Below are 144,179 nucleotides of genomic sequence, written 5' to 3' on the forward strand. Positions count from 1 at the left end.
TTTGTATATGTTAGGGCCCCGACAAACAATTTTGCTTCTATAATGTTTTACAGAAGCGACAATTGCATCATCTGTAAAGCTTTATAAAACCAAAATTGTTTGTCGGGGCTGGTTGTACAGCTTTTGTTCAGGAATTTAACTTGACAGTTTCGGTTGATAAATTATTGTTCAACTTTGTTGCAAGAATGGATTTTGCTATTTTAACTATAAACCTCAACTTTACCACCGATTTCAGAAGATCCAAGTTACTGAGTTAAGCCATAACTACATTGGCTCAAAAAGTGAAAAAGTACAAAAGTGAAAATTTTCAAACGCATTTTTGTATGGTTTTTCGGGCTAGAAAATTAAAATAAATGATGCAGAATGCTTATTTTTCCGCCCAAAAATCAATTTGTAAACTCTTTTTTACAAAAAAATCCCGCTAGCGAGAAAAAAAATGTTTTCACTTTTGTACTTTTTCAAAAAGTGGTGAATGTAGTTAAGCCTTTATGGATCAAATATTTGTACAACTGGCAACAAATAATTCTTGAACAAGAGTAGTTTTGACGGCTTAAAAGTTTTGGAAACTCATGCAAACTAATGGAAACTGAAGCAACGAACATTGATATTTTAGGTTTTTTATAAATATATAAAATTTTCTGCCCAAAAAAAAAAAACAAAAACAAATAAACAATATAAACAGGCACTCAAGAATCCTCATCCTCCTGATTAGTCCACTAATGAATGAATAATCCTGCCGCCATTAGATTAGAAGGGGCAAAACAACTAGTTTCACTTATATAATGCTTTATTTTTGTGTATTTTATTGCAAATTACAAATAATAGATGAGGTTTTAGTTAAATTAAAAAGACGAAACATTTTAACGTACTTGTGCTTTATAAAATAAGGACAACTGACAGTGACATTAGGTATATATATACTAAAATTTGTTTGTATATAAACCTGAACTGCGGTTCAGCTGACTCTCACTTGATCCACAACTGTACAACCCACTCGAAATTGAACTTGGTTCAAGAGTTAACTCGAGTTCAGCTGATCCGTGGGTTAACCCTCAATTTGTACAACTGGCCCTAAGCACTTTCAAAGATTTTTGTGGAGTTTCTACATAGGAATCCATCAACAGCAAAAATGACTTGCACATGACCGTAAACTTGCGGTAATAGTTTATGTTTTTTTGGCGTCTTCGTTGGCAATGATATTGTGAGCGACACTCTCGAGGACCAAAATTCTGTTGAAGGTCTACAACTCTACCCTTTTATTCAACGTTGTAATGATTGGTATTGCCTTCCATGTATCTCTGCAGACATTCGGTTGCCAAGTCAAGCTGCTTGCGTGTTGTGTCCAGCGAATAGAGCATATTGAATACATGTCGTGCCTTTCGGGAATTGATTATATTTCCTTGGAAGAATGTATATATCGAAAATATATGAAAAAATAGTAGATTTTTATTTATATTCAAAATGTGTTGTTTTTTTTTTTATCTGAATTGTTCTGACAAATCAGCTGGCTGTCAAAATGAAAACTCACCTCTTCTTTGGTGAATTTGCTGTGAGGTATTCGCAGAATACCAAATTGTGACAACCTCATAAGAAACCTCACAAAAATAACCTCACAAAAAATTGTGACTTGTGAGCATCAAAACTCCAGAATAGCCCTGTCAGCTCCCATACAAATTATCGAAAAATGTTATCTCAGCTAAAATGGATCCCATACAAATTATCGATAACTTGTATGGGAATTTTATCTCGGATAAAATTTAGCGCGAACAGCGTACCAGGCTTTACGAATAAATACCATCGAGTATTATTCAAAAGTCAGATCCGCATGCATAATGAAACACGGCTTTTGCAAAGATTTTTTTCCATTTTTTTTTTGAAATGTGGAGGGGGCCTTATTATATCCTCGTTTTGTGCAAACACCTTAATAAATCGGGTTGAACCGTTTCGATTTTTTTGTTTGACATTTCCGTTTGTTGTGTTTTATCTTGTTTTGATAACTGTAAATAAAAATATAACTAAAAATAATTAGATTATAAATAATGGTGGAAAAACTAGCCCAAGATTATTCAAAATACTTTCATAATTGTAATGTTGAAAAAGAGGTACATAAAAAGTTTTCAAAATGTGGTAATTCAATTGTATCTATTGTAAATTTCTGTCGTTTTAGATCAATCCACTTTGCTTGAGCATTGAGGAAACCCTGACTAGACTTGATGAATTCGAAACTCTCCTCACAAATGTAAATAGTTATTTTTAAATTAAATCAGTACATAAAACAATAATTTATTTGCAATTTTAATTACAAAGGTTAAAATAGAAACAAATTCAACCATGGAGAACCATGTGGTCCCACTTCTTGCCTTCCAACAAAACTTTCAAACCCTTTGCGAACGAATTGATAATCTCGAAAAATTTGTCGATGTTGTAAATGAGAATGTTAATTCAGTTGAAAGATCAATTGATATAGCTGAAGAGGAGCTCGGTGTCACAGATTATAGTTTAAAAGGTCTTCTGTTTAAGCCATTATTTTCAAGATCCAAAAACATTGATGGCGAGAGTAGAACTAATTTGAAAGACGATGAATTTCAAAAAGTTGAAATTTTCAAAACGTCTCAATACTTTCCAACGAGCGAAGAGCCAACGTCTGACTAACATCAACAAGTAAGTAAGATTGTAGTTAGGCTGCCAAAAATTGTTGTAATTTTGATTATTTCAAATAAAATAAATTTATTTAAAACAAAAACTGTTAAAACTTGAAATATATACAAATCATTTTAGTTTTAGGGGTTTTTTCCTTGATTTAAGTTTTGCGTTTACTTCCACTCATTGTTTTGCGTGCAATCACACTGAAACTAGTCCACTCTCTCTATGTTTCTTTCATCGACGTAGTTCATTCTTTCTTTTTTGCCTCAACTGATTTGATCTGGAAATTCAATAGATCTTCTCCTTCCTCTATTTGGTTTTGTTGTGATCTCTTTGTAGAGGGGATCATAACTTTCCTACGTTACTGCTTCACACTAGTGATTCGCCTGTGTGGCTAGCCGGGTTGACCTCAGAAATCGTCGGTAAGCATCCAGCTGAATCGATTGTGTTCTATTTTTGAAGAAGGTATTTTTAACATATCCGAGTACACTGCCTAGGATCTTCGTACTTTTTATTCTAACTGGAAATTCAAATAGATATATTTACGTTTAAAATGCTTTAATGTTCTAAACTGGATGGGAATAGGACTTCTGAGGCATTAAACGAAGAATGATATTGATAAACACAATTAATGCGTTCAATTTAATACGACTGCATCGAACTTCCAAAGTAAGTATTAGAAGGTGTTGGGGATGGAGTGGAGTGAACACCAAAACCTATCTGTACCAGAGCATGGACAAGTTCAATTCTGTATTTCAAGCAGATATATTCGCAATTGAACTCTGCCTCAGAGAAAACTTAAACAGAGTTGTGATAAACAAAAAAATTTATATTCTCTCTGATAGCAAGGCCGCACTCCTAGCTCTTAGGAGCAATGAAGTCACCTTAAATCTAGTATGGGACTGAATTCAACTATTACACCAGTTTGCCAGTACAAACAGAGTTCAACTCATTTGGGTACCAGGTCACAGCGATCACGTAGGAAATAAAATAGCAGACACATTAGCCAGAAAAAGTTCTCCATCTCCATTCATGATGTCACGACCATTCTGTGGCTGCAAAGTACTACATAAAAAAATGGCTAAGAGATAAGGCTAATCATTACTGGACGCCAAAAAATTTATACCAAACATCTCCCACGCTAGAACGAAACAACTCACACTCACCAGGAGTCAGATTCGCATAACCACAGGTTTCCTTACTGCTCAGTAAAAAAACACCTCAAGACCATGGGCACTACACAAGACGATATCTGCAGAATGTGTAACGAAGACGAAGAAACAGCAGAACACATACTGTGTCACTGTAATTGCTTGATCAATACACGTCGACGTCACCTCGGAGGGTATTATCTAAAAACATCGCCGATAGTTCACCCAAAAACATACTAAGTTTTATAAACTCAGGATTTCTACTTGAACTTTAAAAAAGGGGAAATCACAATAGGCCCATCAGAGGCCGCAGTGATAAGGCGAATTATTCCCACCCCTCACTCTAATCTTAATCTTAAGTATTAGCTGCGTTCCTTTGGGAACATTTATCTGCCGCTTAGTACTTAAAACTACTTTGAACTACTTTTGCTATATTGAAAAAAAAGTTCAAAGCAGCTTTAAGTACTAAGCAGTAGATAAATTTCCAAAGGAACGCAGCTATTATACGAATGTCAAAGACCAATAATACATCAAGAGCCATATAGGAAAAGAAAAGACTTCCTTTGAAATACTTTTTAAATCAAAGTTGTAAAGTTAAGTCATGATTAGATTGCTTTGCAAGATAAGAGTTGCAATAAGACTCGATCACAAAGACGGGTAGAAAAAGGTTGGCTGAGAAATAAAACTGTCGTGATTGAATTGCAGCACCTTGGGAAGACTAAAAAAAAATAAAGAAATTCTAGGACAACACAACCTGCAATCCACACAATACTTTTGATTTTCAAATTATATCAACGTATTGGAAAGAACCAAGCGAGCTGTTACTGGTCCTTTTCCAATAATGGAGTTAAAGGCGAAAGAAGTGAGTGTAGCATGGAAGCGATCTTATGTACAGTGCCGGTTTAAGCACTACCGGCGCCCCTGGGCAAGATTGCAAGTGGCGCCTCTAAAAAATTTTCAATTTTTTAAAATCACGAAAAAAAGCAATAGCTGATTATGTCTTACCTCTCATATACTTGTTAATGCATTTATTAAAAATGTGCAGTGTATTAACTTAAAAAGGTTAACTTAAAAAAAAATTAATTATTCATGTCATTTAGGCTCAATTGACAAGACTACCTTTATCTCTGACTTTTTTGTTTAAACACATTTAAAGATTAGGTACAGTTGCTTTTATTTGAACAATATTTTTTCAAAAACTTTTTCAACTAGGTACATTAATGTCGTTTTCGATTGGAATCACTCAATGATTCACTCATTCTGAAATCCAATAAAAAACTTTGAATCGCTTCCACCCAATTCTAAAATTTAATATCTGTATTGGTGAAAAATCAAATATTTTGTTTTTGTTTTTTTCACTAGGAGAATAAAAAACTTGCAGCACGCTTCTTAATGATTCCAGGCGCTTCCGGACGGCCAATCGAAAACAACATACCTTTATAAGTATAAGGTTTGTTCGTTGTGAGCTCTAGGGCACTCTGGGTCGCTCCGAATTCGTTGTCAAGCGTTTTTTGTAGCTCCTTTTTCAACCAGAGTTATTTCCTCTGTGTTCGATGTTCGCTGATGAAACTAAAGCTCTGAGGTGTTCGATGTAAAATGAAAACCCGAGAAACTCTGATTTTTTTCACAGTTAATTGAAATGACTTAGAGTACCCTGGAGGGGGGAACAACGAATAGACCTATTTTTTTATTCTCACACACAAACGTAGTTTTTATGAGAAATGGAGAAGCTGTCAATTTTTGGCATTTCTGGATTTTGGGTTTTCGGGATTTTGGGATTGTGGGTTTTCGGGATTTTGTGTTTTTGGGTTTTCGGAATTTAGGGTTTTCTGGATTTTGGGCTTTCTGGATTTTTAATTTCGGGATTCTGTCCGTCTCCCTTCTCTTTCCTTATTCATTATTATAGGGGCACCTTTGCAAAAATTAAATTGGAAGGAGGAATATTAGGATTGCTTTAGTCTTTCAAAAGAAATTGGGGCGCCTTGTTCTTCAAAGATGAACGAAGATTTTGGACACCATTGTCCTTCCGGAAGCCAAATAAATTAACCCAAAATTGGGGGGCGCCTTTATTCTTCAAAAAGTTTAGGACAAACAATACGAGCGCCGTTGAAAATGTAAAATAGAAACAAATTGGGGCGCCTTTGTGAATGTAAAAAAAATAAAACATCGATTGGAAAGACTTCGTTATTTATATAACTTCAGTCAGTCACCAACAACAACAGTGAGCAATTGATTTTGTATTTCATTTCTGGCTACTCCTTTTTTGAATTTCACTCAGTTTTTTAGATGTTTCAAATTTTACGATTACCTCCTAACGTTCTGAAGTAGTTTCTTATGCCTTATTCCGTGACCTTTCTTTATTAAATAAATTTTATCTTCTTCGCTGGCTATAGTGATTTATACATATATCGCAATTTGAGAAAAATAGTGTCACAACTAAAAAACAAGATTTTTCAGGAGAAGTAAAATAAGAGAATCATAAATTTACATATAAAACAGATGAAATAGAGTCACGCCATTTGGTATGAATGCAGAACCCTTGCGAGCTCGAATATCGACTTCATTCAAAATCGACACTTTTTGAGTTATGAAACTATGTATCTTTTCAATGTGCGATATGCTTTTAGGTTTTATTTGAAGCTAATGAATCAAACTTTTTAACGATACTATTTAAGCATCTCAACTGCATGCAGAGCAATTACTGCCTTAACATAAGGCTTAGGGTGATTCCATACTTTTACTCAATAAAAAAGTCAAACCTTGCGAATGAATCGTACATTTCAAAAATGCATAACGAATACCAGTGCTTAGTGGCATACTTTTAATTTCAAAATGCGTCGAAATGATATCAATTTATAAATTAACTATATACATTGTTATATATAATATACTGCTGGTCACTTGAACATATCCAGGTAAGGAAAAAGCTAATGTAATTTTTGATAGTTGACAGTCGCATTGCACTATTTTTATGTGCTTTATTCGCTGCAGAGCAAAGAAAATATTGCAGTTTATTTTTTCACACATCACCTTTGACCATTCAGTCCCACTTATTAAAAAAAAAAAAAACGTTAAGTTATCTTAAGCTGCATTAGTGACACCATTAAAAAACTTGTACATACGTCAATATGTTTTTAATAAACTCTGAATAAAAAACACACGTTCCCTCCACCTATATCTAACATAAAAAAAAAGGAAACAATTTTATGCCTTTTTGCTATCACTGGTGTTACCCCTTAAACGACAGGGAATAACGAGTATCTCTTAACTAAAATTCGATGAAACCACTTGGAATATTATTTTTAGGTATTCGAAGTTCTAGAAATTTCTCTAGAATTCACAGTGTATTAATTCTCTGATTTTTATAAGAGTCAGTAAACATCGAACAAAAGTTGATGATTCAATTGACCGGTAGCGTATGCACTTTAAAACGAAAAACCTCAAAATTTTGCTCTCGGAAAAATTTGAGTTAAAAATAACCTATTTTCATAAGATTGTGATCAAATTAGCTTTGTCGATGTGCATGGGGTGGTTTTGATATTTGTTCACCTACATATATGTAGGTACTTGTTTATGTGTTTGAGTATTTAGCATAGATCGAAAATAAACCTCAGGAGCCTATTTCTCGTCGAGCTATATCAACTACATCAGTTAAATCAACGACCCTAAACTTTAATATCTCCGTCCAATCGTCACTCACGGATAAAATTTTTGTTTTTTGAATTATTACGCTCAAAAATAATATTTGACAAATTTAAATGGAGCTTTACTATTGGTTTTTAGGGTCGTCGATGTAGTAAATGTAGCTGATGTAGCTTGTCGAGAAACAGCACGCAAGTCTTTGAAACATGTAACACACCCTTCCTGAGATTTAATTTTGTGATCCCTTAATAACCGGTTTACAAAGTGTTTTTTTGGTTTCCATCAGTGGGAAACTTTTATTTTTTGTTAGGTTTGGATCTTTTGTATTTAATTTTGCAATGCAGTTCTTTCAAAAAAAGTAACAGTTTTTTCTTCTTTGAATATTATTGGAAGTGTTACATATAACCTTGCCCCATGAAAGTAATCCCATAACAGACGCCGCACTTGCAACATCCCCTATCCCACATGCCAATTGCTATTGACGTGACACTTGCCAAATGCAACATGCCACAAGACAAATGCAACCTTCCACGTTTCACCTGCCACATTAAAATGCCACATACAACATGCCACTTTCAACTTGCAACATGCAACGTGCAACATGTCACTTGCCACACCAAATACATTTTCCTTCTTCCATTATGCAACACATCGTACGCATCATATATTACCTATGCAATGCCATATCCATTGTCCACATGCAAAATACATAGACATTTAACCCTTTCTTTCCTATAGGTTACTCCATGAAACCACCTGTTCATTTTTTTTTTATTTTCTATTCCAAGTTGTTCATATACACGGCCTATACACACGGTGACCATGTTTCTAGGAGCGGGACCCGGGACAGATAAAAATTTTTTGGATAATTTTGAAAAAAAAATCATGTGTGCAATTCACACGCGGTAGGAGTGAAACCTTAAAAAATCATTTTTCTTGAAAAAAATAGAAAAAATCTACCTATTTCTATTCTATCACCTTCAATTCCATGTTTTTTATATGACAACCTATATAAATTTTATATCATCTCAAAGCTTTTTGTCTTAGCTCAAAATATATATATCGATCAGGTCTATGAGACATCTACAAAAAGAGCTAAAATTTTTTGAACTCGATCAATTTCCATAAAAAAAGCGAAAAAACACGTATTTTTATCTTCTAACGCTATTAAATGCATTTTTTCCCTAACAACCTATACAAAATTTAATACCATCTGAAAGCTTATTGTCTAAGCTCAAAATATATATATCGATCAGACCTATGAGACATCTACAAAAAGTGCTAGAATTTTTTAAACTCGATGAAATTTCATAAAAAAAAGCAAAACAACATTTATTTTTATGTTCTCTTGCTATTAAATCTATTTTTTTGTTTGACAACCAATAAAAAATGTTATACCATGTGAAAGCTTATTGTTTCACCTTGTATAATAATGCATAAATCTTATTTCAAAGATGTCTACAAGAGAAGTTAGAATTTTTTAAAGTCAACCATGTCGAATTTCCAGACTGAGATTACGGTACTTCCTACACTGCTGATCATCGCCAAAAGATGTCCACAGGTGTTTTGAGGTATTTTTAAATTTTTTTTCAATTTAAGATTGTGTAACTTGTAGAGCACGTAACGTTATGTGTGATATATCAAATAAAAGGTTATGTTATCAGCATGCGTATTAAAGTTAAATCAAATTTGTTTGTGCACTAGATCAAAAGATATAACGTGTGTTGGAAAAGAACATCTTTTTACCGTTATCTCCGAATTTTGAATATGAAATTAATTGAAATTTTGTACAATTATAATTTATTTAATTACCTATCTACAGTACAAATCTCATTCATCTATCTATTAAAACAAAAAAGTTATAACAAGTTGAAGTCGTGTCGCGTTTTCGTTTCATCTTGTTTCAAATCACTACGATACTAAAGAAGTTTTCACTTCAAAAAAAAAAAAAAAAATAAATACATAAATAAATAATAAAATCAGTTTTCATAATTTTTTCTAATTTTGATATCAAGATTTCTTAAAGTATTTTATAAGAAAATTTTCGTTTGTTCACAGTCTTTTTTTTTTTAATCAAGGATTATTCCATGGAAAAATCTTTGATTAAAAAATAATCGAATGTTAACAAACCGGTCCTAGTCATTTACGAGGAAATCAGAAATTAAGAAAAGGGTACTGTTAAATAAATTATAAAAAAATATTATTTAACATTTTTATTTTATTTTAAATGATTTTGAAATTTTGTCATATTTAATTCAACTTTGAAAATGTCCTTTTTTTGAAATTTAGCTGGGTTCTTTCCTCTTTCATATGTTTTTCATTATTCGAAAAAAAATTTTTCTGGTGTAGCTTTTCAACCTGACAAACCACAAGCTGGAACTAAATAATTGACGAAAAATGTTTAAAAACTAATACTTTTATTCAAAAAATAGAAAAACTTTTGTTTTCCAACCACTGTTTTCTTGTTTTCCGTATTTAAAATTTTGAATACACAAATAAGAGAATTTTGAAATACGGGACAATCAAGGGACAAATTACAAAATACGGGACACTTATACGTCCCGGGTTTATTAAATAAAAACCCGGGACAAACTATAGAAATACGGGACAGTCCCGGGTAAACCGGGACGGAGGGTCACCGTACCTATACATTAAATGGATACCATTTCATTTTACCTTCGTACATCATTTTGTTTTTTGTTTGTTCTTCATAACCCCTTTAATACTATGCTAGTTTGTTTCCTACTTTATATATTCTTAAATTTCTGTTTCATAGATTTGGGCTTCTGCTTGTTCCTAAGTTATGTCCCGTCTTTTATGTTCTTCATATTCAACAAATTGAAATAAAGAGCTATAGGGTTTTATAAATGAAAAACAATCATTCTTTTAGGATAAATATTATATATTTCTTCTGCATTAATCATTTTTGATTTTAAATATTTACATAATAAATTATAATTCGTCATTTTGAATGTCGAACGGTCTACATTAATCTGTAATTTGTTTTTTTTTTGTTCAAAAACTCAAAAATTTACAATACATTTTTGAACTTAATTTTTTTTATTTAAATCTAATAAGATTCAATTTTATGTTTTTTTTTCTTTTTTTTTTTATTTAATTTTTTTCTTTTAATTATTTTAGAATGAAACCACTACTAAATAATTATTTTTTTATTTCACATCCATTTAATTTGTAATAGAATGTACATATATTTTTGTTTTTTTTTTTTTTACATTTCTGTTTATTTAGATTATTTTTTAAAATTCCGATTGTTTTTTAATTATTTTTCAATGCCTTTATCTACTAAGCTAGTATAGAAAAAAATGGATCTATAAGAGTAAAAGTTATTTTGTTTTAATTTATTTACTAATCTTTGTTGTTTTTGTTTTTCTTTTGTTTTATAAAGATTGAATTTGATTTAAGGAATTGCTATGCACTTTTTGTTTGTTTTATTTTTTTTTTTATTTTCATTAAAAGCAACATCTATTTAATGCGTTTTAAGATTATTTTTTTGTTTTAATGTTAGCTTTGCGTTTGGTTTAAATTGGGAATTGTTTATATTGAAATGTGTAATTATAAAATATTGTGAAAAACTTATTTGTTTTTTTAATAATTGGTGGTGTATATAAAATGGTAAAATTGGTCCTTTTTCAATAAAAAAAAACTTAAATAAACTAGAAATTAAAAAAAATTATCAAAAATAATTAAATAGAAATTGCAGTATTAGTTTTTAAGATTTTAACAAACTGTAGAAGGTAATGAGTAATTCTGTATCAAGTTAGTTTTCTCACCAATAAAACCTATGACGCAGATTTTATGCAGTCAACATACAAATTGCTTTATTTAAAAATAATTCCTTCTGCTTCAATCTGAACTGTAATGAATGTATTTTAATAGGAATTCGAGGAGAATCCTTTTAACACCTTTAAATTGGATCTTGTAAAAGTGTATGTAAACTTGTAATCAATTTAAAAAGTAATCCAATAATAGCTATTAAATTGTATTGATAAAAATTAAGATAGCTAAGAAGTAATTTTTTCGTTGTAGACATGTTCATATTCAAATTTAACAAGGAAATTATACTTTTGCTCGTAGGAAAACATATTGCTCTCCTAAAACATATTTTTGTCACAGCTAGTGCGCAAAATTATAATGCATTATAATATTGCTTTCAAACTAAAGTAGTTACATATCTACTACTGACTGGATTTCTTAAAAGGTCCATTTTACACTCTGCTCAACTCGAATAGTATATCGACTCATAGGAAGTAGTATGTGAAGGCTTAAACCTTAACTTGTGGAACATGCTTTTAGTTTCCAAAAATCTTAAAGTCGCCTATACTAAGTCATAGTAATTATTAAAAAAAGTGGATCTAACGGATTCAAGGATTCGCTTGGAAGAATTCACATTTTCAAATCATTATTTAAAATTTGAAGACGATGTAACTTTCTTTAATTAAACTCGAAAATATAAGTCAAAGATATTCATTTGAATTGGAACCAATATTTTGCGGTATAAAACCTTTTTGGGTTCGTAATCCGGAAAAAAATCTCAGAAGCTTTTTGATCCCGAACGAAAAGTAGGCATATCATAAAAGGTCAGCGTGCTTAGACTTTCAAACAATGCCTTTCTCTCCAGTTAGATGTTAACTTCATTAAGATCATCAACTGGGTAAAACATTAGTGCGAGTTGTTGACAAAAAAAAAACGAATTTGCTACATTACGTATGTCATATCTGTTTTTTTACGACAGTGCTTATCTTGGCTGAACGGTAAATGGAAGCTAAGTGTGCAAAAGTTTAAAAACCATAAAACTCCAAGTTTGGTCACTTTCAGAAAACATTAAAAACTAAATATTTAGTCAACGCCATTTTCTGTAAGGAAATAAGCAATATTTTTAAAACGAGTTAGAAAGGTTCTTCCTGACTAGCTTTTCTGTCAAGTATCCAGTAAAATTGTTTGAATTGGAAAGATTTTTTTTGAAAGCTAACCAATTAGAGACCAGAAGTTTAACTTTTTTAGTTGCTCGTATATTTTATTTGTTTGAAGTACGGAAAAAGAGCTAAATGATTGTTGGTGGAATAGTCCTATTATTTTTGAAGAAAGTTCCTGCAAATTCACGATGTCCCTATTCTAAACTCACTTTAATAGTTCATCCATTTGAAAAACTTCCTTCTAAATTAACTGAAAATTCATAATCTTCTGCAAGCATTTTAAAGCCGTTTTGAACTTACTGTATATTTCTGATTTCTTGGACATTATTATTTGGAAGAAAGTGCATTCTAACAAATTACAATAAAGGTTATCCTGTTCACTTATATTTCAAAATTTCTATACTCCTCTTTTCTAGCGGTTAGGGATTGTAGATTTCTAAAGAAAATATTTAATGTTTAAAAGTGAACTTAAAGAAAAGCTCAAAGAGTAAAAAAATAAACGATGAAAGGGAGAAAACAAAAATTTAACCAAAATAAGTGCGAAAAAAATGAAGAAATAAATAAAACTTTGATCCATTTTCGTATTATAAATATTTTAATTTATTTGCTTGAATTAGTTATATTAATCATATATTGATTCTTTTCCTGTTTTGTGTTATATTTTTATGTAAACAATATACAAAACAAAACAAAATAAAAAAATATGCAAAGAATTAAAAAAAAAGAAAAAAAAATATAATAATAATAAAATCATAATAGAAATTGATAACATTTAGTTGATGATGTTATTTATTTTCTTTTTTTTTTTTTTTGTTTAGGAATTAAAAATATTTTCTTCATGTTGTTGTTTTTTTTTTTTTAAATTTATATTTTGTTTCTTCACATCTTTTTGTATTAGAAATTATTCTATATGTATATTTAAGTTTAGTTGTTGTGTTGTTTTTTTTATATTTATATCTGGTTTACATTCTATGGGATATATTTTTATTTATTTAATTTTATTCTTATTACAATTTATTTTTTATTTTGTTTTTAATCATAAATGTACACTACAATATTTTAATATCTCTTCTTAATATTAAAAAATAAAAACAAAAAAATATATATGTATTTTATGCATTTTGTTTCTTTTTTTTTAAATTTTTTTTTTAATAAATTTTACATCTTACGCGTTAATAGGTTTACTTTTTTTTGTTTAATTTTTTCGTTCTGTCAAATATATTTAAAAATATGCAACAATATATAAACTAGTTTCTAATAAAAAAAATGTTGTTTTAATACTTTGTACAATATTTTGTTTGTTTTTTTTCTTTTTCTTTCTAAACTTTTTAGATTAATTTTTTTTTGTTCAAAAATGTATAAATATTTTCTATTTAATGTAAAAATAAGAAAAAAATGTAAAACACTTTTCAATTACTATTTTTATAATTTTTCTTTTTAACAAAAAATATTTTACACATTTTAAATTTTTTTCATCCCTCCATCTTCTGTAAGTAAAATTGTAACAAAAATATAAAATTTTGTTCAGATTGCGGTAGAATTTTGTTTATTTTTATGTTGTTGTTTTAAATAAGTTTTGCATGATTAAAATTGCAATTTAGGAACAGTCTTATGTAAATTTAATTGTAAATTAATTAAACAGGACAAATATTTTTTATTCTTGTTTGTTTTGTTTGTGTGTGTGTGAATACTTTTGCGTTGTGCTTTTTTTTAAGAACGATTTTTTTTCTTGTTGTTGTTGAGGAATTCGTAGTTTTTTTTTTTTAATAATCAGCTAACTATAGTAATACAAAAAAATGTACAGAATAAAAAGAAAACAAAATTCATAATAATGCCACAGTTTTCATACAAAATATAGTTTCATATTTTTTTTTTATTTTTAATTTTTTTTTACTATAAGTAAATTGATTTTTACATCACAATTTTTGGGTAGCTTTTCAGTTTGAGTGCAAAAGTTCAAACGGAAAAGCTTATATATATACTTTTTTGTTTTCTGTTTAAAAGGAAATCATGGAACAATATTTTTTGTTGTTGTTATTGAAAACTTTCGCTTAATAATACTATTTACACAAAAAAAGTTTCCTTTTTATGTACAAGGGATTTATTTTTTAATAACCAGTTTGTATTTATTTTCTTTTTTTGTGTTTTTGTGTGTTGAATTAAAGTTATTTATTTTAAGTGACCTTAATCAAATAGGGATGCTAGTATATCATCTTGATTGGGATTATTGCTAGATCCACTAGATGGCGGGGTATTAAGTTCCGGTTGGGGATCTAGATATGATAGAATCTCCATTGGATCAACTACACTGTCCGAAAGGAGCTGGAAATTAAAACAAAAATTAATTAATATAAATGTTGGGCGACATTTAAGGGAAAATCTCAAATCTAAAACAAATTGCTTTATGGTAATTTAAAATTTTTAAAACTACTTACATTCAATTCATTTGCAGTTTCGTTATCGATAACCGATGACGGATCGAAACTGCTCAGCTCTGCATTTAAATCGCTGTCATTTAAGTTAACCATATCGTTTTGCGAATTTATCAATGAATTGATAATTTGCTGATGGCTTTGCTGTTGTTGTTGTTGCTGCTGTTGCTGATGATGTGAATTATCATTGCTTCCAGGCATCTTTGTTGGTGTACCTGGCTGTGGGGAGCTGTGACAGCTTCCAATTCCATTTTGGCTGTTGTTATTGCTGCCATTGTTAGAATTGTTGTTTGAATTACTGTTATTCGTGCTGCTATTCGAGGGTTCATTGTGCGCAGAACTGACGCTTGGTGGTCCACCGGGTGTATGCGGGTGACCAGATCCGCCAGGAGTGTGCGGTGTATGCGGCGTGTGGGGCATCTAATAATAATAAATAAAAAAGTTTAAAAACCCATTCGAGTCTCGAATAATCATCTTTTTAACCAACCTGATCACTTAAAGATTTCTCCATGGCATTTAATTGATCGAGAGAATTCACCGATTCACTCAAATGTGCCAATGAATCATTTCCATTGCCGGATGTATCACTTTGACCATTGCCACCATTATTTCCACTACCGCCATTTCCATTCCCGCTGTACGCATCATAGGAATTCCTGCTGGCATTACAACTGATCATAAGAATTTTCGTTTTTAAGTTTATAAAATCATCATCAGCGTCATCAGTACGCTCACAGAAAAAGTCTTTCAACTTACCTTTGTCCCATCATATTTCCATTTGCTATTGAATTCATATCATGACTCATGTACGGACTCATCGCTTGTGAATTATCCCAAGTTGGGAGCGTCGTTGAACCGGGTGACATCACCTTCGATATATCATCGATGTGCTCCTGTTTTATATTCGGCGTAGAACTATTCGATTGATTCGATGTTAGATTTGACGTTGATGTGGGATTCCCCCCACCACCATTACCACCAGTTAGCATGCCAGGAACTGCACCTTGTGGGACAATTTTCCAATTCGCTGATGAATCAATAATAACTTCATCGACATCGGCATTATTGAGGGTATTCAAAATCGCCCACATATATTGATCGATTTCAAGTGTTTCTGTCAAAGCTGATTTGCTGGAAAATTAAAAAAAAAAAAAAAATTGATGGATGTTAGTTATGTAAACTTTAATGTGACGTTGTGAAATAGTTTAACTTACTTGCACTCAGGACAACGCCAACTACCGCGTTCACAATTCAGCAACAGATATCCCTCTAAGTCGAAGCATTGAATGTGTTTGCATTCAAGACCTCGCGCTGGAAGTCGTATCCGACTCTTCATTATGGGACACTTAAGGGATATTTTCACAAATGGCTGTTGTGGATGATCATTGCCACCATTGGGATTGGTGGCATCACCAGCAGATGCTGGAGGCGTGGAACCTGACATTCCCATGGCAAAGTTGCCCTTAATTTTGGATACACTTCGTTCACGGGGCAATAGATTACGACGCAATAGACCTTGAAGGACTTGCCGCACTGAAGGTCGATGTACTAGTTGCAACACAAACAAATGCGACTATAATAGAAAGGAAAAATAATGTTGTATATTCACGTTGGGCGCCATTTAAAAAAAAGTGAAAAACTTACACAACAACAGGAACTGGCCGTTAACTGGAGGGTATTTCTACCCGGCTGGCATACTTGCTTAAGATACAATGGCCTGAGTGCTTGGCCAGTTTTTTCTGAACGCTCAATCACTAAAGGAGTTGCATTTGCCGACACCGTTACTGTGTGCGGCCAATTTGTGTTCATTTGTCGATCGTCTTGATGGAAGCACTTAAGCTGCAGTTCCAAATCGGACCTAATTTAAAACAAAAACAAGAAAATTAATAAACTTCTATTAGACTTGTAAGAGTTGTTTATACAAACCTGTTTATCAGCGTGTTATAGACATTTTGCTTCAAATGAAAGACATGATTACTGACAGATAGATTGTGCAATAGCCGGAATGGCGGAAGAATTATTCCATCTCGTACCGGGAAAGTTAAGCGCATTTCTTCATCTAATGGAAGGAAATTGATAGTTAATATTGTTTTTGGAAAATCAAAAGTATTTTTGAACTTACTGTGATCAATTTGTGGCTTGACGTCAGGATTTGGACTAACATAAGGAACTGAACAGGCGGGAGTAAGAGGAGGTGTTGGATTTCCAGGAACCGGACTATGTTGATAATTCATATTCCGTACATCTTGTTGGAAACTAAACAAAAGAAAAATATGGAAGTCAGAAAAAGTCGGGTTTATGATTTTCTTTTAGAAAAAACTTACCCTTGCGCATTTTGATGATAAGCATTCGGTGTACCAGCACCAGCACCCGGACCAGCGGGGCCACCGTTACCACCACCCATGCCACCCATCGGTCCCATACCACCGACTGCATTGCCACCACCTCCACCATAAAACTGTTGCGCATGTGCACCCATTGGTGCTCCACTACCATAGCTACCAGGACCTGCCCTCTGCTGAGGCATCATACCCGCTGCCGAACCAACTGGTCCCATCATTCCACCAGGACCTCGGCCATAAGGATTCATCTGACCACCTGTCCGACCATAACCGGCTTGCATAGGAACTGGAACACCATTCGGCTGATGCGTATTATGATGCGGGTGCTGGTGATGTGGATTGTATTGCATTTGACCAGCAGCTGCTGCTGCCGCCGCCGCTGCCGCATGATGCTGAGGAACATTTTGAGGATTTGCTTGATGATTCATAGGATACATGGCTGCGCGTTTTTGTGCCGCATGCATTTGTGGATTAGGATAGGGTGCCATTCTGCGTGGTGGATATCCATTGTTAGCCATGCCTTGCATCTTGGCCATGGGATTCATTGTATTCATTTGATGACTCATTTGGCTGGCATCATTCATTACACTGCCACCAGCACCCATCCCAGCAGCACCACCATTACCTCGCATTGGACCCATGCCCATGCTCATACTTTGCATTTGATTCATTGGTGACATCTGAAAAAATAAACAAACAAAAAACACATAAGAGGTTGTTGGAATAATACAACGAGCGATTATTATTGTTATTCATAATATGTCAGGTGTAGCGTGTAGTTTCTCACTACGAAGGTTATTTATAACCGACGATATAATTAATAACAATTAAATGAGCATTTAAATCAAGAAATGAAAAATTGATTTGCATGCTTTTTTTTTCTAAGTTTTGTTTTTCTATTTGAAAAAAAAAAAAATAATTTTTTTTATTAAAAATTGCTGCATAATATTTATCTAGTATATTGATTTGCCGCGTGTAAATGGTTATGTACAATGTATATGTTGCTAAGAGAAGGTGCTGTTCATGGATGCTGAATGTGCATTTGCTGCACCAATGTCAGATACAATAATATAATTGATCTCATTAAAGTAATCATAAGTTTATTATTTTTTTGTTTTCATTTATTTCATTTGATGTATTTTGGCATGCGTGTGCGCATTCTGGGACGGTTGTTTACATGGGCATTTGCGCAATATCAACTTAAATTGAAAGCTGGTATATTTTAAGTTAAATATCAAAATCCTCTGAGGTAGAGCAACAAATCGATGCTACTTAAGTGGTCGTAGGAAATCCAATAGATTTATCTAATGTCAAAATGAAAATTGGAAAGAATTTCATCATTCTACTTGCAAATATCTATCAATTTTCCAGTCGACTTTAAGCATGAAAAGTGCATAGCAAGTGCCACTGGAGTTTCCAAAATAAGCCCTTTGAGTCATCTACACCACTGTTAACCAGGGCTTCATATCACTTTTACAAAAAAATATTTGACAGTTATGCTGTTATTCTGTATTTGTTATTTACTTGAAAATACCTTTTAGGTCAATTATTATAACAATAAAATGAATTGTAATTCTTTGTAGATCTGTCAATTTTATATTTTACTGATTTTCTTGATGCATTTCTTATTTTCTTCATAAAAAGATCTATGGCAATATGGCGAAACTGATGCATTCCTAATAAAGTAGTGTTTTTTTTTTAATAAGCATTTCATTCCTGTGTTTTTAGTTCTGTTTGGTTTGATGTTTTTTTTGTTTGGACATCGAAAAATATTTGATAGATTTCAAACAACTAAAACAGTGTTATTTGAAAATATTTTTCGAAAAATTAATTTCCGCTGTTCACTTTTTTGTATACTTTTGTAATATAGTTAGCAATATCAATACTACCAAATTATAAAATGATGACTGGAAACGTTTACTAGTTAAAAGTTAAAAACAAAAATGTTGAAAAAAAGAATTAAGTCGTTTTGTCGATATTGCTGATAAATGTTTGTACATGTTCAAATACACACACATACATACAACACCCTCTCAAAAATGTTTGTGAACGGTATATTTCCTGCCCTTCCATTGAATTGAATTATTTGTAAAAAAAAAAATACGAAAAGAATTATGACAGAAGGGAACAAATGAACAAAGAAGAAGTAAAAAAAAAATATGATTTTCGTTGTATTTTTTTTTCAATGTCGGATATTGCAATCCATGTTTCCCTTTCGCGGCATCAATGCAATTACAATCCCTCGATGGAAAGCATCATCGTCGTCGTTGCCGGGCAAACAGTAAAATGAATATAAACGACAAAAACAGCAATCGGAGCGAAGAAAAAGGATTTACAACAAACAAAATGGAGTTTAACAAAAAAAAAAAAGAAGAAACAGAAACGAAACATAAAAAAAATCATCAAATACTCACATGATGATGCCTGGATGCGTTATACGACATCCCATTCATATGTCCCATTGAATTCATTTGCATCGCACCACCGCCATTGCCGCCGCCAATTTGCATACCATTTGCTCCTCCACCAGTACTCATCATCCCTGCACTGGCTCCGTTCGCTGCCAATCCTGTCATTGGACCCATTCCCACAGAGTTTCCGTGCATTTGTCCACCATTCATACCGACACTACTGCCACCATTACCACTACCACCACCTCCACCGTTCATATATTGATGCGGGTGGTGTGATTGTCCACCAACACCCATCATTCCGGCGCCATTGCCACCCGAATGCATACTATTGTGCATACCCATCTGTAAATGAAGAAAAAAAGGATTAAATTATTTGTTTTTGTCTTCGCTTTTATATTCTTTTTTTGTTAAACTGATTCATAAAAAAAGAAGCATAAAGATTACGAACACCTACCTGTCCATAACCACCCATCGTGTCCATAGCTTGCTGAGAGGAGCCGCTGGTGGCGGCTACCATATTACCGTAACTACCGACAGATGGCGCGGATGTTGAGCCCGCTGGTGATGAAGCTGTCGCTGCAGATTGTTGTTCTGCTTGCAACTGCTGTTGTTGTTGCTGCTGTTGTTGTTGTTGCTGCTGCTGTTGTTGTTGCTGCTGTTGTTGTTGCTGTTGTTGTTGTTGCTGTTGTTGTTGTTGCTGCTGTTGGACACTATTGCTGTTTGAATTGCTGGATGAATTACTACTGTTATTGTTGCTACTACTATTGGCGTTCGCTGAATTAGTTGCTGAATATGGAAATTCGGAATTTGGTCCAAATGTATTCTTTAGACTATTTAAACTATCATTAGCGCTGCCACTTAGATAACCACCAGAACCACTACCATGTTGGTTAAAACCTGTATCATAGGCACCGGTATGGAAGTTTGCACCACTTTGTTGCTGCGAATGCAGCAGTTGTTGTTGGTGATGTTGTTGCTGATGCTGGTGTTGTTGTTGCTGTTGAAAGTGATGTTGTTGTTGATAAAATTGTTGCTGCTGCAAAAATTGTTGCTGCTGCTGATGAAGTGATGATTGTTGTTGTTGTTGCTGATGATGCTGTTGTTGTTGCTGAATTAGATGATGTTGTTCACTTGTGGTATATGCTGCCCCGGGTGGTGATATTTGGCCCCCTAAGGCTGGAGCCCTTGAGGAGCCCCCCTGGGCATTCATTTCTTCATCTTTTCTATACACACAAAAAAAAGAGAAACAAATCGAGTTAGATATTTAGTTGCTTATTAAAAGGGAGTTTTTTATTCAAAAAAATAAATCATGCAAGATGAAGATGATGATGATTTTAAATAAATACTAATAGGAAAGCACATTTATATGAAATCCTTATTAAAAACTATTGATCAAATGCATTTCATTAAATTAGACTTGGGAGCACACAAATGTAAAATTTGCCTCATCAAATTATTTAGTTAAAAGTTGGCAACCATGTCAACAGGTACTCTTTGTTCTTTGTTGCCAACTTCGTACTGTGCAGCAAACAATGTAGAGAATAATTATGACAATTTGTCAGTTGTTTAAACCCAGCATTAGTGAATAACACCTACTAGTGTCAATTTATTTCAATTGGATTATTGAAATGTCGCAAATGTGGTTTAAATTTTGACAGCTGAACTGTTTGCTCACTTAGTTCAATTAATATCCGAATTTTAAGGTTCTGATTAAACTAGTGTTATACAAAATAAAGCATTACAAAAAAACTGAACTTAATTGTTTTCATTGTTGTCCTTAAAAAAAGAACAAATTCATTTGTAACTTTTTATAAATTTGCTCTATCAAAAAAAAAATTGTACTTAATTAATACAAGTGAGTAATCGATATCATTTATTTTATTCCAACCTATAAATGACTACATATCCACTTAATTCTTCCGCCTTAACTATTTAGTTCGAAAAAAGGATGTAATTTCTTCACCTGCCCTCAATTCATGACATGTGTGCCCTCAAATTCACATTTATAACAATTTTCGTCTGTTTTCTGTTTTATATACGTTCGCAGCTGAAAATGTCCTACGCTACATATACAAAGAAAGACCACTCACAAACAAAGGAACGAAAAAAAAAATCACTTTTACCAAACTATAGTATACGTCAGCCTCAGTTCTATATTTGAGACACAAAAACTACCAAATATTACAAAAAAAAAAACACGCACGAGCTTCTTCTAGAAAAAAAGGACTCTCTTATCCATCTGTCATATAATGTATTCTTCGTTTATTCTACTTATTATCATTTTATTTTACCCTAGCTCTCAATTCGCTTGTTTTGTTGTTTTTTTTTTGTTTAGCTATATACATTATCTAGGACGACACAAAATCGGTGAACAATCATTCACTCAAAACACCACAGAGTGGCGGGCGTCGTCGTCGTCGGTCGCCGTCGTTGTCGCGGCACTCCTACATTAATTATTTGTCCTAGATATACCTAACACACTTACACCCTCTAGGCACGGTGGGCAGGAAGCATCGATAGGTATCACAAAAATGTCGACAAAAATTGCAAGTTGGGTTGTATTCGTTGATGATTATACGTCCAAAATCCGTTGGAATTGAAATCCTAGCTGCTCCTTTTCAAAAGTTATTCATATTGTTGTATTTCTAATCGGGACAATTTGGAATAAAAATCTTGGGGAAAGTACGATAACTTAGGCGACAAGAATTGATAACGATATTTTGTAGAGGAGTTTAATACAATAATTTTTTACTATGGGAGGGGGGGTCCATCTCACCCCGTTTAGGCGGGAGGGGCAATTTTCTAAAATAACACGTTAAATACAAAAAAAAATTATTTAAAAACAACGGCAACACTTACAGTTATGAATGATACCTTTTTCAAAAGCCAGAATTGTACACTTGATTCTAATTTTTAAATCAAATTATTGCAATTAATTGTTCTCGAAATAATCAACTTCAAAGTCAAACTTTGGGAAAAAAGTTAAAAAAAACACGTTAAATACAATTTTTACCAAAATTGTAAATTTAAATATGAAATAAATCAATAAAATAAGCAGCCTCAATCAATTTTTTATCAAATACTAAAATCCATTATGCTTCTATGCCCTATAATTTCCGAGAAAATTAAAAATAAGAAAATTACCTTTTTATCAGATTTTCATTTTCTTAACTATTTTCGCCAATATGAACAGCTTTTTAACTTAAAAGTATCATGGCTGGCGCACTTCGCGGGTTCTCAGGATTCAAATTTTTTTTTGGGTCCTCTGTCCCGATAAGACAACTTCGTTGCTTCGCTTAGGCCATTTAAAATTGGTACTAAGAATCTCGCGATTTTTTTATAAAATAAAAATGGTTAAGATATGAAGTTCAAGGCGTATCAAAGTGAGATGGCTAAAAGGGGGGGCATGCTGCTCCCCTGCAACCCCCCAGCTTGGGCAAACTATAGGATTGATTTGGGGTGGGGTCAAGGTTGGGTATGTACAAAGTTTCTTTTGAATTCGAAAAAAACTTTTTAATTCTGAAGAAAATTTGCCTTCACCCAAACTCGCACCCACCCCAAATCCTATAAAAGTGAGCTCAACCAGGGGGGTTGTAAGGGGGCATACTGCTTGCAAGCATTATGTTTATGTAAACAAGAAAACAGCTAAAAAATAGAAATCCGATAAAAAATAAGTTTTTTAATTTTCAATTTTCTCAAAAACTAGAAAGCATAGAAGCATATAATTTTCAGAATTTGATGAAGTTTATTTCATTGATTTATTTCGTATTTAAATTCACATTCTTGGTAAAAATAGTATTTAAAGTGTTTTTTTTTTCAACTTTTTCCCAAATTTTGACTTTGAAGTGGATTATTTCGAGAACAATTAATTGCAATAATTTGATTTAAAAATTAAAATCAAGTGTACAATTCTGGCTTTTGAAAAAGGTATCATTCATAACTGTAAGTGTTGCCGTTGTTTTTAAATAATTTTTTTTGTATTTAACGTGATATTTTAGAAAATTGCCCCTCCCGCCTAAACGGGGTGAGATGGACCCCCCTCCCATAGTACAAAATTATTGCATTAAACTCCTCTACAAAATACAGTTATCAATTCTTGTCGCCTAAGTTATCGTACTTTCCCCAAGATTTTTATTCCAAATTGTCCCGATTAGAAATACAAAAATATGAATAACTTTTGAAAAGGAGCAGCTAGGATTTCAATTCCAACGGATTTTGGACGTATAATCATCAACGAATACAACCCAACTTGCAGTTTTTGTCGACATTTTTGTGATACCTATCGATGCTTCCTGCCCACCGTGTAGGGGGAAATTAATTTACATGAAAGCTCCTCTTTTTTTTTTTACTTTTTTTTCGAATTTGTATTTACGAATATCCCATTGTCTCTTTCTGTCCATTAAATCTTCACATTACTATGCAGGGTTTAACTATTTAATTTAATTGGTTATTGCGACACGAATTAACGTTATTTTCTAAGGCTTTCTTTTTTGTTTTCGTAGTCATATTTCGTATTGGTTGTTGTTCCAATTCTAAGTGACATTTGCGTGTTCTCATTTCGATTGACACGCATACCCTCTCTGCTATTTCTTTCAATTTTGATTATTTCTAAAATTAGTTATGGCGTTGCGTTATTTTGACAGGTATGAGACAGTGTTGTCTTAGGCGAGTATAACACCGTTAAATATGTTGTTCAGAGTCAAGATGTGTCAAAATTATTTGACATTATTAACTCATTAACATACCTGACTTTAAATCTCATTGCACAGGGTTGCCATCAATCAATATTAAATATTAAAAAAAAAAAATTTTTAACACACTTCAAAAAGAATCAATATTGATCGCAAAGTACCTACTCATGTTTGTAAGTGTCACAGATGTGTTAACACACAAATTTTATTTTCCGATCAGTCTTGATCAACACGCGTTCAAATCACAAACTTAAATTAAAACTTAATATTTATATATAATTTCAAACCTCAGACAGGTTATAGAAATAAATCGCATTGATTTGAATCTCAAGTGCGTTATTCTTTTGTCGGATAGTCTTTATCTGTTTATATTATCTCCTTTTGAGATAGTAAAGAAAAACAGATAAAATTAAATAGCTATTAGGAAGAATTTGACGATAGTAGGTACATACCTAGATAAAACATAAACATCATACAAAAAACAGTTTTTTTTTTCTCTTTGGTAATAGTTGTTGTTTGCTTTAATTTTTTATTTTTTCAAAATAGATAAAGTGTGAAGGTTTTTTCTATTTTATTATGGTGCTATACTACTACTCTTCATTTGTGCCCCTGTTCATATATTGTATATAATTGTCTTTATTCTATTTTGTTCTATAGTCGATAAAGATATTTTTTTATGGTGCTTTGCTTGGTTTCACAAAAATTATTTTGTTCGTTTGTAGAAACAAAAAATTATTGTCTTATCGCTGGTGATTTTATTTTTAATTTCGAATAGAAGACGTAGATATTTTTCAAGTATCGAAATAGAAGAACGAAATAAGACTAAAGAAACAAAGATAACGACTGATAAGATTTTTATAATTTTTTTTTATTCTGTTTTTTTCTTTTTTTTTATGATTCCTGTAAGGTTATTTATTTTGATTTAAGCCTAAGTGCGTTTAATTGAATATTAATTGTTGATTTTAATGAAGTAGGTGTTATAATATTTTTGTGTATTTTGATTTTGTCGATAAATATGATGATGAAGGATAATCATCAATAATTTACTCGTATATTATTCAATTGCAATTGATTTAAAGATTATGTAATTTGAATTGGATTACTTTGGTTCTTTTGAAGTTTGAATACTTAAAATAAAGCCTGATTACGAAAAAAAATTTTTAAATTTTCTAGGTCATTGACTGATAAAAGTTCATGTGAGGCTAGCTTAAGGTGGTTTCACACGGTACTACAAAGTTGTAACATATTATATTTAAAATATGAAGACCAAACAAATTGAAAACTAATAATAAGGTAGAATATAACAGTTCGATGTTAGTTTTTGACAGGTTCAACAAGGTTTTATAGTGTATGAGTGCACTACCTTACCATTGCATGCAATACTTTGCTTTAGAAAGAGCAAAGATGCCCAAATTTTGATGTGAAAAGTGAAACAATGTCGAGAACTTAAATGTCATTCATTCAACTTTGCCCAATATTTCACTTTAGCAATCGCACTGCGTTACCATTGTATTCTTAGGCTTAGAAAGGAAAGGATAAAGTAGTCCACATTTTGATGTGAAAAGTGATACCTCATATATTATGGCAACTTATTAGACTACGAAGTTTGTCGAAGATTAGTGTAATTTAAGGACAATTCCACATTTTTACACAGGACAATTGTTTTTTTGTGCTTTTAGACTTATTGAAGTCATTCTATCTACAAAAAGTGCTGGCAAACTATTAAATTTTAGTATCAAAACGTTGTCATTTATTACCATAACCCTCACCCTGAATAAAAGACGATCCTTGAACAAAAGTTGAAAGGACATAAAATGTCATTAGTCACTATTAAATATTAATGAATATGTGGTGATATAACAACATGGTCCCACGGTCGACCCCTGCGTACTATCAACTTTATTTATGGATAGCAAATATCTATTTTCTTCTATTACAAACAAATTTTTAATATTAATTTTTAAAATGCATTTCGCACCCGTGCGTTACTCACTTTATAAATCATCCACCCATTAAATAATCACCGGAATCCATTTATACAAATGAAAAAAAAAAATTGAATTTCACCACCGTTCGTTCTTAAATTAACAGAGCATTTTATTAATAATAATCACATGACGTCATTAAGTACACAAAAAAGGGTTACATAGTCTATTCTAACCATTAAGTTAAAAATTCATCCCGTATCCGTCCACATATTCAGGGTTAAATCTATGTGCATAAAACATGAGTTACATCTCAAAAAAATAACCATATCCGCACAAATCAACCAACACAACCTACACACAAAAAAAGTATTTTAGAAGGGATGGCAAATTAACGTGTCAATGTATAATAGTATACCACCAACAAAATTTCATTTATAATCCATACATATATAGATATATATTTATATAATATAACCAAGAAGGATATAAAGGGAATTAAACAAAACTCAATGCCTCAGAAAAACCACCACCACCAACAACTACCTACCACTCGATGGCTTACTAGCTGGCAGAACACAGAGCAAGCAGAGATTGTCATCTTATTTCTCGTCATCATATCGTCATCATCAGCTTTGCTTATGCTTGAAAATATTTTGCGCGTTTAGTCACGCAATCAAAAAACAACAACTACCTACCCCTGATTTGATATATACCCCTACTAATGGGAATACACAAAAGCCGCAATAACGCGAAGGTTATGTGTACTCTTCCACTCGTAATAAATGAGGGTATTCAATAATAAATGTAGAATTTATAACCAAGAGAAGATGACGACGATGTCGATGATGCTTTGTAATTATATTTAAACAAAAAAAAAAAGGTACAAATAAAGGCGAATGGTTTGAATAAAATATACTCATAACATAACCAACCAACCCTTAGGTTGAGCGATTCAGACTAAACAAAATGTCATATGTATCGAATGTGTGTGAATGCAAAACGCTTGCAATATTTTTTAACACTCCAATAATGGCGTGATATTTTGTTATACCCTTAAATTCAGACACAATTAAAAGTGAAATTGCATTTGAATCAACACAAAACTACATTATCGACCACAAATGAACAGATTTCATCTAATAACGTCAAATTATCGAAACAATACAACCACATTGCATCATATTCAAATTTTACAGTAAAATTTTAGAAACAAACACACCTTATCGGTTCTTAGATGGTACGATGACTTTTGCCGTTTTAAAAAAAGTGACAATTTCTACCAAAACTAGAATATCATAGTTTGACAAATCAAACTAAATATTCTATCGGTAAGGTGGATCTGTCAAAAGGTGTGTTTGTTCTCATAAATATCATTTGCAAAATAGACCTTGAAGAAATTTCTAACAAAATTGAATAGAAAAGAAACGTTATTATTGAATTAATTTTCGATGCTTGATATGTTGAACAGACAGTTAATATAATTACATTTGAAAGAAAACAAAAATTTAAAACAGTATTAATGATGGCAACTACTGCACCACACACAACATTGTGACAAGCGAAAAGTAGATTGATGGCTTTGCAGGGCGAGAGTGAATTTCAATTAATAATACAAAAAAAAAAAGTAATAAAAGATAGAAAAAGAAAAAAAAGGAAAAAAAATAATACAAATTTAAGCCATCGCAATTGCAAAGAGAAAGGAGTGAAAACATGTTCACACATTTTATATTAAAACGTAGATGATAATACATAATTACAGTGTATAGCTTAAGCTAACCTATAACAAACTACTAACTTCACCAATGCACATTATCCAACGATGCGTGTAAATTAAATGCTTGTATAAGCCGGTTTCAATTTATTATTGTGATTATTAGGTTTAAGTGTGGTCAGTGTGTATTGATATAATAATTTTTAGAAGGAGTTGTATGTATTTTCTTTTTTTTTTTGTTTAAACTTTCTTAATACAATTTATCGTCTGTTAATAGTAACAATGTTCAATGTGCATACACCCTTAAGAAAAACTGTATTGAGCTTGAATTCGTTGAACAACCCTGGTTTTATACAGTGGGGTTCCGCTCTACATACTTCTGTCAAATTTGTACGTTTGAAAATGAATTAATTCGGAATGGGATGTCCGATCTTGCCTTTTATTTTAAACATTGGGCTTATACTTTGTGATAGATAGTGCGGATGCACTTTTAACGATTGGCTTAAGCGAAATAAACCTAAACACATATGATTTTTGACACATGTGAGTTAAATATAAATACATGAACGTCAAAAATTATTTGAACGATTAAATAATAGCAAATTTTTTGCGAAATTGACACAGGCATGTCAAATAGAAGTTTTGACGTTTGTGGTTCTATTTGTACACAGTTTTAGAAGAGATGTGACAATTTTGATATATTTGGTGAAAAATATTTTGAATTTTGAATCAATTTAAAAAATATTAAGGTTTTCATATCAAAGTCCCATAAAAACTATATGCAGTTTTATTATACTTCCACAGAACTCAAGCCTATAGACGCCATTACAGTTTCGACAGGAAAGGACAAAAAAATATAAAATCTGTCATGTAACGACTTCCTTCTTTCCCGCCATAAGTTTCATTGCATTAAATTTCACCCTCGATCAAAGAATATACTTAAATAAAAAAAAAAACACAAAACATCCACATACCCAAAATCATAACCAATAGCAACAGTAGTTAAAGCCAGTAAATCAAAGCAACAACGCAAAAACTGCAACAACCCTCATATCCAAATAATACCTTGCCTTGCCTTACCATTGCCACACAGCACAACAACGCATTCCAAATGCAAAATACCGGGAAAACATATCAGAGTCGCAGGTATCCTGCTGTGATTGCGATGATATGAAAAAAAAATTTCTTTTTGTGTAACAACGAAATGTGTACAGAAAGAAAAAATTAAAATAAAGCAACGAAGAAAAACATACTCACTAAAGAGGGATTTATGAAACGGAAGGACAACTGACGAAAAAAAAAAAACTAAAAAGAACCAAATACAACGACGACGACAACTATGCAGTATATACACACAGAACACCAAAAAATCCTTGCCAATCCATTTTTTGTCTCCTTGTCCATCAAAAATCCCAAAGTAAAAAAAAAACCTCTGATTGAAAAAAAGGGACCGATGAAGTGAATAACAAAAAAAAAAATAACAAATACAAAAAAGATGAAACAAACTGCAGTTGGGAGAGAGAAGATGAATTTGAATATCAGGGGCTATTCTTATAATTTTTTCTTTTTACCATACCTTTACTCACATCTTTTATCAATACGTTTGGTACAGTCACAACTCAGTTCATTAATGCAAACAAAAATTGACATACTAATCAAGTGACATTTACGTCATACAATATGCCAATTGACAACTAACTTAACGAAAGTCAATAACGAAAAAAAAAAAACACTGATATTGATTTCTTAATGTCAATAAATTCCATCCTGCAGGGCATTTATACTAACTTGTTGAAATCTAAATAAAATTTCCTCCTTGACATACGTCACATTCAAAAACAATTCACAAAAAAAAAAACATATAATCAACACTAATTTTAGTCATCTAAAACACAACACACCCTATAAAATGGTGTTGCTGCTATATTTCAATTTATATCTCCTACTTTTTTCTGGCACTTAATCGTGTTGAACTTCTTTATTTAAAACCATAAATCACATCCACCACCCATCCATACCACCCCTCCACAATCATCATCATTTTCGTGTAAGTACTTTTCCTTTCTATATGACTTGAAAGTCGATGTCCTCCCACCATGTATCCCTGTCACCGGAAATAATCTCCACTGGAGTTACACTAAGGGTGAACACATTTTGACATTTTTTAAGCAAACACATTTTTTGACGTTTGCGCAAAGAGCAAGCGCCTGTCTGTCGTCGGAATCGCTTATTATAATAAAAGTACGCAAAAACATTCCTAGTGTATACTCATGGTAAAGTATATTTCTACTACCCAAAAAGGGGAATAGTATACAACAAAAAAAAGGACTAGGAAATTTTACCACCACTGTGTTGAATACTACTACCTCGCTCTCCTGTTTCTTTTATATCCGTGTATGTATGTGTGTGTGTATGAGTGTGTGTGTAGGTGTATAAAACATGTTTGAAGTCTCTACCTTTAAGTACGGAATTCATTTATAGAGATGATTTCAAAATAATAATAAAAAAGAAAAAATTAAACAAAGTGGGAAGTATGATGGAAAGAGAAGCAACATTTGAAAATACCAGAGAGATAGGGAAGAAACGAAGGAATTAAAATAGATTTTCATTTGTGGCAATTTGCAAATCCATGGGAGATGATGATGATGATTCCCTAAGGCTCACACACAATTTTCCAACTCGATTCTGTTGGCTTTTCAATAGAGAGAGTGAGTTTTTTTTGATTTTTTTTTCTGTTTTGTGTGTTTGTTTCGTTTCAAGTGAGATTCAACAGAGTGCTCGATGTGCTCTCGTGTATTTATTACTTACTTTTCACTCTGAACATATGATAATGGTTTGGCGTTTGAAGAATTTTTTTTAGTCAAGCTCATTTTTTTTTGTAGTAAGAGGAAGAAGGACCAGGGTGTGTTTGGTGAATATGTAAAAATATTAAGATACAAATTGTGGTGGGGGTGTGTTGAGTAATGTTGAACAGTTGGTGGTAAATTGAAATGACAGTTGTTGTTGCCACTTGTGATATTAATTTAATGACATACAGTGAAGTCAGGGATGGCCTGAGGTGGTTTTTGTTTTTTAGCAAACTTATTTCGCAGGATTACTTAAAACATTTTTGTGAATTAATTTCACAACACCTGTTAAATTAAACAGAAAAAAAAATTAATTTAATGATCATAGAGTATACTTGTGTTTGTTTTTCTTGAAGTTGCATTCTTTATGTCTATCTAATCAGTAAGATATTACACGCGCTAATTTTTGTTACGATTTCAATTTTTAACCACCACCTTCTTTTGATAACAGAGTGAATCCATTTCTAATACAATAAACAATGAATTTAAATGAATTTCAAGTTTGATTTTTGTTGAGTATAAAATCAAGAGCCCAATAAATTTGTGTCTCTTTTGACTAAACAGGTTTATTTTTCTTTGATTAGAAGGTAGCGATAAGGTGTAGAAAACAAAAAATTCTTGTCATAACTGAATTTTGAGATTAATTTTATTTTTTGTTCGTTCTCTGTGTAAGACATTCTTACTATCTGCGATAAGAATAAATTCTTCTTCATTTTTTTTCCTAATGCATATGTTTGTTAATCTTCAACCAAATTTAAGTAGTATCAATAATTTTGTCCCAAAAAAGAAATTGATTAAAGATAGAAAAAAAAAATATAAGTGAACATTGTTAATTGAATAATTTGTCTGTATTGCTATCTTATCTGAGAGATGATAACATAAAATGATACTAGGATACAGTAGTCGAAAGTTTAGTGATGTGATTTTTCCAGTTTCGATATTTTAGTATACCTATTTATTTAATTTTCTTTACAAAAATTCAATATTCTTTCGTCTTATCAAATTATTAGGTGTTATACTTAAAGCTTTATTATTATTTTTTTCTTTTATAACAAAATACCGTTATGAACAAAAAATAAATTATTGTCATCCTAAAAAAACTGGTTTTAACATTTTTTTTTGTTATCATAGATGATATTGGATTTTGTTTTTGTTTATTTATAAATTTATTTCACAAATACTAAATCAGCCAAATGAATTTGTGTTGTGATGACAACAACATTTTGCATTGTTTATAATTTATTATATTTTTGTTAAAATTACTGTTCAATGGACTTAGTTACTGTGGGAATTATATTTTTAAATTCTTTTGGGGAGTTTGCGTTGAGTTATTGTAGATATGAAAAAACAAAACTTTGTTTACAAATTAAAATAACACATAATTGCGGACTGAAAGTTTCGTTAAGTTTTCGTTTTATTTATTTGTTGTGAGTTAAGGACCGAAATTTGACAGCTTTCAACAAGTGTTGTAATTGATATGAAAATAAGCTTAATTCTTCCAGTCATTATGACTGACTTGCATATTTGATACATTGCCTTATCAAAACTATTGCTTCATTTATGCCAGTTAATGTCCATTTTTGTTGCCAACGCTATGTTAAGGAATGGTAAGGCAGTTCATATTTTTACATAGTGGCTGTCAATTATATTCTTTTATTTTCCACTTAAGCAGCATTTTCTACACTGTCAAATTGGCAATATAGTTTCCGTCTTTTATTATTTTAATATTTTCAATTTCTGTATAACATCCCTGATTGCACAAGGACGTTATATATTAAATTGAAATAATTGTCAAAATTTAATTTGAAAATTAAATTTAAGCCATTTAGGATATACATTATGCTAAAAAAAAGTTTGATTGAAATCAATTCCAATTATTTAAAATAAAATTGAATTAATATGCTTCAACAGTTTTTTAAATAAATATTTCCCTCCTTTAGTTAGGTCGGAACGAAAATCTCTTAATTTTACCGGATTTGTATTAAGAAATTCAATCGCAATATTACTCTCCCTATTATTTTAGTTTTGTTTGATTGTGTTCTCCACTCTATAAAGACCTAATTTAGTTACGTCATGACAGCAAAAAATAATACTTTAAGGGTGGAATAAGCATGTGTGACGAAATTGATTCGACACCCTGTACATAGATACTATATTACAGTTTACTGACGTTTATATTTGTTTTTTCTTTTTTTTTTTTTTTATGATACAATAGTTTTTGTATGTGTTTCGTTGTTTTATTAATTGTTTTTTACTTTTTTTTTGTTGGATAAAATGATTTTCTTTTCTCACGCATTCTACCATCTCTATCAACCATAACCATTGACTGGTGGCAATGGTGGTAGTGGTGGTGATGGGTGTAAGTCAAATAACTTATGAACACACACGGGGGTGAAAATACTGAAAATTCAACGACTTTACGAATTTTGCACCAAATTCGTGGTGATAGATGTTTATTTTTTTTCTATCTCTTTCCCTTTCTCTCCCTGACTGGTATTTGTAGCGCCATATTATTATTTAATATTATTTCTACATCATTCTTTAGCCAGATATTGGGGTGGGTTTCATTTTTGGCTTAATGACATATTACGATTACGAGTGAATGATGATAGCTGAATGGAAAAGTGACAGTTGTGTATATTACCTACCTATCGCTACTGCCTGATGTTTTTTTCTATGTACATGTAAATGTGTATACAAATTTGAATTTTTGTATGAAAATTAAATTTCAATAATTTAATTTTTTGTTTACAAGCAAAAGTTAGCATATACAAAAAAAAAACAACATTGATGTTGTATCGTTTCGTTTCAGTTTTTTGGTTTGGAATGTATAATGACTCTTTGCTGTTGTAATGTAATTAACATTTTATCAAAATAAGCATTTGTGTTCTATTGGTTATTGTATCGTTGCAGTAATGAATATCAATTTTTAAGGGATATCGTGTAGCTGTAGTAGATTGAGAATCATTAAGCGATTTTTCAACAGGGGTGTTAGTGTGTTGATTATTTGAATTGGATATTTAATTAAATTAAAAATCCAAAATGCAAATTGAATTTTTGATGTTTATTTTGTTTTTGGTTGAAGGAAAATTTTTGAAAATTATTATTATTTTTCATTGTGTTTTTGACTTAATTTGCGTTATTCAGTCAGTCAAATACTTTGACACGATTGACATAAGACGAAATGTAAAATTGTCTGATTTTTTACTAAATTTCAGTGACCACAACAAAATTGCGTATATAAAAGTTTTATAATACAATTATTTTTCATATATGTTTTATAATACAATTAAAAAAGAGATAGGTTTAAAAAAAAGTAAACAAACAGAGCTAAATGACAACTGACTGGATATTCGTTCACTATTTGTTAGGTATAATTTAAAGATCCAAACAAAATGATCACAATTGTGTGGTGTGAACACATGAACTTGACTTATCGAAAAACTGGAAAAGGTGGAAACACATGGGAAAGTTTTGCATAAAATGTGTTAAAATTAAATTATGAATCAAATTTATTTCACTTGAATTGACATTTAGAAGCTTATGAACAGATTAAAAGTGACAGATCTTCCTGGCTAATTTTTCTTGAATGTAAATTTTCGTTGATTTTTCGTCCAAATGTTGTCAAGTCTTTTTTTTTTTTGCATCATTCTTCAACAAACAGGATGCAATAAAAACCAATACACCTTATGTACGTACATAAGGAATTTCCCATAGACAACAAGAACAAAACCAAACTACAAACAAAAAACCGGTCAATTTCAATATAGAACACCTGTGTGCAACATAAATCTACCTGTTCACACTGTGCATTTTGAGTTGAGTTGAGTTTTTTTTTTTGTATATTATACATAAAATTTAAAAGAAAGAAAAAAATGAACATCTTCTAAGTGAAGAGATTATTCATCTATTGAAATTTCATCATTTTTCATTTATTTCGTTGTGTCTTCTTTTATGAAATTTGTATTTTTGGTTTCTTTTTTTTTTTGGTAAATATTGTGTTGTGTTGACTATGTATAAAAATACCTACAACAAAGAAATCACATTGAAGAAATACAAAAAAAAAAGAATAGAAATGTTTTCGTACATTTTGAGTTGCATATAGTAGGTAAACGTTGAGGTTTGAAAAAAATCTATTTAAACCTAATACCTTTTTGGTTTACTTTAAAGAACCAAACCATATTATGTCTACCTACAAAAAGATTTGTAAAATATCCTTTTTCTGTGCAAGAAGATAAAAGACATGTACCGCCATATTAAAAATTGTGTACATTACTTCATTCTTCTTAACATTTTTTTAAAGGAAAAATAGAATACAATTTCTGGAAAATTCCATACTACCCTTCATTTTATATATAGAAACAAACATTTTTGTATATAACTGATGTACCTAAGAAACATAGGAAAATTTTCAAAACTATTCTAACAAAAAAAAAAAATTGCCTGCAATAAACTGTCAAATAATATCAATATAAGATACCAGCCAAGAAGTTGTTCAAAAGTTTATGAATGAACTTGGTTTGTCTATTGTGAATGCTTATTGTTTCTGTCATTATCATGCCACGTGTGTATATAGTGCAACACACTACGAGTAGTACTTGAATTTATATCTTGTGTGTATTCGCCACTGTATTTTAATGTCACACTGAGAGTTCATAGCATGGAAAAGAAAGTCTAATCCACTTGCTGCTGGCTTGCCAAGACTTAATTGTGTGTGAAAACAGTGAAAGACCACGTAAAACAATTGAACACAGTTTGATAACAAAAATACTTGGATGAGGGTTCGTTTTCACATTTATGTATACATAAAGCAAAAGCAAAAAAATATGCACTTGACATTTTCACCGGGATCAACTAATTAAGATATTTTTTATGAGCCTTTTTTTTTTTTTATTGGTCAGTTGTCAGTGTCAACTTAAAGTTGATATGATTTTTTGACTGACTGCCCAATAATAATGATCGCTGTCATTAACAGTTTTATATCATAGCTGGGTGAAAACGGTAATTTTTAACAAAAAAAAAAACATTTTAAACCTTCAGAAAACAATTTGTCTTTGACAGATAGCATTTCTGACAGCTTACCTTGTCATAATAAATTTTTTCAAACAAACTGTCTACCACATTTATCTGGTATGGCTACACGTGCGCTCAGATCAAGCTCAATCAAAAAAAAAAAATAGTGACGTATGGTAAACATATAACAGTACCTTCGTGTCAATTTCTTGACACACACGCTTTACAATTTTAATTATTACGATATCAAGATCACAGTACAGATATAGGTATGTTTGAAAAAAAAAAAAATTAAAATTATTGCAAGCAAATATAGCAAGATAATTATTGTTTTGCCGTATATAAGTACGTTAAAGTACACAAATCCGCATAGTTTAGAATAAGTATTTTATATGATTGTTGAATGATGGAGACTTTTTTTGAATATTAATTATTTCATTTGGTTAATTAGCACCTTTTTAAAAACGCTAAACCCGAGAGGTTTATTATTTCTATTTTTTTTTTTTTCAGATTTTATTAGAATTTTAATTGCGTTGTCTATAATTTTTTTTTCTGTTCATATATCCAAGTGGATCATCATGTCGCATGATCTAAATAGCAATATGTATCAGTTCAGTATTAACCTATATCACCTGCTATTTGATGTTTGTTTGTTTTTTTTTTTTTTTTTGTTCTTAAATAAGGTCTGGTGTTTACTTTAAAAACAGAAAAAAATATAAGTATTATGTCTCTATTATTCAATATTAAACTGCTGGTTTTAAAAACTTCCGTACAATTACAAGTATTTTGTTTTTGTTGTTTTTAATTTCTCGTCTAAATAAAATGACGCTAAAAATGATTTGATTTTTTGTGTGGTTTTGATTGAAAAGCAGGTGTTGTTTGTTTAAGTTTTTTTTTTGAAGTTTCTCTGATAGTTAAGTCGGGTATAATAAATATATAGTGTCGTCTGTCTGTAGTGTATGTATATTTAACCGATATACGTTTTTTTTGCGGTGTTTTTTTTGTTTCTTCTATTTTTTTTTTTACGTATTCTGTTTTGTGTTCGTATTTTATGGCACTTTTTTTTTTGTGTTTTAACTTCAGGGTCATACAATGAAACCTTTTTGAGAGTTGACAGAATTTTAAATAGCTTTCTTGACTGTACCAATATTTTGCACAAAAAGTTTGAAATAAAATTTCTAATTTTGGTTGTTTTTCTTAAAAAAAATGTGACGTAGTGGGTAGATACAAAAATATATGTCAGAAAAAAAATTTTGAATCAAACATCCCTCAGTAACAGAACAAATTTGACAGAAAGTAGGTTTGTTTGAATATATTGTAGATATGATACATCAAATTTGACATTTGCTTGTGCAAATGACTTAAATATGGATTAGTTCATTGAACTTACTGCACTTTTAAAGAAAGAGAGATTTTTGTCTCTTATTTGTTAAGTGTTATAAAAATGAGTTTATATTCAAGAATTTTTTCAAGGGTGATTCTATTGAAGTGGTAACTAATATTTATGTTTTTAAAAGAATTTAATTTAAAAAATAGCCACATTTTTAAAGAAATTTACAGAGGAATTTTGTTGTAGCAGAAGTTGGAAACATTGCAGTTATTAGTTATTAAATTTGTATAGCCAATTTGCACCTTTTCAGATCTTACAAAATTGTCAAATCAGATGACTTTTTTGTCAATATTTTTTTTTAGACAAAATAAAAATTTTTCATACAATTATAAAACATTTTAGCACGTATTTTCTGTTGATAGATCGGGCAATAATTGTATCAGATTGAAAAAAATCATGTTTGTTTACTTTAGTAAAAATAATATTCTTATTAAAGATTAAAAAATTACATAAGTCGAATTATGCATTAATTTCACCGGTAGTAATTTAATTTTGTTTGACAACCTCATGGGGTTAGTTCTGTTTGTTTACTTTATTAAAATAAAAACTAATCTGACATAAACTGGTATAAACTGTTATATTGAGACATTTTTATTGCAATATACTAATTTGAGATGATTTCAAAATTTGCTTGTTGAATGGGAAATTTTGCAACATTATTTTACCTGGACTAATTAATTAAATATTGCAGTTAAAAGCAACATGAAAATTAATTTTTACTATTATAGTATTTATTCTAGTTTCTATCTTGATTTTTTAATGTGAGTGAAATTTATTTAATGATGGCGCGTTTAAATTATAAAATTGAATGTGCAATTTATTAATAAGAAATTAACAAATTAAAAAAAAAAAAGAACAACTAACAAGGAAAAAGATAAAGATTTTTAAAAGTTTGCCTGCAGTTTATAAAATTCTGTTTATTTCTAAATAAAAAAATTAATTGGAGTAGCGAATGAACAGTTGAGACTTGAAAGGTTTTGAATAAGTAATTTTATAAGTTCTTGAAACCGTAGATTAAGATATGTTTTTTATGATCAATATAAAAAAAAAATTATTTTTCAATTTTATTTTTTAATTTATGTTTTTTTTTGTATAGATTGTGCAGAAACAATTTAAAAGGATAATATAATAGAAGTTTTTAGAAGAAATTTTGATTCTTGAAGAAATTAATTCCAATGAGTGGGAGACCCTAAAAACCTTTTTGTAATTTTTGGTACAAACATTTTTAATCGATAACTATAACTTTTGCCAGTTGCTGTCAATATTTGAATTAAGTTTGTCCTCCTTGTAATTGGCTTGGACTTAATATGAAATTTTGAGTTTGGAAAACAGGTGTAATTAATCAATTTATTGTGATTTATTAATACCAAATTGTATCTTATTAACTTAACTGTAATAAAAGCTAATGAATATAACGAACATGAAGAAAACGACGAGAAGGAAAAAAAACAAAAAATGTTTAAGGTCAAACATTTGTAAACATTGTTGTGTTGTTTCGAGTTAAAAGTAAAAGATGCTGTCAGCTATTTAAATATTCACCACAGACAAAAAAAAAAAAAAAAAATAACACATGAAGCAAAACAAAAAATTATGTATAATAAGAGAAGTAACTTAAATAAAAAAAAAAAATATTTTTTTTAACACTGACATCGATTGAAAAAAAAGAAAATGAAATTATACAAAAAAAAAAAAAAATCAAGTACACATCTATTTTAAACGATTTTTTTTATAGTTTACCTAATATGTGCCAAATACTATTTCTCGCATTTATTTATAAATTTTCAATAATTATTTTTTTTTATGTATATATTCCAGTAGCTGTGTAGAGATAAGATTTTTTTTTTTGATTTTTCACTGGAAACACAATTTTTCAATTTTTGATTTTTGAAAAATTAAAAAAAAATTATTTTTCACTTTTCTTTTTTTTCTCTTCGTGTCACTGTTAACTTTTGTTTGGTTTAATTTTTTTTGTTGTATTTTGTAACAAACTTACTTTTTTAAATTTCGCTTCGATTGTTGTTTCGAAAACATGGGAATTTTGTCTACTAAAATTTGCATTATTTATAATAATCCACAGTTTAAAAAATTGTTTTGGTTTTTTAATCCATTTTTTTTTGACAGTTTGTCTACTATCAATGAAGTTATTATTTTTTCTTATCTTATTTAATTATTTTTTAAATTTTTGTGCTGAATGTGTTGTGTGTTTATCCAATGTTTTAAGTTAATCCTTTGGGGCAGAAGTTTTGATGTTTCAAAACACAGAGAGAGTGTCACACAAAATATTCACTTGTTATTATTTCTGTTGTATAAAAATACTTTTTTTTTCTTGTTGATAACAATTCAATATTTTTTAGTGTATTTTTATATTTTTTTTTTAATCAACTGTTACACGTTTTTGTATGCACTGTCAATATTTTATTTGTTGTTAAGTTTCACTTGTAACTTTTTTTTGACACAACAAAAAACTATTTATAACAATAATTTTATGTCTAGGACAATATTTTTTTTTTTTTTTTAGTAAAATACAATTTCTCAAGTGTAATCAGGGCCTTAAAGTACAATTATTTTTTTTTCAAAAATTTCAAGACGGTTTTTGTTATATATTTAAAAATTTTTTTTTTTTTTTTGATAATATTATTTTTACGATTTTCGCAAAGCAGAAATATTATATTTTTTGTATAGAAACAAAACCGGATTTTCCGCGTCTCACGTTCTCTCTAAAACAATTTCCCGACGACCACTAACCATACGTAGCGTGAAACAAACATGACGACATTTGACAGCAGCCGAAAAGGAACTACTGCCTGACTGTGTGCTACCTTCGATCCGAGACCATCATTTGTCAACCGTCAATGGTTCCCATCGGGCAATAATTACACATATGGCATATTACACACCAGAGCAGCACAGAGCCAGCTAGCAGCAACCCAACATGAAACTGATGATGAGAGAATGGAAACACACAAAATGAGAATACACGAAGGAAAGAGAGAGAATGTAGAGAAAACTGGCGCAAGATACAGATACAGTTATACAATTTGACAGATAGAAAAAAAAATCCACCTTAAATTGTAGTGGTGTAGCAGTAGTAGCAGCAGCAAAAATAAAACGATACTTTCTTATGTTGTCGAAAAGGGAATTCATGATAAAAGAGTGTGGAAGGAGGAAATGTTTGTTAGTGTTGGTTGAATCGAAACACTAACACTGTCATAAAATACTCTTTTATTTGATGTTTTAAGAGAAACTTTAGTGACTAAAATGAGGCCAAAACGACAGTTTATCGAGGAGGAGGAGGAAGAAGAAGAAGACTGAAAAACCAAAGGTGCGGAAGAAGAGGTAAAGCAGAAAAGATGAAAACGAAATAAAAAAAAAAAAAAGAAACTCCACACACATACATAGAAAACACAAAAGATACAACTACAGATACAGTATCTTATACCTGAATCGCATATTTGAGGTTATTTTGTATTATTTTTCGTTAGTTCATAATTTTTTTTTGTTTTCTTATAAATATTTTTATTTATTTTTTTTTTTGCTCTTTTGTAGTCTTTCCTTCATTTGCTTGTGTGTCGATAAAGGCCAAAACACACATACATACATCTAAACACACACACAGTCTTACATACATAGTGATATTTGGTATTGCTGACATGAGTACTGCAAAAGATAGACGACGACGACGTATCTCTATTTAGATAGATACATTTCATACACAGAATATAGAAAAGATACCGAGAGTAATGAAAACATAAACATTTCAGATGAATGAAGGTTTTATTCGTTCGATTTTGTCGAGTTAAATTATTATTTTTATTTATTTATTTTTTTTTTTCGTTGGTTGGTTGTTTTTTTTTTTTTTTTTTGGTTTCGATGTTATACTTTGTGTATTGGGGGAGGAATGTGTTAAAAATGTAAACGAGGACTTAAGTTAGGGTGACTGCACATAGCACCCCCTTCTAGAGTTGTCATGCATTTTTGGGTGACACTGACATTTTAGGGTGCAGATGCAAGCAAGCAAGCTTCGTATCTACATATAAGTGAATGCCTGAACCATCTGACAGTATTTGAAACATCAAAAGAAAAAAAATACCAACAACAACCAACAACATTTGACAGATATGCATTCGGCCCCCATTTGCCCCCTCCTTCGGCCTTGTTCTTATCTACCTTTTTCTAGCTTTAGCACAGGGCTTCTAGCTTCTAGTGTGCTCCTCTTTGACTAACTAAACTATTCCTTCCAACTGAGAACTGACTGTGGTGAATGGTTGGTTGGTATTTTTTGTTGTTTTTTTTATTTTATTCTTCTGAGTTTTGGTTCTTCATCTCTATACCATTGATGATGATGATGATGTTTTGTAAATTCACATTGGTAGTGGTTGGTGGAGATGGTAAATGGTGGTGAAATGAAATGCACAAGGCAGGCAGGCAAGCAAACAGGCATAAGAATGGTGTGACGAAACGGAGACGAAGAGACGACGACGGTGACGGCGACGCGCGGTATGACCCTTCGGGTTATTAATAGCCCTTCAATCCTTATCCTGTTCTCCTCGTTCTGTTGTTCTGTGTTGTTTTGTGTGTATATTTTGGTGTAAAATGTTCGTTCTGCCGTCATCGTTGTGTCGTTTTGTGGTGCATTTTTGTTTGTTCGTTAGTTAATCATATCGTTTGTGTATTTGAAAATGTGTTCCGGTGTGTTGTTGCTGTTGGTTTGGTTGTTGCCGCTGCCGTTGCTATTGCTGCTGCTGTAGCTGTTCCCTGTGTTTGCTATGTTATGTTGCTTTGCTTTGCTCAGTGCGCTGCTTACTTTTTGGTGGTGAAGAGAGAGAGAGAGAGAGAGATTGCACTTTCGAGTGAGGGTCGTCGCCGTCGACGTTGTTGTCGTTGATGTTATGATCGTTTTGTGTTTGTTGAATACCAATTGAGTGTTGCCAGATTGTTGGGACAAACAGGGTCGTTTCATTTGGAGTCTCACTAAATGTATACTTTTATAAATAAAAGGCATGCGTGTTAGAAAGAGAAAGGAAGCAAATTAGCTTTTGTTACGGTTTTTCGTTTTGATTTGGAAAAGGTAGGTAAATCTTTTGAATTTGTGTTTTATTTTATTATTTTTTTTTTCATTTTGTTTGTTGTAGGTATTCTTCTGATGTTTTTTTGGTTGTGTGTGTGTGTGTTTGTTTGGTATTTTTTCTTCTTTTTCTCTTTTGTTTGATTTATTTATGTAGGAAGAGGAAGTAAAGTGGTTGAATAGTTTATAGTGATAGATTTGTGTGATATTCATTTATGGCGTTTATTGTTGGGTTCGGTTTGGTTGGTGTTGCCATCGAAAAGAAATACAAAAAAAAAAAAAACAAAAAATATTTGGTGAAACTGTGTTTGATTAATGTGGTAGGTAGGCATAATGGAAGGAGGTGTTTTGTTATGCTTTATATGATAATCCTTAGGATGACAAAGTGATTAGTAACACGAGATATATTTTCTGAGAGAGAGAAGGCGCACATAATCAGGCGACAAAATGAAGATGTGAATCAGTCGTTATCGTTTTGAATGGTTAATTTGTTTGATTTTGTTGTGTGATTTGAATTGAAGGAATTTTAATATTTGAAAAAAAAAAAAAAAAAAATGATTGATACTGTTGAATGAGTATTTAACTTTTCAACTTAGGGAAATGAATTAAGTTGATTTTATTAAGGAATTTAATTGAAAATAAATGAAATAACGTTTAATTTAATCGTTTCAGGAACAAGATGTCCAGATATTATGATATGACATAGTAAATAATTGGTCAAATAATGAAATATAAACGTTGGGCGCCATTTAGTAATGTTTAATTGAAGGTCTAACATACAATAATTTAACTAGGTTTTGTGAAGCGTTGTAATAAAAGCACTTATTAGTCCAAATGTGGAAAATTGGTTGCACTTTATCATGCTTTACATAAGAAACTTCATACTTTGGAGTTGTGTTGGGTGTCTATTTTTTTTATTTGAGAAAAAAAAAAACCATTTTTGACCCAGGGAAGTCTCAATTATCTATTGATTTTTAAAAACCCAATTGGAAAAAGAAGTAAGATCTAACTTCCAAACAATACAATACTTTTAAGCTTTATCCCAAGATTGCGATTGTTAATTGGACACAAATACTAAATAATGCCATTCTCATATAAAATGGGATCATATTAGCTTAAGAAAATATAATAATATTATATTTTTTGATTACAAGATTTATTGTCTGTAACAGAAGTTAATTGTTGTGGATAGAGCTTGATAAAAAATTAAGAAGTCGATATTTTTAGAAAAAAAAAATCGACGGACTATGATTTTCTATTAATAAACGCGTTTGCATTGCACGCCACTTACAGTATGAATTGCCTCATTGTATTATATTAAGCAAAACGATACACTCATAAATGAAATAAGTTATTTTCAATACTCTGGTCCCCACGTTGGGCGCCATTTGTAACGTACTCTGTCTTATTGCATTAGTTAGAATTTGAGCAACACTGGTTTTAGATGATGCCGACTCGTTAATTGTGTAAGAGATTACTGCAAAGCATTTCAAAGCCGATTTAAATTTTAAATTTTAGTTGGTTAGAAAACGGTTAAAACAAACAGTTTCCTGTTATTTTTTAAATCAATGTCCCTGTATCAAGTGCAGTTTAAATATAAATCGCTGTGTGCCATTAAAGAACTAATTTTCTTTAATTCTATTAACTTAAATTATTATAAAAGTAGAACTCTTATACTTGATTTTTCTGTCAATTTCTGGTAATGTATGACTTCTGTGTTGGAGCCAATTTTAACAAACGTGTTTTTCCATTTTCCAGCGTTTTGCATCATAATAGGCTACTTTATAGCATAAACTCAACATAATTGAATAGTAAAACGCTCCAATCCAAAGAAATAATAAGTTTTCTACCATTCTGTGAGTAAATGTCCTCACGTTGGGCGCCAGTTGTAAACAAGTTTTTTTATTGCATTAATTTAACAATAATTGAAAGAAGAACGAAATGTAATGTAACTCTTAAATAAAATATTTTTTTTCAATATTCTGATTACAAATGTCTTCGCATTGGGCGCCATTCACAAAATATCTTAAAGTATTACATTTTATTCATCACTTATTGTGATGCTAAGCAGGATTTCTTTTAAAAATTATACAATAACATACCTGGTAAGTGATCGACGTCGTACTTATCATTTGCTCATTTTGAACATATGGTTACAAATATATTTATACAGAAGCATTTCATTCAATTTGCGTGCACTTGAATTGCAATGTTTATCCAACAAAAACACTGTTTTTAGTTCAGAAATGCATCAAAGAAATATTTGATCTAGAACACCCACTGAGCGTGTTGCTATTCTGACACGTTCCTAAAAATTCCACAAAAGGCTTTATAGATCAGTCTGTTCTTTTAACGTCATTATTCATCTGTCATAACATCTTGATCATTCTCTTTTAATCTTATTAATAAAACTTCAAAATTACCATCAATATTATTCGTTTCATGTTTTATATAAAAATAATAATAATTCATCCAACATACTATACAATACAAAATTAATTTATATCGTCATTCATTGCTTTCCCGCTGTGTTTGCTTATACACAAAACCAATTTAATGCACTCACAACACAACAAAAAAATATAATACCCATACCTATATAGAACTACAAAAAAAAAAAACCAAGCAACATGCATATTACTTTTCTCTTATCCTTTTGCCAGGACATCGATATATGTAATATATTCCATAAAAAGGTCCTTCTCTCTATATTTTTATTTCAATTTATTTTTACAATATACTATATACCCCATTTCATTTAGAAAAAAAAAGAAAGAAAAAGAAAATATGTTTGCGTGTATACAAGAAATATTGAAAAACATTAATCCACTTCATCATCGTTGTCGCCATCGCCGTCGTCGCTGTCGGTCGTCGTTGTTGCCATATCGTCATGTCCATAAATAGGAAGTTCAGACGCTCCACACACTAAACATACATACAATAATAATGTACGTACATATATTCCCTTCTCATCGTTGTCGACTCTCTCTCTAAGTAGTTTGTTCTTGTTGTGAATTGTTGTATAATTCTTCCTTCCTTCATAGTTAAAAGGCCCGAGCATTAGACAGAGGCAGCACAAAACACACATATTTGGGGTGATAAAAAAACATCCCTTTTCATTCATATTCCGTATTGTTGTCGGTATTGTTGTATCTCGGAGCTAGGAGTCTTAGCCACCACCACCGCCGCCGAATCAACAACTGAAATATACTCGGAAACTCAGTTCATTTGAAAAATTTCCGTTTTATTTCCGACTAAAAATATGGGCATCCAGAAACAGCAGCAACATAATCTAAAACCAATTGACACGTGCATTCGTGCAACCTCTGACTCGAGAGATTGAGAAGAATTAAAAAAAAAAAGATTGAAACGTGTGTTCATATAAGGACGAGTTAAGCGGCCTTAAATGCATCAAAGTGTTGGTGTGAATGAGAGTCTACCCTTTGGTTGCTTAGTTGATAAATCTCTTATTTAATAAAAAAAAAAAAAACAATATAGAAACAGTGCTGAGCATAGAAATTAATAAATCGATTAATTTGGTAATGGGAATAGTATTTGAGACACTAATTCTAGAAATTTTCCATTTACTGACAAGCACACTAACATAACTACAGCTTTGAGGGTAGGTTTTTGGTAGATCACTTCGTTTAGTGAAAGAATTTTGCTTAGCAAGTTGATTATCCTTGACGAAGTCTCCAATGATTATGAATGAATTTCCTTAGCAATTTTCTAGAAAATTTACTATTTAGGGAGATCTAAAAAGCGTTACCAACAGAAGTTAGTACTTTAAAACTTAAATAACACAATCATAACTCTATTTTTAGGTCTAATGTCAAGCATCTCTAACGACTATTTAAGCGACTATTAAAAAAAAACCTTTGGTCGGGAACCAATGAACTCGGCCCCATATAATTGATGCCATAGCCATCAGCTAGCAAAAATAATAAAAATAATGTTTTTTTAAATTGTTGTTTTTTTACCATCATATAATTCAAATCATGTCAATTACTTTGGAAGTGATCTACCAGAGGTTGTAGGTATTACTGAGTACATCATATTTGAAATTTTTCGTATACCTTCAAAATTTCAAGTTATCGTCAAAAAACGGGTTTTCATTGTTTTCAGATTTCAACGATTTTTTACTCAGTTATTTTTCGGTCAGTTTCAGATTTTTTTACAGTTCTAAACAGAGTTCTTGTTCATTTTGAAAATATTTTTTTATTATGCTCAAGCACCAAATTGGGTGTAGATTTTATGGGCTTAATCTCAAAGTACAACATTTTTCACCGTTTTTTGAGTTCGGAGACCGTTTTAAGCTACATTTTGTGTTTTTTTTATGAGCGATTGCTGTCGTTCTATCTTTGCCTGTTGTTTTTAAAGGGAAACCGACGAAGTAATTAATACCAGAGTTACGCGCGGCAGAGTTCCGCGCGTCAAAGTTGCGTCAAACCGAAGTTACGAAAAACCAAAGTTATGAAAGACCGAAGTTATGAAAGACCGAAGTAACGAAAAAACGAAGTTACGAAAAACCAGAGTTATGAAAACTGAAAACTAGATCCAAAAACGTCTTGTCGTTTAAAAAAAAAAACCAAAACTACTTTTTTTCTAAAAAGCCATATATTTTTTTTTGAAAATTAATTTTTCAAAAACTGTTCCATTAAACAGATTTATTTAAAAACAAAATACAAGAACAAGTCTTTGGCTTTACAAAAAAGTACAGTACGATATTAATGGTATAACCGTTGATTTTAAATAAATTTTTTTTCAAATTAACTCGTTTTTATAGAAAATCCCCCCCTCCCGGCTAAACGGAGGGAAATAGACACCCCCGTCCCATAAATTTTTTTTCTTGCCTTGACTCAACCTATACGCTCTAGCTTTTTGGTACGTTCTTCCCGTTTATCATTCATCTCAATGGTTGCCAACCCAAAAACCACGTTTCATAGCTTTGGTGTTCATAACTCTGGTTTTTCATAACTTCGGTTTTTCGTAACTTCGGTATTTCATAACTTCGGTCTTTCATAACTTCGGTTTTTCGTAACTTCGGGTTTGCGTAACTTTGACGCGCGTAACTCTGGTATTCATACCTCCGTTACCATCTTACTGAATTTGTTTTTTTTTCGAGAAATTTAGAGGCATCTTTCTCCCTGCTCTACTGAAACATTGTACAACAAAAGTTTTGATATTTTGTTTAGTTTGGAAAAAAATATACGTTGGGCGCCATTTAGTATTTTTAAGGAAAAGCCATATTTTTCTACAGAACGTTCAATAAAGCAAGTGTATTGTCCTCTGATGGACGCACTTGGGACTGCCTTGCTGAATGGGAGTTAAAACCAAGTATAGCGGACGTAAGCGTGACAGGTCGTAACGCCTACAACTGCTGTAGTGGGGCAAACATTCAGCATGCCTGCTGCCACTCAACACACCATTATATTACTTAGCTCATGCATGTATTTTACCATTTAACGTTCAGACTAACAGTTCTTTATGAACAAAAAAAATCACAAAAATGTGGACAGAACTACACATATCCATTCTATTCCACAAACCTATCGCGTATGATTTTTATTTGCTATTTATTTAAGGGATTTGCTTTAATAGCAAACATAAATAGGTTCCAATCCGTATTACAACTAGATCAATTCATCAATCAGCAACGACATAACAGGTTCTCACTGGTCTTGGTTGGATATTCCGATCAAATTCTAAAAAAAATCTCTTAAATGGCGCCTAACGCCTTTTTGTTGTAGAAAGAATTCAAATCCCAGTTAATGTGAATTTAAAAAATCATTTGAACATTAAACCGCACAGTACTGTTTGAAAACTCATCTATTGTTCGTTGTTGCGTTTCTCTACATAAAACAACGAATAACCGACCGCCTTGACAACCCTTTTAACTTTATTATAATTTTTTTTTTTTGTTATATATTTTGATTATTTTGTATGAGTTTCCTTATTCAGATTTTAGCTTCCTAGAAATGTATCATCCACCAACCATCCAACAACCAACCACTACCACCATCATTGTTACTGAAAATTTGTCGATATTGATATTCGCGGATTATTTGCAAATCCTTTACGCGCATACAACCCTTACGAAGAGAATCAAAGTGGTGAGCCCCTTCTAATTTTGAGGTCTTTTGTGTGTTAGGCATGCTGAGAGGGTAAATGCGAATGATTGGCAAGGATGAATACAATAAGGACATCTACTGGGCATGAATGCGGCTAGCAATGAACAAGAATTGCTAGAAGGACCAAAAAAGGACACATTTATCAAAAAGGAGCAAACTATGCCATGATGATGATGATGTTTTTATCCCTTCGAATTTATTAGGCATTTTATTTTATTCTCTTTCTCTCTATATCATTGTCGTCGTCGTAGTCGTCGTCGTTTTTGCGATTCTTTGATTGTGTGCGTCTACTGTTTACTGTTATGCTAGTGTGAGTTCTTTGTTGATAATTTTTTTTTATTTTGTATTCTTTTCCATTTATATCCTTTCATCTCCTTTGTGGATCGTTTAAGGGTCATATTGAGACGAGATGATGCTTCTTTTTTTCTTCGACACCGTCATCCTCTTCGTCGTCGGGGATTTTTTCTATTATACGCAGTATGATGACAATAGGATATCAACCCCCGATCTTCGACCATTTTGGTTACAGTTTTTATTTAATTCAATTTTTTTTTCTTTCTGTTTTTTTTTGTTTGTTATTTTCGGTTCTGAAGAGGGTTTTTATGTTGAAATTTTTCATTGACTAGGTATTTGCTAAAGAAATTAGGAAGGGATATTTAAGGCTCATCGTTCATTTAATTGAAATTGCCTTGCGGCTCCTTGCTCCTGCTGCTGATTCTGCTGGTGTGGTGGTAGTGGTTGGTGGATGTGAATCGAGAAAAATGATATATTATATTGTATGGTTTATTAATGAAAATTATATTCAAAGCTGTCAGATTAACTTTTGTAAGAATCGACAACGACGCCGTAAAGTAAAGATGTTATAATCAAAAAGTGTGTGTCATCAGCCTTAAGGGCTTCACACTTGAAAAAAAAACTGAACTTTGACCAGAAAGTGTTGATTGTTGAACTAAAAACGGGGCTTGTAATGAAAATTTAACAAGTTTTGAAAAGCTGTGAAAAGTGTGCTGCTACTTATAAGATGTACCTTTTATTAATTCAAGTTGAGATTAACATGTTTTTTTTGTTTGGTTGAGTTCATGCAAGAATGATGAATATACTTACAGAACACAACATTTGTACGTTGGGCGCCATTTTTCAAATATTGACACAAAACGTGAAAGATTTTATTAAGACTTTTGAACTATACGAGTATAATTATTCACTTAAGGAGAAATAAAATTGGTTAAATGGAAAAAAATTGACTATTAAATTGTTATTTGAAATATATTCCGATTGATCAGAAATTGACACAGAAAAGATCAATTCATTTCTGTTGAACAAAACTTCTATACCTAGTTAGGTGCCATTTATAAAAAAAAAATTAAACTTAAATATTTATAAAAGCGTTTTAGAAAATGAATACTTTGCCGATTTACAAATCAACAATCCAACAAAAATATTGTTTCTTTGACTAAAAGATTCCTTTCATACATATCTTCACGTTGGGCGCCATTTCCATATTTTTTAAATCCTAAATTTTGTACTATATAATCAATTCCACTTAACTTCTTAAAATAAGCAAATAGAATTTATTCGATTTCTTAGAAAGAAAACCGATTTATATTATTTATTTTATTATAAAAGCTTAACTGAAACTTAACCGTTCAAGTTTTTATACGTCCTTACAATCAATTCAGAAGAAAATTTTGGGAATATCTTTTGAAAGCTTTCCTGAACTAAACACTGACCTTAAAGTTTTATTTTTGGGCACCATTTGAATGTTTTTCAAAAAAAAAAAAAAACTACAATTTATATTAACTTTAACCATTTTCAGCAATGGTTTTAAAATTGGTTATTTTTTATTGAATGAATATAGATTACAAGCAACCTTCAAACGTAAAAAGAAATAAATCCAGTCAAAAATATCAATTTCTCTCTTTTCTGTTAAAAAAGCTTCTCGCGTTGGACGCCATTCATAAAAAATAAGTATAACATTTTTTCAAATACTTTAATCACTAAGTTTTCAAGTTTGCTCAAATGTCATAATTACTGACACGATTAAAAGTAAACTTCAAAGCAATAAATAAAGATCAGTTTTAACCGAATGATTCCCCATTTTAAAACACTAATTTATGAGAAAAAAAAAACAGATTTTTTCTTCAAAATTACAAATCCCTTCATTGGTTAATTAAATGGTTTTGCTTGATTGATTTTCTTTCCACAGTGATAATTTGTTTTCTATTAAATATTACTTCAAGTTATCCACATCACAACTTTTCCATTACTTATAGTTCCATCTAATAACAAACAAATTACACCCACTTGAGAGTTACTGGCGTCAGGTAGTTTTGTCTTATCTATATTTTCCCCTTATTAGTTTCTAGAATAGGCAAAAATAAATGCCTAGTAGTTTCATAAATAACAAAATAAAAAAAAAAAAAAAAAACAAAATACCAATTGACTACCTGAAACAGATTCTCAAGTGCATTACTGTCTGGGAATTGACATTATTATCAGCGCAACGTAGTACAGCTTTACAGAGTGCTGCTGTCAACCTTGAATTCAAGCAAATGCGCGAGCTTGCCTCAACTTCCGTGTTGTGTGTGTGCATACAGACTGTATATCCAAAGTGAATCAATTGATATGAAACAAAAAATGCAAAATATTATTTTTTTTCTTCTTAATTATTATTAATAATAATTTTCTCTTTGTATACAAACACACGCAACTATATAAATTATATCCATATAATAGTTGATTAATGCATATTGCGGGTATGATTGGAAGTAGGGAGAGAAGTGGGACGCGATGATGCTGTCAATTCGCGCATAAAAATGTCACCACATTGCGCCAGTTGCCTAGCCAGAGCGCACTGGCTATAGCACTCCCGCACTCAATTTAAAGTGACAGTGACAGCTAATTGAAAGCGAAGGGTGCTGGATAGCTGAATTTATATTTATTTATATTCGTACATACAATATGAAGCTGGTGTGTTATGCTGCTAATGTATCATATTGCATAGCAACAACAACCAAACCATGAACAATCGATATAACCATTGATTAATCGGTCTATGACTATCATTCCCTTGGAATGCACAAGCGTTCCTACTTGTGTAGTATACGTTTGTTGTACGTACATCACAGAGAGACAACTACTGTGTCATCACTGTTCGTGAAACAGATTCCACGCCCTCGTGCTCTCGCAACAGAGATGCACGATGTAATCACAATTCCGTGCGCCATCTTCAGTTGAAATTAAATGATAATTTAATCGAATAGCAAGTTCCGAATCACGGCTTGACAAAGGATTGCTTACGGGTGGTTTACATGGATTTAGTTAGATATAAGTAATACTGATTGAACATGTATTTATACTGAGTCAAAATACAGTATAGTTGATTGGTATATGGAAGAGTAGCTGTATGTGGTGGTTATTTAGGAAGTGAGAAGGGTAGTCTGACTTAGATTGCGTTGTAACACCAGTAATTGGCGATGCAGCAATATACCATATTTACTGTCGACATTCCAAGGCACTTATGCAAATCAATCAATGTTATTGGAAGTTATAAGCTATATATACCTAGTAGTTCGGTGCTTAAATGATGACAGATTTTGAGGTAATAATACAGGGTGTTAAATAAAAATTTAAAATATTGGATAGTTTTTGCAAAGTAATTAAATAAAAATGATAAAAGTTACGTTAACGTCAAAGGTTTCAAAAGTTCAAACAAATCATTTTGGTTTAAAAATTGAAATATCTTGCAAAAATATATGCATGTTATTAAAGCTTTAACATCCTTTACCCACAGTTCATCAGATTCAAAAAGGACACTGGAAAACAAATTTTGAAGTCACATTCACTTAAAGACAGAATAACAACTTAAGATCCTAGAAACAACGATTGAGAGAAAATTAAAATTATTTGTTCAACATGAGAATGTGTTATTAGTTATGTCCCTACCGAGAACGTGTACTTGATTACAACATATTGGGAAAATCTCAAAGAGAATTTTGTTTTTGCAAAGTATATTTTTTCCTTGAATTTTGTCTGCTGTCATTTACCTCTTTCACATAATAAATTACATCTAAACAGAAAATACAATGAAGTGACAGCTATAACTGAAACAGTCATATGAAAACAATTATTACTCAGTTTTGTATTAAAACTTAATTTAATAAAAAATTACGATTGCGAAAAAGATCCCAAAAATAGACATAGTTCGTTTCTGTTAATGGAGTCAAACAAATCCCTTAATTTATATGAACCTGTGCTTTCATTAACAATAGGTTGGAAAATATCTTATCAGGTATGTGATATTAAGAAGACAGAAACCTTTGCAGTTGACATGATTTGAACGATGTTCTAGTAATTATCATCATCAGTTTCTAAAAATTCGAAGTCTTTTCTGTTTTTCGAGTTTGCGAATAGCTTTGATATTGCTCCTCTATTTACAAGCGTTTTAGCTCAATGAACATGTTTCATCGTCATGTAAGAGTTTCGCCGTCTTTTTGTCTTTGTCTTTGGTTTTCAATTTTCTTTGTGGGTGACAAAATATTTTCGTGGATGTTATTAAAACTGACAGTCCTATCCAGTTGGTTGCCTGAACCCTGCATAGAACCTTCCCATCTGAATATTTACAATTCCAAAAGCTTTTTGCTGTCTAGAGTTTGTTGATGTGACTGGAAGAGCGGAATTCAGAGTCGTCACCCAAGTAAAAATTTTACTCAAGGGAGCATTTGCTCTTACGTTTGGCCCATTTACAGAATTGGTACGCAAGGATCTAAAAAGTCATACCATTTTTTTACATGCTGGTTTCTTCCAAATTTTAAATTTACTTAGATGCATTATAAACGCATAATGTCCACGATAAAAATCGACTCTTAAAAATCCGATATCAGGAAAATAAAAGAGGAAAACTAATGATGATTCGCCCAGGCTATAGAGAAGCCTCAATATGAACTTGATTAATTTTAATTCACTTAAGACAACCGAGTATTTCGCTTCATTGAAAAATCCCACACCAAAATCCCGAACCAATTTCTAACGAAGAGGTTTTCCTCGAAACATCCCATCAACACACTTGACATTTTAATCTTTTTATCTATCACCCTTCACTTTTATCATCTGCAGATAAATAAAATCAAGTAAATCGGTACCAGCGGTCTTTCCACAAAAGAAAAACAAGGTTTATGCTCTCAATTCTTTAGTATCATATCTGTCAACCGGGATGGATGGATCTTGGATCATTAAAAGTCTAATGCTCAAATAAATCTTCACTTTTTCTAAGGACAACTTGGAACTACTGTCGATCCATAAGTTTGGGGCCTATTAGTTTGAAGTTAGAAGTTTTCCAATTGATCACTGTAATTTAATATGGAACCAAGGTACGATGAGGTATGAACTGACCACAGATTGCATAAAAGTAAAACAAGCAATTTACTTTTCAGAATGTTTGACCAGATAATCGATATCAATACAGGATCAGATTTAGATCGAAGGAAAGTCATGAAGTTCAAAAGCTGGTTGAGAACTGAACTAGGAAAAAGTTACCATTGCGAGTGTGGTGTGATTCAACTGCACATCATACAGCATGGGGTAGTAAAATTCATGGCCCAGTTCGGGTCAATACAATACACTAGATGGAACTAAAGCGGCTGTTTAATGATGTGTCACTGGTCGAATTAAAGGAACGAATTTGAAAACAACGGTCTGTAAATCGAGCTATCTGGAAAATAAATTTGGTTATAGCAATGACGCAAAAGGTAAGATTATCACTTATAAATAAAGACTATGTTTAGTTTAATTTTTTGTTTTATCATCTTTCGTGTCAAGCATTATTCCTTCCGTGCACACAATTCAGCTATAAACTAGTTATGAGGGAATCGGTAGTAAACTAATGAAAAGCTATTTGATATAAGGCAACACTTTTGTTACAAAGAAACCTTCCGAAACACCCTGTTGCTTTGTTTGAAAGATCAGACGCTTTAACTTAATGAAAACATAAATATATATGTTTGCACCTCATCTCTTCAACAATAGCTTAACCCCAGACGTAAACTAATAATAACAATATCTCGAAAACAGAATTTCTTAAAAGTGAATACCTATAGCTAACTTCGGTTGTGGTGATGGAAAAAGGGGTATATTTGAGTGAAATCTCTCTCTCTAACCAGTCGCTCCCTAATGTCGTCCAAGAAGTTTGATGTCACCCTCTTAACCACCTTTCCGTTGTGTAAATGCATACAAAGTCACAGAGGTCACCATAACCTTCTACAATCTACAGAGACTTAAAGATGAGTTTCTCTATTTGTTTCTATTGTATTCCATGACGAAAGGGATATGTATTGTACACAAAGTGGCATTGGCCACCCGAAAGTAAATGAATTATTCAAAATTATCTTCTGACGGGACATGGTGGCTATATAGTATAGAGCTGTATACTCGTATATGAAGAAAAGGCTACTATTGTTCGATTATTGGTTCGATGTTTGTCCTGTTGTATCCTTGTTCACGTCGTTTATGTACCTATATCTGTCTATCTATCTATCCATACACTTGATGTACCACTTTGGCATGCATAGAATATTCTTTGAACGTAAAGCAAAATCCGAAAGTGTTTCCAAAGCATCTCCCATGACAATACTCAAACAAACATTCATACATACCTACATAAAACGATAAATATATATATATGTATTTGCAATACTAGGATACCTACTCTTGCCAGGATAATTGTAATAAACATACCGTCATAATTTCTGATGCTTCATATGCCCCATGGCACGATGTGGAGAAACATCAGTGAGGCTGAAGGAATTCTCCGAATTGTCATTTTGGATTCAATTCAAGATTTCGATTTATCTATGTATACTGTTATAGGCCTGGTGGTAGGATATATATTTATATTAAATTACATACATTCGCATACATCACATACATGACACACACATACATATAAACACCTCAATTTGCCTCACCTTACAGTTTGAATTGATTTTCTGTGGGTTTAATATTACGCTACTTTGTGACCGATTAGTGAATTGGGCGTTTGACAGCAGAAGTGCCATTCACAGTGGGAGGTATAAACAGAATTTGCATTAAAATATTTGCAATATTTACTATCGATTTATTGTTATTACGTTTACGTGATTTTATGATTTTAAGTGATTTTATCTAATGAATTGACAAATTGATTTGATTTTGCTGCCACAGAAATGTTATAAATTTTGTGTTTGTGTTGGTGGAAAATAGTTTGAATTTTAATTTTGTTTTGTTTTTTTTTTTTTTTTAAGTTACGTATACGCCATAGTGAATATTTTTTAATTGTTTTTGGTCAAAAAGTTTGTTATTTGTCACAAGTTTTATGTGGACGTATGTTTTTATGTTTGAATGGTAAATTTGTTTTATTTGGTTTAATTCCATAATTTTATTATCTGTGCCAAAGTGAGATATTGATTGCAATGTGATAAAATTGTTTGTTTGTAAAAAAGAAAATATTTGAAACCAATCACCAATCAGGCTTAAATTTTGATTCTTTTTTTTTTTCTAATAGTATCTTTGTTGAATTGTCACCATTGGCGTTTGTTCTGATGTCATGTTAATGTAACGTTCGTTGTATCCATACAAAATGTATTTTTTCAGATACCAATCTGGAAGCATTTTATCTTAAAAGACCATAACAAGCATTGGAGAGACAATAGAGCATAGTTCTTTCCTTGCAACATCAACTTTAATCAAATGACTATATACTTCATTGCCCACCAACAAATTTAATTAAAAAAATTAAAATCAATTTGTGCACTAAAAGTTGTTGAACAAAACAAAAAAAAAAAACCATCCCTATTTCAAACTTTCTCTCAAAAATTAACTCTTTTCGAATCAATCGAAAAATTATGTTGATTGTGCATTAAAAGTTGGCCTGTCGTTCGTCCATCGTCACCATCATCGTCCCAAGCGATCTTTGGTCCATTCGTCAATTTGTGTGTTTATTTATCAAATTAATGAAACACTTTATTTTATTTTTTTTTAATTTTTATTTTGTTGAGGGAGGGTTCAACGTCGATATACTAAAATGATTTTTATCAAAAAAAAAAAAAAAAAAAACAAATACGTAAACAGAAACAGAGTATATTCAACTTTAATTTATTTTCATTTGTACACGAAGGAGTTGTTATATGTATTTGTCCTGATACAATAGAATTTGTTTGATTCCCTTTACTTTTTAAGGAGATAATTTTTTTTGTCAAAACGTAGCTTAGCGAAACAATTTTTTTTAATATTAACTTACATATTATTTTATAAAAAAAATAACTAATAGTTGCACGAAAAATGTGTGGATTCAAATCGATGTATTTAATTGGGGTGTACTGTATATTGACTTACTGCTTTAAGAATACTTCCTGAAGTTGAGCCATGCATTTATCAATTTTGTTTTTTCTGATGAGTGATCCATATGGCACTTTTGGTTTTTCATCTCTGTCGATATTTATTAATCGTTGTCGGCGGAATCGACGATTCATTATAATAATAAACTTGAACAGATCAATTTACAATCACAAGAAAAAAAAAAATTAAGAAAGTTTTCAGAACGAGAACTCTTCGGCAACTAAATCTAAGATTTTTTGTCAAAGCGTTACAACTAGGATTTTCCCATTTTAAGTCTTAGAACAGATGTTTGGACTTTTTTTTTATTGCTGATTAGTCACACATTGCTATTGTAAGACTTGAGTGTAAAAAAAGTACTTCGAAAAGTCGTAAAATTTTGTCCATGCATGATTGACCAGTTTAGACATTCACTAGATTTTCTTTATTTTCGCAATATTTGAAATGCGATATACTCTGTTAAATAGATTGATTTTTTCAGACATTTTGGCGGCCATAGCAATATTACATTACGATTAATAGCTGTGTAAGCAGCTAGAAAAAACACCTTTTATTTAATTGAAAAATTCAAACATGCGTAACGATGTTAAAAATTTAACTATTTGAGATATTGTTTTGTGCTGCGTAAGAAAACGTGCATGTGCATTTGTAAAAAAATTATGATTTCTAATTGTTGATATGGCTTTAGAACTTCATTCAACATTTTTTAACGAATTTACCAAAAATACCTTATATGTAATCGTTTTTTAAGAGGAGTTGATGAGTTTTTTTTCTTTAACTGAAATTCTTGAAACCCAATTATTCAAATGATTGCGCCACTTAAAAAAAGAGCATGGCTTCTTGGAACGTACTTTTATTAAAGTAAAATCTGAAAGTTCTTTTAAATTGTAATGACATTTAGGGAAACTTTATATAATCTTATTTGATAGCCATCTTCATCATGGAAACAACATTTAAGTCAAAAACGCCCTTCAAATAGTTGGCGTGATTAAGAAAATTTTTGAGGTTCTTAAAAAAAAATCTGGTTTTTGAGAAATCTTGCGTTAAAATGTATGCACTGATCGTTCATCACGAGATAAATTTTTACTTCTTTTAGTTAAACAACGCAAATACTTAAAAATTCCTCTCAATGTTTGCATTCATGTCAATATTCCTTCATGAAAAATATTTCCGATGTCCTAGTTTTTCTTTAGGAATTATTATTCTCCTTGTGAGGCTTACAATTCTAGTCCGATTATGCAAAAAAAAAATCACAAAATTAAACAAATCGTTTAAAAAATAAAAATCTCCCCACAGTAAATTCTTTAATTATATACCGCTCGAAAAAATAAACTTAATCCCATTCATCCTAACTTTCTCTCCCCAAACAAAAATGAAAAAAAAAAAAAAAACAACAAAACTAGAAAAAAGAAAAAAAAACAGTAAATGAGCGCACATTCCATATAATTTTCCCACCTTAAATTCCAAGAGCGCAGCACTTAAATAATAAATTCCCTCCAAGTATCATACAACTACCACCCGTAGTTCGTCCTGAAACCGACCCCAAAAACCAGCCCCAACCCTCCCAATCCCTATCAATCTCCCCTCCCATTCAATGGCTCCTGTTTTTATTCTATTGTATTACTAAATTGATATCAAAGCAGGAGAAGAGGCAAGAAAAAATGACCTCATTTCTGCTACTTTTTTTTTCTGTGTTCATTTGAAATTTTTTTTTTGCTCTCTACTTCTCGCTTTTCCAACAATAAAAATTCACAAGAAATAGAAGGAAGAAAATACAAGGCAAAAAAAAAAAAATCTGCACAGGATTGTAAAAAGGAATGAGTAAAACCAAAATAGGACGAAGCGCAATGAAACTCCAACGAACAAGAATATGCCGAACTGAACCGAACTGAAAACCCCACACAGCATGAATCCTCTCGAGCCACCCAATTGTGTACATCAAACTTCCATGTTCCACCCAATGACGAGGACAACTCGTATAGGTATAGAGAGCAGAAGAACGAAGAACTCTGTTCTGTATACTCGGTATCGGTATACTGAACATTGAAAGGACGAGGACGAGAACGAGGACACAACGAGAACGACGGCAACGGCAACAGCAACAACGATGACGATGGAGCGAGCAGTGTTGTTCTCTCTTTGCCAATTCGATTTATCAAATTAATGAGCTTTTTATTTATTTGCTTTTTCTGGAGGGTGGTTAGGTTCGGCTTCGGTTTGGGCCAGAGATTTGGGTGCCTGTAGCATTTAGCGCTTCTGAGTTTTCCTGCCAGCCTGTTGTGTGTCCTTGTTTTTAAAGCGACGCGCTCGATTTCAATTCATGAGGCAGAAATGTACACAAACATATATACATACACAAACTCACACATAAGATAAACAATGAACATAGTGTGATAGAAAGAGATAGAAATGTTGTGGTATGGTGTTGCCCTTACGATTTCATGTTAATCCTGACATTTGTCCTATTGCATATGGATGTGGGAAGTGCTGATTTGTACAGTGAGTTGGTGAATTATCATTAAAAAAAAATTAAGAGTAAGATTTCCGAGTCTTTCCGTAATTTCAACATTGACGACTTGCAACGAACAGCTCAAATTGCAAAATCATCAAGTTTGGAGAACCAGAAGCATCATTACCAAGAAGTCTACAAATATAGGCAGTTTGTTTTATAAGATAACTACAATTCCGTTTTTCCAACCTTGGCAAAGTGAAGGTAGTTCTTACTTAATTGAAGCCCTGCTAACAACTCTGCTCAAAGCAGTGACTTATAGGAAAGTGGCATTGTTAACATCAGTGAAATAAAATATATATTAATCAATTAGGCGCAGGGACATAAGTCCCCGGGACATAAGTCCCGAATTTTTTTTTCGGGCCTAATGTCCCACTTTACTGGGTCATAAGTCCCGAATCGAATTCGGGAATTATGTCCCACCTTACTGAGACAGAAGTCCCAAATTTTTTTGTTGAAAATTGGACATAAGTCCCGAATAAAATAAAAACTATTTTGTGTTACATATTTTTACTACAAATGTTCATATACATAGGTACTAAGTAATCCAAAAGGTTATTTTTTGGTGCAATGAAATACGCGCAAGTGAAATAAGGCAGCCTTTCGAAAATTGGCATAATTTTAATTTTCGAAAGAGAAATAAAGCCAATTTTCAACATTTAACTTTATTTCTCTTTCACGTCAATATATTTTCAGAAAAAAAAACCAACTGTGCCTCGTTTCGGTTTATTAAAGCGAAATAATATTATTTTTATATCATTCCAACTTTTCAAAGAATAAGTTTCATTTAAAATTTGTCTTACTTTAGTTTGATAAGCGAAAAAAATAGAACTCAAACTTCAAAGAGAATATTTTGCCAGTTTAATGTTTGTTCCAAAGATATGCTTGTGTTATAACTCAATAAACGCGAAGCGGAAAAAAATTTCTCAGATTCGAATCTCTTTAATTTGCACAACCCAAACGCGAAGCGGAAAAAAATTTTGCCCACTGGAGAATCCATTTTGAGGTTGTGCAAATTAAAGAGATTCGAATCTGAGAAATTTTTTTCCGCTTCACGCTTCACCCTGGTAAGAACTCATATCGGTTATCATATCACAAATTTCAATTATTAAACTTTCACTTTATACATTTGTTTATATTTTGTCACGATGCAATTTCGACTAAGCAATAAATTTGCAAACTTTGCTTTTGTTTTCCAACAGCTTGTAACCGTACCTTACATTGGAGTTGGTAGGTACTACGAAAAAAAAAATCGTGAGAACAATATCGGTTCTATTATTTCGTCAGCTGTAGTCTCTAATAGTCTCTTTAGATACATTTATGCAAAAAAAAAAAAAAATGTGGGACATAAGTCCCGAAAATTTTTTTCGGGACTAATGTCTTAGTAAGGTGGGGCATAATTCCCGAATTCGATTCCGGACTTATGACCCAGTAAAATGGGACATTAGTCCCAAAAAAAATTTCGGGACTTATGTCCCGGGGACTTATGTCCCTGCGCCAATCAATTATCCCCATTAAGTGCGCGTAGGACTCTATAGGGAGAGTCTACAGAGAGATCTCTTCTTTTGAAATTCATGTCGAATTCTTTTGTTTGTGAATGATGACAATGGGCATTGGATCAGTAAAGATCTCACTGATGACTTTGCTGTCAAAAGAGGTTTAAGAGGGTTGCTATTCACAGGAGTCCATTAGAGTATCTTATGAAACTCTTAATCTCTGCCTCGTGAATTCTGGTCCCTGATTGGGCGATATTCTTAGGATTCAGGTTGCCAAATAAATTTTTGTCGATACCTTTAATATAGGGAGTAGCTTATCCGGCCTGGCATTCATAACCGTGCTTTGACAAGCCTATTGGAGATGTTCGCCTAATAAATACTGACTTCCTGCCTTCACAAGTTTCCTTAGCGAAACCCACATGGTGGTACGTCAATATTACCAAAACTAATGTTTTACAAAAATAAACTTTTGTATCGGTATTAAAGCTTCAACTTTCCTGAAACTTTTCCATTTTTCTGACTCACTGTACATATCCATTTACAAACAGTCAACGTTAAAAGTTTAACAAATTCACCCCCTGCACAAAAAACAACAACAACAACTAAAAACCACCACCACTTTCAACAGCAATGAGAACAAAAGAAGAAAATCAGTTGAGGCAGCAGCAGCAGCAACCAAAGCAAAATGAAAAAAAAATGTAGAAAAAAAAAATAAACATAAATCCTTGCACGTACAAACTTATGAACAAACGTAATATAAACCTCCTCGTTCGTCGATGTTGTCGTTTTGTGCGGAGAGGGAGAAAAAAACAAAATATAAATAAAGTATACCAAAAGCAAAAACAACAAAAAAAAAAAACCATCCACTCTTTCTCAATCTCCCCAAACCACCTCACAACACCCGACCCTCCCTTACCCATCTCATTCACTCACTCACTCTTTTCGAGCATGTGCTTGAAGATGCCAAGAGAATACAAATATACAATAGGAAAAAGTATACTCTGCCATGCCAGCCGTATCACAGAAAACAAAGAAGAAGGATACAACACGCGGGACATCCTTAAGCCTCACAAAAAGTACCAAGCAGCCAACAAGAACAACAACAACAATGAACAAAATACATATAATATATAAAAAAGCACTAAAATAATCTGGAACAAAGAAGGAACAGAGAAAAATATTAAGAAAATCAAAAGCAAAGAGAAAAAAAAAAATAAAGAAAAAAACAAAAAAAAGGAAAAACAGAAAAAGAAGCAATCTTTAGCTCAAACAACGGGTGGTCTCTTCAAGTCACCATTTAACCCCACACCTTTGCGCCAGCCGCCCTAATTCACGACATGCTGACCACTTATTGCGGTGGTAAACGCTGCTGCTGCTTCTGCTACAGCCTTTCGTTTCACAAAATTTATAAACACTCAGGCGTACAATAAAGACCAACTCGACTAAAATCTAATCACAATAATTCACCCCAATACCCATATTGTTAATAATAATAATAATAATATTCCGACCCCCTGCAAAGGGGGTAAATTGTACATAAGGCACTGCTCTGAATGATTGAAAGAAAATCAACACGATGGCCATAATTTGTTATCACTTATTCGTGGGGGATGATCACGAACTCTGTGTTCTCTCAGAGGTATCCTACCCTATCATCACATCAACGTTGCTCGGTGCCCGTGTACATGTCCGTGTCCTTGCCTTGTTGAGCAAGTGACCGTTCATGTGTGGGGATGATGATGACACACGAGTGTATAAACTGGCGAATTCCTTCTTTTAGCGAGCGATTGCTGGCTCTGCTCATCCTTCCCTTACCTTACCGTGAACAAAAGATCAATAAAAATTGTTGTGCTGAACTAAAGCTATGAATATGTGTAGCTTTTGAATAAGTCCTGCGGCAGTATTCGGTATCCATCTCTATGCAGACATTTGGCAACGACTGTCAGACGTCGCGACGCGCAATGGCAAAAATTCGTCGTCGCTCGGTCAGTCGATTTGGTGCGATTTACAATTCAACCCCTAAGCACGAACAATGACGATTTCACGATTCCAGATCCTGCAAACCTACGAAACGAAAAGCCCAAAACAAAACGGAACGAATAACAAGTGTCTACCTAACTGAACTGCTAACCAAAGAAGGCAGCATGGCGGTGTTCCACAACACCCACTTATGCCTCATCCATTTGTCGTTAATACTGTCGGTCGGTCGGTCGGTATGTCAGTCGATGTTAGAGAGCCGCACAAAATTCATTCTCAAGTGAGTATAGAATGCCGCTTTAGCCTAAACACCCGCTGGCTGTGGTGGGGTCTTCAGTCGGTTGGTCGCTTAGTCGGGTATAAGAATCTGCGATTGTTGTATATATACAAATTTTCCTTCATACATATTAAGGCGGAAAAACTTTGAATAAAGAAGTGGCCATATCCTTGAAGGCATTGAAGTATTAGTGGGCGGTTTAGCCGGCACTGGAGTGTTGAATGAAGGATAACATAACAATACACAAAATAACTCCTTGTGTTAAGCATTTCCAAACAAATACAAATACAGAAACAAGAATCTCAACCTACAACAATCACGAAGGGAAATGGAATAATTTTTTTTTCTGTGCAAAAAAAAAGGGATGAAAAATCGGATAGATATGTATTTTCCTTAAAGTTGCGAATGAATAGGGATATCAAGTCAAGATTTTGCCCTTAACTCTTTTTTGAAATAACAGGAAAAAAAAATATATACCCCGAGTGATAAACTCCCATCACCATCAAACCGTGGAGTGACTTATACACGTTTTTCTAATATATTTCTTCAATCTTTCGGATAAAGATCTTTGGGTTTTAGAGACAAGAATTTTTTTTTTCAGTTTTTGTTCCATGAGTTTAGGGTATAATGTTATTAGCCAGAAACATTGAAGGATATGTGTTTTGGACACGTTATGAAAGGGAAAAATGCAGCACTTTATTGAGTGCTTTTTCTTATAGATCAAAGCTATGAATTAAAGGGGGGGCAAGGATGTATTTGAGGGTGAAAACAATTCGAATTTTGGTTTTCTGAGGCAGAAAATTGATGAAAATATCTGCAAATTTTGGAAATGCTAAAAAGAAAAAAAGTTATGGTTAAGCCATTGAAAAAATAAAAACAAAATGAAAGTACTTAAAATTTTTTTTTTTTTTTAACATAATAAATGGTACCTGCCGTACAACTTAAAAAAAGAGTGCGTCTTTAAATAAATTTTGATGCCGTTCTTTGTACTGAAGTACAATTGTATGAAAAATTAACTTAGAGGTTGCCACCAGCGAATGCGTTTCAGCGTTTGAAAATTCAGCTTAACAAATTGTTGTAGCGTGTATATGGAAACCTTTTCAATTTTCATATTTATTAAATATATCTATTCCCAAAATCTGTCAATTTTAGTCGAAACTTCGAGTTACGATTTATTGAAGAGTGAGATATTCCATCAAGTTTAAAATTCCAAACCTATTCAAATCCAACATTTTTATCCATGTTCTGAATTTAACTTTGTGCGAATTCAAAAACCAAATGTGAATACTGGTAATTTATATTCCATTTTCTGAACAAATTCAATCCTCTTTTGTTACTGTTTTTAGTTTAGAGAACGATAGGAATTAGCTTTAAAAAAAAACCAATGAGAGAATTTCGGTATCTTTGAACCATCCATAGAGGGTGGAATTTTGCTTCTATAAAAATCTTAAAAAACCATGAATTAGTTTTTCCTGGACTTTTTGTTAAATAAATGTGTTTTGCTAGCAATATTAATTATTTTGTTTTTAAAAAATTCACGATATCGTCGGCATAAAGCAAAATTGAATCGTTTATTTCAGAAACAGCATAAGTCCATGAGCACTAACTTTTCAGGAGCAACAAAAAACTTTTTTTTATGTTAAAACTCCACAACACTTCAAATTAAGAGTATGCCGAGTTATAATCTAGCTAAAGACGCATTTAAAAACCTTAAAAACCTTAGCGGGTTTTTAAGACTTTAAAGTCGCTGGACTTATGTCGTTTCTGCTCAAAACGAATTATTGTTGGTAAAACTTTTGTTTTCATCCAGCTATAGCTTTTGAACCCTGCCTATGATTTTAATGAATAAAATAGCAGTTGTCACCGGGTGAAGAATTTCCATATTTTTCGAACCCTTTCTTTTCAATTTTCGTATTTTGGGGGGTCTGACATATAAATGAGAAATTTTTTGGCAAAAATGGACTTATGCTGTTTCTGAAATAAACGATTCAATTGTTTAAAATCCACTTTTTACCGAAAATGAGATAATTATGCAGTTTTACTAATTTGAGGGTGCTCTTTCCGAATTTGAAAACTGTTTTTGTCAAATTCCGCAGATAATATAATTTAATGGGACACAACGAGCAGAAAAATGTCGCTTTAAACCAATTTGAAACTTAAAAATCGTCCCCTGTAAAATTTTCTTTTTGTGACTTTGAACAATTTTGCTTTGCCCCGAGACATGTAGATGATATTTCATTTCGATGAAATGAACTGGAATAGTCTATTCTAATACAATCGGAAAAAAAGTAAAACAAATTTTATTCTAGTAAAAAAAAAGTTTAAGTATCAATGTACCATTGATGGTTCTTATTTTAAAATATCTGGAATTTGTATGTTGGAAATAAGAAATAAAGAAAAAATATTCCCTAAGTTTCAATAAGTCTCTGACTTAATTCAACCCATGCCTCCACTCAGCTGTTCTTATGGGAAAAGCATGAACAGCAAATATTTAATTCCAGCCAGATAATTTAAAGCCTCGCATAATCTAACCTCAAGTTTAAAAAAATTTATTTTTGTATTAAAAAACTAATAACAGAACAAAATTAACATTTGACAATAAAACATTTTTTAATTTAATATTTGAAAAAAAAAAAAAATTTTTTTTTCAAACGTTAAGATATTAGTTTTTTGAAATAATTTCTGTTAGGACTGCATTTGGCTTCCACAGTAAACTTAAGGGCTAGTAACACTTTGTAGGAACGAAATCGTTTCACCATTTTCATCAGCGTATAATGCAAAGGAGAAACATTATTTCCTCTTGGAGTTTGTTTAGTATGATTGTATATCAGTAGGCAACAGAATAGGCTAATATGGAATGATAAAATGGCGGCGTAATTCAGGATGATCGCAAACTCCTATTTTTCCATCGGTGACCAACTTATTTCTACAGGTTTCAACTCCCCAGTGAAGTTCGTAGGATTTTTTTTTTTATTTTTAAAGAAATGGCATTACGTTGAAAAAATTATTTTATTCCAAAAACAGAATTCGGTAAAAAAGGACAATAAAATCGTTAAATTTTAATATTTGAAAATAATCCTACGTACTTCATAGTATTGTTAAGCTACTCAAAAAATTTCAGCCCAATTGTTTAAAAACTGTAGGAGTTAGTTGGTCGCCCGATGGAAAAACAGAAAAAAAAAGGAGTTTGCGATAATCCTGATCTAAGCCGCCTATTTATCATTAAAAAATTTCATATTAACCTATTCTGTTACCTATGAACAAAAAAGAAGCATTAGATTAAGTGCTGTCCCGATTGCTGCTCTCCTTCATTGCATTCCTTATGTTTATTTGACATGGTGGGGCGACCATGTCAAATAAACATGTTTGTTACATATTTTGAATATGTGAATTACAATTCACAGTCCCTTTTTTGGTCAAGAGTCCATAAAACTCTCAATCGAGTTTTGTGTGAGCTGGCTCATTTTACAATGAAATAATGAAACTTGAATTGAAGACGTCAATATTCTTGATCAAAGTTTTGACAGTGACGAAAAAAACAATGTTTAAAATCGGCCTTTCGTAATTGGATAGCTCAAATAACTCGCTACCTCGCTAAAGGAAAGATCTGTTGTAGATGTTGCTGCCCATGTTGTTTACATTTATTTCTATGTTTTTTAAATGTTTAAAATGTAATATCCTTCCTTTTATCAGTCTAAATATTCATACATTAATTAATTTTTTGAAGAAAGACATGATAATCTATCTCCTTGTGTGGCAATTCTTTAGCATATCACAATCGCAACCCTTTTAAACTATTTGCCCTTGCTTATCCACCAATAAATCTACAATAATAATCGTCTACTGCTTATTAATAAAGCAAAATCTGCTTGTGACACATTCACAATCAACAACATCTTGCAACAGTTTCATTGTTCTCAAATATTGTTTCTATTGAGGATTAACTTTGCATGAATCCCACAAAAACAACAACAACAAAAAGGCCACATTCCCTATGGTTCTGGCTGGCTTTGGTTTTGACTCTGACTCTGCTGCTTTATTCTGATCGCCGGCTGTTTGCTTTTGTCTCTTTCGGTTGATTTTAGTCACCCTTTTACAATACACCAGGACATATTATTCCGAAACCCAAGCAAAGGCAAAGCAATGGATTGCTGCCCCCACAACAAACCCCCCACAGAAGTATCGTCCCCCTTTAGGCTATATGAACGGAACGGATACGGATCTGATATAGCTTACTGTATTTCTATACTACCCAAAAGCACCACCACCACCATCATCATCGTCGTCGTCGTCGGAAGGACGAAGAAGTCGAGAGTGTTATGCTTGTATACATTACCGCACACTGTATTATTATGTGATCCGTAAATTCTTATTGTTTTAGCCTCTTGGTACCGTTTATTTGCACCCGGCTCAGAACAGAGCTTGCTTGTTTAGATGCTGTTCAAGTGGGTGTGTGAAGGACTGAAGGTGGAGGGTGTCATGTGGGGGTCGGTTGGGTGGTTGAGTTGAGGTCGCTAGTGGTTCATTGTTTCATTATTGGTGAATCGCTTTTGTCCGGTCACACAGAAAACATCAAGTTTGGGGGTGTGACACATAATGTTCTGTTGGAGAAGACCGAGTGTTGCCAAAGCCTTTGTTTTCGATGAAATTTAATTAAGCTACTTTTGGTTAAACGAAAACTAATGGCATGGATTGGTTTTGTGTGTATTTGGTGTGTTTTGGAACACATATAAGTCATTTGCATATATTAGAATAGGGGATTAGGCGGAGATTGTTTCCTGTGGTGTGGCCGTGTTATTGGTGGTGTAGCCTGTAGCTGGTAGCCTCTGTAGTCTTTAGTCTGTAAACTGATGATGGATACACTTGATGGAGCTCAATTCGAAAGAGAGATATGGTGGTGAAAGTAAGTGTTTTGCTTGAGTGCATCGGTTTTGTTGTTGTGTGTATGATAATTATATGAGTTTGTATGGTCGAGTTAAGCACATATGGGTAATTAAGAGAAATGTTAGGTCGATGTTAAAGGCTTTTCAACAATGCAATGATGCACTAGTTGCAGCAAATGCAGGTGCAAGAGAGAGAAATATCCAATTTTCTAAATTAACTAATAACATTAATTTGTTGAAGTTTTAAATAAGAATAAAGCACTTTGTTTAAAGTTTTAAGTGTTTATATATTAAATTCCATGTCATCAGTTTTAGAATCAGAAACCCAGATTTAACAAAATTAGAAATAAGTGGAAATGTTTAGTCTTTTTCCGTCTTTGGCTGTATCTTGGGAGCTCAGTGTCCTTGTACCTGTTTTTGAAAATTAATAATTAATTCTTTTAATAATTACTAGGGTTTTTACACAAATATTCTCATTGGTAAGAAATCAGTTTGAACCCGAATTCGAGATATAAAATTTTTATTTCCATATCAGTTACGATACCCCATTCTCGGAATCAGGTATGGAAATTAAAGAACTTCTACGTTTATTGTCCGTAGTATGTACATATAACATGCAATAACTACGTACGACAAAACTTTTGTGGATTCTCTTTCGTCATCCACTTCTACATCTCAGATATAAGAAATATAAAAAAAATCACTCATACACCACAGTGAACCAATTGGTAAAATCATTTATAGGGTGTATTATACAAAAGAACACTATCGAAATGACACAATCTTATAATATTAAGAAAATAATATTCACGAACTCTGTAAGGTTGCTGTCGTGGGGTTTGTTCTATATGAATTAAATTATTAATTTTAAAAAATTTTAATTTAAAAAAAAAAATACAATTTTGACGTGGCAAGCACATAATGATTAAGTGACGTATAAGTATAACTCAAACTTATTCTTGTACGCGTGAACGGGGAAGTTCTCTGTCGAATCTGAATAACAAGAGTAAGATCCACTCCTTTATAAAATTATAACAGTGATGACTTCTGGAGATTTTTCTTAAGAGACAGTACTCTAAAAAAATGTTTAGGCTGTGGGGACTGGACCGAGACATACTTCCATGACAGTCCATCATTATAACCAATCAGCCACTGCGTTCTTTATTTTCTAAACAAAAAATAAGTTTTCATCTATTTTTTTAAAATGTTAAGTATTTAACAAATATATATGTATTTAAAAAGCATAAAATGTCATTTCAATATACAAAGCATAATGTATTTTATCACAAATGACTCATTCAATTTATTTAATTACTCTCTGTGACAGAAATCTGAATTAAGAGAAAAAAAATTCAACTGAATTTATTGTTTTTAAATATTTTAGAAAGAAGACATTTTGATTTTGTTTTACCTTTTTTAACGATTTAAAAACCTATGAACTAAGAAAAAAAAACAGACTTATTAAGCTTAAGACTTGAATTATTTAATTCAACTTATTATTTTTAGGATCAATTTACAATTTATATAATGTTGGAATAGATATTTTTGAAATACAGAAATCTTAGTAAAATTTTGAAATGCAGAGTTAATTTTGAATCAGATAATTTTAGATTTTGAAAAAGAGGGCTTTGAATCAAATGACTTTTAATACAGAATATTAGAGTACAAAAATATGTTCATATACGAAATTTTTAATTTACGTATAGAAATTTGGCTTGAAAAAATTAACATTAAAATTTTTGAGTACTGTCAATATTTTTTACAATCACTCTTTCCTATATTACCTCATCCATATACATGTGTATAAATTTTTTTCAAGATTATGTTTAAGTCATTTAACATAATTCTTTGCGGAAAATTTTGTCAGTTGTTGTTTATTCCACAATATTTTAATAGAAGTCTTATCGGTCTATCCCACAAGAAAGAACTAGATTTTGGTGCAATGATGTTGAAGAAAACCAGTCTGTCGGTACCTCTCACAGAACTTTTTTTATTTTACTTTATCTTAAGCAACGAAGCTGATTTCAACTGATAAAATAAAATAATTAAAGCATTTAAATAGTAGGTTATATTTTTGTTTATATTTTTTTATTATATTTTTTAAAGGATTAATAAATTTGTTTAGTTTTTTCTACGAAATTCGTTTTTAAATTGCTGCGATGTATCGATATGAAATTTTTCAATTTTCTTTTCAAAAAACATAAGGGAAATTATTTTATTAATCCTAAAATCCTCGAAAACCTTGATTGACAACTGCCAAATAATGATTTAAACATTATCAAAATTTTATAAATTAAAATTCAAATATTGCCAGAGTTATGTTTTCACAGCTACTAATAGGCACACTTCATAACACAAGGCATATTGTAGGTATTCCATTCAATGTATGTGTTTTTTAAGATAATTCATTTGAGGCACCGGGAAATATTATTAAAAATTCGTGCTTTCAACATTGAATTTAAACTAATTTTCTGCGTTATATTGTTAAAAAAATTATATACCTATTATTCAAAGATTAGTTCAAAAATACTTATGTGAATTATAATCCCAACAAAAATTGAACTGCGTTATTAAAAAAAAAAAAAAATACGTTATGAAGAATGATCTAAGGGAATTTTTCGATGCTGACTCTTAAAGGATCATCAAGTTTAACTTTTTAGGCCAAAGTCTTAACAATTTCCCAAGTTCTATAAATAATTAAGTCAAAATAAAAAGAATTATCTTTTGAAATCATGTAAAATAAAACAGTTTTCAGTTAAATTTAACAAAATTTGAAAATCTCTATCCCTATTTTCATTTGTTCTAAATAAAAAAAAAATCTTGACAAAAATCTCTTATCTTAACATAAATATATGTTAAGTTACACACTCTCATCCATAATAAGCACCAGCACAACAAATCAACGAACCAAAAAGTCCGCACTTCAACAGGATAAACGCTAGCATTTCAAGCAGAAAAAAAGAAATACACTAATGTATATTTACCTACATAGGTACATACATAAAAAACCGTTACATAGATATACATTATATCCTTGGCTATAAAAATATTTTTAGAAACAAAAAAAAAAAAAAAAAACAAATTCATCTAGAAAATCGTCTACCTACATCATCAACAAAAGAACGAACCAACAAAAAAATAAAATAAAACAAAAACCTTTCTCTTCCAAGCAATCCCAACTCACATCTTGCTGTTCTATATCTCTCTTACATACGAAAAGGCAACTTCACAAAAAATAAATAAAAAATAAATGAAATAAAAAAAAAAACAGCCAGCGGACCCAAAAAAAAAGGTACATTATAAAACAAAATCCTGACATGTACTATAAAAATGCTCCACCAAAAAAACGCCATCACCACCCACCACAGAACACACATCTCCTCAACACGTGCTGAGGAGAAGGAAAAAAAAAGTATAGAAAAATCCATATAGACACTCTTCAGTAAAAATCTTCCAACATTATACTTTTTTTTTGTCAAGAAGAAGCAGAAGAAGTGAAAAAAGGGAAGGTAGTCTAGGTACAACGACGATCTTTCTACAGTGATACTGAAAGCAAAAAAAAAGTATAATACGAAGAAAAAAAAAAAAACACTTTAAGCACACGAAGGAAATGAAAGGAAAAATTATTCTAAAAGAGAAAGACAAGAGCAGAGCAAAATGATATAAAAAAAAATAAAACAAAAAAAAAAAAATCAAAAGAAAGAAGAAAACCCAACATAAATCTAAAATATCTACAGACGCGCAGATAAAATCATTCTCAATCTCGAAAACATCAAAATAACCACCACCACCATCGCCCTCGGTGTGCTGATGCTGCCTCCCTCCTTGACTTTTATCACCTCTGATATTCTCTGCACACCAACACCTACACGCGTACAAATTACAATTGCCAACAGCTCGTGAAGAAGAATGGTCTTAGTCCTTTTTTTTCTTCTCTGTGCTTTGCTTTTTCGTTTACCCTGTCTTGCCAGTAAGAAGCTGAACTCAAACTTCTAGAAAAGAAGAAAATTTAAGAAAACAACAAAAAAAAAAGCAAAACAAAATAAGAACCAACAGGACTCTCTTGAGCTGAAGATACAATGAAATTTTCTAACGTACATAAAATACGAAACATACAGCATCAAGGATACACAAGGAGCTCGAACTGCTGCTGCTGCTTCTGCAGAAAAAAAAGGAAACAACCAAGAAAAGCAACAAAATTACCCTCCATTTTCATTAATTCAACAAACCAACCTTCTTTTCCTGCCACCCCTGCCATCCTCTTTCCCCCTCCCCTCATGTCAAAATAAAAAAAAAGGATACAAAAAAATCAACACACAAACTGATTCTCAGCACTAGGTACATACTTACAGTTACAAATCGAACTACGAAACGGCGGCGGCACCTCATCCTCCTCCTAACAAAACACATTTTCCATTATCCTTCATTCTTCACAAGCACCGGCAGAGAAGAAGACTATATAGAGAGTCAGAGCTGCCAACTAGCAGGACACTAGCACTGGCACCCAAAGAAACACACAAAAAAGAATGATGACTACCATCCAAACCGAACTGAATGTGAAACATACTGTATCCTCTATCACACTGCTAGCTGCAGAAAAAAGGACATTGATATAGAAAGATAATACTTACATACTACAACAAACCATCCTCATCCTCGCCCCCCCCCCCCACAAAACAAAACACATACAACGCCATTCCAAAACTCAATCCCATATTAAATAATCTACTCTGATGACGCAACAATGACAACAACATTCAACCCAACATACACGGACAGGATAACGAAGACGACAACGAAGAAAGGACGACAAAGTTAAAATACGAAAAAAAAAAAATCCCAAAACCCACCATCCACCCACAAAAAGCAAAGCAAAAGCAGAAAAAAACAAAAAAAAACCTTCGAAGGACTCATAAAAGTCCTGAATGTATAAGTGGCGACCATAAAATATAGGAAGGGGGTCGAAACAACTCCTCAACAACTCCAACAATAGTCAAACACAAAAAGACCAAAGAAAAAAGGACAAACTCAGCAAAGTAGCAAAAAAAAAAAAAATAAAAATAAAAAAAAAAAAACAACAAGAAAATAAAAGAAAAAAATATACACAAAACCCAACAAAGAAAGAAGCATAACCTAAAATATTCCCTCTAAGAAGGATAAAAGTCACCCAACAACCACCATTGCCACCTTCGTTCTTCCTCCAGTCAGTCCCGTATTTATATTACCAATTCGTTTATACGTTTCTTTAGCCAAAGTTATAATACACACAGTTAAACATACACAGTGAGAAGATCCGGTGCGGTGGTGGGGGAAGGGTAGATTGTTGTAGATTGACTCTTCTATACCAAACCATGTTGCCACCGTATCCATCTCAATGTCGTCCTTTTTCGCCAGCCATCGCACCGTTGTATACACACAGTCTACCCCAAAACGTCGTCCTTTCTGATTCCACATCCCATGACAGGACAAAAAAAAAAAACAAAAAAAAGCAGAAAAAATAAAAAAAAAAAATCAACAACCAAAAACGAAAGGAAAATCTACAAAAGGACAAAATGACAATCCTTGTGCACATTGTACTTAGCCACCTTCTTTTACACCCTCCTTCTCATGCTGCTTTTCGAATCGCATAGAGTATATCTTTTCGCTGTGTGTATGTGTGTTTGTGTTCATTTATCTAGATCTATCTATTCATGTGGGGATTGTGAGTTGTCGGTGGCCCTTTCCACCTTCCTTTCCAGTTTCTACCACCCCAAAACTTGTGTTATCCATGAAAATTCAATATGGTAACGCTTTTGCTTTAACGGTTTTTTCATGACCTCCTCTCTGTCGTATAGTCAGTCAGTCGTATAACGGTGATGGTGTAGCGTATGTATGGTAGCTGTCCGCCTGTCGCCTGCACCCTCCATCCGCCCTTACCCATTCACTGTCAATTTAGACTTTCATCACACACAACAACCTATACACACACATACAACCAGCCAGCGCCAGCAGAACACTGCCAACGAGAAGAGAAAAAGCTGAACGAACAAACGAGCGAGGTATAGCTGGCTGTCAACCAGTCGAGTCAGTCAAACCACCCTCACTCACAACCCCACCCCCCATTTATACATTTTTACTCAAACCTCTGTTTATCACACCACCCGCACTTCAGCTAACCACTGACATTATTATGAACAGCATAACAATGGATAAGAGACTAGAGTGAGATAGATAGCGAGAGTTGGTTTACATGAGAGGGTGGTAAAGAGAGACAGGTATGCCAAGAGTATCATTGCTCTAAGGACCTTTACAATCAGAAACACAAGCAAGCACAATTCTATAGTACACGATGCGAGATTGTTGTTGGGTGGTTTTCGCTGGATTTTGCAATGTTTTTGCCTCAGGAGAGACAAAGAGAGAAGAGAGGAGAGCGAGGCAGCGACCAACATACCAACGTAATATACGATTAAAAGAGATGTGTGTTTTTCCATAGAGTGGGGGGAGGATGATGGGGGTGAAATGATGTGATGTAGGTGGTGTATAAAGATGAGAGGAATAAGGGAATAATTTCGCACCGTAAAAGAGGGCCATTAGTGTTGTCGTGGTGTTAGTAAAGGGCAAATAGTACTATATTTAGTGTTGGAGTACATTTTAACTAAGAAATCCTCACGTTGGGCGCCAGTTATTAAAATAGTTCCTTCAGTAAATTAATGTATTTTTTGAAGTGAATACTATTGGGTATCCGAAATAGAAATTGAGATAGAAACAGAATAGAATAAAAACCTTCTTTGATGTATTGTTGAATTAAGGTCCGGCGTCACTTATAATTATTTTGTTATCTAAAAGCCCGTCATTGGCAATACTTTTGTATCATTATTTATATTTTTGTCTTAATTGGCTTTTGTGAGAAAAGGTTCACGAATGGGTCCCATTATTAATAGAGACGGCTGAAGACATTGCAGAAGTAACACAATTAATTGGTTTGTACTCGTGAGTGACATTTTTTTTTTTCATTTTAAAGATTAAAGATTTATTTAAATGAAACCATGAAAACAACACAAATTTAATCTAGATTTTCGTCTTAGAATAATTATAACAGGAAATAAATTTGAATTCGTTACAAATTTAACTTACATACATTGACGTTTCGAAATCTTAGCTATCGAATTATTTAAAACTTTTCTACAAGCCAATGACTAATAGTAACACAAGAAAATCTTTTATGAATGTCTCCTTGAAGATAGTAAGTCCTCCGTTCGGCGCCATACAAAATTGTGCACTTCATAATAATTTATTGATTGAATGCTGTCTTGATTAATGTAATTACAAGCCAGTGATAACTGGTACAAGGTTTGGACAACGTCTTTTCAGGATGAATTCCTTTTAAAAGACCCAGTCTCGCGTGGGGCGCCAACACAATTCATTTGATAAAACTAATTTGTGTCTTGATTTGTATAGCTGCATGCCAGTTCATGCTGATAAAAAGTTGGATGAACGAAATTTATCAATGGATCTTCCTTTAAAATAGGAAGCCCTGCGTTGGGCGCCATTTAAAACATATAAATAATTAAATACTGCTCTGATTGGCAAATTCACATGCCAGTAATAGAAGGAGTAGAATTTGTTCAATTTAAAAAAATTGAACTAATTAAAAAACAAAAATGTGCCGCGTTGGGCGCCACTATATCTCTATAATTTTTGCACGCTAAGTAATAAATTGTAAGGGATACAGACTTGGAAAGAAATCAATAAACATTAACTGGAATATCTTAAAACTACTTCGTCACTCCTCTCTTCTCAGAAACGGAAACATTTTCCAACTCTTGAAACACATTGGCAACACCAAATCCACATAAAACTCTGCAATTTAATATTAATGATGCTCTCTGCCTGAAGTTCTTCAATGTGCGCTTTTCGCCTGTTTCACAATCTGTCCACCCTACTCGCCCACCCTTACAGCAACAAACAAACAACTCACAAAACAACAGAAAATACAAAAAAAAAATCAACTTCTTCTCTCTGTATTAGTCGTCCTCGTTATTTATTTTCTCCATGCTTCTACTGTGGCAATATACATTCAGCAACTTTCAACCCATGCTTGATAGTAAAAAAAAAACAACACAACTTAACAGTTTACCTACTATTTTCTGGATACCAATCCTGATCGACTGGTACTATCCCGCAATTTGTTTTGGTACTCAGTGCAAAAAGTTTCCAAAAAATAAAAAAAGAAAATTGTTCGGGTAGAGAAAACAAAACAAAAATGTTAGTTCTGGGCACAAACCGAGGTGAAGACGACCACCGGAAGTGGGATGATGGGGGTTGATGATGATAGCAAGGGATTGGCTGATATTTCCTTCGTCACACCACCACCAATACCGCCAACAGCAACGGCCACCATCAGGCCCCGTGCCACCATGCACCCTGTCACATGGTGGTGGTTTGGTTTAACTTGTTCGCGCTTATTCATTCATCATAAAACGAACAGAGGGCGCAGGGGCTATCATTTCGTTGTCGTCGTCCTGTTTGTTTTTGTTGTTGTTATTGTTGTTATTTCTGTATGTACATTGTATAACAGTGCGATACAGAAACCGGTTTATGTTGAATTTGGTGGTTTAACCAACGTTATGACTATTAGTTTATAATGGTGTAAAAGGTGAGTCCTGGCTTGTTGTTTGTTTCCAGAGGAATTGCCTTGTTTTATTATTTTTGTTGATTTTTGGAGGGTGGCAGTTGGTTTTTTGAATATTGACGTATTCACAGTTAACCCCCAGAGCATTTCTGTTAACTCAGCTGTACAAAACATTTGGATTTAGGTATTCACCGGATTTTTATGACCTTTTTTTTCTATATTCAGGAAAATCACACACAAATGGCAGGAAAACTGGACACTGTGTTGGTTGTTCCTGAAAAACATACAAAAACAAAAATAAAAAAAAAAAAATAAATAGAAATGAAATAAAATGAAGTAGATTTGTCGGAAAAAAGGATAAAATATAGGACAGCACACATCTCTCTATGTCTATACTATACGCACTCGGACTAGAAAAAAAAACAAGGGTAGTTTATAAATTCATGCCATCATCCATATGAAATGGGGAAAAAGAATTTTCCAAATCAATGGAAATTTTTGAAAATATCCACACGAACATGGGGGAGCGCGGGTATGGGAGAAGACTATTCTACTGCTAGAGGAAAAAAAGGACCTGTTGGTCAATGTGGCATTTGTGTGTTTGATTTTTATGAGATTTTCACTCAGCAGGAGTTTTGTATTGCTAAAATAAAATAAAAATAAAAGTGTGAGCGAGCCATTGAGGTAGTAAGAGATGGAGAACGAATTGATTGATTCCTATAAAGGGCGAATTATTATATTCTGAACGTTTTAAGGCATGTCCGACATTTATTTGGAAATAGCTAAATTTATATACATTTTTCTATATGTATTGTATACATAATTTGAGGCTTTTAGTTTGAGCACTTTGGATGGAAAAAGACAAATCTTTAAATGGGTTTCGATAGATCTTTTGATTAAATTAATTACATCAAGGAACTTATAATAGGAATCCCATTGACAACAAAATGGGGATGATACTACACTTTTAGATACTTGAATAAAGTTACTGCTTTCATGACAAGGGTTTTTTTTTCATCTTGTTGTATTGTTTGTGTTATACAGAAAAGGAAAGAAAACCAGCGACCCATGATGGGCTAAATTAACGGGTTTGAATTTTGCTTAGTGCCTACCCTATATTTTTGTTTTATAAATTAACTGTCTTAGAATTTGTATATCTACTTTTATTTTTCAAACTTAAAGGTTCAAGCAAAAACAAATAAAAAAAAATCCAAATAAAAATTATATTTCCTTATGCCTGCTTGTCGAGTAGGGTACAAATTTATCAATGAAAAACATGAAAAAAATCGAAATATTGTTTCAAGTTTTTTTTTTTTTTTTTTTTTTTTTTTTTTTTTTTGACGGGAGGAAATCTTCAAAAGACACTTGGCAGTATTCGACACCAAGTAGTGTGGGACTCTTAACCACTAAAACCACCTCTTTATCAGGACCAATCTTGAGAGATCGACAACAGATTTTTCTTTCTTAACTTTGTAAAATCACTTTGGGGGAAGTTTAAACTTTTAATACTTTCCCATGTTTTTTTAGACCATAAGCTCATGAGGCTTGGTTCTTCTTAATCTCCGAACATGGTTTCTAGTATTCAAGACGGACACCATTTCAGAATTGGTATGACATTGCAGTCTCTGATTATGGGATACAGCGTATTTTTTAACAACTTCTGTAACCGTTTCTATTTGTAAGTCACGATGTAGATCGCTATTTCTTATGTACCAAGGTGCATTAACTATTCCACGAAGGACTTTGTTTTGGAATTTTTGGATGATTTCGGTATTTGTTTTCTTTGTACAGCCCCATAATTGGATACCATAGGTCCAAACAGGCTTTAGTACTTGATTATACAGCATTATTTTGTTTTGGGTTGATAAATCAGAGTTGTTACCAAGTAACCAGTACATTTTTCTATATTTCAAGTTTAGTTCTTCTCTTTTCTTTTTGATGTGCTCTTTCCACTTTAGCTTTGCATCCAAAGTCATTCCAAGGTATTTGGCCGTATTGGCGTAAGGTACAGCTTGATTATTAATGAATATTGGAATATTGTTTATCTTTTTATTTGTAAAGTTTATATGTGAAGATTTTGTTTCATTGAGTTTGATACGCCATTTTTCGGTCCAATCTCTGACTGTGTCGACGGCATATTGCAGCTTTACTGCTCCCCTAGAGACACATTTGTCGGGTACCAAAATTGCGGTATCATCTGCACATCTGTTTCAAGTGCCTCTACATTTTGCATTCGCTGTTTTATGGTTTTTAAAACCCTTCACTTATCTGGGAAATTCTCATTACACGATATATGACCAAATCGGAACTTGGATTTTATCAGTTTTATTAAATGAGACCTGAAATAATATTTAGTGTATCAATATTTAATGTACAATAACAGGTGGAAAGTTACCCAAAATCCCCTTATTCAATTTTTTAAAACTGCTTTTTAACTTTGTTTAAGTTAGAAAAAGCCATGAGTTATCAAGTTGATTAACTTGCTTATTTGTTGGTATGACATAATTTTACGTTTTTTTTAGTGATAGATCGAAGTTTGAAGTTTTTTTCTGAGGGAGGCTGATTTGGATTTAGTACCAAAACAATCAAATATCTATACAAATTATGTTACACTTATGACATTCGGTATAAATGTTGCATTTAAAGTTTAAACAGTCTGAGTGTTAACTGATTTCATTTTCAAAACTAATTTATTTTTTGTCAGGACAAAAAAACTAAAAAAAAAAGTATTGAATTATATTAGTGCCATTCACTAATTAAGTAATTAATTAATTTAAACAAAATTGAAGAGAAGGTTATTAACTTACCATGTTACTTTTTAGTGTAAGCGTTGATTTTTAATAATTTTGTGTATATGCTATTTCAAGTTTTTTGTTTGTTGAAAATTTCCCCTCCTGGCAAAAATAGTTTGTAAAATACAATTCGATTTATGTTAGATAAGACAAAAGCAAAGTTGATTCACTAGTCTGAAACAAGAAAAACAACCCTTCGTTATGGGAGGGATAAGGTATAGATTTCTTCTGCATTAAACAATTTTTTTTTTTCAACTGAATGCATAATAACGTGTCAAAATTTTAAATCGATTGCCAGTGGTCAAAACTTTAAAGCTCAACTAACGCTATCAAATTGGGTGCCCCTCATGACTTCAAAACTACTGCAAAGATCCTTTTAGGACGCTAAGCCGTTTTTTTGTGCCAAAATTATGTTTTTCCCTTCAAAGTGTTAAAAAAAAGTGTAAAACGGAAATTTCAAAACCCTCCCAGCGTTACCTAGAAAGAACTATTATTTGGAAATTAATTCTGACTTTTTGATTTTGATGCTGGCCATTGCCGTATTTTTTAATATTCCTTCATGAAAATTTTACATGATATTCTTTGAATGTCATTTTTCAATGTGCCATTATTTTTAATGAATTGAAAAAAGCCACAAAATGATTTCTAGGTACTAAATAAGATTGAATGGAATTGGTATCAAATCTAATAGATATTTAAATTGTGCAAAATAGATCCGTAGAGATTCTATAAGCAAATGCCCTACCCCAAAATCGTATTTTATGACAGACTCGTGACAGTAAAAAATAGCCTATTTCAAATAAAGTCAAGTTTACAATTTTATCAGTTTAACTATTAACAAATTTTATTTTTATCATAATGAAATTCTTTTTAAATAATCTAAATGCTGTAATTTGAAAGAGAAAAAATCAATTCATTGAAGAAGTGCCCCTAACCCGTTTTTCGGAAAAAATATTATATTTTTGATAAAATTAAAAAATTATTTTCCTAAAGACGAAAAAAAAATTATATATGTATTTGATAGGAGCTTCCGTTAATGATGGTTCACTATTTTTTTAAGTCATTTATTATTTAAGTGGTATATTAAAAATTTGTATCAAAAACTTTTTTTTTCAAATTCTGCTCCTATATTGCAGAATTGTATTCTTTTTTGCAACTAGTAACTCTGAAAGTAAAGGTCCCATAAAAAATGATAAATTTTCAATTAGAAATTTCTATTCAAATTTTCTATATGCGAAAAGTCGTTCACGACATACTTAGAGTCACGTATTTTTCAAAATAGTAGACCAACCACTGAACAAAACACTGTATCCAAACTGGAAAATGTTTTTTTTGCAAAAAGTTTTTTTTTACAAAAATCGAAATTGTAATTTATAAATAAAAATGTCAACTCCCCTCTGGTCATAGTTTTTCTGAGTCAAATTGTGTCTCTAAGTCGAATTCTGTTTACCTTTAAATAAATTAAACAAACAAAATTGTAAAAATCTTTAACTCAATTTTGCCAATTTTTTAAACCACCAGTATTAAAAGTATATTCCAAAAGTTAAATAAAACTTGGATGATCTTTTTATTCACTCTGTCAGCGAAACTTCATTACCCACCGAAAAATTCCCTAATAAATTAAAAAACCTAAAATATTTATTTATCAAGCATTCTTTGTGCCCGTTAATGTGCTTGTTGTGTGTAATTTAGACCTCCCATCGCATTGCTTTCACCATATAACCCACTCAATTAACCTTGCTGCTTCCATTACTATGCCATCGTACAACTGTGTTCGACACATAAATCTAAGCTATTTTTTTTTTGTCATTCTCATTTTTATCCTTTTGATGACTCCTGTTTTAACGAATTTTATAGGTATCTACATATAAAAGTATTAATAATAAAGGTTAGTAATGGAGTCCTAAATAAAAAAAAGGAAATTGATGGTTATATTCCGCTTTGCGTCCGTAATATCATTTGACTTAATATTAAAATCTGAAAAAATAGCAGTTCCATACAACCAAATCGAATCCTTTATTTAATATCACTTTTAACAAATTATATTCCTTCGTATTTGGTTGTTCTTTTTTGTGGCTTTCCCTAAATACATTATCATTTATACTTATGCGCATATATATGGCAACTGTGACAGAATATGTGTGGAAAATTAATAGAACGTATTTATTTAACTACACCCCCGTCATCCCCCGTCAGATTCCACATTCCATAACACGCACGTCGCACGCATTTTGATAAAGTAGCAAAAGCTTAATGAAAATGTCAACGAAAATTTCCACCCAACCAAATAGGGTATAGTCAATCGCGTATACAAAAGGGGTTAAAGTGGAAAAAAAAGAACACATTTTCAGCCCCGAATACAAATACAGTATACTTGTATCGAAGGTATATTGAATTGAGGAGTTTATTGACAACTCTGCGTGCATATACTGTTTGTTTTTCGAATAAATAATCCAGCAGTTCATATTATCCGATATATCCTTTTTTTTTGTGTTTGATTGATTTTAATTTTTTTTTTGTTTTGTTTTTGATTTTATTTATTATTTCTTTTTTTTTGTTGCTGTTGTCGTGTTGACTTTGGCTTTCGGGCGTTTCCAGTCTATCACATATTGTACAATATGTCGGTCAAAAGTGTTGACCGAAAATTCGGACTAATTTGATGGTCGGGTCGGTGTTTTTTTTTTGGCTTCGAAATATGTACATTTGTGTATAATATTGAATCCTCGAATCCTCCAGCTATGCGGCATAAAAAAAAGTGTATGTCCTACATTTCGATAGTTAGCTCTATATAAGTTGATGATGGTGATAAATCGATTGATTCTATACTAACGAAACCTATGAGCTATGACTTATTATAAATATGCTGTTGTTTGTGTTTTGTATGTATTTTTTTGTTTAGTTTTTTGTTTTGACCTATATATTTAGAATGGTTATAGTTTTTTTTCCAGGTCATCATTATAGAAAAAAATAGTTGAATAATTAAATTTTTGTTTGGTATAAAGTTAAGCGTATTAATTTTTTTTTACTGATTTAGTTGAGATAACATTTATTTTATGGTGTTAATTATTGAATATTTCTTTAATAAACATTTGGATTATGGAATTTTTGGCAGTTATTATACTGTGTAGTTATTTGAAGAAATAACAAATTTATCAAATTTAAGCTTTTTCATTACATTGTATAAAACGAATTTATTTAATCAATCAAAAGAATTCCTTTGATATGAAATTGTGATCTTTGTTTTGACCTTGTTAGATTTTCAACTACGTGAGGTTTCCGTGTATATTCTTTTATACATAATTTTCATGCTTTTTAGTTTCAAAATCATTTGCACAATATTTTCTTGACAAAAAAATTAATGAAATTTAGCAAATTGGAACATATTTTGAGGTTTTAATATCTAAAAAACGTAACGTCGTATATTTTTGTCTAAGTTCGGATTCAAATTCAGCGTATCAAAATCTCTTAGAAAAGTATAATTTCGTTAAACAAAAAATTAAGTACTAATCTATTTTTAGTTTTTTTTTTTAATCTTTATATTAAAACATAGTTGGCAATAAAATAATGCCCTAATATCATTTTTTTTTAACGAACATTGAAAGAAAAGTTGTCAAAATTGTTTGCCAAGATAGCACATTCTTTAAGTATAACTTTTAAATTTGGCACAAAAAGAAAATCTATTCAAGTCATTATCTTGACGCCAAAAGGCACATTAAAATAAATAAATAAGTAAAAGCACCACTGTGCAGCATGTAAAGAACTAATTTTTAAAACTTCGTATTTTTAACTAAGTGGGTCAAGATTTTAGGATCAATCCGGCATTTTGATAAGTTCATTAACAATGTTCAAGGCCAACTACTTGTGGAATACGACGAAATTCTTCATAGACAGTATTGTGACGGACTTTTGAATGAACAATTTCCAAGGCTTCACTGTCCAATAGCTTCATCTAACCTAAGCGAAGTAGCTGACGCCGCAGTCGGAGAAGTTAATAAGGCGGCTAAATCCTCCAAAAAGGGAAAAGCTGTTATGCCAGACGAAATACCCTCACAATTTTGGAAAAGGATGGGAAACATCGAGCTAATGGCTTATGATTCTTTTCTAAAAGTTTATACAAGGTGATCGTATACCTAATCAACGGAGGGAAAGTTCTCGTCTTCTAATCTACGAGAAGCTGTGATAATTACCGTTCGATCATGCTGATGTAACCAGACCATGAAGATCATTTTATGAGTTTTGGGTAGCCGGCTACGATAATTGCCAGCTTGAAGTCAAAGTGACGGACCCAAAAGTGCATCAGTAATTCATTTGTGACAATAAAGCCATCATAAGTAAAGATCTGATATCAGTGCAACGAGCGGTTGAAGTATGGGTGGGTGTTCAGGAAGGATATTAGTACCACACAGAATACCGATTTTGCTAATTTTCTGATCCACACTTCTATAGATTCTATGATAAATAGCGGAGCTGCCTATCATGAAGCAAATCAAAAGCAATTAGTTGGCATTAGAAATGGAACAGTACAAAACTGGTAGACATGCCGCCGATTTCTGGGGCCAACCCTGAAAACCCCATAGGCGGATCACTTGTGTAAAGCATATATGTACATGGGAGAGTTATGATCTCCTTCACATCGAGTTCTTATCAGTGCCAAATAAAAAAAGAAGTTAGACTATCAGTGGATTAACAATGAAGTACTATTATATAAAAAGGTATTGAAACAACCTTCCATTTGATACCAAATACTTGGAATTTTTTCCTTTATATCTGTTCGGTGCAATTTTGTGCTGTAAAGCAAATTTTTATGTCTTTACTTTTGTGAATGTTTAATATAGCAATTTTTATGGTTTAAACTTTAGACTAAGTACTTTTCCAAGAAATTTACTATCTATTGATAATTCGAAATCGCATTAGTCGAATGATCATGAATATGGTTGTTTACAGTAAAATTTTCAAAAGAATTTATTAATTTTTTTTGTTTATTTATTCGTTTGTTCTGATTGATTTTATTAATATTTATGGGATTATTTAATTCATCCTTTATCATTCCTTTGAGTTGTCGACTACCAACTAAATTAAATCTACAATTGGATATAATTAAACACACACTTATAACGAATTCCAGCCATATCAAATAACACATGCGTTTATTATTAATTACTTTTACAATTTAACTTATAAAAATATTTATAAATCTCCCATCACAAATTTTAATCCTCCCCTATTATATGAATAAATCGACTTTTTTTTATATTTAATTCTCAACGCATGCTTTCGAGTGAATTTTCATTTCCCAAGAATTGTGTTTCAATTAAATTGCTTCACCCACTCCCATCTCCTCTACAACACACCAATCGATACTGATTATCTTCCCAAAATTAACTGTCTACACTCACCCTGGTCAAAGTTCACTTACTTAACAAATACTACATTCCAATTTCCACCTCCCTCAAAAAGCAATGTGAAACATTGAAAAATATGTCATCAGTCATTTGGTCGTCGTCGTTGTTATACTGGTGTGTGCGTGTGTAAGAGATTAGAATTTTTTTTGAAAAGGAAATTATATTGTCCTTCGGATTTTATTCTGCAAAAAACACAAAAAAAAAAAAAACAAAACGAGCAACAGGAAAAACATTAAAAAAAACATGTGTGCGTGAGAAAATCCTCCATGAAATTTTTCCAAACGCCAGCGTAAAGTTAAAAAGAGCCAGCGAACAACATCACCCACCCCTGCCTTTAGGGATATTCCTCACATACACCCACATGAGGGTAATTTAACTGAACTCACGCACTTTACCCAACTGCGTAGGAACAAAAAAAAAAAAAAAACTACATACACATACCTACATCTGACACAATAACAGCTTTAACCAACCAACCACTACAACTAACATCAACGTCATCATTACCATCATCCCTGGGCTGAATTGGGTTCACATTTCTGGAAACCAGGTCCAATCATGTGGGCTACCACCTACCACCGAGGAGAGGACCAAAGTACTCGGGCTTTATAATACAGTGGCAATGGCAGCCTGAGCTCGTGGCGCCCCTCAAGTAATCTGACCCAAATTTTGATGAGAAATGGAAACAAAACTCAGTTCTGTATGGATTCTGAAAGAGGGAGGGGGTGTTTGATGGTAGTGGCTGTACACACATCAGCATCCAAGTCATCATCATCGCTACTTGCTGAGTAGTATTCATCAGAATTATTGCTCTTCCTTGTATCATTTGGGGGTTGAAAAGTTGGAATTTTCGAATGAAATAAATTAGATACGACAAACACACACGAAAGGACACAAAAGGAGGCGATCATGGCGATGGGGATTGTTTTGTAGTGTGTTTTTTTTTTTTGTTCTCTGGCTTTTTGTTGCTGGTTTAAATTGTATTGACGGACGGACATACGCATGGTCATCGATTTGTTGATAGCTTGGGTTGATGATGATAGGATTTGTTCGAGATTATATAGCAAATGAATTTTGAAATTGTAGCCAGGGTTCGTAGATCATTCCAATAGGAGTAGATTTAATACTATTTTTTAAATTGGATAAAAATAGCACTTTACAACCTTTTACTCAATTTTATATAAATTTTCCAGGACATCCATTTGCATTTAGTAAAACACTTTGAGAAAAATGTCAATTTTTAAAATGTGCTATTTACTAAAATTTTGATTTCTTCTACAAAGTACGAAAAAATGTTTCAAGTTATCCGAACCCTAATCCAAATTTATCGTTGACTGTTGAAAAGCTAAAAGATGCGGGAGTAAGTTAAAACAAAAATGACAATTCCGCATCTCTTAACCATTTAAAGAGGACTTAGGGGAATTGCAGTGTGCTGTCATGTGATTTCAATTACTCATTCAATTCGTTTTTCTGTATTTTTTTTATTATTATTATTTCAATTCCCTAGTGAGACATTTTTCAGCTTTTTAAGTTTCTTTCACTTTCATTTTCTTTTTGAAAATTTTTGTTTAAAAAGAACTTTAGAGTTCGTGCATAGGGTTATTTAATTTTCAGATTTATAAAACAGGGAAATTTTAGTTGAGGGTGTTTTTTTTTTGCGTTATTGCTTTGGTATGATTGAACTGACAGGGATGAATTGTAAATGGAGTTTTAGGAAACACCATTTTATTTTTGAAGTGCGTGTGTAAGAGGATATTGAATGTACATTTTAATAATAAGATACACTTGTGTAAGTCGGGAAGAAAATCGATTAAAATGGGTAAAAACTGAATACAATTTGAACTTTTGAATAGAACATCCGATTTTATTTATTTTTAAATATATGAAAAAGTTTCGAACGAAACAATGAAGACAAGGAAGTTTATGTTGTTATAGTACCTGCCTTTAATAATTTTGGCTCATTTATTTATTTCGAAATCAATACCAGAAATTGTCGTTCAGCCGATCAGAAACCTGAAGAGATGCCTGATGCCCCTTCTTTTGAAGCGTCGACGTCACTGCCTTCGTCGGAGAATGCAGCGACAAGCTTTTTCTGTGTGGAGGGGTGTGCTCGAACAGTATCCAAATTCGGGACGGCAGCATATGTCTCCCAGGTTTGTGAAGTAGATAAATCCCAGATTGTTGAAAGGATTAGTCTGGTCACTATCAGACCGACGATTACTCATCTAAATCATGCTCGTCGTGGCAGAGTAGGTTAGGCTAGTTGCTTAGAACAATAAATTGGAGTTCGGTAGGTCGATGCAAACTTTTGAATATTCCAAATCGGATTGCGGCTGGTTGATTTTTTTATAAGTCCCTGCTCGGGCGCCAAAATGTGATGTTTAATTCAAAAGACTGAGGTATGGGACTGAGGAGAGCAAGACAAAAGATAAAACTCATCAAAAGACTGAGGTGTGGGACTGACTGAGGAGAGCAAGATAAAATGGGTACTGCTCAGAAATAAGACACTTTTTGGGGCAAAATTGGATGAGATTATGTTCTATGGAATATGATTTTTGCATAATATTTTCAATAATTTTCAAAATATTAATAAAATACAAAAAAACGGGAACCTTTACCTCTCTCAAGCCTACGGCTTACTACTAATATTTTCTAAATAAAAAAATAAAAAAAATAAAAGACTTCATCAGATTTCCAGATAGAGTTAAAGGTTAGTTGGCACAAGACAGCCATTTGCTCAAATATCTTTCAATATTTAAAAATTTCAAATTCAAATGAAAAATCATACAACATTCAACTTTAAATTCTGTCACCATGTGGGTGTAGTAATTCCACTTCAACCATAATTATAAACCAATTTATTTAAGTTAATTTCTACCCTCCTGGTTAAAAAAAGAGACTGACAAAAATTGAAACGGATTTGTCAAAAAGGCTTCCCTTTGGCAATTTGTTATCCACTCTCGTAAACCGTAATCACCTAATTCGACCTCCTTCTTTAATGACTCACTTCATATATGTTTCGGACTTCTTATGTAGGTATACCAAATATAAAGGTATAAGAAGCACTGCATGTCCGAAGCTCCCCCGAAGGAATTGAAATTTATTGCTATAATTAAATTTGATCGCTAGTTGTCGAACTACTTTTCGAAAATCATTAAAAATTTACACGAAATATACTCCTAAAATCGGTAGCCTCACCTCTCGGGTAGTTCTAATTACCGACTGAGCTTAACAAGCTGATGTTGTTGTTGGTCTTGTTGTTGCTGCATGGCGCTTAATGTATGCCGCTACGGCATCACTTGCCTTAAGTAATGACCGGGGTCGTTGGTCTTAATGTCTTATTAAATGACTTGGGCGCGCGATCTTTAAGAAAGTCTCCATGGATTGAATAGAGAGACCATTGTCGTTGGTTTTATAGTCTTCGGTATAATATACAAATGTATTGGTGCAACCTGTCAATGCGTTTACCAGTGTCATTTAATTTAGTGATACGATTTTGAATAAATTTTTAATTTGCCAACTAAATAAAAATAATATAACAATCTCTTGTGGTTTTCGTTTTTAATGTTTTTTTGCAGTTCATTTTCAGAACAAGGGGGACGACATAAGAAAATAAGCGATAAAGCCACAAACACATGTCCCCTGTGTGTCACATGTGAAACAAGCCATGAGGTGACCATAACATTTTTTTTTTTTTTTTTTTGATTTTTAAGAAGTTGACATTGGAAAGTTCCATGACAATTATTATTGGCATTTTTATAGAAACCTTATATGATATTGAATTTTATGGAAATGAATTATTTTTGGTATGAATTGCTTGTGTGATTTTCTAAGCTGAGAAAAAAAATAAGGAAATGGTTTTCAGTCAAATCCGTTCTCATCAATGACGGATTTGGTTCTCGGAAACAGTAAACAAAAAATCTATATTACTATAGAATCTTTTAAGGAATGATTCAATAGTCATGATAAATATGAAGCCGGCATGACTTTTGCCTCTAATTTTTCACTCATTCTACGATCAATGATCAGCAGAATTTTTAAAATTTCAGATCAGCAAGTTCAACCTTAAATATCTCGACTAACCCATGAATGATAGAATAAGCTTTTATACCAAACTCATTACAGTAGGTACACTAGGGCTGAAAATGAGCAATTCCTTCTACAGGACACGTACAGTACGTTTGGTATAACCGTTGATTTTTAATATTTTTTTTTTCCAAATTAAGTCATTTTTTTTAAATTTTTTTCTTGCCTTCACTCAACCTATACGCTCTAGATTTTTGGTACGTTCCTCCAGTATATCGTTCCTCTCAATGGATGCCAACCCAAAAATCACGTTTCATAGCTTTGTTGTTCATAACAACTCTGGTTTTTCCTAGCTTCGGTTTTTCATAACTTCGGTCTTTCATAACTTCGGTTATTCGTAACTTCGGTTTTTTGTAACTTCGGTCTTTTATAACTTCGGTTATTCGTAACTTTGGTTTTGCATAACTTTGACGCGCGTAACTCTGACGCGCATAACTCTGGTATTCATAACTCCGTTACCATTTCCTTCGATTGGCATACTCTCAACTCCTTTTTTTAATCAGGGTACTTTGAAGAAGTAAATAATTTCTAATTAAGTCTTCAAGCTAAAAAATGTCTCTTACTTAATTAGTGGGTATGAATGAACATAAACTCATCTTGATAAGGTTCCTCGAAGATTTTCTATTGCATGCAAATCCGGGAAAGCTTCGGGCTATTCGATAAATCTTATATTTTTGAACTATCCCATACACTGCTAACTGATTCGAATTGTCTAATTATCTTGTTAAAAGTTATAATAAAATAGTAAATATTGCCTCAAAGCTTGTTGACAAGTTCCCCTAGAGTTACTAGTGTAGGTAACGTTACTAATTTTTGTCAAAGCATTCCTTATGATTAGGAACATACTAACAAATTAACTTAACAGGATTCCGTTACTTTCAAGACAAATAACTCTCAAAATCTAACCACAGGTACAATATCCTAATAAACAATGTGCACAAAAGACTTGCCATACCAAACAATCTGAATATCATCGTAATTGCAAAGCACTTGCCGAAACTTCCTTAATTTGCTGCAACCAATAAAAAAAAGATCCACATACAAAATTTTAGTGTGAATATAGAGAGAAAGAAAACATTTTTTAGCTTGAAATTTGACGATAACGCGATGGATAGAGTGTTATAGTTTTTTTTTTTAATTCTGTTTATTATATATCTTACATTAATAGAAGCAATTAAAACTCTTCATTGTTTTTAATCCGATGATGGCACTGTCAATATTATTTTGAATATCTGAATCCTTGAAGGACATTGATATCCTTCAAAGTTAATAACAAATGGTCACCTTAGCAAAAAAACCTTCCTCAAACAGGAACAACAAAAAAAAGTGATAGTAGTTAGTTTCCGTATCAGTGTGTATGCAGTGCATGTTCCGACAACGTATGCTAAGTCAAAGCTATACGCTAATTTAAAATGTGCAACCATCGGCAGCGACAGCAGCAGCAGCAGGTGAATAACACAGTTATTTGTTTTTTTTTTTTTTTTATATATATTTTTTGATATTTATATAATTTTTTGTTGTTTTGTTTTATTTTGCTTACGTGCTCTGCGCAAGGTGTGTGTGCAGGCAGCAGAGTTACAAGTGGTACATCAGTGAGAGGGTCCGTTCCCCGCCTTGTGTATATCTTTTGATTAAATATAATTTTTTTGTTCGCTTCGGTTTTAGAAGGTCAACGGAAGTAAAGCGAAGCAGCAAAGTAAAAATCTGTCTGAGTTGTTGTTAAGTGAAAGTCGATCTTCGCGTTCGCTTCGGCTTGGGTATAGAAATCGTAACGCATTTCACTTGGCTTTGGTGTCTTCGTCGTCTTCGATGTGCCTGTGCCCCCTTCTTCCGGGCGGCCACGGCCATTATTTGGCTCTCTAATGATGCGATGTTGTCGCCGTTCGTCGCACAGTCACAAAATAAAACAACAACGACACGAAGACTATGATGACGACCCAAGCACAAACTTCAAACTCCAAGACACTCTCTCGATGATGATGGCGATTTCGAAAACAATTAGTTTATCCATTTGTTGCCATTTGCCTTGTAATTGTATCTATACGAAGCTTATGGGGTACAAGATACCAGCCCAGCACTGTATATCTGCAGAAAACTGCAAGCGGGTTACTATACAGTGCTTCTGGTTGGCTTTTGCAACGGTTCCAAATCTCTGTGTTTCTTTCTCTTGGTGTTTCTATTGCCAACTTGCAACAAACCAACAAACTAGATACTCGTACTGGCTGCAGTTGCATTTTGCATTGCATCCGCATGCCACAGTGTTCCAAACGATTATTTTTACAATTGTTTTCCACGCCAACAACTCTACGGGTAAGGCTACAGTTGCAGCTAGAGTACGGGTGTAGTACGAGTATATCTCTTAACTATGAGGATGGGATGTGATGGAGGCGGTAGTGGTGTAGTCGGAGCACCAAGCAAGCAGTAACCCAGCAATAGTGCAATGTGCAATGCAATGAAGTAGAAGAAGAAGAAGAAGCCGCGATTTTTATTCGTTTGCTGTTATTTAGCCTGATAAGTAGGCTGAGTGGCTGTCTGTCTATTTGGCAGACACTGAAGGAGTTTCATTGTGGTTTGTTGTTGTTGTTGTTTTTCATTGCATTGGTTTTTGTTTTGTGTTTCTAATCTGTTTGGCGGATATATCTGGGTTCAATTCACTCAGCAGCAGCAATGGTTGGTAAGGTACATTATGCTTTTGCATTTTCTCCACAAGCACAATTGGCTAAATGATGTTGATTAAGTAGATGCAAAATGGATAACATTAACAGTGGGGTGAAATAAAATTTTACACATAGAAATTAAAGCTTCAAAATAGCAAAAGTGGGTTGAAGATTGGTCATTGCTAGATGAATTCTTTCTGTTAGAAACAACCTGAAAATTGTGAAATTTTGTCTTAAATAGTAAAGGGCTTGTCAAGTTTGCTAACAGTGATTTTTCTTTTTAATTTAATATAACACTGGTCAACAAAATTGAACTTATTTTTAGCATCAAGAAACAAAACAAATTTTTCTAAAGATTTTTGAACTCGAATCTAAAGTCAGAAAATTTTGATTGGCCTCCGTTTTTGAACTATTTCCGTCATAAAATGCCAAAAAACTAACAAATGAGAACTAATTGTCTTCTTCCAAAAACTGTTTAAATCTTTCTGATATCTCTTTTATTGCCCGAAATATCTTAAGTTTAAGCTAATAAGCCAAAAACAAAACTTAACTATATCTAAAGTTTAAGTCACTGGCTAACAAGATCCAAAATGTATTTTTGTGAAGGTTTGAGAGTTGGTGAACTCAAACCTGAAATCAGAAATGTTCTATCAGTCTTCGTTTTTTAAATATTACCGTCATAAAAAAAAAACTTTATTTTGCATTTTCTAACGGTAATATTCCGGTTTATGTAATTTTTCTGATTTCGGATTCGTTTTCAGCACTTCAAAAACCTTCAAAAAAGTATATTTCGGTTCTTGTGGTAAAAACCTTGTTGACCAGTGCAATTTGTTGTCAGAGACGAGAAGTGAATTTTCTTCAATCAACATTAGAATTTACACCAAACATCACCCACTTTATCCATAATTTTCACGAATAATTTCATACCGAATATTTTAAATATTTTGGGTTTGGAAGAAGTGCTTTGAATTTCAAAACAATCTAAATACTCTGATTCAGCTCAAAAAAATAGATAATGATGTCAACTACCACGTTTATCTGATATCTCTGCTAATAAGTTATTTGCCAGTTGTTGTATTTTTCGTATACGATATTTTTCAAGATGTCTGAGTATTTCAGTATTTAACCAAGTCAGTTTTTCTGAAGTTAGGGAAATCTGAAAAAGAGGATCATTCGACACAGCTTAATTCCTTATCTTTTTATGAATTATTTGAGAGGTAAGGGTAAATTCCAGGAATTCTTGTAAATTTTAACTGACAAAAGTTCAGTAGCAAAATTGCATACAAGGAGATAATTGATGAGTATAAAATCAAAAAGTACTTATCGGAAGACTTATATTTACTAGCGTTCTTTTCGGCGCTCAGGTATGTACCGTTTCCTTATCGGAAACTTTGTCAGGGTATGAGAATTGTTCTAAAGTAGAAGAGCAGCATGGTGTATCTGTCTCCATTGTGAAAGGTGCGACGCACAATGGGGCAAATCGACCCAAAAGCTGGCAATAATTAATAAAACCAAATTGCAAATAAACTTAATTTTTTAATATTTTTTAATAGAGTAATATCCATCCTTTAAAAAAATTATTTTAATTTTTTTTTAGTCCTTCCCGTTTTTTCACAACACAGTTTTGTTTAAGCTTAATTAGTAGTCAGCTGAGCCAGAAGTGAAATTGTCGATTTTTCATCGTGATCTTTGAGAACAGTTTTTCATTTTTTTTGTTGATTCATTAAAAATTTAAGTATGCAGCCTTTAATTTCGGGTATGTAAGAGTTATTTAAACAATTTTTTTTTTGTTATATGTAAATATATGTATATGTAAAATTTTAGTGAAGTTCCGTGATCAGTTTTTTCAAAGGGTTATTTTAGAGGTTCTGTGAAATCCATTGATTTTTAAATGTGTTCCGAGTGGGATCGAGTTGTGTTTTATGTGATTTTAAAATGTTTGTGATGTTTATTTTGTGATTCCGTCCAAAAAGCGTGCTCGTTTTGCACCGTTTTTGTGATATGTGAATTTTCGTAACTTTTGAACCTTAACTTTTTTTTTTTTTATTTTTTTCGTTGCTTTAGGAATCTCTTCAAATTCAATTTTTTTTACAAGAACGCAACTTGTAGAAATTATGAAAAGATGTGAGAGTGTTATGATTGAGGATCAGATGGATTTAAAAAAAAAATATCTTCTAAATATGAAAAAAAAGTACCGAAATTAGCCAAGTTAATGAATTCAATAGACTTTTTTCGCATTTTAAATCCGAGTTCAAAACGCGGTGGGTCAAAGCTTCTAGAATCAAACAAAGATTTAATGCAACAAACGAAAATTTTCTCAATACCTCAATTGTTTTTAAAAAGGCAGAAGAATCTGCAAAGAAACGTGCTCGTCCAAAAAAATTGCAGTCTTATCCCCCAGAAGCACCTGCGCTATTCAAACCCAAGCATTCCCGAAGCAAACATTTTTGTTGAAACTAACGTATCTGATGACGAAAGTGATGAATAAACTTATTTTATAATTTTTTTTTAGTTTTTTTTTAATTAAATTTAAAAAAGTCGATGAAAATAAAAACTTTAAATTTAAAAAAAAGATTTTTTTTTAAAATCAGATTTTCTCTACAATAAGGGTAAAGTTGGATAAAAGCATGGATAAAAGTTATGTCAGATAAGAAATTAATATATTATTAAGTATCTTGAGCTTTAAAATAACCTTTCAATCTGAAAAATACTAACATTTTTATTATATCCCAAATAAGTGGGCGTTTTAGTGGGCGTGGCAATTATAGCATTAGATATGGCCTAGTAAAGGTCTCAGAAGCATATATACAAAATTTCAGGTTCCTAGCGCTTACGGTTGATTTAATACCACATTTTAAGGCATTCTGCCCCACTGTGCGACGCCAGTAGGAGGCCCTTCTGCTTCATGTTATAGTATTTTTTGATATTGATTTCTTGCTAAACGGCTTATATTGAACAACTTTTGTCACAATTTTTTCCCAGCCTTGTTAAGAAAACATTTTTTTTAAAGGAGAGATCTTCAAGGATTAGCAACAAATTAATTAACCAGTTTTCTATAGAACTAGAATCTAGACAAAAATCTATTTATGTAGGTATATATTTTTTTATTTTCTTGATTTATTTTTGTTATTTTTTCTTATATGGATTTATTTTTTAAAAAGTACAGTAAACTTTTGTGCACACTGTTGTTCCATCAAAATGATACAAAACCAACTTCGCATCTTAACCCAGAAAGAAAACAAAAAAAAAATCATAGAAAACTATTTTTTTTTCTTTATTTTTATTTTCAGATTTCTGCACAGAAAAACACAACAAAACTGATGAAATGCCACAAAATCGAGGCGAATTATAAAATTGTATATAAAAAAGCAAAAAAAAAAAAAAACAAAACATCCACAACAAGCTCATAGAAACATATAACCAAATGGAGTTTTGAGTGTTTGATGTTCGAAGTTGAAGCTAAAACTGAGGCGAGGTTTTTCGCTGGCGATATGCTATGATGGTAAGCCAGATGAAGAGGACGAATCATATAGCTCGCCAAAAAAATAAAATAAAGAGTGCTAGTCCAGACCAGGCCAGGCCAAGCTAGGCCAAGTCAGGGTTCCAGCCTTAAAGTAATAGTTCGGCAAATTGAAATGAACTCTCTATGCTGATGTTGCCTTACACGGGTTGGGTGTATGCGAATTGGTGGTGCAGTTAGATGTATCAAACAACATGATCATGGTGTATATATGTTGTTACAGCTTGCAGCAGCAGCAGCATCCAGAGTTCGCGGTGATGGAAAAGTTACTCTAACAACTACAACACTCTACAATATAGGAACATTGGTGAGTTCACTAGAAGTGGTGTGGGGTCGGTGGGTCTTAAACTCATTCCAATAGAGCGCGCAAATAGTTTTATTGAGTTTTGTTTTTTTATTTACATTATCTGTCTTTACTATTTGTTAGCTGAAAAAGGGTGTTTCTATTTTTATTTGGAATATTTGGGGGAGGTATCTTATTTAATAGAAGGTCTTAAATCTATGTAAATATAAGATAATAATAATAACAATTTTGCAGTTTTTCACAAAATAACTTTCTAAGGGCCAATTTTTCAATAGTCAGATAAACCTCAGTTAGAGCTTATTCCTAGGAATAAAAGTTTTTTTTATATTGACATTTATTCCTCTGATTGTCTAACTGACGATTGAAAAATCAGGGCTAAATACAACATTTTCGGACAGAAAACGAATTTAGAAAAAAACCATTCAATGCTCTGTGATTTTTACACCTTACATATAAAATTTTTAGTGGCATTTTATAAATATCATATAAAAGATCAGAAACTGATCATAAAAATCAATTGGTTTGATTAATTGATCAGTGATATAAATTTAAGAAATGATTAAAGTTTTCCTATAGAAAAAAAGTTACGTATACACCACAGTGATCCACTTTTAATTTTTGTTATATACACTTAGGGAAAAAACAACTTAAAATCAACGAAAACCACGTTGATTCAACTATTTTTCGGAATGATTTTGCGTTGTGACGAAAATTTTAAAATCAAAGTAGAACATCGTTAGTTTAACGTGATTTACCGTTATAAAACATCTTTAAATCAAAGTTGTTTGAACTTAAAAAAAAAGCATCAATTTATTAAAAAAAAAGAAAAAATGGGCAGCCGCTGGGGATCGAACCTACAACTCTTGGGTTACTAGGCGAATGCTTTACCAACGTGCTATCTCACTGTTGAAAATTAGAGTGATAAAATGCAACAAAAGCTGAAGTCCGACAAAAATAAAAATTTCTTACGTTGTTACAATTTTATTTTGAAGAAGTTTCATGTTAATTTTTTCAACATAAAATCAACGTTGAACATTTTACGTTGCGTTTTTTCCTTCAGTGTATGGATGCCTAAAGTTGTACTGGAGCAAGTCAAAAGAAACTTTCCAATTCTAGTGCCAAAAAGTGTGTAGTGATGGAGAATTTCAAAAAAATGATTAGATATCTCAATTATGTAATAGTTTCATTGTGTCTGCCTCTCTGTCTTTATTTTAAGCTACAGCCTAAACTAATGAATCGATTTGCTTCAAACTTCGAAGTAAAGGGTTTTGGGTGATTCTCAAAAATGGCGAATAAATGACGTCTACTGTCGCACATTTTTCTTTTGAAATATGTTTTTAAATCATTATTGCCTGTACTTACCATAGAAAAATTTCACCGAAAATTAAGAAACATTTTTCAAAAAAATAATTTTGGATTAAAAAAAATATTTTTCTTTTATTTATCTTTTTTTTTAACTGATCAATAAATTTTCGTGAAACTTTATTTAAATATGTGGATTGATAATTTCTTCAGAAAAATTGCACCAATTTTTGTGTAATTTTTTTTTTTTTTTGTTAATTTGTGTTGCCTACATTATAAATAAAAAAAAAAATATTAAAAAAAAGGATTTACAATTTTCAATTAAAAAAAAAACCAAAAATTCTGGTCTATAAAAAAATCTATATTTTATTCGAAAGTATAATCTATTTATCTATTTTTAATTTTAAAAAACAACTTCTAAAAAGGTTTGCTTCTTTTACAAACATACATACTCAAAAAAATAGGGTAAAACCTCTAAAAAGATTAAAAGATTATTTCCTCAACCCATTAGAAACACCCTATTGAATGCAGATGAATCTGCAACTCACCACACTGACGGAGCGGAGCCGGTTTCACAAAAATTTTGCGAAAAATCATAATAATTGTACAAAATAAAACAAAAATTAAGTGTTTTGCTTTCGATACAAGGAGGGGACTAAATATTTATACTTATTTTTTTTTTTGCATCAAGGTAGTTAGAGTATGGCAAGTATACCGTTCACTTTTTATCTTTTATTTTATTTTTTTTTAAACCCTAACGATATAACTTATTTGATTTTTTTCTGTTTTTTTTTTTTGGTTATTATTGTCGGTAGGTTTTATATGTTGTTTGGTCTAACTACTAGTATACCTTTCAAGTGGATCACGAAGAGGTTTATTTCCCGCTTTTATTTTTTCCATAACTGTGTGCGCTTATGGATACCTTGTTGTTGTTTTTGTTGTAGTTGTTGTTGCTGTATGCAACAGCAAAACAAAATAGTACCAATAAAGTATTTATTTAATATTTTTATTGAAGCGAATTATTGAAGTTGAATTTTTTTTTCGTTGGTTTGTTCATTTTTTTCGGTGGACGTTTTCGGACAATTGTATAGAAATATGAGCAGGTAGCACGTACATAGTTTCTTTGTGAAGTTAAATTGCAAGGTGGTCAGGGAGTGTTGTATAGCTGCCGTATTGGAAATAATATCAATCAATTGGCTTTTAGTGGACTTTTTGAGCTGTTTGTATTTTGAATGCTTTGAAAGGTATAAATATTAAAAGTTCAACAGAGTGAGAGGGTGAGGTATTTTGGATAGGTTATTGCAGCGCAATTGGCAAGGTTGAAGAGGTCATTGGCTTAAAAATGGTGCTATACTATATTGGTCTTATCATAGAAGGTAAAGAGAAATCATTTTATATTGAAACACACATTTATTTAGAAAAAATTGTTTTTTAGAGATAAGATGATAATGTTAATGGACTTCCGCATCATAGTTGAAGAGATTATTTGCTATATTGAATTATTGTATAATATTGAAGTTAAGTTAGTTGTAGGACTGTGAAAGTATTTGTGCATTATAATTTTTTTTTTCTGAAATGGTTAAATCGCCTTTAAGAATGTGAACTGGCACCTCTTAAAGATATGCTGCCTAACGTTTTTTTTTAATTACCTACGTTAGTTATTTAAGGACAAAAAAAGAGTTAATTTTAAAAACAAACATGGATAAAATACTACGATTGAGTTCTCTTTATTTTTAAAAAACCTAAAAATTTAAATTAATTTAAAATCGTTCACTATATTAATAAATAATTTTTTGTTTTGGTTGTACCTAATTTGTTCTTTCCTTGATGTTTCGTCATTGAAGAATTGTGATTAATAAAACAATGTCAAAGTAAAAAATAAAAAAAACAGAAAAATTACTCTTAAAATGGTTGAAATTCTCTTTGATAACAAATTCGAGGAAACAGTTTGATGAAAAGAAAAAAAAAAAAATTGTGGTACAAGTTTAAATGGTTGTAAGGTATTCTTTGTTTGAAAAAATAAGTTTTTCAAACTCAGTTGGATCTTTCCGATGAACCGAAATCTCGGCTTGTTTAATTTGTTTTTTCAACGATATTTTTATCTCAAGCTGGTTGCTCTAGCTCTCCAAGTTAAATAAAATGTACGACTGGGTAACAAACACGTACTTGATTTTTTTTAGAAATCTAAATATAAAAAAAATTTTAAAGATAATACCTATAATAACGAAGAAAAAAATAACAAAATAATAAAAAATTATTAAAATTATTTATTATATTGAATGATAAATACCTATATTTTTTGTTTTAAGTTACAATCAAACCTCAAAATAAAGTATGACATCGAACTCCTTGTATAATAAAAATTTCTCAGAAATTTTCTTTGTAAATCGTTTTTTTTTTTTTTTTTTTTTTATTAAACAAAAATATTAATTGAGACATAAAAACAAAATTTCAATGAAATTCATTCATCCGTTTTCAAAAATTGATTTTTCAAAACAAAAAATTGATTTTTTTTTTTTAAATCCAAGTTTTTTTTATTTCATTATTGATACTAAAACAAAGTTTTTGTAAAAAAATTTTCGTTGAAATCAGTTAAGTCGTTTATGATATAATCAGAAATCAAGAAAACGGTCCTATAGCAAATATCGTTAGGTAATATTGTTCCAAAAAAAATAATAAACTTTAGCTCTATCAGATGCAAAAAGCACCAATTTTTTCTGGGTTATTTTACATAAACACCAATTTCGATTTCTTTTTGTGCTTTTTGAGAGTCGTATACATATAAAAAAGCTCCAATATTCTAGTTTTACCAATTTTAATAAAATAAAAGAATTATCATGTAATTTTAAGAAAAAAATCTCAACCACTATTTTACCGATATTTCATTATTTGTTCGTTGGTGCAAACTTCAAAATATGTACATATTTGCAACAAATAATGCTACATTAAATGTTTTTAAAACAAGGACAAATTTCCTGTTAAAAACTATCGTTAATTGAATTAAAGAAAACTTCAACAAATACGATATTACACGGAAAAAAAGACCACCTAAATATAAGCGGATGCCACCTTAAATTAAGCGAATTTCTGCATGGATTTTTGCTAAGATGACTTTCGTCTTAAATTAAACGGACAATTCATCTTTATTTCTTGAATGCGCAAAATTAAAAGAAATCCACTTATTTAAAGCGAGAAATCATCTTATTTTTATGTGGAAACATTTTAATATAAAAAAAGATCTATTTTTTTGTCGGTTTTTAAAGATGAAAAATTCAAATGGTCAACTTTTCGAACAGAAATAAATAGTCATAAATGTTCCTTTTTTTTGAAACATTTCATAGTCACGTTAATTTTTCAAAAATTGGTAATAAGACTCATCGCATCTTGTGAAACCCATTCAGCTTAGCTTACTTTACAAACTTTAGAATGTAAGTAAATTATTGTCGTTTGATATAAAAATCCTTGAAATTAAATCCAAATTTTCCAAAAATGGATGTTTCAGCCATTATACAAAAAAAGAAAATCATCACAACAAAAACAAAAAATTAAATAATTCAATTTTATTCACCATATACTCGCATTTCAAGACTCTTGTATTATCTTCTCTTTATAAAGCTCCGTATTGCCGGCCGGCGCGCCACTTTAACTGTGCCGCCTTTGAAGTGATAAAAAAAATATATATCAAATCAAAAAAATAACACAGTAACAAGGTTACTTCTGCGAGTCGCGCAAAAGATCAAGTAACACCCTAAAGACAAATATGGGCGTGCATATACAGTATCTTTATAGAAATTAAAATAAAAAAAAATAAAAAAACAAAAAAACACAGACAGACAATATTATTCCATAAAACACGCAAAGAATAAAAGTATTGGTAGGTGACTATATATGAAAGAGTATATCTACGAACTTAAGCTCTATACGAGACATTATTAACATAAATCTTATACTAGCGGCAAATTCTATCTATAACCTAACACGTTGCTTACTGCTTAATACCCGTACATAGAATTATTAATTTTTTCAATTAGTTCAGAATTTCTGAATAATTGTGTTGTTCTGGAGCAGTACAAATCTTCCCCCCCCCTCTTTACTAATCCGTCAGACCAGTAGGTACATATCCGTCCGTCTGGTAGTAAAACAAACAATCGGATAAAGTAGAAAACGAAAAAGAAATAAAATAATATATTTTGTATACTTAATTTAGTATCTAAAATGGGTATTGCGTGTTCAATTAACATATTCGGTCAAGAGTCGAAGTTACCCCCCGAAAAATATTGTTGTCAAGTTGTGTGTATCTGTTTCGGTGTATCTCCACCAAAGCTCGCACATCCAACAGTCGTCAAGTACACTCGTATATCTGCATAAATAATAAGTTAGATCCGGAGGAAAGTGTGGGTGAGTTATGGACATGACTGACTTGACTATGTATCGACTTGGCGACGAAATGACGACCAAAGACTTGAGTTTTACGAGACAAAAACACACAAAACAAAAATTCATTCAACTTTTTTTTTCTTTCTTACTTTACCCCAAAATTGTCACCTACCCTTTGTAGAGCGTAGGAGGGCTACAACGGGTCTAATCGAGTAATCCAATCACGTAAAAACGTAAATCTTTTGTTTTTGTTGGTAGAGAAACAAGTAAGCATCAATAAATTGACTTGCAAAGGGTACTCAGTACCCCATTTGTTTGTTTGCGAAAGTAGTAGATGATGATGGTGGATACATAATACCCGAGATGATCTCGTCATATGATTTCCTTTCATTTTGGAAGCAGCAACTGAAAGCCACAATAGATATAGAAATATAAAAATATGTATATATACAACGCATAAGTATTATAGATACATTTGTATCTTTCAGTTCTCTCTGTACTTTCTAATTGGTTATGTGTTTGATGCACTGACTGACATACATACCAAAAAGAAGCAAAGCGGGGCCGTATTGTTATTATTATTTTCGTTTACGTCCGTCGAAGTTGTGTTTTTCTTTTTAACCTTTTCTCGTTTATATCTCGTAGTTAGTCTCAGTCTTTTTCTTTTTTTTCATTTTTCTGTGTGATTATGAAGCTCGCGATGCAATGGAAACAAAATGATCATGATGATGGCGATGATAATAAAACTTGGCGTTGCGAAGATGCGAAGAGTTGAGGGAAAACCTTTAAAAAAAGCTTTGTTTGTTGTTGGTAAATTCTTATTATTTCGTATCATTTTTTTGTATTGCATGGTATAGAAGTAGATATGGTGTATCTATCTGTGGTACTGATGTTGAGAGATGAAGAAATTCAATTGATGAATTGTTTTTGAGAGGCTTGAATGTGGGATGCTTTTGCTTATATTTATTTACAGGTGGCTATTTTGTATGAATAAGAGACTATGAGAAGCTAATAAAAGAAGATGAAGCAGAAGTGTTAAAGAGGTTCAAAAGTGTTACATGGACATATTTCGGTAGTTCGGGTTATGGTTTTTTTTTTTTGATGTTGTTTTGTTGGCGTTTTAATTTCAACTTTGTTTTGCCGAAAATTTGTTTACCTATTGAGGTTATGAAATCATTTTCGCAATTACTTCAGGTAGATTTATTGTTATTGTTGAATTTGCTGTGATTAAGCAGAGCTTGTAATAATATTTCATATAAGTGACCTACAGACACTTTAAAACGGAAATGTTTCTAGAAAAAGTTTTAACGAGTTAAAAGAAATACATATATGGTTTTTAAGTTAGATTCATCATAGGTAGTTTTGTGAGTGTGCAAATTTGTACTTATTTTACATTTTGTCAACAACTTTCAAATTATTTTGAATTGTGTTTAACGAGCATGAATTAGAGATAAAGACAAGATGTTTTGAGAAGACTTGTGTCATTCATATTTGTTTTCTGATGTCCTTTAAGATTGAGTTTGGAAACTGAGGTTTCCAGGATCTTTGATAATGTTAATAATCGTGGAATGATACTACTACCGAGAAGGTCAGAAAATTTAATTTAGAGTGGTATCGCGATGCCCTAGAAGGTTATAATATGTAGTCCTCGAAAAAAACATTAATGCATCTAGGTTTTACTGTTTGAAAATTGATAATTGCATGGAAAAAAAGCCATTCTTAAATAAGATGATAAAATCCTACCCTCTTAAAACAATACGATGACCGCTTAAAATAAGTGGAATCCACTTAATTGTAATTTAAGGTGAACTTCAATTAATTTTAATGTGAATTTTCATCAAAAATCGACAAAAATAAAAATTATAGTTAGACTTTAGCTTTAGTTGCAGTTCATCATACTTATGTATTTCCAACAGTGAGTTATGCTGATGGTAAGGCACTCGCCTAGCGACCCAACTTAAACATGAAGTAGACCTTTGAAAAGAAGTCAGGGGACTTTTTTTTTGACAATTAAAAAAATGCATTTCAAAAGATAATGAATGAAAAGATTAGGGGTCTCTTCCGGATTTTTTTTTTTAAGTCTCTGCGTTTCGAAGTATGATATTTAAAAAAAACACCTACTTTTTTAGGGGTATTTTTGGGTGGGTTCTTATTTTTAGCAATTTTTCGTAGCTTTCAGATGATATACAATATATTTTAGGTTGTTATTTAAAGAAATGGATTTTAAGATAATTGAAGAAAAAGACGATTGATTTTCTTCCTTTTTTTTACATGGTTGATGTGTACATTTTGAGCTGAAACAATAAGCTTTCAAATGGTATAAAATTTATATTAAAAAATGGATTTAATGGTGTTAGAAGAAAAAAAGTTCGATGTTTTCACTTTTTTCATGAAAAATTATTTTTTTCAATAAATTATTTTTATACTTTTTACTCATTGTAAAAATTTAAGTATGGCTTTATTCTTTAGAAAAAATATTAAACTTTTTAGGGCCAATTTTTCAATAGTCAGTTAAACAGTCAGTTAGTAGTTATTCCTAAGGATAGAGAAAAAATCATTTTTTCAACAGGCAGATATAGCTTATTCCTATGAATAAAACTATCTGCTTCTTTCAGAGACGAATAAAAATTATTCTAAGGAATAATATCAATAAAAATACTGTGTCAATTGTCAAAGCTGCTTTGAAATAATTTTGACAAAGAATACAGAGGAACACAAGAAAACAAAAACAATTATAAATAAAAAAGACGTTTAGTTTTGAATATTATTGAATTTGACAATTTTTTTTTTGTTATTCTGTAGAATAAATTATTTTTGATTGAAAAATTCAATGTTGTTATCCGATTGTTTATAAGCCTGATAAATTTATTCGTCGAACAGTTAACTGACTGTTTATTAGACGATGGAAAAATCGGCTCTTAATGGCGTAATTTTTTTGTAAGCTTTTCATATACATACCTAAAAAATTGATATAATAAGAAAAGAAAAAAAAAAGATATTTGTTTAGCTTCTTCTTGTAAATTATGATAGGATTCAAAAAGTTATTCCGTTTTTCTACAAAAAAAAAAAGATATAAATATGTAAGGTGTTAATCTTTAGCTTAAGTACTTTACTATAAGATTTATTATTATTTATTTATTGTTTTACAAGAAAGTTGACAAATAAATAATTTTTAGATTATTTTTTGTAACAAAAGCACACAACCTGTTTTCCTATGACGTTATCACGTAAAATCATGGTCCGTAAACCGGCCTTACAGACAACCACTTTTGTTTTATTATTAAAATGTTTCCATTAATGATTAAGTGGATTTCATTTAAATTTGCGCATTCCAGAAATCGACAAGATATGTCCGCTTAATTTAAGACGGAAGTCATCTTGGCAAAAAAAAAAAACAATCTAAATATTCGCTTAATTTAATGAGGAATTCGCTTGTTTTTACGTGGTCTTTTTTCTCCGTCTGAATATTTAAAAAAAATAGAGTTTTGAAAAAAAAGTTTAACCAATAAGCTTTGAATTTTTTCAATAAAAATTTTGATTTAGAAAATTAATTTTTCAATAATTGCTTATAGACTGAGAGCCCACAGCAAATTTTGGGAGTGGAGTTTTATAGCCTTATGCCTTCTAATAACGTATTCGAAAGTGTGGCAGCTTTAAATTACGGCTTTATATGGTTTTCGGGGGTTAAGCAACGCGAGTTTTCCAATTAATGTGACAAGGCTAAGGAAGCACAAATTCACATTCTGAATATAAGGAATGATGCTCTGTCATTTCCCCTAAGCCTCAATACCAATCTCGGTGACATGACAGATAGAAATCAAGATATAAGCTTTTTTAACTAACCATATCAACTCTATTCTTGGAGAGTTTTGAGCTCAAAATAACAAACAAAAGTTAAACTGAAAAGTCTCCAAAACAAAGCCGCTTAAAAAGCTTACATGTATCTTGAGTTCTATTAATTGCATAGTTAAGATTGATGTCTTCAGGCTTAGGGAAAATGAAAGAATATGAAGTAGTGAATTTAGCCTACTTATATGAATTGAAAACTCACATTTTCCAACCCCCTGAAAACAATACAAAGCCGCGATTTAAAGCTGCCAGACTTTTAAGGCTATAAAACAGCATACTCATATTTTGGTTATACCTCCACTCCCAAAATTTGCTGTGGGCTCTTAGACTATTATCGAAACAACTTCAATTACAAAGAAATTAAATTCAAAGATCGAGTTTCTAGTATTAAAAAGTATTTCCCGAGTAAAAATGGATTTTGCCGCACCGCAACAGAGCCGAATTTGAATTCACAGTAAAAAAAATTTAACAAACATATTGTTTGAAAAAAAAAAAAATTCTATTTTAACGCTTATTCTGCCTGTCATTTCGAAGTCCCTATTTTTAATAAAAAAATTGCACGCTTTTTTCATACCATGACTTTCAGTGTAGGTACATATGTCAAAAACTGGCCGTGTTAGTAATTTTACGCCAAATACGTAATAGGAACCATTAGTGGAAACTCTAACTCATATTTCATATACCACCAATTTTGAACTCTACCCTTACGCGCAAATTAACTTAACGGTCCCCTCTTCGAATATAACACTTCTTAGACTTCAAATTTCCCGGAATTGAGTAAAGTGTGAAAAAGTTTGATTTATTGAAATAAATTCTCCGAATCAAAAAAATTATTTCTAATTAGCCATTTTCACGCTACCAATCTGACTCTTGTCTAATGAATGCATCATAAAAGTCAACAACCGACAAATCATTTGCAGAAAGAAAACATCACCCCACATCCGACTTCTGACTTAATAATTTAAATTTAACCCGCCCAAGAATCTATAACAAAAAGAAAAAACTCTCTTCTTCTCAATCCCAACCAAACCCAATCCCATATCTACATCCACATCAGGTAATTGTGTTCTAAGTTTTTGAAATAAAATCCACAACATAATTTCTCATGAAATAAAATTTTATTGTTGATGTTAAAGTGTAAATAGTTTGCCCGTTTGGGTTTAGCCTGTTGAATAATATTCTGCTATTTCCATCATAGACACACTGGTGGCAGGCAACTCCTTCTTCCACCAACCGACTTCGGCTGTCAACCATGTCGTCGTTCGTTCGTTCCTCGAGAAGTCTCTTCATTACCAGCTCCATCATGGTAAGACGAAAGACAACAATGGCTAATTCTGAGCATACATAATTAAAAATAAGTCTCAGTTTGCAAATGGCACTGCACTTTTTTTTTTACTTTTTTTACACCGGGTGTTTATATTTTAGAAGTAGTAGAAGATGCAGTAGAATGGTTGTTAACGGATACTGCCACTTAATAATTATGAAGGCGGGCAAAACCAACAACTATATACACTACTCTTGTTCATAATTGTTATTCATTTTTTGGACAACATTTCTCATTTCCAGAGTCGAGACGAGCAAAAATGCTAAAAATGTAAATTATTTATATCAAGGATTCTGTTTTTGCTGCTTTTTTTAGAAGTTTGTTTTCTTTTCTTGTTCTTGTTGTTCCTTCTTTATTGTTTTATTGTTGAATTGAGGTAATAATTAATTTGTCGGTTGACTGACAACACACCGACCGTCTAGTCTTGGCCATTTGGTCGATGGTTACCATCAGGTACAACAGGAGCGCTAATGCGCCACCCTTTTGCCTTATTTGGCCAAGACTAATTGAAATTGTAAATTTGGATGCACTAGGAGTGAGGAAAACATCGTGTAAGTGCAGATTACTATATATTTTTTTGTTGTTGTTATATGGTTCTGCGTTATAATTCTTTTGCTGACTGAAGATGTTTCACTTTGGAAGGGCTCGCATATTTTATCTGGATTTTTTTTGCCTTTTCTAGCAGTTTTTTTTTCATGCTTAGGTAAGGAAATTTTTATAGACGTTGAATTTATTAATTAAAGTTATTTGAGTCAAGTCTGGATTCTGTCATGTGTGGCTGGAATGGTTGGATACATTTTCAATCAAAAAGGGTTTGCTTAAAATAAAGTGTAAACATGCCATCGAAACAATTTTAATTAATATTATAATTTTTTTTAAGTCGCTAAGAATTTAAAAAAAATCGGTAATGATATGTATGCATAATTAAGTCCTGAAAAAAATGCCTATCGATGTCAAAATGCTGATATATGCCAATCTTGGAGTTAGGCCTGCGTTAGACGTGTCACTGCAGAATCTGCTGTTGGACTCAAAAACGTCCTTATGTCATCATTTTCGGGCAACCTTATCGCACAGCCAAAGATTTGAATTAACGTGGATATAATTTGAACCAAATTTTTTAGGAAAAAAACTTTTTGCTATTAGGGTGGTTCAATTTTTTTTTTCATTAATTGAAAAAAATTGATTTTCACTTTTTCACTGCATAGAAAGTTTGTATAAAATTGAATATTTTCGCATTAGAGGGCTCAGAAAAATGCTATATTTTACATTTACTCTTAAAATTCAACCAAAAACACACTTTAGAAACTTTCTGTGAACGCAAAAAAAAACTTTTTTGAACACCCAATTGAAAATATTTTTTTCATCAATAAAATCTGTTTCAAAAGCTAACCACGCGATTTTTAATTTCTGAATTCCATTATCAAAAGTAGATAAAAGTATATTTTTACGCCACCCTAATGTTACACGGGTAACAATTTTTCTGTGTTATTTATTAATAACACTATTTTTGGGAACTGAAAAAGGAAATATTTTTTTGCTAACCTAACCCTTATTAAACAAAACGATTCCGTGGTTATTTTTGAATTTTTTCTGACATTTTTGAAAATTCAGTGACTACTGCAAATTGTACTTACGAAGACCTGCAAACCTCCTGCAGAATGTGTGTGTTCATTAATGCAACAAAGCAGAAAGACGATTGTACTTACGCAGATCTCCGACGTTTATGAAAACAAACATAATTTTTCGGGATTTCAAGAACCCATTTTGGGTTTTCGGGATTATGTGTCTTCGGGATTCTGCACTTTTAGGATACTAAGTTTTCGGGATTATGGTTTTCTGATTTTCGGGATTATGGGCTTTCGGGATTCTGGATTTTTTGGGATTTTGAATTTTCGGAGTTTTTGATTTTCGGGATTTTGGTTTTTTTCAGGATTTCGGAGTTCTGGTTTTCAAGATTTAGGGATTTTGTGACCCCAACCAAGAAAAATCATTGATTCCCGATATTCAGATCCGAACCGATTGACTCTTATTCTAAACCAACCATTTCCTACATTTTTCTGTTAATAACATTTCCATTTCACCCGTCATAATTTTTTTCTTTCAACTCATAACTGGTTTCAATTAATTTCATCTGCATAATTGTAAATATCGAATAGGATATTAGATAATATTTACAACTACAACAAATGCATTGAAATATGAGCAACCAATTAAACCTGCCACAAATAAAGTTGTCACATTGACATTCATATTTACAGACAGTCAGCAGATCAGCCAGAATGCTACCGGTCGCTGGTGGTCTCATTCCATTACCACGTTCCACATCTATTTCGTCGTCATTTAAAGTTGCCACAAGTTGCTTTGTACCACCAGAATCCAGATAAATTTGCAAACTCTGCAACATTGTTAGCAGAGCGGCATAAAGAATATAAAAAACAAAAAACAGAACAGAAAATAAACAAAATTCAAAATAAATAATATATAACTTTACCTGATTATACATTCACAATCACAATTATTATCAAGAAAAAACTACAATTTCTTATCTATACACTTTTTTTTTCAAGTTTGCTACCGATCGCTGTTGTTATTTGTTGTTGTTGGATGAAATTATTTACTCATAATTATTCTCACAGACGAATAATTGTTTTTTAATTCGAATAATTTGTATTATGTTCTTTGATTTATATTATTTTTTCTTGTGCACTGTTTTCGTACTTCTGATACTGGTAATAGCCAGTTAACCGGCTTGCTGATTTCTTCTTTGACTGTATAATCAATGTCATCTGGGCTATAGAAATCTGAGCTTATCGCTTTTAGTGTGCGCTGTGCGGTTTGAAATAAAATTTATTTCTCTGGATTGTATTTAAATTTATTTATAGTTTCTATGGTTTTTAATTGAATTTTAAGACAATTAATCAAATTGTTTGATGACAAGTGTGTTTTTATAAATTATTTTTCAGAAAATTGTCTGGTGATTTTATTGAATGTTATACCTGAAGGTAGATATTTGAATTTAGAGTAAATAGTGTGAAAAAGACTATTATGTGATTGGTTTTGAATGGGTTCCACATTATTAGATTTGTGTCTTTAAAATTCTCGTTTAAGTCTAGGAAACAGTTTGAGCGAGAAATAAAATTATTTAGTAATTCGTATAGAATTATAGTTAGAATTTCTTTACGAGTTTTATAATTTGTTTCATTTTATTCATTCATAGAAAATTATTTAGGTAGGAATGAAGAAAAAGAATCCAAATTTTTGCGTTACAAAAATTTTAAATTCTTTTTTCTAAAAAATAAAAAATAAAAACAAAATAAAACAAAATTTGAAAATTTATTTAGTCAAATGAGTAAAAAATTCAATAAATAATCTTGGAAACAGTTTTATACGTAAAAGAACCCATTTTAATTTTTTTTTTTTTCATTAAAGCGCTTTAAAAAAAAAATTATACATACAAAATTACAAAAAATGTTCCAAAACAAGTTTGGTGTATCATTAAAAAAAAATACAAAATTCAAAAACTAATTTTGATTTTTTTTAAATTCTAAAATTATCTTTTGGAAATATTTTTAATTTAATTGTGACATTAAGGTTACTTAAATATTTGTGTACAAAAATTATCGTTAAAATTGGCTAAGCCGTATACGGCGAGAAAGTACAATTAATAATATTTCCAAAATATTCTTAAGTTAAGCAACCTCTTTACATTTTGGTCCTATGAAAAGTACCGTAAATTTTTGTTCTAAAAATCTTTAACTACCAAGTTTGAAGTCAATCGATTTAGGGCCATTTTTTTCACTATTCATCAACTTTAGGAAAACTCTGAAGTTGGCAAACTTGAGAGTCAGCTCCAACTCGGGATTCGAATCGAAAGTTAAAAATTTGTTTTATTCAATATCTTAGTTTCCTAGTTCCAAACTAAAAGTTACAAAACTTGCGGTTTTAAAAATATCCCTGAGATTTGTGACAGTTAGTAAAAAAAACTGTCAATATCGAATATTATTTTGAATAATGTGTCATTCCAATTGAAGTTTCATACATGTTTTTTTTTTAATTAATGGTTTCATTATGTTGTTTCGGAAAAAACACATCGGAGCCACTTTACACTGAAAAAAGTAGACAAAAAAGAATCCAAAATAAGAATACCTAGTTTTTTTCGGAGAAAAAAAATCACACAGAAAAAAAACAATTTTTGTCACTTATGTACATCACTTTTGTATTTATTTTAATTTTTTGAACAAAATATATGAACAAATATATGCAATACAAAGGCTCATCAATTCCATCATTTTCACTGTTCAATAAGTTGATCCATGTCTAATTTTCAAAAAACAACATAAATATATTTTTTCAGTAAAATTTTTTTCTCTTTGAAAATTAAACAAACTATTGAAACAAAAATAAAATTAAAAACGACAATTTAAAGTAAAATCTCAAGTTTGCTCGAAAACTTTTTGATAATTCCGGGAGTTGAAAAAAATTAAAGTTGATATGATAAACTTTAGGTTTTTAAATTGAAAGTCAAAAAGTTCAACTTTCAGTGAATAAAATCGATTTCTCAAGTTAAAAATAAAAATCCTCGAGTTGTTGTTCAACTTCGACTGAATAAAATCGCCCTTAGTGGTTTGAGTTGTAGCTTGAGTTATAAACAGATAGAAAGTAACTCAGGCAGGTAGATTTTAATATTATCAATTTGAATCCGAAGTCAAAAAATTTATGACGGCACGTTTTTGAGATAAATGAATAAGGTGAGTTCTTACAGACGTGACGACTAAGCCTTTTTTTTTACTTCAAATTCGAATTGAGAATATTAAAATCTATTAGAAAAGTATATTTTGGTTTAATGAAATATTAAATGTTCAGTTTTGTTGAACATTGTATTATTTTTTACTATTTGGCGTTTTTTAATCTTAACTTTTAAAACATAGATCACAACAACATAATTTTTTTTTACAAAATAAATAGGAACGTTTTCAAAAATGTTGCTAACTAAAACCAAAATCCAAGAAATTCCATAAAAAAAGTCTTATAAGTATGTTTTACTAATTTAGCATTTTTTAAGCTTTTTTCCAAAAATGTTTATTTTTGTTAATTGAATTTGAATATTTATACCTTAATGTAGAAGAAAATATAAATTTAACTAAATTTCAAACTTATATACTGTTTTGAAGAAGAAAATTCTATTTAAACGCCTATTCTGCCTGCTATTTTGGAAGCGCCATTTTGAATTAAACTTTTCATCATAATTTCCTTCAATGTACCAAATTTCATGGGTTCTTTTCCATTCTCCCTCTCAATTTTTCAAATCGTTTTATTTCAATTCCTGTAGATGACATGGAAAAAGTATTGGAGCAAAAGACATGCACCTTAAAATTTTGAACATTCTTTACCAAAATGTTTGACGCTCTGAAGTTAGAGCTTGAGAAGTTAAAGAACGTCAAAGTGCTTATTATTCTGTTTTTATTTCATTTTAACATTAAAGACGTAATAAAGCATCACAATTTAAATGAATTTTTGTAAAGATCAACATTTTTTTTAGGCTCCTCGAAACTAAATTTTTTTTATCTTTTTGAAAAGATTTCAATTTCGAATGGTCCAATGTCTTGGCAACAAATACTTAGTTTAAAATTTTAAACATTTCATGTCATAAGTCACAAATTAATAAGAATTTACCTTTTGGAGGGCAAACTTTTCGATAGACTGCTTGTACTAAAAATGAACCGATTTTCACAATCTTCACAACCTTTGAATAGCAATATTATGGAAACCAATAAACCTTGCACAATTGACTAGATTGAGGTATAGGAATTTTTTTTAGTACCTTCAATGCAGTGCAGTTTTGTCAAAAACTGGTTTGCAAGACCTAAAATTACCAAAGACTGAAAACTTATGGTTTTTCGTTTTTGATATTTTTTGCATTTCAAAACTATGACCGACTTCTTCTAATGAATCGACAATATTCCTGGATTATTGTGGATATTTGTTTTGATTATATCCGAGAGCTCAATTCAGCGGGAAAAAATATTGTTATTTAGACAGAAGTGAAAATGGGCTCAATATTTTTCAGTGTCGAATCCCTTTAAGACTTTTTTGAGAAAAACAAGCTTTTACCAAAATTGTTCCCAAAAAATTTCTGACAATCAGAACCAATTTCTTAATTGACATAAATAGTATTAGTATCTTTAGTAAAAAAACATTTGAAGTTGTACCATTAAATAATTTTAAGTATTGAACAGAGTTAACTCATCTAAAAGCGAAAAAACAAAAAATGAAATCAAAATACATTTAGTACTATCAAACTAAATTATTTTGTTAATGTAATAACAAAAAAAAAAAAAAAAACAAAAACAATATTTTCTACTTTCAATTAAATTATTATTTCTCATGTTGTGATATTTTTAATTATCAGAACCTACATCGAGTATAATAATACACAACACTTCTGATAATGAATTTGTGCTGCAGTTATTTTGAAAAACAAAACTGCCCCTGAAAATTGTTGTTTATTTGCTACTGACTATGACTACCTACTCGCACATTACACAAGTCATTAACTACATTATTATTAGCAAATCACACATTATTACGCCATCTTTTGTCATTTCCAATTCACCCACCCCCTCACTCAATATCATTTGACATTCTATTAGACTGCCACCAGAAAGCTATTGATAGTCATTCAATTCTCTTATCAGTTCTAAACGCGTCTATTTTTTTCTTCTATTTCTCCATTTTGAATGATACTATACAACGACTATGCCGACGAGCGACGATGAAAATAATGAACAACTAATTTATCGGAGATAGTCGTGTTTGTTTAACACCTAAACATCGACTTTGGCATATATACAATGCCGCCACCACTTCTGCTCTATCTATCTATTTTCTATACATTAAAACAATAGCAAGCTATTTATCAGGCTTGTTTTGTGTTGCTAAATTTTTCTAACAATATAGAAAAAGCAAAATTAAGCTGAAAAATAGATATAGACTAAACTTTGTGCGACACCAAAGTCATAATAAAAAAAAAAAAAAAAAAATAAAAAAGCGAAATAAAACAAATGTAACAACAAACTTCGATAAAACAAAAACCATATAGTCAAGTTTGAAAAAAAAGCTAGTAACGCTGGTATCTACAACTAATTTCGTATCTAATCTGAGTATCTTTTTTTGTCTAACGGCAATTTGCCCTTGTAGCTTAGGTTTGCATTGCACTCGCACATAACACAGCAGCAACGTGTTGATAGAGTGCATGAGGCATGATTCTTATCAGCTTTTTTTTGGGGAATTTTTTATTTTGTGATATAATTTCGTCAGTTTTTATTTATATTTCTTCATACATACAAAAGAGAGGTGAGGATTTAACTTCATAAGATTTCTTTTATAAATGAATATGGTTTCCGATTTTTGTCAGCACTTAGAGCTAAGATTTTAAAGGTTTTTTTGAATACCAATAGATTTGAGAAAAGAAGACTCTGGTATTCCCCTTAAGTAGCGACATTGTGTTCCTTTTACGTGCCAAAAATATCATCAAAAACAGTTTCTATATAATTGTTACAGTGAAAATCATGTATTTAACCGTTTTTTAAGTATGCGAGCATGTAAATTCCCTCATAATTTCTAAACTACTTATCGCAACTTGCCAAATAAGGTATCGTTAGAAGCGTCTTGCTTGCCCACTGGTCATTAGCTACGTAAAGCTGTCTAGAAAGATGCCACCTAGAAAATAATATGAATTTAAAAAATACTTTCAATGAACCTGCAGTGGCTCTGCAAATAGTTTATCGAATTATAATCTCAACATTTTTTAAACAAAATCAAACAAGTTAACAAAAAACTAAAACCCGGATACTTCATAATTTTGTCTCTAAAGAGTAACATTTTAAGGAACGTTACATAACCTATATCCAGCCGATAAGCAAGACACTTCCAACGATACCTTTTTTGTCAAATTTTGATAAGTAGTTTAGAAGTTATGAGGGAACATACCTTTTTTTGTATAACATTTTTAAAACAATGTTTTCAACTACTAACCGCCACTTTAAAGAGGATTTTCTATTAAATCTTCCAGTCTTTTATTTTCAATTGAGATCATAATATTGAGTTACTAGTTTATCAGTAACGCCCTCTTAAGTGCACAGATAGATAACCTCTCCTTGTAACTATATCTTTTGAATAAAATACCCATCGATTGTTGTTTCTTTGTTACAAATTTTTCAGTCAAATCAGCTTCATTAATTTAATTATCCGCTTACATTCCCTCGCTGTTTTAGTCCAATTGTTCATTGTCCATTGCTTCCATCGTGTCGTCGTATTATCTTTATAATTCACATTCGTCGGTGGTCTCTTCAAGTTCAAAATCCATGCACAAGCTACATATAAGCGTGTTGAAATAAGACTAACCAGTCAACACACATATCAACAGCATCAGTCAGATAGAAAATGAAAAAAAAGTAAAGAATGCGTAAAAACGACAGAAGGAGGCTATATCCCAAAGAATCTCCTCGCCGGTCACGCATACAAACTTAACAAATCGAACCGCTTTCAGAGCTCACACAATAAATCACTCAATAATAAAATCATTCGCCATCGCCATTGAAAATACCTACATACAAAAACCAAAAAGACACATTGGAGGCTCCATCAAACCCAAAACAGAATCAAAAACAGACACACAGATAGCATTTTATTCGTTTCGTTTTCCAAACCATCATGATGTGTATATGTCTGTGTGTGTATGTCTTTTTTTTGACCGAATGAATCCTATCAAGTTCCACTTTAAATTGTTTGTCTTATCCGATGGCTATGCAGCATCCAGCCCATCCAACGCTACCGCCGCCGCCGAATATTTTGGCATTTTTGCAGGATAATTAAACTGATTTACATCACACGTGCACAAACACATTCAAATTGTGAGAAATCGATATCAAAAAGGAGCAGTGCTGCCATGTTGGATTGAAAAATAGGGTTTGGTAGATATCCTTGTGGTTAAAGGTTAAAATTCTTGCCAAATGATAGGTCAGCTGATAATGAGATTAAAAAAGGCTTCAATTTTATTAATACAAATGGAGGCTAGTAGATGGCAACCCTATTTGCAAGAAAGTGTTTTTAAATCACTTTATTTATTAGTTTTGCGTTTTTTTAAAAAAGCAAATGTTTTAAATTATAAACTTCGATTCAGAAATATTTTCTATCTAAAAAAATGTAGGGTAGCATCTCTTAATTAGAGATAACAAGATGGCAACCCTGTTTAAATTTATGTATGTATGTTCCCTTTGCAACCTTGGTCAAAACGAAGATGTTTTGCATTTTTTAGCACTCTGTCCAATATTACAGGAAATCCGAAGGCTCTATTTTTGTTCTAGTTTTCTTTCCCAAGAGGAATGTGTCGGTGTACTAAACGGAGATCGTGGCTGGAAGCCTCTTATACGCTATGTCTCACACGCAAGAAAGTATCGAAACGAGTGTTTGAATTTGTTTTGAGTTGTAACAAGATGTTAAAGTAATTGTATCATCTCCTTTTTTTTTCGTTTTAGCCAAACTAAAAGCCCTTTAAATTAGAAAAAAAAAAAAAAAAAAAAAAAAAAATGAGAAATATGCAGTTCTTCTTCCTATTTTTTTTGCTTTTTTTTCTCACTTATAAATTATTATCTGTTTTAGCTAAACTAAAAGCCCACCACCAATATATTTCTTTTTTCTTAATTTTTTTGTTTTGACTAAACTAAAAGTTACACTTTAAATTGAACATGAACATACAACTACCTGTTATTGCTTTTGTATACTATATATATATCAAAATGTACTTTTATGATGGGCGTTATTCCGTATGGTTCAAAGTTTCTTTTTTTTTGTTTTGACTAAACTAAAAGTCACATTATGATGAAAATAATAATTTTTTTTTTCTTTTCTTTAATATTTATATTTACATATTTTTAACTATGAAACTTTATTTTGTGAAATATTATCTCTTTTTACTCAAATATTGTATTTTTTTTGTTTAATTAGTTTTTTTTTTCCGGCAGACGGCTTATAAAGCCATGCTTTGTATTTCTTTTATTATGAAATATTGTACTTATAAGAAAATTTGAAAAAATAAAGAACTTATCTATCTATCTATCTATCTAAATTTAAAAAAAAATTTTAAAAAGCACTCATTTTTCAGAAAACAAAAATTTTGTAATGGCGTTTTCGATTGGCAGTCCGGAAGCGTCCGGAATCATTCTGAAAGCGTTTTATTCGTACAAAACTGACAGTTTTGTGTGAATAAAATTTTTTCAGAATGATTCCGGACGCTTCCGGACTGCCAATCGAAAACGCCATAAGTATGTTTTAATTTATAATTTTGTCACTTTTAACACTTCCATAAACTTGATTTATGTTAACAAAAATTAATTCTGCTACTAAAAATACGTTTGAATCTAATACTTTAACAAGTAGGGTAGATTTGCTATTAGCCGGCCCCTTAAGCATTCTTTCTCATAAAATAAAGGACAGAAATACATTTTGAAGTAAAATGTGCTTTATTTATTCCTTTTTTGGTATAGTTAAAAAAAGTTAATAAATGTTCCCAAAAATAATTTATTTAAGTTTTAGTAAAAAAGGTCCGATTTTCCTAAATCGGCCTTTGTTTTCTATTTTCGGCCGTCTAGTGTCCCGTATCCGGCCACTGACTTTATAAGATCAAGCTTAAATAAATTGAATGTTTTTTTATTTAAATTTTTGTTTTTTTAACAAAAATTTTGCTGTCAACAATTAACAAAATTAATATCTTCTCCTATTTAAAACCTATTTTGTTTGAAGAATAATATATTACATTTTTAAAATCTTTTCTATATCTTTTTTATTGTTAGTTTTATGGCTTATTGTAATGTATCACATTTTCAACTCCTTTTTTGATAAATTAAGCCAAACACACTTACTTCATTTTAAGATATCTCGCGCAATAAAAAAGATATTGCAAAGATTTAAACAGGTCTTGAAAGAACGAAAATAGTTTTTTTTAGGAACCGTTATGATTTATATTTTTAAAAAATTTCTTCAAATTAAGGCATAACCCCAAAAGCAGTAAAAACCCGTTTTTTTTGCATTTTCTAACAAAAATATTTCAAAAACTTGAACTGCTAGGATATTTTTGACTTCGGATTCGAGTTCAGCACACACACGGAAACCTTCAGAAAAGTATATTTTGGTTCATGTGGGGAAAATCTTGTTAACTTCAAAATAAGTCAAAACACGATTTTTTTAAACTTTCAAACGGTAATATTTCAAAAACGGGAGCTGATAGGATATTTCTGACTTCAGATTCGAGTTCAGCACATCAAAAACCTATAGAAAAGTATATTTAAGTTCCCGCACCAAAAAAAAAAATTAAATTTTGTAGACCAGTGTTATTTAATAAGGAAAACAACATTTCAAAGCATTTACTCGGAAATTGTTTACACAAAACACTAATTACGATAGTAGGTTTCGGTAGCCAAATTATAAAAAAACCTTACCCAATTGGATCACGTCACAAAAATTTAACAAGAATAATAATAATATTGTAATTTAAGGAGAAACATTTAAAAGAACAGCATTCGAGCAAAAATTTGGAATACCTAAATCCTTCGAAATCACTAGTCATAACGATTTTTCTGAAAGGTGGCCAGCTACTGGAGACGGCCGGAATTATGCAAATCTACCCTTCTCCTTTTGCAATTTCTAATACTAATTTCGTCCTGATGAATTCTTCTTCTAAAGAGATGATTTTAGGGTAAAAATTCAATTAAGAAACTTAAATTTTGAAACCTTTTGAAGATTTGAAACACTGAAATTTTTTTCGATTAAGCACTGCAAATTTTAAAAGCAACATTGAAGCTTATTTCTGGGTAAATAGCTTTTCAGTAGAATGACCGTACAATAGACTTTTATGGCCAGTTGTACAAATATTGAATCCGTGGTTCAGCAACTTCTATATTCTGTGGTAAAGCTGAGGTTCAAGGCTAAGCACTGGTTCAAGACTCGGCTAATCAGCCGAAATCGGGAAGTTTAATTCCTGAATCAAGGTTGAACCACGTTTATATAAAACTAGCAATTATATGTATACTTTTTATATACAGTTTCTTATGATTTTACATTGATTTTCAACTTTTAAATGGTTGACTCTATGAACTCTGACGTCTACATAAAATAACATCTTGAATCTGTCAACGCACTTTAATGCACTGTCAAAGTCAGAACCCAAAACCTTATACAAATGTGAGTGTACGTGCGTACTTTCAAAGGGGTTAGCTGCGTTTTCATTAAGGATCACACGACATGACATGACATTGATCAGACATTGACGTCAGACAATCAACATGTTGCCCACATACTTTTCTTAAGTTCTTTAGAGATCAATTTGACAACTTTGTCAAAGAATTTTCTTTCCCTGTTTTTCGAACCCTAACTCTTTAACTGACACTCAGGGGACTTAGGGATTGAGCCTATCTATATTGCACCTTTATTATCCATATCCATAACAGTTAACTTTTTCGGACATTGAACGGCTAGTAAACTAAGTTTTTTTAAATTAATTAAAAATATCGCATAACGTCACAAATAAAGTCTTACTTTTAAAATAAAAAAAAAAAAAATTTCTTTGAACGGGGCCGATACCTGTCATAGAACCGTTTTCTTGATTTCTGACTTTCTGATAATGATTTTCTTTTTTCAAAAAATAATTTTTGGATTTCTTAAAATATCTTAAACCTTTTTTTTTACAAATTCAATGTTTTATCTGTGAATTAATATCTTTTTTAATACACACATACCATTTTTTTTAAAATATTCTAAATTAAAAAAAAAAAACATTTTTTAACAGCACTAAAGATATTTTTTTTCTTAAAATCCTTTGCCAAAGGTACAATAAATTAAATAGAATTCTTCGTCAAAGTATTTAAGAGAGGGTATTTATTTTAAAATCAAGTTTTATAATTTTTTTTTTAACAATTTTTTTTTTTAAATGTTTGTTTTAATTTTATGTATAAAATTAAATAAAAACATATATAAAAAAAAATATCATTAAATAAATTGAATATTTATGACCTTGTTCGCGTTATATATGTACCTACCTTTTTTTAAAAAACTTTGTTTTTAAAGTTTTATAAAAAATCAGATAAGGATCAAAATTTACATGCTCCAACAAAAATACAAATATTAATAAAATATTTTTGAATCTTCCTTGCAATAAAATGGCAACTCTGCTGAATCTCTGAATCCAAAGACTATTAACTGAATTCACGCACAGCAAAACAGCAACAATGGTTTGTCATGCCTACAAAATCTTATGTCGCCGGTGTCCCTCATTGATTCAGATATTCTTCCCGTTTTTATCCCACATAATCAAAATCAACAACAGCAACAACAAAAACCAAAATACAAAAAAAAAAAAAAATCTTCATTTTTCTGTTCATGTATGAGTGTGATTGTGTGAAAGTGTGAGATATAAGAATTGTAAAAAAGACAAATTTCCCACGATAAGAAAAAAGCCTCTCTGCTTGTTTGGTTGCCTTTGCTGCCTTCTCTGCCTATCAGTCAGGGAGTCAGACCGACCCGACCAACAAAAAAAGTATGAGATTCCTTTCAAAATATACACATATAAACGTATATTCTCTGGGTTATCGTTGTTGTCGTTATATTGACGTAGTGGAATAGAAGGGCAAACAAGAAGGGAATCCCCTTTTTTTTTATATTCAAAGAGAAATACACGAGACTATGACGACTATGAAGAAGAAGGTTCTTCCAGCTCTCACCCTCGTTCGGTGTTTTCTTTTTTTTTTTGTTTGTATATTTTTTTTTATTCAATTTTATCCCTGACTTCCTTCTTTTGCAGTCGTTGTTGTCGGGTTCGAATAGAATCTGTGTGTGTGTGTACCTCGATTTTATGTTGTGTTCTTCTTCAATATCTGCCTTTGACTTTTTTTGTTGTTGTTGTTGTATTTTTTCGGTGTTAAATATGTGTGGGTTCGTGTCGAAGTGTGGTATCGAATTTTCCAAAAAAAAAAAAATGAAAGAAAAAAATATATAACAATTTTTCTTAATCCGAAAATTTCCCACAGGAACAATGCAAGCAAAGTTGATGTTTTTTTTTTTCCTTCTCTTCTTATTTTTCTTTCCATCTTCTTTCACATTTCGTTTCTTTTTTTTTTTTCTTGCTGTGAGAATGAGATCAGGAGACGAGAGAGTCGTTTAGGTTTTTTTTTTTGCAATGAAAAAGATATCCTTAATATTTAGAAAAGAAACAAAAAAAAAAAAGAAGGAAGTGTGAGAGAGTATGGAAATAAGGTTTAGTCGGGCTCAGGATGTAGGACAACGTGCGATTTACTTTTCAGTCTATTGAAATGCTGACCAATAAAAATACTTCTTCTTCGTTTGCTTTTAGGGCAATCTGGGTATAGAAGTTTTTGAAATTATGAGCACCCTCAAGTGCTATTAAGAAGTTGTATACTCAATTACATTTTATTTTACTGAAATATTCACAAGTATTGATGGGGAATAGGTTGATGTTATACATAAGGATGGTTAAGAAATTATTATGTCAAAAAGGGTTAATTTGAAACAAAGTATTTATTGTCTTATGCATATGTACCTAAACCTAACAGAAAGAAAAATTTAAGTGGATTTTTTTTGTTGGAAAAAAGAAGAAAATAAAATTTACTTTGAACTAAATTTGATAAAATGGCGCCCAACGTAAACAGATATTTCTAAAATGATAACAAAAATTAAATATCAGCAAAGTAGGTATTTGATAGAAGATATCAAAATGAATCTGTATGCTATCAGATGCTTTGGTCTACGATTTCAAGACATTACATGACAGAATTCATGGTGCTTCTAGGCTTACATCTTCCTATAACCAAATTGACATGAGAATACCACTTTTATAAGTTTTGAACAAAGTTGAAAATTCACTTTCAGCAATTAGAAGCGATTCTGGTAAAAGGCTCATTTCTCTAATAACACTGTGTTACACTCAAAATATACGCGAGCGGAGACCTATCACGTTTTGTAGAGCTAGTCGCACTGATTACGAAACGATATTTAAAAAGTCTCGAACACCCCCAAAATCCGGGGTCGAATTACGGCATACGTTCGTTAACGAATGGTTGCTATGTGTCCCTATCGTTTTCTAATAATTAAATAGAGAGAGAAATAGTCAAAACGTTAACGTATGATCGTAACCGTATGCCGTAATTCGACCCCTGAAGTTAGGGGCAAAAAACGTTTTTTTTTTGGACCTTCACCCATTGAAAAAAATCTATCTTCTAGAAGATAATTATACCTTTTCAAAAATGTATAAAACATGTGATTTGGATAAACCACCTAGAATTTATAAGCTGTCAAAGTTAAAATATACAATTTTTTCATCACTTCCCCAACTTCGACATCAATTTAAATTTTAAAATATATGTTTTCAAAACAAAATGCTGTGTTAAAAATAAATTCTTAAATAATATTTATTTCCAAACCAAACGAGGTATTTTTTATGAAAATCAGTTTAAAATTGGCGTAGAAAAAAAAATTTTACGATTTCAACCCAGATACAGAAATTCGAACGTTTCGGCACCAAACAAAAATGTTATTTTGGCACGTAGTACGATAAGTTGGGCGCCAGGATTTGATAACGCTTTTTTTTATAGAGGAGTTCAATACAATTATTTTTTACTATGGTAGGGGGGTCTATCTCCCCCCTCTTTAGGAGGGAAGAGTAATTTTCTAAAAAAAAATTATTAAAATAAAAAAAAAAATATTAAAAAACAACGGCAACAACTATGCCTTCTAGGTTTTGAGAAAATTGAAAAATAAAAAAAAAATAAAAAAAAAAAATAATTTGAAAAAATAAAAAAATCTGATAAAATTATTTTTCAATTTTCTTAAAACCTAGAAGAAAACTGTTCTATAAGGAATCAATTGAGGCAGTTTTCTTCATGAGTCAATTTTTAATTAAAATTCACAGTCTAGACAAAAATAGTAATTAACGAGTTTTTTAATTTTTTTTTTTGACTTGAAACGGCTAAACATTTGTCGAAGCTAGAATTTTTTCAATGGGTGAAGGTCCAAAAAACCGTTTTTTGTCCCTAACTCTTTTGGGGGTGTTCGGGACTTTTTAAATACCGTTTCGTAATCAGTGTGGTTTGCTCTACAAAATACGTCTCCGCCCGCTTATATTTTGAAACCTAAGTTTTGTAACACAGTGTAATTTTCAAATGATACGACAACATGGTGTATAAAACTTGTTATCGCACAGTTATACAGGGTGTTCCAAAGACACCTCGACAAACGAAACCTATGTAATTTTAAGTCATTTTTATTTTCAAATTAAGGACAGTAATACTCTTTCATACAAAAATGTTTGTTCAATTTGGTTAATTTGTATTCGAGAAGGTCAGATATCATGAAAATGTTTCAATGGCAGGTAGATATCGTTATTAAAATAGTTAAATTTTCCCTCTAGGGCGTTTCACCTAAACCCTGATAGGTAGATCTAACTGTTTTGCATTCTCCATCAACATAAAGAAGCCGTGGATCTTGGTGGAAAACTACGGTTGATAGGCAAAAGTTGTGGGAAATAAAATTAGCAAATTTGAAACGTGAAGTTAATAAAACCAAAACATATTTATATTTACATGAAATTAAAAATGGCGGATAACAATATATACAATTTAAAAATATAGGTTATAGTAAACCTCCATTGTATTTCAAGTCCTCATTAAAAATTATAGAAATTTCAAATTCCATACAAATTTCAAAACTTTCTCTTTTAAATGGCGGCATTCAATTTAAATTAATGTGAATAAACTAAGCTTTAAAATATTACGATTTAAGAAATAAAATTTCCCTGTTTAATTTTGAAATTTCATATTTAAATTATAGTGTTCTTTTTCAGTTTTTTTTTTGTGCATAATATTTTTACTTCCCACTGTCCTTATTTAAATATGTGCCCATGATTATGAAAGTGGACTAAGTCACTTTTTGCATTATTTGAAGAAAAACTAACATAATAATTTTGTTATAACGATTTAATTGTATTTCTTTTATAAAATCACTAGAAGAGCAATAAAGAAGTTTATTTACTGCAATTTCGCTGTCAAATAAACTTTACCTTTTAAATAATAATTATTTTTAGGCTAGATTTGATGCCATTTTTAGGAGTGACTTAGTCCACTTTCATAATTAAGGGCACATATATCATTGACTAAAACCGCTTTGATGATAGATTATAAATGGTCTATCATCAATTATCACCACTGCATCTAATCCGCACTAACATCCATACATTTTTAACTGTACCTCTCAGAATATAAAAATCCAGCAACTGTACCAATCAGACTATAAATGCCATCAGCACACCATAGTATCCAAATAGGAACTTTCTACAAATTTATAATTTTGTTCTTCAATTTACTCTTTATTCTTATGATTCACATTCAGACTAGTAACCCACCAGTTTTTAAAGTTGACAAAAAACTATTAGTATGGAATATGAGTGATGAGAAAGTTTTGGGATTAAAGGAATGCATATATACATAAGGACCACAATAGAAGGTCAGAACAGGTGCAGAGGTGGAAAAAAAAAAGAATGGGATAAGAAAAGGGGGTTTCTTAGTATTTTTAGCAAAAGACTTCTTATCAATCAGAATTTTGTATTCATGATTGTCTACCTAAAGATTTTCCTCCACTTGGTTCTCCCACATTTCAAACTTACGACTACAAATATGTAAATTATTAACTCCTCTCAATCAACTCGCGTGTATTGAGTTACTAGACAAAAAAAAATTAGATCGTCACACCCAACAGAATTGAGTTTGATCAACAACATAATCTAAAACACCATTTTGTCTGCATTCTAAGACCTTCATGCAAATGATCGGCTTTTTGTTTCACAAATCCCAGTGCAATGCTCAACTGGAAAAAAGTTCCCAGGCGCGCAGCTCATGCGTATTTATACCTCAACAATACCTACCTTCACCCCAAGCAAAAGAGCCTAATCAAATAAAACAACAACAAAACAAAAAAATCGATGAATTCAAACAACTTGTGCTCCCTTGGGCCGTTGCGGCACGATTTGTCCAAATCACCAAATGTGGCACCAGAGATCAATGATCATTATTATGCTTTGCTTATGTAAGACCAACCCACCTCCTCCGATCAGACAGCAGCTCAGATCAGATGACTTCTTTCGCATCACCGAAAGGGGCCCGACCGACCAATACCGCCGCCGACGACCAACGACGACGACTTCGAAGACTGACGATGTCGACTATAAACGACATTTGTTAACATGGCCGAAATACTATCCGAACAAAGTTTGCCACCAAAGCTGGCCAAAGCCATAAGCCGGGCACACACATTGTATGGAGATTGGCTTTCGGGTTCATAAATCATTTCGCAAGCTCAAGAATTGACAGTGGCTATAGCGCGATGGTGGCTGGTTTGGTTTTTTTCAAATAAATCCTGTGCGCGCCAAAGACCATAGAGACCCAATCCCAGTTACAATTCCAATCGAATAGAGACACCACTCTCGATAATTGATGCCGGTTTAGAGTGTGAGAGTTGAGCTTTGCCGTAAGGTTCATAATTTGGATCGATTTACTTACATAGCGACACAAGCAAACATGTACCGCAGAGCACAACAATATACCTAACCTACGACGCGACAAGTATCTATCGGTTTATTGCGATAGTGATGGTGGAATGGAGGTATCTATAATACCAATTGAGTGAACTGTTGGTATGCTGTTGAATGTCACAATGATTGGGTAAATGTCATGTTTGACATTAGTAATATTGACATATTGATTTCATTTATGGTTTTTTTTATACGCTTTTTATGATTTTTCTTTTCAACATTTTTCTTAATTAGTTTTGTATTGGTTTTCAATAAGAAGTAAGCCAAGTTAGCTGTGAGTTGAGTCGTGTCGAGTCTTGAGACTTTATTTGCTACATTGACCTTACGTAACAAAATTAAATCTAAAGAGAATATAATATTTATCACACACAATTCAGCGCGAGCAAATATTTGTTGGGTTATAAAATTTTATCGTTAAATTAAAATAAACAGTTTTAGCCTTTTAAAGTGTTATTAGAAGTTAATTGATTTTGTACCATTTGACAAATTTAAATTGACATCTCATTTACAACTAAAAACTTTTTTTTTTGAGTACTTTAAATGAGCTACACGACTCGTAGAGTTTTTATAATTTTGTATTTGAAATATTAAAAAAAAAATGCAGACTGCCACGCCCACTTTTCTTGTATATCGTAAATGGCCCGAATGATTCGAATTAGTTGAAAATTAATTTAAGTTATTAAAATTGAGTAGAAAATTAGAAAGTAAATTTTATGTAAATTTTGTATGTCTACAGGATTTTCCATGTAACATACGCTCCTATTGTTCTCAAACTGAACTGTTTTAAGGTCACATAAAATCATCTTTAATTATGAGCCATTTTGTTATTTAGTTTTATCAGTTGGATCCCAATTTTTTTTTAACATATCGATACCTTCCCGTAAAAATGTATTAAGCGGCATTTTTTTTTTCGAAAATGACTTTTTGATGGGAAACTATACTATGATAAACCCTCTGTCAGCACACGGGTGCGAATTTGGCAAGACAAAAATTCAAAAATTACGATTTTTCAAAAAAATAGTCACAAAAAAGTCTCTTTATAAGGTTGAAAATATATTTTTTGCAATTTTGAATACAATATTCAAATTCTTCGGAAAATTCTACATCAATTTCATATATGATTTAAGATTTTCTATAAAATATTGAGACCCGAAAAAAGTTCTACCGATATGAAAAAGTATAAACCAAATTCGCACTGGCGCACAATGGGGCCAAACGACCAAAACCATCTCAAAATTCGTTTTGACAAATGTTATCATTTAAAAAAAGTAATGATTGTTTAACATAATAGAAATGTGCGCAATTATGATAGCAAACATTGTTTTTAATATATTTTGGATAAAAGTACTTAAAATGAGTCTCGAACCTTACATTTCAATTTTTATTGTTTTTCGTCCTATTTTATATAACAGTTTAAACTTAGTTTTCTCAGAAGTTTGTGAAGAAACCTTATAAGTATTGTATATCAATAAAAAGGTTAGAATCTCTACTTTATAAATCAGTCATTTGTTTTTGAATGTACTTCAAATTGATTGTTTTAAAAAAATAACAATAAATGGGAAGTAATTTGGCCAACTTTAATTTTCAATTGTAGATTTCTCCTTTGCCGACGACTGCCGATGTCGAGTTATGAATGAATTTAGAATCTCATACTACTCAAAATTAAGGAATAAAAATAAAATTTTGCGCATATTTGCGCCATTTTGCTTTGCGGTCAAAAATGTATAAAATAAAGTAGGAAATTGAGTTTCATTAAATTGCTAACTAATTTGTAGCGATAAGGCGAACAAAATAAATAATGTTTTGATTAAATAATTGATTCTTATTTACCAATGTTTAAGTGAACGTTTGTAAAAACAAAAATTAATTATGAACAGGGGAAGTAAAATACAGTTTCAAAGTAGGAATTTTTCGAAATTTCACAAGAAGTGCATTTAACCGAAAATGGTAAGAATTTGAGATATGTTTTATATTATTATTACTTTTGGGATCCCCTATAAAGGGAATTCCCAAAAAGCTTGACATTCTGAACAAATTTCAAGTCCCATTTTCTGCCGCAAGTCAAAATCTGCAAATTTGATTTTATTTTATTTCATCCCATTTTTTCAAACTTTTATTTGTTTGAGTTTTATAAAATACACAATAATTTTAATTTTATTAAGAAAGTGGTTAATTAAGTCTCTACGTTTTTCTAATATGTTTTGGAAAACAGTGAATCAAACTCATCGAAAATTTGTGAAGATTAATATCGTGTCTTGAATGTTTTGCAGTGTTTTTTTTGTTTCTGAAAAAAGGTTTGTATCAAAATGTTTGTATCAAAATGTGCGCTGGCATCGAAAACGTGACATTTGGAAAGTGGAGGGTAATGTGGTACACATACGTCTGCTAATGTGGTATACTCTTCCCCAATATAATAGGTATTAAATATTTTATGAGTGTCTTCATTATTGAAATAAGCAGTATATATAGATGTTTTTATTTGTTTTTATTGAGAATAAAAGGGAAAATAACAACAGAATAAAAATTACTTGCGTTTTTTTAAATTTAAGATAAAATATTGTTGGTGTATTCGACGAGAGTTTAGTATACCACATTAGAGCATGGTAAAAATACCACATTAGCGGAAACAGTTATATTGTACAAACAATTAAAAACAAAAACATTTAAAGTAAGATTTGAACCAAACTCATACCGAAATCACCTAAATCAATAACAAACTGTTCTACTACAAAAATACGTTTTTGTAAATATTGCTTTTTCAAAGCTTGGGAATGCATTAAGTAATGATATAAAAAAAGTGATCGAAACCGTTTAAAAGGATTTATCAATTTTTTTGAAAAGTATGGAATATTTCGTGTTTTCGATTATGCATTTTTCGTTACACTAAAGTTGTTACTTTTTATTTCAAAAGACGTCCTTCCATAATCGTTGGATTCTTAAAAAAACCATGTGTACCACATTACCCGCCTATACCACATTACTAGAACTCATGGTATAAGAAAACAAGGTATGATCATTAGAGTGGCCATTTTACAAAATGGAGTAATAAGTTTTTGAAGTTTAATTTGGCAAAGTCAAAAGCAACAACAATTTCCAAGACAAATTTGTTTACAAGTACAATTTCAATGGGCAGCTGTCAAAAACTTAAGAAGCCATTTTTAAGTTTTGATAGTTCTCGATACAGAGTTTTTTCTAATGATCATACCTTCTTTTTATACCATGACCAGAACTTACTCTACATTCTTACGGGAAGGTATCGGTTATAGTGTTTTCTGGTGCTGTTTTCTTTAAGTACATAGTTCTATTTTTGTCAAACTTCAACTGATTTAAAAAATTTTAGTTTATCTTAATTTTTTCAAGTTTTACTTAAATTGTTGTTTATTGTTCAAAAACTGAAACAAGGTCATAAATTTTCGTTTGAAAAAACTAAAATTTTTAAAATCAGTTGAACTTTGGCAAAAATAGAGCTATTTAAAGACAATAACACAACATATACGACCTTTCAATTATCGGGCGACTGTACGTAGGAATATCGCAAGAAAATATTATAAAAAGTTACAAATAACGATAATATATCACAAAATGCATTTGAAAAATGTTTGTAGCATTAACTATATCCTTTTTAAGCGTGGGTCACTGGGGCGTATGCGTAACATTTGTTTGTATTGAAAAACAATTTTAAATTAATACTGAATTTTATATCCCTAACAAGTTAAAATAAAACTAATAGCAATTTGTCTTGCATATAAAAGAATGTATTCAATTCTTATTCTAAGAAAATGACAATTCCCTTTAATAGAAACAAAATTTAAGTCACCTTTTTGCACCTGGCAGTTACACATTAAATTTCCATGGAAATTTAATTTACCTTGTAAATTGACCGAATCCTCATAAAATTCTCAACTGCTATACACTTTTCGTTGCACTCGTTTAGAAAACTTAACGAAACGATTCAATAACAATAAACGAGCATCCAACCTCACGTATTTAAGATGACGTAAAGAAATGTGCAGTCTTTGAATAAAAAAAAAATATATATATATAAAAAAAAAAATACAAAATAATCGCAACCAAACATTTGCATATACACTCGCTTATGACAGAAAGAAATACAAAAAAAAAAAAACAGATTAAAATATTGTGTACACGTAGAAATAATAATTACGGCCGGACGGCCAATTTCGGAGCGACAATCAGCCGCTTGTATGAGTAATCGTCGTCGCGTCGTCGTTGTTGCTGGTGATTTATTCGGCGTAGTTCTGGCGATAATGCACTCGCCTTCTCGCTGCGCACAAACCATAAGTGCGACGTCGATTTAAAAATACTCTTTAAAATCATCATCATCCTCAACAAACTGGGTATCTTCCACCCCCGCATCTCCATATTTAGAGTAGGGGGTGGAGGTGTATTTATGATTTTTTTTATCCAAATTTTTGATTTCACCCAAAGGACATTAAACTCCAACCCACCTATACAAGCCAACATATTATTTTGGTTGAATGGCCGAGTGAATATTTGAGTGAAACTTGGCGAAATTTGTATCTTTTTTTTTCCATGAATTGATTTTGATTAAAAGAAAAAAAAAATAAAGGAAAACATATAAACAAAAAAATGCATGTCCGTCCGCATAGCTTTTCGGTACAATATAATTTTTGGGACGAGGAAGGAAAACATTTCCACACCAGGGAAAGCTATGCAATAACCACCAGTAAATAGGTATTACCATCTCGAGCATATCAGAGCGATAGAGAAAGAGAGTGCAAATGTGAGTGTCATTAGAAATTCAATAGCAAGACTTGGCTTTTAATGAAATTCACTTCGATTTAACGTATCACTTTGTCTGGCATAATGGTAATTACAAGCGTTGTGTAAATCGTACATATAGATACAAAGATACACTGGCATTCGAGTGTTTTACTTTTAACACACTCGCTGAGGTTTTGTATAATAATATTGGAGCTGGGAGCTTATCGCTGTTGCGCAACCGCAAAGTGACAATTGAAAGTAAGATACAATGAAGCGAGTGAAGACAACAACGACGACGACTATGACTACGAGTGGAAAACATGTCATTGAATAGTTTTTTTTTTTTTCATTTTTATTTTCTTTATCTTTATTTTTTACATTTTTAATTTTATTTTTCTAGGTCTAAGCCGATAAAAAACAAGACCGCAATACTATGTATTTCTGTTTTAATAAAAGGGGGTGGCAGGGGGTAACGTTGAAATGGCACACATGCGGAGGTTTTCAAAATCGGAGCGTGCTGATTATGTTGTGGTAAATTTTTATAACACTTGAGTGCTTATTGATTCGAGACAAGAAAAGAAATATAAAAAAAAAACACACAAACAGGGAAATTCAATTTGGAAGACAATTTTATTTTTTTTGCGCTTAAAAGCATTAAATATCTAAGTGATGAGAGTATAATTTCGAAAGATAAGACACAAACAGATATCTAGATATAGAAACATTGTTTTAGAAGGTCAAATAAGTTGGAATTTCTCAAGAAAAAAATGTTATCTTCTTTATTTTGTGTATGCGATGGTTTGGGTAAGGGTTTTATAGCACAACTAATTGACACATTTTGTTACCAAATTATATTTTTCATATCGTATTTATCTCTTAATATACATAAGTAGTACAAAAGACTTATCTACCAACAGAAAAAAATAAATTTTGTAGTTTTTTTACACAATGTATAGACCTGTCCATTGTCACCAAAACTTTTTTCGAGACTGATCCGAAGATATCTGTTTTCGAATGTATGTAAGAAAAAAATAAATATTTGGATTGCAAGGAATTTATGCAACTAGAACTCCAAGAATCTTTTATGTCCCGTTTATGAATGGAGCTTAAAGAGACTCTTCTTTTGAAGTCTCACTTGATGTATTTGGAAGAAATTTTCTAAATCGCTTTTTTTTGCAAAGAATCAACCCTGATTTTTTTTTTTTTTTTTTGAAAATTCAAGAACAAACATTTTAATACAAAATTTTTCAAATGCATTTTTTTTTGGCAAGGAGCTAACGTTAAAATGCTAAATTTTTAAAAATACATTTGTTTGAAATTTGATATTAAAATTGAATACCTACAAATTTTTCTAAATGCATTTTTTTTGGAAAAGGGTTCATTTGATTTTGCTGTCAAAAATTCAAGAAGTAGAATATAAATTTTTTCAAATGCACTTTTTTCCATTTTTTATCGAAAATTCAAAAATATAGAATAGACATTTTTTAAAATGCATTTTTTGGGAAAGGGGTTAACCTAGATTTTTTTTTCGAAAATCCAAGAAAAAAAGTTTAATTGAAATTTTTCAAAATACATTTTATTGGCAGGGAGTTAATCTTGAATTTTGTTTTAGAAAATAAAAAAAAAAAATATGAAATACAAATTTTTCAAAACACTTTTTATCAGCTAAGATTTTTTTTTTAAATTGGAATTTTTTGATTTTTTTCGAAAGTTCAAAAAAAAAAAAATAAAAACAGAAATTTTTCAAAATGCTTTTTTTTGGCATTTGATTTAGCGGTCGAAAACTCGAAAAGTAGAATAGAAATTTTTCCAAATGCACTTTTTTTTATTTTTTTTTTCAAAAATTCAAAAATATAAAATAGACATTTTTCAAAATGCATTTTTTGGGAAAGGGGTTAGTTAGCCTAGGTTTTTTTTCGAAAATCCAAGAAAAAAAGTTGAATTAAAATTTTTGAAAATACATTTTTTTTGTTTTTTTTTTTGAAAATAAAAAAATTAGAACACAAATTTTTCAAAACGTAGTTTTTCTGATTATTATTCCAAGGTCTGAAAAATGTATAAATAGAAATTTTTCGAAATGCCTTTTTTTTTTGGCAAGGGGTAAGCCTTGATTGATTTTTTTGACAATCCAAAAAAATAAAAGATAAAATACTAATTTTTCAAAATTCATTTTGATTGATTTTTTCAAGTTCGAAAATCCAAAAAGTAAACTGAGGGAAAAAACTCAACGTAAAATGTAATATATTCAATTTGATTTAATGTTGAAAAAAACTAACATGAAAAGATGTTTTATAACGATAAACCACTTTAAACTAACGATGTTCTACTTTGATTTTAAAATTTTCGTCTTAAACGCAAAATCATTCCGGAAAAGAGTTGAATCAACGTGGTTTTCGTTGATTTTAAGTTGTTTTTCCCTCAGTGTAGACGTTTTTTTCAAAATGTACTTTTTTTTTTTTTTTTTTGAAAATACAAAAAGAATATACCTATAGAAATTTTTCAAAATACATTTTTTGGAAAGGGGATAGCCTTGTATTTTTTTTTCGAAAATCAAAAAAATAAAACGCAAATTTTTTCCCGAAAATCGAAAATTAAAAAAAAAAAAAAAAATGCAAATTTTGTTAAGGATTTTTTTTTGGAAAGGGGTTACCTTATTTTTTTTTTCGAAAATCTAAAGAAGCGTTTGGGTTTCATTTATGAATAGGAATAGAGCTTTTAAAATTTCACTCTATGAATTTGTAACAAATTTTTCAAAATGCATATTTTTTTTCGAAAATCGAAAAAAAAAAATACATAGGTAGAATAAAAATTCTTCGAAATGCATTAAATTTTTTTTTTTCGAAAATCCAAAGAAAGTGGTACCTAGTTTCATTAATGAATACAATAGAAATCGACCTTTCTTTTGATCTTTGATCGTGATATAGACTTGGTGCTCATTTAATCAAAATGCATTTCTTTCTACACTATTGCATGCAGCTCTGTATTTCAAAGACGTCCGAAATTCCAGACAATGAGCTCAAAGTTTAACACATAGTCCGAATTATTAAAAAATAAACTATTCCGAAATATGATATGGATCATTAAATATTCTACAAAATCATTCTTTGATAGGCATTCAAACAATTTAACGATCATCAATAATAACCCAAAATAAAAGAAACATCTTCCATTGTTTACTTCCTTTTGGTTTAATACAGTTAATCAAATTGTCTACTTTATTGTATTTGTTTCGAATAAAAAATAATCAATTTTTCATTTCCTCTCAGACAGCGAATTATTTGAATCGCAGTCTATTCATGGGATCACACTCTCACATATTCAACAAGAATTAAAAAAATAGATTAAATAAACACAACAACAACAACGATCCCGAACTAATTCACTAATTGAAGACAAAATGATATTTCCTCTACAAAAAGTATCTTTCATCAGCTGACCTAATTGCTTTTCACAGAATCAAGACTTAGTTTTTTTTATTTTTATTTCATTTTTTGTTTTGTTTTTTTTTTTGTGACGACGACGACATCTTTGCCGTCGTTGAATCTCGATTCTCGACTCTTCTCGAGACCTGTCAACACTTGATTATCACGCAATACTCAAGGAATCATCATCGTTTTGTTCATTGTACCAGTGTGTACAGAGAGTATAGACTGCTCCTCGTTTGTCGACATGTCAATGTAAGCAAATTCATTGAGATTTCAGTTCAGTCTCCTATCGAAGTAATTTGTCGTCCGACGACAACGACATCGACGACGACGTCGTTGTCGCGGCCGCCGCACAATGGGGCAAAATTCAAAAAAGCTGGCATTTAATCGAATCATAAAGTTTAGCTTTGTTTTGAATAACTCAACTATTTCTCTTTGAAAAATAATAGAGAATCAGAAATGAGAGAGAAAAAATTAATTTAAACCACGTGTAATTCAGGAGATTGTCTCAAAGGAAGAGAAATATCACTTTTAGGTAGAATTTTTACGACTTTCTATCATTTAGGGTTGTTTCAATAAATTGTGTACTGTTAATTATTTATTACTTGTACAAAGTTGAATCTTTTTGAAATGGAATCAGCGAGGTCTAGTACGTTCTAATAAATTTTCTTTTTATGAAAAACATGTATTCAAAATATTTTAATTCCTAGTCAAAAATGAAAAATAACCTAAAAATAATGTGTTTTCTGCACTCTTCTGAAAACCTTAGTCTTTTAGTTGTGATCGCCGTAAAACGCCAATAAGTTTTAGATGTCATTTTGTTCTGGGTTTTATCTAGTTTTAGAATATGAAAAGTTTTCTTGCTACTTTTTGCTACTCTGTGAGAATTGTTCATTTTAAGTTGGTGACGTCATTTTCCATAAATGCTCATTTTTTAGTCGAAATTGAGAGTGATAAAGACATTTAAATTATTAAATTGGTTCATTTATTAAATGTGTACTTATGTATAGTAAAATATTTAAGAAAAATTAACTGAATAAATTTATTTAAACAAAATAAAAATAAAATAATAAAAAAAAAACATAAAAAATTTCAAAAGTGGCAACCCTAATTTAAATTTTTTTTATATATCATTGCAATTGCATTACTATTTTATAAATGGCATTCAAAGTTTAATTGAAACTGATTGACGATTTTTCGAGAAATTTCGAAAATCTTAAAAAAAGTGTATGGGTGGTAACCCTAAAAATGGGCGTGGCCATTCGATATTTTGGCTATGAACTAACATTTGTATCAGTTCCAAATTTCAAGTGTCTAGCTCTATTGGTTGATTTAATGCCACCTTTTTGCCATTTTGCCCCATTGTGCGCCGTCATTCCAAGGGTACCAACAAGCAACAAATTGCTGCAACAAATGACGCGACCCAAAGATGATGCTCACTTCGCCTACTGTCATGTCAGGCGGGCATTATAATAATTGCGCACTGTAAAGTGTAGCTCTATGTGTAGTGTATGCTCTGTATACAGATCTAATGTGGAATCAGTTGTCAGTTCGATATGGGACTGAGACAGGGCGGAGGAGTGGCAAACGTAATGACTGTGTTTCATGTGACACATAGCGACATACGAACCGCAACAATAACAACAACAAACAAAAAAAGCTATGCTAGACCCCCCTCTTCTTGCTTAGAAGATGACGGGTAGGGTAATATTGAGAGCGCGGGGGTATTAGAGCGAATGACCTTGTTCCAAATTGTTACCTTATACACAATTTCATTGTTGTTTCTATTATACATGCATAATTTATTATCGTTTTGGTTTTGACCAATAAGGCCGCGCCGGACAGATGATGACTGAAGACAGAGCGCGCAACAGCCAGCCAGCCAGAGATTTGCAAATAAGCTCGAAGAGATTCGCAACGACCGACGACGACGCGACGGATGACAGTGAGTGGCGAAGCAGTAGATGATCGATTTATAATGTGTTGTGAGTAATATGATTGTGAGACTTTTGACAGTTTGTTGTTGTATTGTGAGATTCGATGGTGAACTGATGAATTCAATAGATGACCAAAATTGGCATTGTGTCAGTCAAAATTGAAGTGATGACATCTGTAATAGCAAATATATTGAGAGGCTTTGGACAGATTGATTGAGAGAAGCATAAAGTACATAATCTAAGATTGTTATGAAAATATTTTAAGAAATTTACAGAAAACAAAAGGTCAGTGGTGGCATTCCTTTACGAAACAAAAAATAAATTATTCGATAAATTATGCTTTGTACAATTTTGTATGAATGCAGGTTTCAATCACAGGACACATAAAAAGTTAATATCTTCCCAACTGACATTGGTCGCCAAATTGTCAAATAATAACAATTTGGCGACCAATGTCAGCTACCGTAATTCTTATTTTTTTATTTACCGACGAAAAACGCACAAAAACCGAAAAACCACGCACGCCACTAGTTTTTTAAAGATTATTGAACATTTTCCGCGAAGAAACACGAAGAAAATTTGTTATTTTTTAATTTATAATTTTTTCAAATGACATTTTATAAATTACAACAAAAACAAATTTCCTGTTTACTGCGATTGAAATATAAAAATTAAGGGCAGACCTGACAGATTGGTGCCCATTTTTGATAAACAAATTTTGACAACGTTTGGAAGATATTACCTTATTATGTGTACTGTGGGTTTCAATAATTGCACTCGAAAAACATTGATTGACAAGTTGGCCCTTCTTGACCTTGTTGGAATACGAATATCAGGAGGATCAGTGAAGACCTTTTATAACTTAGAAAATTAAATCTTGTTTGAATCCAAAAAATCAAATTTCTTCATTTAAAAAAATTTCAGATATTATTTCACAAACAATTTTTACTCAAATAATCTTTTAGGGTTACCTACAAAACAGTGAGAGAAAAGTAAAAATATGATGTTTTAATTTTTATCTTTTACAAAACAAAAAAAAAAAAAATCAGTCGGATTTTATCATGTTTATGTTTTTTATTTTTTCAGCAATACATACATTTTTGTTGATTGAAAAAAAAATTTTTTTTTTCAAATTGACAAATTTACTGTCAAAAATACCTACAAAATTAATATTTTTACGAGAAAAATTAAAAATAGGTAAAAAACATAGAAAAGAAAGTTTTGACAAAATTTTATATCCAAAATTTTTTTGTAAAACATAAAAAAACGTATTTTTGCATTTATGATTTGAGTAAAAGTTGTAATTTTTTTTTATTTATTTTCGATAAAAAGTTTACTTTTGACAGAATTATTAAAAAACATGATTTTCTTGTATAATAAAGAGTTTTTGGATATTTTTTAAAAAATTGTTGGATCCGTTTTTTACTTGCGATATAAGTATCTACTATAACAATTTTCCATGATATTACGATGATAGAGAATGCCAAAAAAGTGATTCCCGGGAGTCTGACGGTCTGTCTGTCTGTCTGTATAAGGAGCTACAGCCTAAACGGATGGACCGATTGACTTCAAATTTGTTATGTTGAATGTTTTGGCGACTCTCCAGAGGAGTTTTTGGAATTATTTTTTTGGACCAAAAATAACTAATTTCGAAAAATTTAATTTTCTCGAAAACGGCTCCAACGGTTTTGTTAAAAAAATTCAAAAGTTAGTTTTTAAACAAGGTCTATCTTTTGACGAAAAAATATTTTTTTGAAAATCATTATTAACCGTACCTGCCATAGAACCGCTTTTTTCTGCCAAACTGCTTATTGTATTTCAATGAAATTTTTTGTACAAAATCATTTATATAATTTGAATATAAATCAGGAATAAAGTTTTGAAAAAAAATAATTTTTGGATTAAAAAAAAATTGAATTTTTTTTTGAAAAATCGAGTTTTCGAAAACGTTACATTGAATTTTTTTTTGAAATTTTAGTTATTGGTGTTCATTAGTTATGGCAAATAAATTTTGTTTTAAAACTTTTTTCCAAAAAAATATTTATAAAAAATTGGTTTTTAAAAAAACGGGTCTAATGATTTTGAATGTTTTTTTTTTCTTTTCTAAAAATATTTATATATCAAATAAAACTGCATAGGTACTTGTTTTTGAGGGCAATTTGATTTCAAATGTTGTTTTATTGCTATGAAAAAAAGTATTAAAAATTTAAGCAACTTGAATTCTAACAGCAAGTTCGTGCGACCCAGTCGTGCATTTTTTTTTTTTAATCGAAATTATTATTTATTACCTAAATTAAATTGTATTAATTATTAAATTGAAACAAATTTGACTGTACTATAAAAGAATTTGTTCTTTGTAATAGTCTAAGAAGCTTTTTCAAAGACTTGATCATTTGCTTTGTCAGTCAGTTTGAAGAGTCTATTTATGTATTTTCTTTTTTTTTTTTGAAGAAGAAGAGTTAGATTCTTTAGTTCTTTTCTGCAGCCTTACTCGTTGATAGCCTAACACACCAGAAAACGCACAAAGCAAAACGCAATTAGCTTCAAGTTTTTGTTTCGAGTGGCATTTTTCGAAATATGTATGGCAGGGTATTTAGGTACATAATATTCAATATCATAAAAACGTGAATTAAGGAAAATGATATATTTAATTTGAAAAATTATAGTATTTCTATAGTTGTTTACAATTCCTTCTTCATAAATATTTCTCTATTGAATTTTTTTTTGGAACATCCCCAATTTGGGATAGGAATTTTTGTTTGGATTGGTCTACTCTCATCCAAATCTCCTTTACCTTTCTCTAATTTTATCCCAAAAAAGGGCAAGAGTCAAAAGAAATCTTTGAAAATAGAAAATATTTCTATTCTCATGATACCCTGGTATCATTCTAATCCGTAACCCATTGATTTGGATTAGAGACCTTCACAATACTCGTATACTCCCACATATACGAGTATACAACATATTCTCTAAATTTTGTCATGCATGTTTTTTGTTTGTGCACATGTCCTTTTTGTATCAGCCTAATCCTTACACAATACAAATCCATTTCAGTCTCTAGAAGGTAGAAGAGATAGAACGAACATTTTTCCATGAAATTCTTGAATATTCATTCAGCTCCCCAAACTGAAGAGGATTGTATACCCCAAAATTATACGTTGAATAAAGTTTAAGCACAAGGACCAACCAAAAAAAAGAGAAAAAAGGACGACAAAAACTTGAAGAAGAAATTCTTCTTTCTCCCCCAGGATAAAATCTCATGTTTATTTTTGTTTTTGCTCCAAATTCTTCCAATTGGATTTCTTGTCCTGTCTGTTATCCTGTTCGCCTGGTATTTAGTTTTTTTTTTCTCTTCGATTTTTTAAGAATTTTTTTTCACATACTCGTACAAGAGTGAAAGTGTATGTTTTATGGATGGGAAAAAGGATATGTGTTATTTTTTTTATTTGAAGATGAAGGAATGGTTTCTACCCGATGATGATGGTTATCTCTTTAATCCTTGTGGGAGTGTGTATTGAACTTGAGTATGTGCATTTGACTCCTCTTCTTGTTAATATGCTAAAAGGATGTTTCTATCTTCATATTGGGTACCTCTGTACGAGTTGCCTACTCGTATGTGAAAAAGGCAACAAGAAAATGTGTAAATTGAGCTGCAATTGCAACATTTATCACTCGCTCAATCAGGGATGTGGATCCTGTTAGGATTACCCTGATTATACAAACCAAGTATTATAATATACATACATATCTATAGTAGATATATTTAGTCAGAGGTATGTCCTGGTTATAGGAGTATATAGAATTTTGGCTTCTGTTTTTTGCTGCTTCCTTTTTCCGGTGTCAGGTATAGAAAAAACATGTGAATGATAGATCGTTGACTTTTATGAAAAGGAAATTCTACTCTGAAGAGACAAGTCAGAGAGAAAGTAAAGCGGGTTGACGGCTTAATTTAGTTTCTTTTGTGGGATGTTTTTTTATTTTTATAAAAAAAACATCAAAGATTAGAACATCTACTTATAAATTTTATTTGGATATTTTAAGTTTGTAGTTTTATTATACATAAAGTTAAACTCAATGAAGCTTATATAAAAATCCTAAGACCTCAATGAAAACATTGATCTTTTCTATAAATTTCAAAGGTTTCGTTCGATGTTTGAATGAGTGAATGACTCAGGTTTATTGACTTCGCGGCGGGTTCAAATTTCATCATATCAAGCCTTCGATACCAACACTTAATTTATTGCAAGGAGATTTGATGGGCTTATGAACAACAAGCTTTGAACCATATTGATCATGTTCCGATTGGGACTTTTGAATGTTCCAAATATTAACTGATACTTAATTATATTCGAAAACGAAGAGAATATCCTTAAACCTGGGCATCGAACCCAGACTTCAAAAGAGCACATTTGCCGGGAATGACTTGAAGACTTGAATTTTTTTGGTCACATTTTTAAGTATTCGACAATCCCCAAAAAAATCCATTTATTTCATCACAGGAGCTACGGATTACGGATAAGAACCTTTGGAATTTCGGATCAAATAGTCTTTCCTCATAGTCGTTATCGTAAAACGTCTTATATCGATTCGATGTTACAGAAGTTGTTTTGAATAAACTATCTGATTCTTCATATGTACACATTAAACAATTTGATTACCGATTTTTAGCATTACTTCGTGATTTTTCATAAAGTTGATTTCAGGATTCACTCTTTACACGTGTCTGCTAGAAATAGTTGTTGAAATACCAGCTCTTCCAATCGGATCTTCGGACGCCCGAGTAAAAATAAAAATTGAATTCTTAAATTAAAAAAATCTTGACCACCGCACCACAGCAGCACCACCGCCGCTTCACGTCTGCACCACGTCCGCCCCATCTCATTTTCTATGAAAAAATTCGCTGCAACACCGCCTAACCATGTCTGCACCTCGTTCACACCATTTCATTTTGTATGAAAAATTCGCTGGACTATGATATTTTTTTATTTTTTCAAAATGAAATGGTGCGGAAGTGGTGCAGTGGTGGTGCGGCGGTCAAAAAGTGTTGCGGACGTGGTGCAGCGGTGGTGCGGTGGAATTCCATTTTTACTCGGGCGAACTTCTTTGCAAAATCTTATCGTGAACTCAGACTTCTATGTAAAAACAAGGTTATTTCAATACTTTAATCCTTCAATAATTCACGACACGCGAATGCCACCTTTGATACTAAATTTAAAATACAAATCACGTGTTTGGCGGATAGAAAATATATCGCAAATTCTAAATGTAGCTTTATGACGCAACTTGTTTAAACGTGGGTGTCAATATCGCCCAACACAAATTGTTAAATTTAAAACATCACACCAGTTCAAAAATCTTCAACTATAACCTTTTTCACTATTCCTTGAAATATGTGTATTCATTTTCTTGATAATTCAATTTTGATAAACCTTTTTTGCGGGATAAATGTCAATTATTATAAAATCAAGTGCGTTATTCTCTAGAAATTTTGTAAAAAAAATATAAAAATTCCCACAATCTGATTACCATTCATGAGAATAATTCCAAATAAACATTGCAACCAGACTCTCTCTCTATCTAAGGAATTACTTCCTCAGGGCATGTGAAAGTATCACATATCCGTTCCAATGGTTCCGAACCATTCAAAAATTCATAACTTACAGCCTGGTTACAGGTAGAGATAGAGAGGTAGAAGTCGATGGTAGACAAACACACAAAATTTTCCCAAAATGCTCACTTCACTTAATATTTTTTGAGCTAATTGCAGGAATTTTCCTTCACACACCTTATATTCTTCCCACACACCACACACACACACACACACACACACACACACATTTGATATTCATCACATTCCTATATTTCCACAAAAACTTTTGAATTTTGATCCATGATGGAAATATGTGTGTATTCGGAGTCCGGGAGTGTGGTTATGGTAGCATAGCAAACAGGTATTTCACAACTTTACACATACTACTTATATACACTTTGCTGGTCCAACACTATAAATGTCTGTTGCAGCATCCCAATTCTATATCCAAATCTCAATCCCACGTGTGGTATCTCTCTGGTATCGATTTGTAACCAAGAGACCATTGAAATTCTCTTCTTTATCTTGATGCCCAGAGAGAAGAACGAACGAACGAAAAGATTTAACAGAGAAGATGCATTCTTCGGATTCAATGGCCGTTTTCATCGCTGTCAGATTAATTTATCTCTGAAATCATTTGCATTTTTTTTTTCGTAAATATGTGTGTGTTTTATGCGGGTGGAATTTGATTTTTGTCTTCTTTGTTATCTCTGCTTTTCAATTATGTGGGTTGTATCGTGTAAACAAACTTTTAACGCCATCTTCCCAATTAACTGTCATACGACGAGACTAATACTAAACGCCTACTCATTCACCCCTGGGCTATATTTTGACGACACAGCAAGTCCAAGCGCCACCTAGAGGCCTGACCAATTAGCAACTAAATTATATATCCCTTATGGGCATGGATTATCCGGCTCTGCGGGTAGGAAAAGTCCACACTAAACGCCCGTAAGTCTGCCTACAATCTAAATCATCGGTTACCACTTTTTCCACACCGGCCATATCGGTGCCGCCACCTACCACCATTACAAGCGTCATCAGCACCACATAATCTGCTCGGGTTATCGCATGTCGTATCTCAGATGATCACTGGCGCTGCGGATCGCAGTCTTTCCCCTATTATAAAACCACGTGTAAAACTCAACCACCTATGATCATTGTTTTACTGCGCTGCTTTAGCTTCGGTTGCACTCTGCACACTGATGGAGAGATGGCACAAAGTACCGTAGCCAAAGTTATAAAAGAGCCATTTAAGAGGTTAGTGTGTAGAAAAAGATATGACGACGACGGTGGTGGTGATCATTAGCGCGCAAACACGCAGACATGGATATGGACACGGCTGATGATCACCCTGTTTTTTACGAGATACTACTCTACCTAACCTAACTACTTGAATCGATTTATTTATATGAGTTCAAGGGTTGGTTTTTTGGTAACTCGACAAATAAAAGGTGGTAGTTGTGGATTATACTTAAATATAATAATGATAGATTAAGGATCACTTTGAAGTGATCTTTTGATGGTAATTTTAGAAGGAGCACGAAAAGAAGTTAATTGAAATAAATGTTATTAGTTAGTTGGGCATGTGATAGAGATACGGACTTACCTTTGAGGCAGAAATATTATGAGATCCTTTTCTAAGGTCATTTTTTTATGTGTCAAATATTTTGTAAAAAAATAGGGTTTTGTTGGAGTTAAGTGAGTAGTAAAATTTATGTGGCACAATATTTCATATTGTTGCAGCAGCCTTGGTCATTACATTTATAAACAATTTATTCAAAGGATATGGTTTTGCTTACCGAATTACCTAAATATTAGGAACATTTGTGTATAAAATTAGATTATATCTTATATTGGATCGTTTTTCTTTCGTTCCTGTCCGGTAATCGTGCAGGGTTTGGAAATAGCCTATTGACGTAATGGTTAATACGTTTGAACTTATCACCTTGGAAGTCTATTCTTATTATGTCGCTGAAATTTGTTTTGAGGTTTTGGCTTTTGAAATTTTTCGAAATAATTCTCAAATTCTGCCAAATTTTTGAGGAAGCATTAGTGCAACATTTTAAACGATTTAATAAATTACTAAAGCCTTTTTAGTAATTTACTAAGTCAAAAGTAGACAGATTTTTAGCTAAGTAAATTACTAAAATGGATTCAGCATTTTACTAAATCGTTCAAAATTTTGCGCCATTGACTTTTTAACCGTTATCATGAATTAAACATTTCGCCATCTTTTCAATAGCCAATTTTTATTATCACAGAGCAAAAGTGTCGTAATATTTCCGAAACCTTCTAAAAAAAAAACATATGATTAACATTGTCACACCCCCAGGTCAAAATTTTTTTCTGTGCGTGACTGTGACAGTGTAAAATAAAATGCACGACTGGGTCGCACGAACTTGCTCTTAGAGTTAAAGTTGCTTAAATTTTTAAGACTTTATATAGAAATTTGGAAAAAAAATAAAAATCGTTTTTTAAAAAAATAAAATAAAATCTAAAATTGAATTGCCCTCCAAAACAAGTATGCAGTTTTGATTGATATATTAACATGCATTTTTAGAAAAAAAATTTTCAAAATCGTTAGAGTCGTTTTTAAAAAAAATAATTTTTTATAAATAATTTTTTGGAAAAAAAGTTTTAAAATAAAATTGGTATGCCATTTTGTAGAAATCACTTATCAACATCTAAAAACAAAATTTCAAAAAAATTCAATGTCCCGTTTTCGAAAATTTGATTTTTCAAAAAAAAAATTTCAAATTTTTTTTAAAAATCCAAAAATTATTTTTTTGTAAATTTTATTTTTGGTTTATACTTAAATTATATAAATGCTTCTTCACAAAAAGTTTCGTTGAAATCGAATAATCAGTTTCGAAGATAATCGGATTTGAAAAAAACCGTTCTATGGCAGGTACCGTTAATAATGATTTTCAAAAAAAAAAATTTTCATTGGAAGATAAATCTTAGCTTAAAACTAACATTTGAATTTTTTAAACAAAATCGTTGGAGCCGTTTTCGAGATATTTCAATTTTACTTAAATCGGTATATGACATGTACCGTTATTTTTCTTCCAAAAAAATTAATTCCAAAAACCCCTCTGGAGAGTCGCCAAATAACGCTACATACCAAGTTTGACATTAATCGGTCCATCCGTTTAGGCTGTAGCTCCTTATACAGACAGACAGACAGACAGACTGACAGACAGACAGACGGACTTCCGGGACCCACTTTTTTGGCATTGTCTACCATCGTAATGTCATGGAAAAATGTTATCTCAACTTTTTTTTTTGTACGAATGCATAACTTGATATATAGTACCTATACCGCAAGTAAAAACACAGTTGACCTGAAGGTGCGACTATGTTAGTCATATGTTTTTTGGTTCGCTGAAACTGAATCCGGAGTCAATTTCATCATACCACGTCAGGCTTTCTAGATAACCTCAAAAAGTGTTGAAGGACTTCCTGAAACGAAAATGTTTTTGGAGATTATTTCAAAAACCTGACGTGATAGTTTAAAAATCTTCTAAAATAAGGAAATGCTTGGACTTATAATGGCTTATAGACCAGTGCCAAAAATTTTTGAAAACAAAAAAATTATTAGCAGCTAGGGTGGGTAAAAAAAAATGGAAATTAGTTTTTTTGATTTGGTACCTCGAAAACTCGATTGCTAGACACCTCTAGAATATACTCACCAAATATGAGCTCTTTATCTTAATGGGAAGGTCCTCCGCTTTTCAATTTTCCATTTTTACATCAAGCTTCT

General features: G+C 31.5%; 2 protein-coding genes across 7 annotated transcripts; one reads left to right on the forward strand and one right to left on the reverse strand.

The window, feature by feature from the left end:
• Nucleotides 1–1,969: 1,969 nt before the first annotated feature.
• On the forward strand, nt 1,970–94,792 carry LOC129912716 (biogenesis of lysosome-related organelles complex 1 subunit 4). 2 transcript variants are annotated; one of them, XR_008771886.1, is made up of 5 exons: nt 1,970–2,102; nt 2,168–2,239; nt 2,308–2,661; nt 53,449–54,080; nt 94,681–94,792. XR_008771886.1 is itself a non-coding variant. In XM_055991089.1 (4 exons), the coding sequence occupies exons 1-3, from the start codon at nt 2,040–2,042 to the stop codon at nt 2,650–2,652; spliced, it is 480 nt and encodes a 159-aa protein (XP_055847064.1). In that variant the 5' UTR covers nt 1,970–2,039; the 3' UTR covers nt 2,653–2,661; nt 94,681–94,792. The 2 variants fall into 2 exon arrangements, 1 of the variants encoding a protein (XP_055847064.1); XM_055991089.1 differs by lacking the exon at nt 53,449–54,080.
• Nucleotides 10,621–56,844, reverse strand: LOC129912695 (zinc finger MIZ domain-containing protein 2). Of its 5 annotated transcripts, none has more exons than XM_055991053.1 (12): nt 56,701–56,844; nt 20,013–20,781; nt 19,559–19,900; nt 17,127–17,824; nt 16,925–17,058; nt 16,729–16,861; nt 16,447–16,660; nt 16,017–16,375; nt 15,559–15,933; nt 15,290–15,473; nt 14,806–15,222; nt 10,621–14,692 (listed from the first exon to the last, which is right to left on the reverse strand). In XM_055991053.1, the coding sequence occupies exons 1-12, from the start codon at nt 56,835–56,837 to the stop codon at nt 14,555–14,557; spliced, it is 3,900 nt and encodes a 1,299-aa protein (XP_055847028.1). In that variant the 5' UTR covers nt 56,838–56,844; the 3' UTR covers nt 10,621–14,554. The 5 variants fall into 5 exon arrangements, with proteins under 5 accessions (XP_055847028.1, XP_055847030.1, XP_055847029.1 ...); XM_055991055.1 differs by having other exon boundaries at nt 15,290–15,458; nt 56,701–56,843; XM_055991054.1 differs by having other exon boundaries at nt 15,290–15,461; nt 56,701–56,843.
• Nucleotides 94,793–144,179: the final 49,387 nt, after the last annotated feature.

Source organism: Episyrphus balteatus, chromosome 2 (genome assembly GCF_945859705.1).
Source record: "Episyrphus balteatus chromosome 2, idEpiBalt1.1, whole genome shotgun sequence".
In the NCBI taxonomy this organism is placed as follows: Eukaryota; Metazoa; Arthropoda; class Insecta; order Diptera; family Syrphidae; genus Episyrphus; species Episyrphus balteatus.

Coding starts and splice junctions, on each gene's coding strand:
- LOC129912695 (XM_055991053.1), bottom strand. CDS start 56,837: ATGAATCGTCGATTCCGCCGACAACGATTAATAAATATCGACAGAGAT. Junction 16,661..16,728: donor TATAACACGCTGATAAACAG/GTTTGTATAAAC, acceptor GTTTTAAATTAG/GTCCGATTTGGAACTGCAGC. Junction 16,376..16,446: donor CGGCCAGTTCCTGTTGTTGT/GTAAGTTTTTCA, acceptor TTTCTATTATAG/TCGCATTTGTTTGTGTTGCA.
- LOC129912716 (XM_055991089.1), top strand. CDS start 2,040: ATGGTGGAAAAACTAGCCCAAGATTATTCAAAATACTTTCATAATTGT. Junction 2,103..2,167: donor ATTGTAATGTTGAAAAAGAG/GTACATAAAAAG, acceptor CTGTCGTTTTAG/ATCAATCCACTTTGCTTGAG. Junction 2,240..2,307: donor TCGAAACTCTCCTCACAAAT/GTAAATAGTTAT, acceptor TTAATTACAAAG/GTTAAAATAGAAACAAATTC.